At 42.6% G+C, this 109,557-nt stretch overlaps 1 protein-coding gene and 1 pseudogene across 1 annotated transcript; one reads left to right on the forward strand and one right to left on the reverse strand.

The window, feature by feature from the left end:
• The first annotated feature begins 5,457 nt into the window (after positions 1 to 5,457).
• On the forward strand, positions 5,458 to 37,191 carry ALDH8A1 (aldehyde dehydrogenase 8 family member A1). Its single transcript, XM_003898150.5, has 7 exons — positions 5,458 to 5,667; positions 11,505 to 11,652; positions 12,905 to 13,060; positions 15,793 to 15,942; positions 21,530 to 21,786; positions 25,306 to 25,467; positions 35,615 to 37,191. Exons 1-7 carry the CDS (start codon positions 5,530 to 5,532, stop codon positions 36,065 to 36,067), a joined length of 1,464 nt encoding a protein of 487 aa, XP_003898199.1. The 5' UTR covers positions 5,458 to 5,529; the 3' UTR covers positions 36,068 to 37,191.
• Positions 37,192 to 54,630: 17,439 nt separating this feature from the next.
• On the reverse strand, positions 54,631 to 55,775 carry LOC101013687 (annotated as a pseudogene).
• Between the last annotated feature and the right edge of the window lie 53,782 nt (positions 55,776 to 109,557).

The following is a 109,557-nucleotide window of genomic DNA, read 5'->3' on the forward strand; positions in this document are numbered from 1 at the left end:
AGAAACATCTGTGCCAAGCTTAGAGAGAAGGCCTTGAGGGCATGTCAGAGCTCAGGTATCAGGACTGGGGTCAACGGACATGGTCAGACTCTAAGTGAGGCCCATGCTTTGTCCTCCAGGGTGAAAGTCTCTCCCAGCTCAGCTGAACTCTGGTTCCAGAATCACCTCTGTGGTTGACCTGCAGGTGGGGATCAAGTGGTTGCACTGTGGACAGAAAAGGGCTGACAAGACAGAGGGGAAGGGAGGGAAGGCCCAGCACATTGTAAAAACCCAGCGAGGCTGGGCGCGGTGGCTCAGGCCTGTAATCTCAGCACTTTGGGAGGCCGGATCACTTGAGGTCAGGAGTTTGAGACCAGCCTGATCAACAGAGTGAAACCCCATCTCTACTAAAAATACAAAATTAGCCGGGCATGGTGGCATGCGCCTGTAATCCCAGCTACTCAGGAGGCTGAGGTGGGAGAATCATTTAAACCCAGGAAGTGGAGGTTGCTGTGAGCCGAGATTGTGCCATTGCACTCCAGCCTGGGCAACAAGAGCAAAACGGTCTCAAAAAAAGAAAGAAAGAAAGAAAAACCAGCGAAAGCCCAGCTTGAGCAGCCAATGGCACAAGGACGTCACTGGAACTGACAGATACGCCTGCTCTGCCGCTGGGCCTGATCTTGTGTGGGGAGTTCTGATCAGTAGCAGGCACTATTTTGAAGCACCCTGTCTGGTTTCTGTCCTCTTGCTGTCACGTGACAGAAAATTCCTCTCTCATGCCATCCTTGGAAAAGTCCTTTCTTCAAAAAGATCTCCCTTCCATAGTCCTCCCATTAGAATCCTTTGCACTCTGTACAAAAAGACAAACATTCTGATAAGTCCATCAACATCAGGCAGAGTTGTTGGAGACCCAAGGAGATGGGCTACAGAAGTCTTTATACACACACCGGGTGGTACTCACTGTCTCTCAGCACCAAATTCACTTACTGGTACTTGGCTCTGTGGTGCCAGGGCTGGGAGCTGTGTATTTCTCGCATTCTGTCTCCAGCTGACCTTCTGACCACGGGCAGCACCAGTAAGAGCCTGAGACTACCTTCTGTCCCCAGTGCCTGTCAGCGACTCTCCGGCGACAGGCAACGGCGCCAGCTCCGTACTCCAGCTGCTCTGGGCCTCCCAGCATCAGCCACACCATGCCCTTCAGAAGTCCCACCACCGGCCGGGCACAGTGGCTCACACCTGTAATCCTAGCACTTTGGGAGGCTGAAGCGGGTGGATTGCCTGAGCTCAGGAATTCGAGACCAGTCTGGGCAACATGGTGAAATCCTGTCTACACTAAAATACAAAAAATTAGCCGGGCATGGCAGCGTGCGCCTGTAATCCCAGCTACTCGGGAGGCTGAGACAGGAGAATCGCTTGAACCTGGGAGGCGGAGGTTGCAGTGAGCTGAGATGGAGCCACTGCACTTCAGCCTGGGCGACAGAGCGAGACTCCATCTCAAAAAAAAAGTCCCAACACCAGCTGGGGCAGAGGGCGGAGAGGGGGGGCCCTGAAAGTTTCTGGTTTCTCGTAGCCCACCCCTTCCTTTTTGTCCTCCAGTTTAAAGAATGGCAGCTGCTTTTTGTGGTTGGTTGCTAATCTCTGGGTTATCTCAGCAGCCCTTACATGCTGTTTCAGCTTCGTCTGGGTAAACATTTCCTGGTATTAATTTTGACAAACCTGCCATGCTTTTTGTTTTCTGAATGGACCCTAACTGTATATGCGATTGTATTTATTTACCCATATATGTATTTATAGTTATACCTTGCTTCATTATGGGAATACATTCTGAGAAATGTGACATTAATTGATTTTGTGGTTGTACAAAAATTTTAGCTTGTACTTACACCAAGATGGTGCAGCCTACTCTACACTTAGGCTAAATGGGATAGCCTATTGCTTCTAGGCTACAAACCTGTACAGCACGTTACTGTCCTGAGTACCATAGGCAATTGTAACACAATGGTAAGTATTTGTGTATCTAAACAGAAAAATACATAACAAATAAAGTATAAAAGATAAAAAATGGTACACCTGTGTAGGCCACTTATCCATGGAATTTGTTCTGGGTGAGTCAGTGAGTGAATGGTGAGTGAATGTGAAGGCCTAGGACAGTACTGGACAATATACTGTACACTTAGGCTGCACTAAAGTTATGAGCAAATACTTTTCTTTGATAATAAATTAACCTTAGCTCACTGTAACTTTCCTACTTTATGAACTTTTCCATTTATAAAATACTTTTTGACTCTTTGTAATAATAGCTTAAAACACATACATTGTACAGCTGTATAAATCTATTTTCTTTATATCCCCTTTTCCATAAGCTTTTTTCTATTTTTACATTTTTTACTTTAAAATTTTACTTTTCAATTTGTTTGTTAAAAATGAAGACACAAACACATTATCCTAGGTCTATACAGGGTCTGGATCATCAATACTTTCCACCTCCGCATCTTGTCCCACTGGAAGGTCTGCAGGGGCAGTCATATGCATGAAGCTGCCGTCTCCTCAGATAGCAATACCTTCGTCTGGAAAATCTCCTGAAGCACCTGAGGTTTTTTTTAACAGTTAACTTTTTTTTTTTTTAATAAGTAGAAAGAATATACACTAAAATAATGATAAAAGTACAGACAGTAAATACATAAACCACTAACCGTCATTTATTATCATTATCAAGTATTAGGTACTGTACATAATTGTATGTGGTAGACTTTTACACAAGTGGCAGTGCAGTGGGTTTGTTTACATCAGCATCACCACAAATGTGGGTAATGCCTCTCACTATGACATTACGATGGCTATGATGTCACTAGGCAATAGGAACTTTTTAGCTCCATTATAATTTTATGGGACCTTCGTTGTATATGGGGTCTGTCGTTTACTGAAATGTTGTTATGTGGTGATAACTGTATTTATATATATGTGACCAGTGTTTAAAAAAATCGGAAGATATTTTCAACAAAAGCATAGTAATACGACCAAAAATCATTAACACAAAACAAAAGGAAAAAAAAAGTTTGAGACCAGCCTGGGCAATGCAGGCAAGACCCTGTTTCTACAAAATAGCAATAATAGTAATAATAATAAATTAGCCAGGCATGGTGTGGCATGCTTGTAGTCCTAGCTACTCAGGAGCCTGAGGCAGGAGGATTATTTGAGCCCAGGAGTTCAAGGCTGCAGTAAGCTATAATCACACCACTACACTGCAGCCTGAGTAACAGGGAAACTTGTATCCAAAAATAAAAATAAAAACATAAAAAATAAAATGGATTCAAAAAATAATTTTTGCATATGGTGCGAGGAATAAATAAAAGTTCATTTAAAAACAAAAAAGTAACGTAGAAAAGGAATGTTAAAAATTTTAAGCTGAGAAAAAATGTACACCTTTAACATCTTTATACAGCTTTTCTACTTTTTACTGGGTGAGGAGATTGAGCTCTTGCCAAGAATGTGGTTATGGCTGGGTGCAGTGGCTTATGCCTGTAATCCCAGCACTTTGGGAAGCTGAGACAAGAGGATCACCAGAGCCCAGGAGTTCAAGATCAGCCTGGCCAACATAGCGAGACCTCATCTCTACAAAAAATACAAAAATTAGCCAGGCATGGTGGCACACACCTGTAGTCCTGGTGACTTGGAAGGCTGAGGCAGAAGAATCACTTGAACCCAGCAGTTCAAGGCTGCAGTGAGCTAAGGTCACACCATGGCACCCCAGCCTGGGCGACAAAGTGAAACTGTCAAAAAAAAAAAAAAAAGAATGTAGTTATGCTAAAGATAATGAGTTATATTTCCAAAGCTTCTGCAGAACTTTTGAGCTGCAAAGAAAAAAAGACCAAGAAGTTGGTCCTTTGTTCAGCAGAGTGTCATAGATAGTCTTTAGATAGGCTGACAGGGGCCCGGAGCTTAGTTTCACAGGGAATGGGTTTGCCTATTGCTTTGCATCAGAGATTAGCAAGAATTTTGGAGAATATCTAGGGACCAATAAAGATGGAAGCAGAGAGGGCCTAAGGAGGTGCACAGCCAGCAAGTGCCCCCATGTGATCAATGAATTTTAGAATATTGGTACCTAATGTTCAACTGAATTACAACTATAAATCATAATTATAAAAGTAATATAGGCTTGCCATAAAATATTTAAGCAGTTTAAAAGTATTTAGAGTAAAAACACCTTCCCCTTAACCATGTAAATAGCCAAAGAAATTATACCATATATATTATTCACTAGCTTTCTTTTTTCACTTAACAATACATCCTTCTAATGTCTAAGTAGTATTCCTTGTTATGAATATAACAATTATACTGTAATATTCTCCAATTGATGGACATTTAGGTTGTTTTGATTTTTAAATTATCATAAAAAACGATGTCCTGTGACTTACCTACTTGTTTGTGAGCACGTAATTCTGTAGGAGAGATTCCTAGAAAGGAAATTGACCAGACACTGACAAATTGCCCCAAGCAGTGTTCTGCGAACCCTCCCGCCTATGCCTAGGGATGCTTCTCCACATCCCCACAGAGTAGATGTCCTCAATCTTTAAAAATGCTCTCCAGTCTGATTGGCAAATCAGGCCACCTCTGTATTTCACATTCCTTGCTTAACAACAAAGCTGAGCATTGTTAATATATTCATTAGTCAATTGTGTTGCTTTTCCTATGGATTGCTTTTTGGTATCTTTGCTTATCATTTCTGTTGGGGTGCTCATTTCTCTTACCAATTTGTAGAAATTCTCAGCTACATCATGGATCTGAACCCCCTGCTATATGTGTCACACATGTTTTTGGCTTGTCTTTATTTCCATGGCACATCTAGGAAGATGTGAACAGCCACTGTGGCCCCGGTTTTGGGATCAAGAGACAGCTCTTCGGAGAGAGGGCAGCCAAGGTAAAGAAACACAGATGAGCCATGGAAAGAGGGCATCTGTCTTCAGTCACCTGTGCAGGGTGAGCAGTGATGTGTTGAGAAAAAAGTGTATGATTTGGAGATTAAAAGGCTACAGTTCATCCCCTGCTAGCTATGTGACCGTGGAAAAATGGTCTAACCGCTCCAAGGCTCAGTTTCTTCTATAAAGAGAGGAAGTAATGGTTACTTCATACAGGACTGTTGTGTGAAACAAATGAGTAAATTCATGTAAAGGACTTGCTTCGGGGCCTGACATCCAATCAGTGTTTGAGCAATGGACAGTTTACAGTGTGAACCCAATAAAATCACACACACAGATGCCTTTTGACGATTTTAAAGGGCTATGAACACATACTTAAGTAGCTGTTAGTTTTACACACAATTATCCGTGTCAAGCAATGCACTAGAAGTCTGTGAAACATTCAGCCACTCTCTTAGTTCTGAGTTTGGAGACTGGAATGCTCTCTGAGAGTGTCAGGTGTCCTCCCACGTTCACTGATTGGCAAAGGGGAGATGGGGGCTGGGAAGGGGGAGGCTCACTCAGGAGTCCAGACAGTGGTGGGGACAACCTGAGTGCTCAGTCATAAAGAGGAAAGGCAGAATTTTTCCTTGCTATGGCTGGAACAAAGGCACTTTTGATGCTGGAAAACTTCATAGATGGAAAATTTTTACCTTGTAGCTCATATATAGATTCTTATGACCCATCAACCGGGGAAGTGTATTGCAGAGTGCCAAATAGTGGAAAAGATGAGGTGAGTATATGCACTTAAAGAAGACTGAAATGTGTTTAATATGTTGGGCAATTATGGGTAACAATTTTCTAAAAGCAGAGGCAGTTGGGGGAAGATGTAGGATTGTTAAACATGATAGAAGGAAGATTCGAGTTCTAAGAAGATTTACCTTGTAACTGGACTGTATGATACATAGAACAAATGTCTTACTATATTCAGAAGTAAGTCATTTTTGTAGCCAAACTAACATAGCCCCGTGTGCAGTTTGTGTGTGTGTGTAATTCTCAAACATTTCCTAATCAGTTTCTAGTACAAAGTATTATTTGTAAGAGCTATCGCTTTGTTAAATATTCCCTTTTCTCCACCAAGCACTGCTTAAATTTACCACTATATCCATGGAATTTAAAAAAAAAATGTGTAGCATTACTAAAACAAACAAACAAGCAAAAAACTGTGGGCTTTATTTTAGATTGTCTTCTCATAATTTCTCATGTCTTCAAAATACCTAGTAAAATAAAATCAATCATTTGAATGATGAAACTCAAAATCAAATTCCCATATATTTTTGGAGTTAGATTTAACAGCATCTTTTTTCTTATTCAAAGTGTTTAATGGTATATGCATTACATTTTTTTAGCAATGTAGTATTAATTTTACTTGGAGAATTTTGTAAAATATTTGAGATATATTTGATTAGCTATCAATTATTGACTAGCTGATATATATATATAGTCATCTGATGCCTTATGAATTATAATTTATTATTTTTAAGGCACAAAGAACTAGATTATTTAAAATATAATTATCGCCTTCATATAAATATATATATTCTATGCAAAGTTTTTTTTGAAGAACACTGCTATTTTTTTCTCTTTTGTTAATACTTCAAATCTGTCTTGCATTTAAAATAAACCTTTAGACTTAGGGATTAATGTTTGCAAATGTTGGTTAATGCATTGGTTAAATTATAATCTGCAATTTTGTTTGCTTCAAATGACGTAACACAGCTCTGGGAAATCCAGCTTTGTGTTTTCCACTCTTCCTTGTTTGCCAAAGTGAAGTTAAAAATGACAAACATGCCAAATTCAGCTGAAATATTTCCTGCAGTTAACTGCTCATATCTTTTTAGAAAATAGAGTGAGATATGGATGCACTAGCTAGTAGAGTAATAGATATGTTCAATTTCCCAGCAATCCTAATTCCAAATATCCTATCTGATCCCGTAAGTCATAGTTTTTTTCTGGCTTGAAAAATATGATTACCATACAAACCGCATGTCCAATTTCCCAAAGCATCACCCAGAAAAATGTTGCTGGTGCTGCTAACAGTGGCTCCCATTTATTCAGCTTTTCCTATGTGCTTTGCAGTCATTAAGCTCTTTTTTAAAAAAATTAAAAAATTAATACATAATAATTGTACATCTTTATGGGCATATGCGACATTTTGATACATGCAGACAGTGTGTCATGCTCAAATCAGGGTAATTAGGATCTCCATCACATTAAACATTTATCATTTCTTGGTTTTGGGAACATTCCAAATCGTTCTTCTAACTATTGTGAAATATACAATAAATTATTGTTAACTATTGTCACTCTACTAGAACTTATTCCTTTTAACCATATTTTTGTATTAATTAGCCAACCTCTATCCTCTCCTCTACCCTTCCCAGCCGCTGGTAACCATAATTCTACTCTCTACCTCCATGAGATCAACTTTTTTAAGCTTCCACATATGAGTGAGAACATGTAATATTTGTATTTTTGTGCCTGGCTTACTTCACTTAACATAATATCCTCCCGCTCAAATCGTGTTGCTGCAAATGACAGGATTTTGTTCCTTTTATGGCTGAATAATATTCCATTGTGTATATATACCATATTTTCTTTATCCATTCATCTGTTGATAGACATTAGGTTGAGGTCATATCTTGACTATTGTAAATAGTGCTGCAACAAACATGGGGGTACAGGTATCTCTTCAGTATACTGATTTCCTTTTCTTTGGATTAAAAATTCCAGTAGTGAGATTGCTGGATCATATTGTTGTTCTATTTTTAGTTTTTTTGGAGAAACCTTCATATGTTTTCCATAATGGCTGCACTAATTTACTTTCACACCAACAGTGTATGTGTCTTCCCTTTTTTCTGCAGCTTCAACAGCCTTTTTTATTTCTTGTTTTTTAATAATAGCCATTTTAACTGGGATGAGATGATAACTCATTGTAGTTTTGATTTGCATTTCCCTAATAATTAGTGATGTTAAGCATTTTTTATATACCTGTTGGCCATTTGTACATCTTCTTTTGTGGACTATCTATTTAGATCATTTGCCCATTTTTAAGTTGGATTTGTTGGGGGGGGCTATTGAGTTGTATATGTATACATAAAAGCTCAAGCTCCTTATATATTCTGGTTATTAATACCTTGTCAGATGGATAGTTTGCAAATATTTTCTCCTATTCTGTAGGTTGCCTCTTAACTCTGTTGACTGTTTCCTCTGTTGTGCAGAAGATTTTTTAGCTTAATGTTATTTTATTTATTTATTTATTTATTTATTTATTTAATTTTCTTTTGTTGCCTGTGCTTTTGAGGTCTTACCCAAAAAAATCTTTGCCCAAATCAATGTCCTGAAGTATTTACCCTGTGTTTTCTTATAGTAGTTTCAAAGTTTTGAGTCTTAACATCTATCTAAGTCTTTAATCTGTTTTGATTTGATTTGGTGAGAGATAGGGGTCTAGTTTCATTCTTCTGCATATGGTTATCCAGTTTTCCCAGCACCATTATTGGAAAGACTATCTTTTCACCAATGCATATTTTTGGCAGCTTTGTAAAAAACGAGTTGGCTGCAAATGCATGGATTTATTTCTGGATTATCTATTCTGTTTCATAGGTCTGTGTGTGTGTTTTTACACCAGTGCCATGCTATTTTGGTTACTATAGTTTTATAGTATATTTTAAAGTCTGGTAGTGTACATTCAGTAAGCCCTTTAACATGGATTATCCAAAGAAGCAAGTTATAAGAACCTAGAAGTCTCTATTATGATCCTTATTTTACAGAGGACAGTGCTAACACTCTCATCTCTGATGCTTAGATCCATTGGTATGTGCACATGTGTGCACACACACATTTGCATTATAGCATTGCAGTTATAAGCACATACTAGAGTCAGACTGCCTGGTTCAAAGACAAGCTGCACCACTTGGTATCCATGGCCTTGACTTAGAGCTGAACTTCTGCAAGGCTCAGTCTCCTCATCTATATAATGAGGATAATAATGATATCTACTTTATAGTGTTATTCTGAGGATTAAACAGACTAATATGTGTAAAGCCCTTAGTGCTTGGCATATAGTAAATGCTTTCTATGTATTAGCTTATGCTAATATTGTTATATGTAGTACATTAATGTGTATTCTATATTACATGGACATAAGATGTGCTATAAGGCAACTTAGAAAATATGAGTGGACTTGAATTTTCTGAATAGCAAAAAGATCAGATTTTTACATTGAGTGGGAATTCATGCTCCTCTTGTTGGCTGGCAGTGGGGCTTCCTCATGACTGCAGCTAGTGGTGGAGGAAACCAAAGCCATCTCTTCCCCCATCCTGTCTACAGGTCCACATCCGAGATTTAGTTTTTGAGGTGAAGCCACCATATTTCTAGAAATTTCTAATTAAGATGAGAATCATTTTAAACCTTACTTCAAATCAGCTAAAAGTGATTGTATTAGTTCGTTCTCACACTGCTTTAAAGATACTACCCAAGACTGGGTAATTTATTAAGGAAAGAGATTTAATTGACTCACAGTTCTGCATGGCTGGGGAGGCCTCAGGAAACTTACAATCATGGCCAAAGGGGAAGCAGGCATGTCTGGCGGCAGGCGAGACAGCGTGTGAAGCCCAGGAAAAACTATCATTTATAAAACCTTTAGATCTCATGGGGAATCACTCACTATCATGAAAATAGCCTCCACAAACCAATCACTTTCCTCCCTCAACATCCGGGGATTACAATTCAAGATGAGATTTGGGTTGAGAAACAAAACCTAACCATATCAGTCAGTTTGCATGAGGAAAATGAAGGAGGGGTGTGGGTCAGGTTTTGAATGAGGGCTACCACAGGCTCGGGTGGCTAGATTGCTTCAGGTCAAGTCCTCCAAAAAAGATGCTCACAGCTGCCAGAAGCCTATGGAAAAGGATTCTGAGTCTGAGCCAGGGCCCAGTGGTGGAAGACAGCTGTGATTCTAATAACTTTTCATGCATGTGAGAAAGGAGAGGAGTGAGACACGGGTTAGGGATTTGTCATCACTGGAGAAGGCATTACTTAGACATTGCTGGAGAGAAGAGAAAGGCAGAAGAGGACTTGAAAATTATTTTGCCTACATCACATTTTGGCCATGAGTTGATCCTGCCCATACCTTCCCATACATATATTGTTTCCTTTTGTATGTAACTCTAAAAGCAAGTACCCAAGCCATCTGTTCAGCTACAAATCTCCTCTTCCCCAGTAAGGCCTCTTCCACTGGGCAGAACCAGGCAGCAGGCAGAGCAACCTGTGATCCTGGGAACCACCAAAATCTGGGTTTGAGTCCTGATTCTGCCACTTATTAGCTGTGTGACCTATGGCAAGTTACTTGAGTTTCTGTGTCTCAGTTTTCTCATCTGTAAATTGGGCATAGAAATACTTATTTTATAGAATTTTAAAAGGACTTAAACAAAATAATTTGTATAAAGTATTTAGCATATTCCCTTATATAAAAATTAGTCAATAAATTATGAATATAATTAGTCATTTCAAGTGAAATTGACAATCTGAGGATGTAATTTCACCCAAAATTTCAGACCTTATAAGATATGTCAGAGCTGAGTAAGAAGCTTTAGAGATTCCACATATCTAGATTAATTTTCTTCTTCTGTAATATATATACTATATATATGCACTATATATATAATATGTGTATAACATATACATTTTTTTGAGACAGGGTCTCAGTCTGTCACCTAGGCTGGAGGGCAGTGGCACAATTACAGCTCACTACAGCCTCTACCTCCTGGGCTCAAGCGATCCTCCCACCTCAGCCTCCTGAGTAGCTGGGAGTACAGGCATGCACCACCATGCCCAACTAATTTTTTTTAAAAAACTTTGTATAGAAACAGGGTCTCACTATGTTGACCAGGCTGGCCTCAAACTCCTGGGCTCAAGAGATCCTCCCAACCCAGCCTCCCAAAGTGCTAATATTACAGGCATGAGCCATCACTCCTGGCCCACAATATTTTTAAAAATTCTAGTTTCTGAAGTGATTGAAAATGTACATCTGTTAAAATTCAAATAGCTTCTTTCTAATGCTCTGATTACCACATTCGGGATGCATTGGTTGAAATGGAGTGTGTTTCTTTGTTTCTGTGGTACCCCTCCTTTGCTGGTCATGTAAACACCTGTGTCATTTACTTGGTGGGTGGCCCAGCACTGAGGCATGCTGAATATTCAAAATTAGGTGTGGGCCAGGCGCGGTGGCTCACACCTGTAATCCCAGCATTTTAGGAGGCCGAGGCGAGTGGATCACTTGCATTCAGGAGTTTGAGACCAGCCTGGTCAGCATGGTGAAACCCCATTTCCACTAAAAATACAAAATTAGCCATGCCTGTAATCCTAGCTACTCGGGAAGCTGAGGTGGGAGAATCACTTGAACTCTGGAGGCAGAGGTTGCACTCCAGGCTGGGCTACAGAGTGAGAATCCGTCTAAAACAACAACAACAAAAAAAATGAGGTGTATGGAGACCTGAGGATTCTGGTTTCGTCCATCCCCTCAGGAGTAACAGCTTTAAGGTGACCCTCTCTCCCATTTGCTCCTCAAAGATCGAAGCCGCGGTCAAGGCCGCCAGAGAAGCCTTTCCCGGCTGGTCATCCCGCAGCCCCCAGGAGCGCTCGCGGGTCCTGAACCAGGTGGCGGATTTGCTGGAGCAGTCCCTGGAGGAGTTTGCCCAGGCCGAGTCTAAAGACCAAGGTGAGAGTTGCCTCTTAACTGTAACATGGGACTCAGGGCATCTCTGATTATTCATGTTACCCCTCCTGGGGCCATCGGGCCAGCCCATATGCCTGCTCCTCTGTCAATAGTAGAAGTGGAGAGCAAACCCTCTCCTGCTCCAGGCCTGGGAAGGCCAGGATTTGCAGCTGGCCCACCCCATCTCATTCAGATGGCCAGAGAAAGTCACATGGCTGGACCCAAAAGCTGAGGGGCAAAGAAATATACTCTGTCCATTGGATGAAAGGAAGTGCAAATATATACAGCAAAGGGCATGGACATAGAGAGATGAAGAACTAGGGCTGATCATGCAGTCTCCTACTCATTCTAAGCAGAAAATTTCAAAGCAAAGATAATTTGAAAAGCAGTTATGCAGTCAGGTTATTTAGGATGTTTTCTGATATGTCAGTCACCATTCCACCCCCGATACATTTTCTGATTTTTTTTTTCCACTCCTTCCCTGAGGTCAGGATAATGGAGTAAATATCTGTAAATGTTTGCAAGAATATCTGTTAGGATAAGGCAAGAGTTTTAAAAATTATATGTGTGCTATAAACCAAGCCCAAATTCGAAAGCAGCCTGAGTCCAAGCCCTTGAAAAGGAAATAGTTCTCTGTTGGTGTTCCTGGCCAGTCTCCCTACATCGCTAAAGAGAACTCAGAAGCAGTCCAGGTAAGCTTCTGTTTCTCTTTCTACTCCATCCAGGAGCTAGGACGTGCAGGGCATGTGATGGGCGAGCAGGTGCCATGCAGCATCCCGTGCCAGGGAGTTCCCAGCCGCCCTTCTGATGACTCTACCATGTGTTGGGAGGTCATGAAATACACATTCCATGTGTGTGAAAGTGTTTCATTTTCTGCTGTGCAAATACAACGGTCCTAACACCCATATTTCAATGCCTTTGTCACAGGTACAAAGCCTGGTGACTGAATTGCAAGAGTTTGTGTGGGTGAAGTGGTAGCATCTGGCAAACTGGGGATGAGAATGATGTGTTCAGTCCACAAAACAAAGATTATTGACTCAATTTTCACCCCCCACTTCAGTTTCCAACCTTATACCGAAATATTTTATGGTTTTATCAAACCATGATCAAGTATTTGTGAGGTCAAGAAATGCCTGCCCCAGGCTGGAAGGAATCCAGGCCGTTTCAGTGTGAGTTGGGACACGTGGGCGGTGGAAGCTGTTGGATAGAGTGTCCCCATTAGCCGATAGTGCTTTATGTTGTTTGCTTCTTACAGGGAAAACCTTAGCACTGGCAAGAACCATGGACATTCCCCGGTCTGTGCAGAACTTCAGGTTCTTCGCTTCCTCCATCCTGCACCACACGTCAGAGTGCACGCAGATGGACCACCTGGGCTGCATGCACTACACGGTTCGGGCCCCGGTGGGAGTCGGTAGGTGCTGTTCAGTGAGAGCCCGCCTCCTGCTTATGCTTGCAGTTGCTCACACCATTCTATGTCATTGTCCTCAAGGAACAGGCTAAGGAAAAGGAAAAGCTGATATTTTTCTTTTACCTAAAATCCATTGGCCTAAAAAAGCTATTTCTAGTTTATTTTATTTGTGTCAAATTCCCTACTTTTGTTTTTTTAAACAGAGTCTCTCTCTGTCGCCCAGGCTGGAGTGCAGTGGCATGATCTCGGCTCACTAGCCACCACACCTAGCTAATTTTTATATTTTTAGTAGAGACAGGGTTTCACCATGTTGGCCAGGCTAGTCTCGGACTCCTGACCTTAAGTGATCCTCCCACCTTGGCCTCCCCAAGTGCTGGGATTACAGGCATGAGCTACCATGCCAGGCCTCATGTTCTCGAGTTATTCCTGAAACATTATCTTGGAAAATCATAGGGAAAAGAATGATGCTAAGAGTAAATACATAAATTCGCATGCTAGGATTTTTTTTTTCTACTTATATTTAAAAAAGGAAAAACCAGGCTGGGCGCAGTGGCTCACGCCTGCAATCCCAGCACTTTGGGAGGCCAAGATGGGTGTATCATCTGAGGTCAGGAGTTCGAGACCAGCCTGGCCAACATGGCGAAACCCTGTCTCTACTAAAAATGCAAAAAATTAGCTGGATGTGGTGGGGCGCCTGCAATCCCTGCTACTTGGAAGGCTGAGGCAGAGAGTCATTTGAACCCGGGAGGCTGAGGTTTCAGTGAGCTGAGATCGTGCCATTGTACTCCAGCCTGGGTGACAAGAGTGAGGTTCCATCTGCAACAGCTACTTGGGAGGCTGAGGCAGGAGAGTAGGTTGAACCCGGGAGTCGGAGGTTGCAGTGAGCTGAGATCGGGCCACTGCACTCCAGCCTGGGTGATAGAGCGAGACTCTGTCTCAAAAGAAAAAAAAAAGGAAGAACTATTTATGTACATTAAATAAATTAATAAGCGTAGGGCATGTAGTATGGTGCCAGGTATGTGATAAATAAGCCTCTACTGAGAACTATCTTACTTCATGCATTCCTTTGCCTCTTGACCTTTGGAGGAACGTATAAATAAATGTCTGCGATGACTAAAACTTTCCACTAGATGTCACTGTTTCCTCGAAGAAAAAAACAATCATTTTTTAACTTGTTACATTTTATGAATATAAGTTAAAAGGAAAAAAAAATTGGGACATCTCATTGCTTTGGTTCCTTGAAACCTTCAGAAATTATGTTTTCAAGGCATTGTGAAAAGCTCTACCTCCTCCTAAGAAACATGCTAATACATTTTGCTGCAAAAATATTTTTATCCCCTAAAGAATGGATTTTTCAATGGGAAATGTAATAATCTAAAAGATGCATTTACTTTCATAGCACAGGCTTGAAGGAAGAGTATAAAATAAGGTGAATCAATTTCCTTTCAGAAGGTAGATTTTTATATTTGTGTGTTTTGTGGTTGGAAACCTGGGTAGTTTCAGAATATTGCATGGAGACACAGTCTAGCTGCTGATTACATTATTCATCCAGCAAATCTCTCTGATCAGGATACAAGTGATAATCTAGAGAGAATTTTTATTTAAAAATATTTAGCCAAAATGGATGTCACAGTCTATGTGCCAAAGGTTATTGGCTTTACTGATAGGAGGGCCCTCACAAGGAATACCCCGAACCTATTGGCCCCTATTTTATGAATAATTATAGAAAGCTTGAGATTTTATGTCTCAACCCACAACAGATTTGAAATAAAGGTAAAGAAACGTGTTAGAAGAAATAACAGCCGGACAGTTAAAATAATGAGGAAGGAGACGTTTTTGAAAAAGTGAAGCTCAGTCTATAAATCTCAAAATGCATCACATTCAGGAACTGTTTAGTGATAGGTGACAACTGTTTTTTTATTTTTTATATTTTTTTGAACTTCCAGGGGACATGTGCAGGATGTGCAGGTTTGTTACATAGGTAAATGTGTGCCATGGTGGTTTGCTGCACCTATCAACCCATCACCTAGGTGTTAAACCCAGCATGCATTTGCTCTTTATCCTAATGCTCTTTCCCCGACCTTCCCTGACAGGCCCTCGTGTGTGTTGTTCCTTTCCCTGTGTCCATGTGTTCTAATTGTTCAGCTCCCACTTATAAGTGAAAACATTCAGGTGTTTGGTTTTCTGCTCCTGTGTTAGTTTGCTAAGGATAATGGCTTCTACCTTCATCCATGTGCCTGCAAAGGACATGATCTCGTTCCTTTTTATGGCTGCATAGTATTTCATGGTGTATATGTACTCCATATTCTTTATCCAGTCTATTATTGATGAGCATTTGGGTTGATTCCATGTCTTTGCTATTGCTATTGTGAATAGCAAAGTGCTGCAATGAACATACGCGTGCATGTATCTTCGTAGCAGAATGATTTCTATTGCTTTGGCTATATAATAGGTGACAACTCTTTACCTCTGGAGTTTGTATTGCTGTTGTTCATAATCATGAACCATCAAGAAACGGGTGAATCATATTGACTTTACTTTGTTTTAAAAGGTGCAGTTGCTTGGAATATATTTTAGACTCATTTCCCTGAAGGTGGCTACATATAAGCAAAGCTTGGGAAGAAGTTAGAAGAGTAAGCTAAGTTTCCTACAGCATGAAGGAGTTTTGCGTTAATAACCCCACTTGGCCAGTCCGCCTCAGAGGGGTGTGCTGTGCTTCTGTTCTCATCCCTTAGCTGGTCTAATCAGCCCGTGGAATTTGCCACTCTACTTGCTGACCTGGAAGATAGCTCCAGCGATTGCTGCAGGGAACACTGTGGTGGCCAAACCCAGTGAGCTGACTTCAGTGACGGCGTGGATGTTGTGCACTCTCCTCGATAAAGCAGGTAATTAGGTGTTGGGGTTGCGGGGCAGGCACAGAGTTGGAGCAAAGCTATAGTTTATAGAAATCTTCCACTCAGCAGCACAATTGATTCCAGTGACGCCTTGGGCTTTGTCTTCTGATCCTTGTCTGGGAAATCCCCTCCACCCACAGAGTTCCCTCATCCTGCTTCCTGTCTTCAACGCCAGAGCGGTGCTACTGCAGGCGAGTTCCACTCCCCAGGGTGGGCCACTGGCAGCACAATAGTGACACAGACTTAAACAGCCCCATCAAATCAAAGACACCAGCCTACTCCAGAGAGTCAGTTAAAATCTTAAATTGGGGCTGGGTGCGGTGGCTCACGCCTGTAATCCCAGCACTTTGGGAGGCTGAGGCAGGTGGATCATGAGGTCAGGAGATCGAGGCCATCCTGGCTGATACGGTAAAACCCCGTCTCTACTAAAAATACAAAAAATTATCCAGGCATGGTGGCGAGCACCTGTAGTACCAGCTATTTGGGAGGCTGAGGCAGGAGAATGGCATGAACCTGGGAGGCAGAGCTTGTAGTGAGCTGAGATTGCACCATTGCACTCCAGCCTGGGCGACAGAGTGAGACTCTGTCTCAAAAAATAAATAAATAAATAAATAATAATAATAAAAAATAAAATCTTAAGTTGGAATCACAAGTTAATCTTGATGACAATAAGAACATTGCTAGGTACACCTATAGTGTGCTTAGCTGTAGAATACCTAGTAGAAGTAACCCGATTTTAAGAGCTCTAAATATACATCCTTCAGTTTTCCCTGCCTTTGGGACCGCTCCTGGAAAGCTAATACAATATGGCCTCTTCCTAGCATATCAAAGTTCACGCGTTTGCTCCTTGTTCTTTTTCTGCTAATAGTTTATTGGCCGCATTCAGGATGCGCTCCTGGTTTTGTTCTGGGGTGTAGCTCCGCACAGGCACAGGCTGGCACTCTTTCAAGGTAGCAGGCGGGAGACCCCAGCAGCCCTCCTGTGAGAAGTCCCCTTAATGTAAGGTCTTTTGGCCACGTCACCCCACAGCCAGGGCAGAAGTGCTGGGTGGTGGGGACAGACTCACCGTCTGTCTAGCTGAGTCTTTCCTTGCTGCCCTTCAGCTCATAGAGGGGCACTGCTGGGCTCTCCTGTATCCACAGAATGCCCGGTGGGTAAGAGCCCATCCCTCTCTCCCTCTTCAGAACACCTTTCTTAGAAGCACAGACAGACACATTAACTTCCAGTAAACCCTGGCCAGTTCTTTAGTCCACGAGGAAGATGATGGCTCAAAACTGAGGCTGTTTAGGGAACGGCACTGGGCCTTCGGATCCCAGGTCCTCCGGAGGAATGAGGCCTTCCAGCCTAGGACTCCGGGTTGTCATCTGTGGAGATCCCAGGCTTCGAGGTGGAGGGAGTGGGGCGGGGCATATAATTTAAAAGTGCCGACCCTTCCCATGTTCCTCCTCTACAAAAGACCCCACAGTCTAATCCCATTCTTTGTAAAATGAAGTCTGTGGTGTGTGCAAAGGCACGACATATTTCTTCCCTGCCTGGTGACTGCAGGTTCCCCAGAGTGGACTAGGCCTGGGGCTTCCCCTCTACTGGGACTTGGAGGCAGGGGTGGCGCCGCAGAACCGTGTTCCCTTAACCACTCTCTCCTGAGACCAAGCACGTTTGGATCAGTGATGAGTTATCTTTCCCAGCCAGTCTGTCCTGAATCTGGCCTGCATGAGAGTTTCTGTTTCCATCTCTGCACAGCATTGATCTTATTTCTTGTGGGCTAATAAGCCCATGAAACTAAGACAGCCCTTCTCCTCTTTCCTCCATGGGCTGAAACTTCCTCCCCTGACAAATACAGCGTGTCATCTTCACCTTGCTCCTCTCTTGAGCCCTCGGTTTCTCCACTGGGATTGGGAGGAATGTGAACCACATCTGTGTCATCTGCTTTAGAATCATGTAAGAGAAGCTTTTAGTGGGGAGGGAAAAGCGAAAATAACTAATTCATTCCGGATGTTTAAAGAGTTAGCTCCTCTAGTCCTGGGCATTTAAACAGACTTGACGGATAACCTTCCTTTGAAATAAACTCATTTTTAAAAGGACACAGTGAATACTTCTGTGGGATTCCTGGAATAGTCATTGTTTCTTGGGGGCACCAAATATTTGCCCTAATTCCTGGAGTGCCCATTGACTGCATTTTCCTGGCCCTTCCCATTAGCTGTGTGGGGTGGTGGGGTGGGGGATGTGTGTGTGTGGGTGTGTGTGTGGGGGGTAGGGAACGTGTGGGTGTGGGTGTGGGGCAGGGGATGTGTGTGTGTGAGGGTGTGTGTGTGTGCTCTATTTAAGCCTAAAATTCTTCTTGTTGCCACCCTGCCAAGCCCCGGCATTTGAGGGGTTTCCTTCTAGTCTGTTCTCGTCTGTTCCTAACTTGTCTGTTAGCCACCTCCCCTGAGTTTTGCTAACTTGTTATTTGTCAATTAAACTGCTTTCCTTCTCTTATCACCAGAATCTCTTCAGGGTTAGAGGGCAGACATCTTGAGAAAAATTCCATTAATTTCTGGATAAAACGTCAAAATGGTACTGGGAAATAATGGCCAGCCGACATTAGCATCCAAGCCCAAGGGAATGTGATCAAAATGTTAATACCATCGAGGGGAAGGCAATTCACTGCGGCATGGGCTCATTTTACTGTGGGGATAAATATGCAGTGCTTCTGCATTCTCTCTCACCCTCGGTTAAAATGCTACTATGGGCCGGACGTGGTGGCTCATGCCTGCAATCCCAGCACTTTGGGAGGCCGAGGCGGGCGGATCATGAGGTCAGGAGATCAAGACCATCCTGGCCAAAATGGTGAAACCCCGTCTCCACTAAAATACAAAAAAATTAACTGGGGGTGGCGGGCGCCTGTAGTCCCAGCTACTCAGGAGGCTGAGGCAGGGGAATCGCTTGAACCTGGGAGGTGGAGGTTGCAGTAAGCTGAGATGGCGACACTGCACTCCAGCCTGGATGACAGAGCGAGACACTCTGTCACAAAAAAAAAAAACCAAGAAACTACTGTGAACATTAGCAGTGATTCCATTCATTTTTGCCTTCAGGATTGATAAAGTCTAACAGTCCACCCCCTCCTGCCCCACACCCCATTCACGCACATGCATATCCCATCACTGGTGGAGATGCTGGGCCCCGCCCAGGAAACTGTGGGAAACTTGTCCTTGTTTCATCCCAAGGGAGGGCCTCTCCTTCCACACTTTTCTTTGCCCCAACCCAGAGCTGGGGTGCTCTCACATGGTGCCAGCCACTCCTCTGACAGTGACCTACAGTCTGGGACTGACCTAAGTTAGATTTCAACAAATGTGCACGTTGGGTACAGAGATGCAACACTTAGGCCAATCCTAAGAACTGCCTAGACACAGCGTGATTATACAGATGACTTTCTTTTTGGACATTATAGAGATGATTTTCTTTTTAAAACTTCCTTATTCATGAACCATTTCTAATTTGAATAATGTACACTAAGCATTCATTCACTCATTCATTTACTTAAGTCATTAACCTGCTGGCTTTGCTGCTTACTGGTTGTTATTCAATCTCACTTTGCCTCAAATTTCTTCCTGGTGAACTAAGTGTAATAAAACTACCTACCTCCTAAGGTTGTTGTGAGGCCAGAAGGGTGTGAGTCATGGATAGCAGTGGTGACCCCACAGTAAGCACCCTATCTAATGTTTGCATTTACTGGTCTGAGTTCCCTGTGCTATCAGCTGAAGAATCATAAGGTTCATGCATTTGGAAAGGAGGGTTTTATTTCTTATAAATCGTTGCAGCCTGCAGACTGACCATCTTGCAGGTTGGGAAGTGTAGCCCCTGCCCAAAGTGGAGAACGAGTACTTGGAGGAGGCGTAAAGGGAACAGAAATTTATCCTGAGCAGGGTGGCTGAATATTCATGTTTAGTAGGATATAGGAGGAGTCATGAATATTTATAAACGAGAAACAGGTGCATGCATAGGAGAGCTTCATGTGTCTTCACTGGATCACGTGCTCAAAAAGATGGCAGCCTTAGCATGTTCCGAGGGTGGAGTTTTTGGTCATCTGACGTCAAAAGGTGAAGCAGAGGACATGAAAACCCTCATGACATACCCTCGGCAAGTCGGCCAAAACCAGTCCAGAGATGGTGGTCAGTTTTTAGGAAGGGATGCGTTGTGAGACTGGTGAGCTGCCACATCTAAACTGCAAAGAGGGAGGAAAATTTGGTTGCAGTTTCAGATGTTTAGCTAAAGGCGATAAAGGAATAGGTTGTTCATTTCTTGTTTTTTAGAGCTGGTTTCTGCTTACACTTAGGAAAGAATTCTGGTTAAAGATTAATAAGGAAGGGTCATACTATGGCGTGTTTGACCTCTCACCCTATAATGGCTGGGAATTCAGTTTTTAAGGTTTCTCTGGTATCCCTTTGGCCAAGAGAGGGTCTATTCAGTGAACTGGGGGAGCTTAGGATTTTATTTTTATTTCTCAATGCCAAACTAGGCTGTGGCACAGAGTATACAATGGAGAGCAAAGAACAGATACTGTTTCTGCCCTTAGCTAGTGTACCTTCTAGTTGTGTGCAGGCAATGAACAAGTAAGTCCAGAAAACACATGGATAGGCCGGGTGCAGTGGCTCATGCCTATAATCCTAGTACTTTGGGAGGCTGAGGTGGGCAGATCACTTGAGGTCAGGAGTTCGAGACCAGCCTGGACAACATGATGAAATCCCCTCTCTACTAAAAATACAAAATTTAGCCAGGCATGGTGGTGCATGCCTGTAATCCTAGCAACTCGGGAGGCTGAGGCAGGAGAATCTTTTGAACCCGGGAGGCGGAGGTTGCAGTGAGCCAAGATGGCACCACTGCACTCCAGCCTTGGTGATAGAGCCAGACTCCATCTCAAAAATAAAATAATAAAAAAGAAAACACATGCATAAATGCACGAATATACAGGGTAGCAGGGTCTTGTGATAGAAAAGATTGGGGCACCCATTTTTGGTTGTTTGTGGTACTTGTAAGTTGGCTTTATAGTGTTATGATGTTATTTATAAGCAAGGTGCACAGGACTTCCAACCTGAAACCCACCCTCCCTGGGAACCTCGCCCTCCTTCCCTGGGCCAAGATAGTCGATTTCTTCTTTGCTCCTCTGCCGCATGTATACACCTCTCTACTTAACATTTTCACACTGCATTGTGACTCCTGGACACCAAGATGGAGCAGGGGGCTGCTCCCCTAGTGGGCTTGACCTGCCTGAGACTATCTCTGCATCCTCAAGCCCTAAGGCCTAGCCAGTATTATGGAACGAATCACCTAAAATATGTTCCACCCTGCGTCTCTCTAGGGCAAAGCATCCGGTGGAATCCTACCTGGTGTGTACTGTGGGCTGAGGTGACTCTGTGGGTTTTGCTTTGCTATTAAACCAGAGGCAGTCATGAAAGTTCCACGTGTTGTAAAACCCAAGTGCTTCCTCCATCCCCACCCACTCCCATTCAAGCGATTGGACTTTCAAGGAGAATTTCCATGTAACTTGAACTCTTCAACATACCGAGAATTACTATAACTGATATTGTTTCCTATCCAGGTGTTCCACCAGGTGTGGTCAATATTGTGTTTGGAACTGGGCCCACGGTGGGTGAGGCCCTGGTGTCCCATCCAGAGGTGCCCCTGATCTCCTTCACCGGGAGCCAGCCCACCGCCGAGCGGATCACCCAGCTGAGCGCCCCACACTGCAAGAAGCTCTCCCTGGAGCTGGGGGGCAAGAATCCTGCCATCATCTTCGAGGACGCCAACCTGGATGAGTGCATTCCGGCAACCGTCAGGTCCAGCTTTGCCAACCAGGTGTGTCCCCTGGGGTGGTTCTCCCTCCCCTCCATGGCCCTGTCAAGCTGGATCTGGTTCATCACAGTGCAACGCCTGGAGCAAGCAGCTCAATCCAGTGCCATTTCCGTGAAGGCAGGATCAGTACATTGTGTGATTCCCTTAACTCTCTGCTCAATTTGAACATTAATTAATGGCCCTGTGGAGTCACAGCTTCTGTTCAGCAAACTCCTCTTCTTGAGTTGCACAGCTTTTATCAGGCACCAGCCATGGGTGGAATGATTGATTTTGCTGCTCCGAGCATCGCCATTTCTTTATTCACACAGTTGCCCTGTCTTGTCTTTTATTCTTTTCTTAAACCTTGTCTTTGCTTGTGGTTCAAACGTCCTATTCCCAGTAAACCTGACTCTCATTTCAAAGGTATTCCAAATGCATTCATACACCGAGTTCCAAATACCTGAAACTGACTAGAGAAGATTTCTCGGCGTGGATTCATGGATCATTTCAGGGCATCGTTGTAGCTCCTGAAATTACATAACAGATATTTCTCTGGGCTCTGTAGTTTTTGGCAGATTCTTTAAGGCTATGGCATTCCAAAGAGTTAAGAACACTAGACCAGATCAACTAAACAGTAGGCTGCAAGAAGATGGAAACAGTGCCTGCTTTTGTGTGGTATTTTCAATGTCAATGCTTAGAATACTGCCTAGGATATAGCAGATGTACATAAACACTGGATGATTTTCTTCAAAGGATATTTTTATTTTAACAGAGAATAAAGATATAGGCCAAAGACTTAGAACTTCACAGAAGGAAAGAGCAGTGAAATGAGAGATATGTGTATTGAGCTAACTCAGGTGACATTGAATATTGCATAAACTTTTGAACCTGCATTGCTTCACTGATAAAATCATGTGAACAATAATGATGTCTTCTAACAGGGTTTTCATGAGTATAGAGTGAAAAGTGTTACTTTTAATTATTATCTTCATGATAATCATAAGTGTAATTATTTCTCTCACTGTAACTCTTGAAGTGGCTAGAAAGATAGTTTCTGGATCAATAGACAATGTACTTTTACAACACAACTAATTTAACCATTAAGCAAGTTTCAAGTGAACAATTAAACCAAGTGTTTTCATGGCTTAGAGACAACAACAGAGGGACAAATTTTGTGGACTGAGAAACTAAGATGAGAGAAAGGTAAACTCTGTACTAAACAAATTCTGAGGAGCTGGGTGTGGTGGCTCATACCTGCAGTCCCAGCACTTTGGGAGGCCGAGGTGGGTGGATCACCTGAGGTCAGGAGTTCGAGACTAGCCTGGCCAACATGGCAAAACCCCGTCTCTACTAAAAATACAAAAATTAGCTGGGCATAGCGGTGGGCACCTGTAATCTCAGCTACTTGGGAGGCTCAGGCAGGAGAATCTCTTAAAACCGGGAGGCGGAGATTGCAGTGAGCTGAGACTGCACCTCTGCACTCCAGCCTGGGTGATAAGAGCAAGACTCCATCTCAAAAACAAAACAAAAAAACAAATTCTGAGCATGGAGATAAGAAGTGTAAGCTTCTCTCCTACCAGAATTGTGCAAGGATTTGAGTTTGCCCAGATAACCTTCCTTTTGGGAGTGTTTTAAAATGTAAATGGGGAAAGAGACATACACCTAACTCATTGGCTAATCCAAGGTCACAAATGGATTTTAGGCAAAATACATAAAGCAGCTTGATTTAGCTGAGCAATGAATTCTATGTCGTGCATATTTCTTCCTTAACTGAATGTAATTGGCTTTTTTGAAGCATCTCTGTGTGACCTTGGACATGTACTAATTCAAAACATTTTTTCCTAACTGTAAACTGGAAAAGCTAACAGGCTACGGAATTATTTATAATGAGGAAAGCACCCTGCGCAGTGTCTGGCTTGACGATAGGCACTCAATGAATGATACTATCCTTTTCTTACTCTCTCCAAAGTCTTTCTTCTGGGCATCTTAGTATGCTAACCTATGCTTTCTGAGCACTGAGCAACAGGGAACTGGGTAAACCCCTCTAGCCTCTTGGTCATGCTCTCCTTCCCTGATGTCACAGGACACTTGTGCAAATGAAAGTATCAAGTGTTTAGACATTTCCCAAGCTAGATATGGAGATGATCCTAACAGCAATCCTGGTTGCAGAAAGAATATATTATTTCAAAACATCAATGGTTTAATCTGGACAATGAATCTTTGTACAAATACCAGGACAATCAGGAGGCTTCTATTTCCTAGGATTTTTGTGAAGTCAAACACAAACATGGTGAAAATGTTTATGCATTTATGTACTTGTCATGCATAAATGATGCTTTGAAAGTCTAGAATGTGGTTTGTAAACTGTTACATGCTATATTCAAATGATAGGGTTATTTTTCACTGAGAAATCTGTTATAACCCCTCCCCTGCACACTCAGCATCTCTATTTGATGTTTGTGAGGCATCTGAAACCCAGCGTGTCCAAAGCAGAGCTCTCATTTCCCTCCCTCTCCCTTCCTTGCAATACCAATCCTCTTCCCACCTCAAGTCTGCCCTTCCAGGGAACAGCACCACCATCTCCTGTGCGGCCTACTCTTGTTCTTGCCCTCTCTTTCCATTGACAGGTCCTGTTGGTTCTGTCTTTAAGGTATATCCTGAATCCCATCACTTCTCCAGTGCATCTGTGCCAGCTTCATCACTCTTCGGAGGTCCCGGGCCCCTGGAAGAACCTGTTGAACTCAGCGGGTCCTTTTCACATCTCTGCATCTCCATGGATGCCTCCCTGGTCCCAGCTACCTACACGCATCTGGACTTCTGGAATATTCTCTTAACTCCTCTGCTCTGTTCCTACACTTGTTTCCTTCCATCCTATTTTCCCAGAATGAGCATGTTAAAATGTAAATCTGATCGTATCATTCTGATGCTTAAAACCTTCCCTCATTTTTTCATGATACTGAGAATAAAACATAATCTCTTTATGAAACTACAAGACTGCACAATAGAGCCTTGCTAGCCTCCTGACCTCCTCTCCTACCATGCACTTCCTGTCCCTGCCTCTTCTTCCAGCCTCAGCCCCACCAGCTGCTTCTCCTCATGCACGCCAGCTCATTCCTGCTGCAGGTCCTCTGTACTTACTCTGAAGAATTCCCCGCCTCCAGATCTTCTCCCGTCTCGTGGCTTCACATCAGTCAAGATTTCAGGCAAATACCCCCTCTTTGCACGTGCCCCCCATGACTCCCTTCTGTAAAACAGCTGCCCCTGCGCCTGCCGTCAGTTTCCGTTCCCATCCTCTGCTTAATTTTCTTTTATGGCTTTGATCACAAGCTGAAGTTATATTATTTATCGAGTTTTTGTACTTGTGTTTTTGTTTGTCTTTCCCACAAGACTATGTGCTCCACATGGTGGGGAGTTTGTCTTATTTACCATTGTACTCCATTGCCTAGACCAGTGCCTGACACATGGCAGGTACTCAAAAGTGCAGAGTGCTCTATCCATGAAGGAGAGTGTCTCCAGCCTTGTCCCTGTTCTCATTCTTGGCAGGGTGAAATCTGTCTCTGTACCAGCAGGATCTTTGTCCAGAAGAGCATCTATACTGAATTTTTAAAGAGATTTGTAGAAGCTACCAGAAAGTGGAAAGTCGGCATTCCCTCTGATCCATTGGCCAGCATGGGTGCTCTGATAAGTAAAGCACATTTGGAGAAAGTGAGTAAATTTCTGCCATGTAAGTTACAGAATAAGTTCTTATTTGAAGAGAAGCTCAGTACGAGCATTGCACACCTCAGACTCTGAAATATTGTTAGTTACTACCCCATTTTTGGACACAGAGTCTAGACACTGTGGATAAGAATATGCAAATGCAGTCCTGGTGAAAGTGCATCCACATGAAATTAATGAACTTGAGAAGTCAGCGTGGAGATACCACCAGTAGAGAGGGGAAGCCAAATTTCAAAACAGAAAGATCAGCTAATAAGGGTGATGTGGAAGAGTGCCAGTGATTTCCATAGGCAAGCATTCTGTTTGGAAAAGGTCTGCCTCTGGTTTATAGCCAGAAGTGCCAACACAAACAGTCCAAATTGTGTCGTCCTTAGTCAGTGGGGGACCAGGGGTAGCCCATCTGGAAGAAACCACTGATAGTCTCTGAGTGATTGATGAAACTCAGATCTTTAGGGTCATTTTTTAAGAAAAGCAGATCTGGCCCTTGACTGCAATTTAGGATTATTTTAATTTATTACCAGATGTGACTCCCAAAATAAGTCATACATTTTGGAGTCAGAAGGACTCCGCTTTCAGCTCAGTGCCACTGAGGGAAACTTGTCCCCATCAGCCAGCCAATGAGAGACAGAGCATTTACGTAAGTTTGTAGAAATCCCGGACACTGCACAGTGCACTCCCACATTGACTATATTTAACTTTGACTTTCAGGACACTGCAACACAGTTGCTTGCAGATGGAAAGATGAAGTAGCTTGAAGGCCTGTCCTTATTTCTTCTGTTTTCTCAGTGAAATAGGCATCAGGGTGAGGAGGGGAAAAGGCGTTGAAGGTTTCAGGAGGGAGGAGACGGTATGAAATCATCTCGCAGTAGGTCAGGAGAACAGAACTGGGAAATGACCCAGTTATTAGCAGAGCAGCTCAAAGGGCTCACTTGAGGCTTGTAGTCATTTACTTAAAGTAAGGCTGACCAGCATGGCGTGTTTTTCTCCAGCTCAATTTACCTACAGGATTGCGGGTACATAGACAATGGTCTGCAGAATGTCCAGTGAGACCAATAGTTGTTGATGGTCACGCATGGAGTGAAGATTTTCCAGGTGCAAGAGACTCCCCTGTTCTCTCTCATTCTGGCTCTTTTGGACACTAGGGCTCCCTGCCTGCCTGCCCACACCTGCAAATGACTGGTGAAAAACAATGTTAGTATGCCCCCGACTGCTTCCTGGGAAACAGGAAGGGGTGGAACAAAAGTTAACCTCCTAGAGTACCTTTCAGCAGGTTCAGGCAATACTGCAGTGTGAGGTTCCCTGTGCAATTCACTCACTCAGAATTTCAAAGTTCTTTCTGTATCAACTCAACAGATACACTATTTTTTTCTATTTTAGTCGCTACCATAATAACTATTTTAGTTACCTAGTGAGAGAATATATATTAGTGAAACAAATTGAAGTAGTGACTTTTCTGTATCAGTTGAATGATCTTTCTCTCTCTCTGTCTCTCTCTCTCTCTGTGTACGTGTATAAGAAAGAGAAATCGATGCCACGCTTTGACTCATATTGGTAGCTATGGCTTTTCTCTGTGATACTCTAAATAATTTGTCTTCAATATGTTGTAATTCCTGTGGACTTTCATACAATATTTTTGATGCCCAATATGTTCCTCCTTGGCCACAGGAGGTTTCTTCTTTTTTTTTTTTTTTAACATGTACTAAGCTGAAATGAGCCACTGTTGGATAATTAAATATTTAATATTGTGATGACTTAAACAAGATGCTAATGAGTTCTAGTAATTGGCATAGATTGCAGATTCTATGTGTTTATGAAATACAACACTAAATAGGCCACATGCCCTCACCTTTAAAACCACTCCAGGAGCCCTCTCTTTATCCCGCTCTCTTGTCCTTCTGAGCCCACCGGAGGCCCACCTGTAGGCATCTCTGTCCTGTGACAACAGGAGACCTCAGGTGGTCTCAATTGCTCTGCTACACATGGACAACAAGAAATCTCTCTACTGAGCCTTGGTTCCTTTCAGTGGAGAATGGTGATCAAGGCCAGCATTTGAGCTTAAGGGTGACCATTAGGGGATTTCCTATGACATAACAAGTAGCTTAATGACATCCAAGAAGAGGTCAAGAAGAGGTGGCTTAAAACCTTGTGATGCTTCACACACACTGCCCTTTTTTTATTTTTTATTTTTGTTTATTTATTGTTTTGAGATGGAGTCTCACTCTGTCACCTAGGCTGGAGTACAATGGCACGATCTTGGCTCACTGCAACCTCCACCTCCTGGGTTCAAACAATTCTCCTGCCTCAGCCTCCCAAGTAGCTGGGACTACAGGTGTGTGCCACCACGCCCAGCTAATTTTTGTATTTTTAGTAGAGACAGGGTTTCACCATGTTGGCCAGGCTGATCTTGATCTCCTGACTTCAGGTGATCTGCCCACCTTGGCCTCCCAAAGTGCTGGGATTAAAGGTGTGAGCCACTACGCCTGGCCACACTGCCTTTTTTAAGAAGGGTCCTGGCTGGGTGCATTGGCTTATGCCTGTAATCCCAGCAGTTTGGAAGGCTGAGGCGGGTGGATCATTTGAGGTGACGAGTTCAAGACCAGCCTGGCCAACATGGTGAAACCCCGTCTCTACTAAAAACACAAAAATTAGCCAGGCAGTGGTGGTGCGCACCTATAATCCCAGCTATTTGGGAGGCAGAGGCAGGAGAATCACTTGAGCCTGGAAAGTGGAGGCTGCAGATTCCGCTACTACCCTCCAGTCTGGGCCACAGAATGAGACCCTGTCTCAAACAGCAACAGCGACAACAGCAACAACAGAAGGCTCCTGAGCCCATGCTGACGTTTCTAATGTAGCGAAATTACCTTTTAAACCTTGCTCTAATATCGTAGTAATTTCATCACTGGTGATGATGTGTCATGCTGTGTATGGTCATACCCCATGTTACTCACAGTCAATGCCTAAGTCTTTAGAATAACCTAAGAAACTGGCTACAATCTTTCCTGTTACCTCTGTGACCCTTCCCTTTCCTTATTCCACTCCTGCATACTGGCCTCCCTGTTCTTCCTGAGGAATACCAGGCACCCTCATCCTTCTTGGCGGTTGCTCTTGTTGCTCACGCTGCCTGGAATGCTCTTCCTTCGGATGTATGCATGGCTCTCTCCTTCCCCTTCTTAGAGTAGATGTCACCTGAATGATGGCTTTCCTGCCTACCCTATACACAGTGGTACCTTGTAAAACTTTGACTTCTTTGGAGCTTTATTTTTCTCCATGGTTCTTACTGTCATCTGGCATGCAATATATATGTCTTACCCCTTTACTGACTATCTTCTCTGGACTAGAGTGTCAGCTTCTTCGTCTATTTCATTCATTGCTGTATCTTTAGACTCTAGAAGGCTCCTGGAACATAGTAGGTGCTTAGTATTTGTTGGGCGAATGACTGAATTAACACTACATGATGTGTTCCAGTTACAGTCTATCCCCCAAATTTAAGGTATCCATTTTCTTTGAATTTTTTTTTTTTTTTTTTGATCCTTAGATTAAACTACCTGGAATTTGGTCCAAAATGCACAGGTCCTGGCCATCTCTGGCCAGCATGACTCAGCATCAAGACTCTGAAAGGAAAAACAAAATAAATACAAAAACTAGAACCCAGCCTTTCTCCAAGAAAATGCTTGAACCAGCCGATCCTGAAGTCTCTAGTATCACTGATCACTAAATCATAACAATGATAAAGGGGCTATATAGACACATACATGCGTTTGAGGTTTGGCTTGAAATTCCTCTTTAACTGTTCACCATTGGTACAAGTATTGGTGATTCCAGCTTAGGTCACAAGTAGTTTTGGTATCTAACTCTAGTTTTCTGAAAACATTTGGTTAAATATGGATCTTTAATACCTCAAGAGTATACAAATCTAACTTTTTAAATGCCAATTTAGGAATCTAAAAAATTACATCTAGATTATTATCAAAAATAATTTCAGATTTCTATAGCATTACTACAAATACACAAGTGAAAAAATTTCTGCAGATTCATATTTCTCCACTGTCCTTGTGTTTCTCAAGAATCAACTTATTAAAAAGATACCAAAATATTTCTATTATAACACATTTTAGTTATAGACACCATTCACATTTGGAATGCCTCCCAAATTCTTAAACTTTAGCTTTGTGTTTTGGTGATTCCTACTTTTCATCACCCATAAAATAAACACAGAATTTAGCGAGTTTAGGTGTCAGAATACTTCAGCATAAAATATCCATATTTTTCCCTAGAGTAAAATATATACCCTGAACATTGTGTCTATGAGTGACTCCACAGAGAAGACCTAGATTACCTTTTCTTCAGTAGGTTTGTGGTTAGAATCTTTCAACCTAAAATAACAACATAGAGAAGGACTCTCTAAAGAAAATAAAAGCGACTTTCTTTGGGAATTAATGCCAGAAGATTATGAACTGGGATATGCGTGTTGTGATGGATTCTGGGCATAGCCAGGGAGGTAAAGGAAGACGAGGGTTTTTAAAGGGCAAATGAGGAAGGTGACAGAATGTTGTTTTGAAACAATTATCGTTGGCTACAAGGATCAATAATAAGGGTGATTTATTATTAAATGGGAGCACCAGTCCAAGGCTGACCAGACAATTTTTGGGGCAAGGTTGCAGTGGCCTTTGTGCAATGTTGTGGTTTTGGTAGAGTCTCTTGTGATAGTTTTTGTTATCAGGCAAATATGTGTGAGGACTCTGTCCGTGGCAGATGGTAGCAGAGGACTCAGTTTGCAAGTTCATGTCCCAGAAGCACAGGCATACATGTGGGAGGGACACCCTACTCTGAGTTTCTGAAGATGTGTCGCTCTCTGGCCGGCCCTCCTTCTGCCTCAGCCCAGCTCTCTATTTGGATTTTGTCAAGCAAGTTCTTATCTGAATCCAGACTAAGACATGCAGGGAGAGCTTGGTTTCCCTAGGGCTCACCTTGTTCTGGCCAGCTCCAAGCTGTGCATGCAGGGAATCAGGGGACCTAGAGTACTTTGCTGGGCTTGACCACAATGACTCCCAGGAAAAAGATTCTCGTGTCGGAGCTCCTAATATTTTTACAACTGATTTTCATCCCTTGCACCTCCCTAATAATACATTTGCCTTAACGTAGTGCTTCCATCACCCCATCTTATACACCGTGTTTTTACCAACCCCATCTTCCCCTAAAGGAAGGAGAAATGGGAAGGCCACTATTCCTCATTTGTCATTCCTCATTATTTCTAGCATCACAGCTGCAGAAGCTGTGGACAAAAACCAAGATTTCTAATAGATCTAAACCACTTATTATATTCAATATTTTTAAAACTTGAAATATTGGCAAAGCCCTAGACATGGTGCCAGCTTCTCTTGGACGTATCTAAGTCCAGAAATGCCATCTTCTATTGAACCAAATTATGCCTGAAAATCAAGCATCTGTTTCACATGTTAGTTGTATTATCTTAATATCATTTCAATTTAGTATACTTAGGTGACATGGATCACTTTGGAAATGATGAATCTTAGCAGTTGCCAATTTTTTTCTGACCACATTAAAATATAAGGCCATAAACTCATATTTATCTTTTAAACAAAACTTTTGAAAGCCCCTAGATATTTTTACCATTGAACACTTTCTCTCTCAGTCAATTTTTCTTTTCTTTTCTTTTTCTTTTTCTTTTTTAAAAAATTAATCTTCGTTGGGCATGGTGGCTCATGCCTGTAATCCTAGCACTTTGGGACACCAAGGCAGGAAGATCACTTGAGCCCAGGAGCAGCCTGGGCAAAATAGTAAAACCCTGTCTCTAAAAATTATACAAAAAAATTTAGCCAGGTGTGGTAGTGCATTCTTGTAGTCCCAGCTACTCAGGAGGCTGAGGCAGGAGGATCACCTGAACCCCAGGAGGTCAAGGTTGCAGTGAGCTAAAATCACGCCACTGAATTCCAGCCTGGGCGACAGTGAGATGCTGTCTCAAAAAATAAAATAATCCTTCTACTTTGTAATAATTTAAGATTTATAGAATGTTTCAAAGATAAGGCAGAGAATTTTTATATCCACTCACCCAGTTTTTCCTGTTGTTGGCATCTTACAGTCCTAAGGTACATCTGTTCATGCTAAGAAACCAGCATGTTAGTATTAACTCAACTGAAGACTTTTCAATCAACTACTTTTGATTTTCTGCTTGATCCTTATAGAAAATAATTTTTCAGCAACTATTCTTATTAAAACTAAGTATAGCTAAATAGTTTGTACTCATCTCAGAAAGCTCCAAAATTCCACTGCTTCAAAGGGGAAAGATTTTGGACATGGTTAAAAAGTTATTTACTGTTAGATCGGGCACAGTGGCTCATGCCTGTAAATCGCAGCACTTTGGGAGGCCAAGGAGGGCGGATCACTTGAGGTTAGGAGTTTGAGACCAGCCTGGCCAACATGGTGAAACCCCGTCTCTACTAAAAATACAAAAATTAGCTGGGCATGGTGGCTCACACCTGTAGCCCCAGCTACTCGGGAGGCTGAGGCAGGAGAATCTCTTGAACCTGGGAGGCAGAGGTTGCAGTGAGCCAAGATCGCACCATTGCACTCCAGCCTGGGCAACAAGAGTGAGACTCTGTCTCAAAAAAAAGGAAAAAAGAAAAGAAACTTATTCACTGTTGAAAACTTGAAAATGGTACTTATCAGCAGCCAAGTTTTTTAAGAGAAAAACAATAAGGATGGTATTTCCATAATCACAGCACATCTAAAACTGCTGGTATCTATGTAGCTTGCCTTGTTTTGTCATCCTCTCTGTTCGATCCCTCCCACATAGAGTAGGACTCCTTTCAGCTCTGCCCGCAATGCCTCCTCTGTATAAAGCCTCAGGAGGATCTACCTTCTGCTGGGAAACAGCCTGCTGACCCCATCTTCCTGTGGCTTAGAGGATCACTGGGCATCCGCCATCCTCACTGCTTCACTCTGAGTGTGTGCACAGATGAAATGAGATATGGCTTTACACTGAGTGAGCCTCCCACCAGCTGGGCTCCTCATGAGGCTTTCAGCTGAGTTCTCGTGAGAAAGCCCTGCTGTCTCTGCCTTTTGGGAGACAGCTAATAGAAACACCTAGAGAAATGTTAAGTATGGCCTCTTCAGATTGTGACTCTTCAGTTCTGTGTGCCAAACCATCTTTGCTGGAGGAGGCAGCGGCTGCCCTCTGCTGATGGTCATCTTTCCTCGTGTTACCCCAGAAAGCTTTGGGGCTGAGTGCCCAGGAAGACCGGGCTGCCATCGGCATGCCAGCCCTCTCTGCCCCTACGGTGTGTTTTTGTCTTCTCCAAATCAAATTGGCCATGTGGAGTCTGGAGTTTTCGTGTCTGTCCTACCTCTGCGTGATTGCCACAATAGGTGGCAATGCCGTTGGCAAAAGAATCCAATTAGAATATGTACAAGTTGTTTTGTAATGGCTGAGGGCTCAAGGACTTATGGAGATAGAACATGCTCCTAAATGGAGGTATGATTTCCCAGGGTCCCAGTGACTCCATGGAATGCTTAGTAACCTGCAGGGGATTCTATCCTTGCGGATTGAGGATAAGGCTCCATTTGCCTTTTCGGAGGGTTGCTTTTTGTTTTTCTTTCTACCTCCTGAATCCTTCCCTACTTGACACTCTGGAGGATCTGGCTGTGTACCTGTCTGCCTAAAGATGCAGGCAACTATACAGAGATAATTCTGCAGGGTTTACAATGAGACTGGAGGCAGCACAGAAAAAGCTGACGGGTGTATCCCCTGCTAGGGCCAAGATTCAGACCTAACCAAGGCCCACTGTTGCAGTTTCCTGTCCCCTTTTATCAGATAAAAAACCTGACCTACAGAATGAGGGGTGTCTCTGAGGTCTCTCTGCTAATAAGTGTGGGTCACTCATTTCATTGTCATCACCAACATCATCAATAACAACAGAGGCTGACCGTCAAAAAGGCTTACTATGTACCAGGCATTATGCTAAATCTTTTGTATATATTGTCTTATTTAATTCTCTCAAGAGCCCTATGAATTAGTGACTGTGGTAATTCTATGTTTCAGATAAGGAAACTGAGGCATAGGACATCTAAAAGCCCTCAGCTAGTAAACGGGTGAACTGGGGTTTGAATACAGCTTGGCTCTCGGGGTTACTCTTCTAACCCCTGTGCTCTGATTTTATGTCTAAAGCTACTGAGTACTAACTATTCTCTCTCCTGAAGAAAAAATTTTATAATAATTTCTTACATTTATAGCATATTACTAGTCATGGTTTTGTTCTCCGCACCCCCCCCCCCCCCGAATTTATTGAAAATCTCTGTTCCCAAGCTGCTAGGGTAGATATCATCTAGTCATACTTTCTCTAGGAAATGAATTCAATTAGTGTGTCACCTTAGATATTAAATGTTTTGATAAGTTCACAATTTGAAGACTGACACTTCTCTTTATCTTTTATTATTCCAAGAGCTTCTGAGAGATAAATCATGTGATCTCATTCAGACATAATGGTCTAAAGCCAGGTACTCCTTGTGCTGTGCTGAATCATTGATGAAGTCCAGCCACTGCATCCCAGCAGGGCCTCCGGACAGCTGCACCTCAATTCCTCTGTTCACACAGGACACTCACCTTTGGAACCTTTTAATTAATGTGGATGAGTTAGTTTCAAAAAAAGAAAGAGAGTAGGGATCAAGAGAGGTACAAACTTATTTTAGTTTCTACCCACAAACTAGAATAGCATATATTCTGGGAAAACTTTGAGATCACTATGGATGTTGGGGGTGGAGGTTAATGGAAGGGAATATAAATCTGTACCAAATGTTCTACTTTTTAAAAAAGTCTTGAGCTGGGTGTGGTGGTTCATTCCTGTAATCCCAACACTTTGGGCGGATCACCTGAGACCAGGAGTTGAAGACCAGCCTGGGCAACATAGCAAGACCCCATCTCTTTAGGAATTTAAACAAAATGAATTAGACATGATTTGTGTCTATAGTCTCAGCTACTCGAGAGGCTGAGGTGGGAGGATCTCTTCAGTCCAGGAGTCTTCAAGGCTGCAGCAAGCCATGGTCGTGCCACTGCATTGCAGCCTGGGTGACAGAGTGAGACACTGTCTCTAAAAAAAGTCTTTAACTTCATGGTTTATTAATTCTACAAACCTGGAGCAAATTTAATAATAGAATAATATTACCTCTATTTTACATGGAAAATATACATATAGTTCTACACTGAATATAGTTCTACACTGAATATAGTTCTACACTGAATACAGTTCTACAATGGAGTTCTAACGTAATCCTGGGGCAGAATTCTCGATAGATAAGTAAAAATCCAAAACATTATTGCGAAATTTACCCTGTCTTTGGTTTGCTGCTTTACTGCTGTTCTACATTTTTAATTTTTAGGACTACTTTTACACTTCTCTTTTGCTTATAATACCTCTTGGGGTAGAAAAACATATAATTGTGACTTCAACAATGTTTATTTATATGTATAATTATTACGAGTTAACTTGCTACATAATTTATTTCCCATTATAGTTAGCTAAAATATATTACCTAGGTGTATTTTCAGAGTATATTCAGTAATGAGACTAGAAATTAGAAATGATTTGTTCTGGAAGCTCATCTATTAAAAGGCATTCTGGCCTTTAACTAAATCTTACACATCTTTTTCTTCCCATTTTCTGCAATGGGCATAGCTTCCAAAAAGGGAGAAAATATTCTTCGTGTATTTAGCTACAGAATATACATGAGTGTGAATTCTAACTTTACTGTTTATTAGCTCTATGAACCATTTATATTTTTCACACTCGATTATACTATCAGCAAATAGAAGATAATAATAGATTAACAATAGCTAATAATGTTTTGAGGCAATCAACTGAGATTGTATGAAAAGCACTTATCTGAGTTCCTGGCACTTAGACATTAAATAATTACTTCCCTCACTTATGTATGAAAGGTGAATGCCCAAATGATGCTTGGAGCACCTCTGCCCTCCTGCTTAGCAGCTGAGTGATAAGATAATTGACCCTAGATTTCTTAGGAATGACCTTCTGAGCCGATTAGAAAACATTGACTTTTCTGCTGATTTGTGTGAAGCCACATGGTAAGACATTGCTAATTATGATTTTTACCCACGCAGGTCAGAAGTTACATCAAGAGAGCTCTTGCTGAAGGTGCCCAGATTTGGTGCGGGGAGGGGGTGGATAAGTTGAACCTCCCCGCCAGGAGCCAGGCAGGCTACTTCATGCTTCCCACGGTGATAACAGACATTAAGGATGAATCCTGCTGCATGACGGAAGAGATATTTGGTCCAGTGACGTGTGTCGTCCCCTTTGATAGCGAAGAGGAGGTGATTGAAAGAGCCAACAACGTTAAGTATGGGCTGGCAGCTACTGTGTGGTCCAGCAATGTGGGACGTGTCCACCGGGTGGCTAAGAAGCTGCAGTCTGGCTTGGTCTGGACCAACTGCTGGCTCATCAGGGAGCTGAACCTTCCTTTCGGGGGGATGAAGAGTTCTGGAATAGGTAGAGAAGGAGCCAAGGACTCTTACGACTTCTTCACTGAGATCAAAACCATCACCGTTAAACACTGATCTTTGCTAATGGTGGAGCTGCTATGGCCGATGCCTGGCTGCTGGGATCAGTTGTTCAACGTGTTGGATGAAAATCACGGCATGAATTCCAGCTATGCCTTGACTTGGCAGAAGGATATCTCTAGCTTATCCTCAGTTCTTAGTAATTTTACCCACTAGTGAAGAGATACTGTCTATTTTCAATGTGGACTCAGAAGAAAAGACTTCTAAGTAGGAAGACAGAACAATGATGCCAAACAGTTGTCAAGCTTCTCCCAGGTTATGTTTTTATAGTGTTTCTTTCATCATCTTCATTGAACTCTTTGGAATCTCCAGACAATCAGATTATTTCATTTGCAAGTATATGGTAAATTTTTAAAAAATCTACAATCAGGCACAGTGCCTCCTGCCTATAATCCCAGCACTTTGGGAGGCCAAGGCGGCGGATCACTTGAGTTCAGGAGTTCGAGATCAGCCTAGGCAACATGGTGAAATCCTGTCTTTACCAAAAATTTAAAAATTAGCTGGGTGTGGTGCCCTCTGCCTATAGCCCCAGCTACTTGGGAGTCTGAGGTGGGAGGATCACTTGAGCCCGGGCTGTTGAGGCTGCAGTGAGCCATGATCATGCCACTGCATTTCAGCCTGTGGGACAGAGTAAGACCTTGTCTTTAAAAAAAAATGCTGCAAACCCAAAAAGAAACAAAGAGCCATAATTTGCCATCTTTGGAGATGTTCTCCTTGTCTATTAACCACTAGCATGGCTAATTGATCTTTGATTGTACCTCATTACGTAAGGGGGCAGTGGATGTCTTTGGAATTTGTTAGGGGAAGCTTATGTGGTAAGCTCTACTAAATATATCTCTACAAGGATGAAGAAAAACAAAATAACTACCACTTTTGGAGGAAACTTGGAACAAGAAGAGGACATAGTTTGATCTATTCCTATGGTCAAGTCCAATCAATTCCATTTCTTAGTGTGTGCATCTAGTGGGGCTTACAACTTACTAACTCCAAAAGAAGCAATAAATGTTAAACAATTTTAGTAACCAGTATGGCATGTATCTTATTTTTGAATGCATTCCTCCTTATCCCTATCCTCTTAGGAATATGGACGTTTTACTAAGTAATAAAGATTTCAAATGCTTTTTTCTTTTTTGGATCCCCAAATGATCACAGGAGAAAACAGGTTTATAGAGGTCGAGCAACATAACCAAGGTCACACACATGGTATGGGTAGAGGTACGGTTTGAACCCAGGACTTTCAGGCTCCAAAACCCATGATCTCTCACCCGCTTCCACTTGCCTTAGCTGGTGCTTAGGAAGCAGTGAAGTACCTGTGGTTCCTGGCACACATGGTGTTGCATCTCTCCTCCAAGTTTCCATCTTGTTTTGCCTCCCCCATCTTCTCTCCTACCCACCTCCACTTCAAGGCCCTTGCTCAGTAGTCGTGCTACTCAGGAACACCTCCAGCATGGGCCTTCCTACACCGATGGGAGTGATCTGTTTGCATGTCTGTCTCCGTAACTGGACAGGAGTGTCGAAGGCCAAGGCTGCTGGAACTGCACTCTGAAGAGTCTCAATTCATAGCATAGTGCCTGGCATACAGAAGGTGCTCAAAGCAAGTTCTGGGAAGGGAACAAAGTCTTCCTGGTGCTCTGGGGTATTTGTTCCATGGTTTGTGTGTGTGTGGTTGAGGGTGATGAGAGGGGAAGACCAAGCTGTATAATTTTGCTTAGGATTTCAGATATATTGGCTTACTTGCAAATGCTGAGAAATAAAAGCCAGCCCCTTTCAGATCAAGTGATGGTGTTGGATGATACCTGGCTCTAGATTCTACCTTCCCTTTTCCTTTCCTCGCCTCTTCTCTTCCTCAGTTGAGTCCCCTTGACCTTAATCACTTTAGTGAAGAACCAATTTGAACATCAGCAGGAGGAATTTCAGCAACTCCAGTCTCTAGGAATCTGCATCTTCACTCTTGTAAATGGGCTGGCCTAAGCTCATCCTTATTCCTGAGACCCAAACCATATCTTGATTCCAAATTCTAGCAACTGACTCCTTGCTCCCTGTGCCTGCACAGCCACCTTCCACCGGCTTGTCTTGGTCCAGGAGACTGTTCTCTCCAGGGCTCAGAGTCAGCCCTGCTCTTGTTGGTTCCTGTCTTGGTCCTGGGTCCTGCCTGCGGAGGGGCCTGCTTCCGGCTGGCAGACATCCTGGAGGCCATTTCCCTACTTCTGGGTCTTTTGGATCTCTCAAACTCCTCCTGAGCTCACAAGGCAGCCTCATGAATGCCTATTTGAGCAAATGCTTTTCCTCCAACCAGCACTATTCCATCTGTCAGTTGTTATAACACTGTCTGAGTCTTAGCAGTCGAGCTAGAACTTCCCTAGTTTTGTTCCAGCCCCTAGAGATCTGAGACTGAACTCCTCCCAGGCCATCCATGCAGTCTCAGGTCCCCACAGCAGCGGAGGCACCACTCCATTCTGTGCCTACACTGCAGCAGAGTCCCACGGGACTGGTGTGTCCTGGCTTGGGGCTTCCACACCCCTGCTGTACTGTGCTCAGAATTGACGAAAGACAGAATTGGGATGAGGGTGTCCACAAGGGTTTCATTTTTAAGCCAGTTGATGGGCATATAAGTGCTCACTATATTATTTCATAAGTCAGAGTTATTTATATACCAAAAAAGGAAAGTAGATCATATTGAAGGGACGGCCAGGAACAGGCTGAGAGGAGAAGTTGAGAAAAGGTGGGAGAGACTCCTCCTGGCAGAGCCCAGAGGTCTAAGCTTGAGGCTCAGGAATGGACAGCAGCCGAGAAGCAGTGCTTCTTAGACTTGGAAGTGCTCCTGAATCACCAGGGATTCTGTACAGAGTTGGATTCAGTAGTTCTGTGGTGGGACCTGAGATTGCACTTGGAGTGTCGAGGAATTAGAAGACACTGATTAGAAGACAGGTACCTCCTCTCCTCTTCCTAGGTTTCGGGAGAAGCTGGCTACATTTGCTCCCTGCTGGAGACACTAGAGTAGAAGAACTTTCCAGGAATGCCTCTAATGGGGCTCCAGGCACACAGCTTGAGATAGCTCAGGACCTTCCATGCAACACTGGGGAGGAGGAAGGGAGAGGTAGCCCCGTCTCAGAGTGACATGCACTGCAAAATGTCACCACCCAAGGCAAAGTCCTCCTCACTGGTAGTTAATGAGGATGCGAGATGAACTCTCCACACTTCTTAAAAGGAAGCTTCTTTGCTTCAGAAAATGGGGATTTAGTCCCCCATTCAGCAATGGGTCTTATGGGTAAAATGTTTTTCCAAATTTCAAAAAATAACTTTGTTAATTACCCATGCCAATCAACAATATAATTTTGTTGTTGTTGTTGTTGTTTTTCTTTGAGTCAGACTCTCGCTCTGTCACCCAGGCTGGAGTGCAGTGGCACGATCTCGGCTCACTGCAACCTCCATCTCCTGGGTTAAAGCCATTCTTGAGCTCAGCCTCCTGAATATCAGGGATTACAGGCACCCGCCACCATACCTGGCTAATTATTGTATTTTTAGTAGAGACAGGGTTTCACCATGTTGGCCAGGCTAGTCTCAGACTCCTGACCTCAAGTGATCCACCTGCCTTGGCCTCCCAAAGTGTTGGGATTACAGGCATGAGCCACTGAGCCCAGCCAACAATATCATTTTTATTAAAAAATTACTGGCCAGGCACAGTGGCTCATGCCTGTAATCCCAGCAGTTTGGGAGGCAGAGGTGGGTGGATCACCTGAGGTCAGGAGTTCAAGACCAATCTGGCCAACACGGTGAAACCCCATTTCTACTAAAAATATAAAAAATTAGCCATACGTGGTGGCACACGCCTGTAATCCCAGCTACTTGGGAGGCTGAGGCAGAAGAATTGCTTGAACCCGGGAGGCAGAGGCAGCAGTGAGCGGAGATTGCACCACTGCCCTCCAGCCAGGGAAATAGAGCGAGATTCTGTCTCAAAACAAAACAAAACCAAAAATACCCAACAACAAAAAACGTACCAAGCAACCAAGAATTATCAATTTTTTCAGAGACACTAAAAAGTTGAATGAGTCCCCTCAGAAAGATGTGAGGGGATAGCGCATTTATAAATAAGAACAGGCTTCTAGAAAAATTAGCAAGCAAACAACATGAAAGGGGTCTTGAGAAATTAAACAATTGATTCTCCAAATAAATTTTAAAAATTTATAGAATTGAATCATTAATAGGGCTGAAAACAAATTAGTAGTCTGGAAGATAAAGTTGAGAAAATAGCTCAAGATGTAGAGAATGACAGAAAAGAAAAATCTGAGAGAGTTGGCGAGACGCAGGATAGTTCTAGAGAGCTATTAATATGTAACTAATTCAAAATGTAAAAACAACGGCAAAAATATGGAACCAGCCTAAATGCCCATCAACCAACAAGTGGATAAAGAAAATGTGGTATGTATGTGTGTGTGTGTGTGTGTATACATATTTTATATGTATACTTACACATACACCATGGAATACTACTCAGTCATAAAAAGGAATGGAATAACAGCATTCACAGCAACCCGGATGGAGTTGGAGATCATTACTCTAAGAGAAGTAACTCAGGAATGGAAAACCAAACATCCTATGTTCTCACTTACAAGTGGTAGGTAAGCTAAGGCATAAGAATGATATAATGGACTCTGAGTTTCCCAATGGGCAGGGTGGGAGGGGCGTGAAGGATGAAAGACATTGGGTACAGTGTACACTGCTCAGGTGCTGGATGCACCAAAATATCAGAAATCAGCACTAAGTCACATATCCATGTAACCAAATACCACCTGTTCCCCAAAAGGTATTGAAAAAAAAGAAGACAAACAGGGGGAAAATAACCAAATAAATAGAAAAATAAAATTTGTCTGAACTAGAGAAACTCTTTTTAGATGGAAAATACCATGTTTCAAGAAATACTCGGTGGAAAATTTTAAATTCCTAGTGTAGGCTGAGTGCAGTGGCTCACACCTGTAATCCCATCACTTTGGGAGGCCGAGGTGGGAGGATATCTTAAGGTAAGAAATTTGTGACCAGCCTAGCCAATGTAGTGAGACCCTGTCTCAAAATATTAAAAATAAAATAAAAAAATCCTAGTGTAAGGCTTACAGAGTGAATCAACAGGATACCTACCCAAAAAAAGCACATAAGATTGTCATCACTCTTTTCATTAGTAACATTGATGCTAAAAGACAGAGAAGGAAAACTTCAAAGTTCTCAAGGAAAATTATTTTGAACCTAAATTTATATGCAGCCAAACTCTTATTTGCGAATTAAGGTACAATAAGATATTTAATGACTCCAAAATTCTCCCTATTTATCCTTTCTGGTATGACTTGGGGATGTAATGCAGCAAAAGGAAGCAGAATTCAACAGAACAGAAGAACTGCCTGAAGAATGAAATGAAAATAAATTTTAAGTTGTTAGATATTAAAAAGAGTCCTAGAAAGCTATTGGCTCAAGTCAGGACAGGGAAGACAGGACGTGGTGATTGAAGAACATCTTTAAAAAGAACATGGATTTAAAAATATGGTTTAATAATCTGGAAGATCTTAGATATATGAAAAAGCTAAAGGGGAACAGAAATATGCCACCCCAAAATAGGCTACTTTGGCACATTGATTGTTTTGAGCTGAGGGTAATTAAGAAAAAGCAGACACAGGAAAAGCTATTTTCTCCCGATTTGCCCAAAAGGAGAGCATAACATTCTCTTATGATAGTGTTCTCTCCTGTACCAGGACAGAAAGAATAACCTTTCTTTCTGGAGATGGAGATGGTGCTGAGATGTCTGCATAAACAAACCTTACAAAATGACATTTACCTTCACTGTTTTTTCCCCCCAGATATTTACCTTCCTACAATTTATTGGCTCTAAAACCCAAACCCCCTCTTCTTTGTTAGTCATTTCTCAACAATTTACCACTTTTTGTTGAAATAGTACTTAAGGCCCCAAGACTAGCCACTTATTTGGGTTTTTATTTCTTTTCTATGGAGCTCCCATGCACATAAAATGTAAAATAAAATTTGTATGCCTTTTCCCCCTGTCAATCCGACTTTTGCCAGTTTAATTCACAAGGCCCAACTGAAGAGGGTAGAGGAAAAGTTTTCCTCTCCTACAGAAATAAGATAAAAAACATGTTCGTCTACTTTGTGTTTGTCAAGCATAGATCAAACTCAAAACTTTACATGATTCTAGAACTAGCACAGGAATAATTTTTTTTAAAAAGGAGGAAAAGATGGCTTCAGAGTTTTTAGGAGCTAAAATTAGAGGTTGTGGATGATATGATTAAGTACTGGCCCCAGGGACTTTTCTGGCCAGGATGTTATCTCCTCATTAAATGCTCAGATCATCCGACTAGAAGGCTTCATTTTATAAGAGAAGAATTCATTGCTTTAATAAGTTTAATCCAAAACACTTGAGTCAGTAAATTCCTACAAAATATTACTCCATACTCCCAAGTTGACTTTTTTCTTGTTAGATTGATTTATTAGTACTTACTCTCCCTCCTAAGTTTTCAACTACAAAGTATTATTTTCTCTTTCAAAGCCCAAGCACATACTTTGGAGAACATTATAGAAATGCTGTGATTCACTCTATGAGTTATAACCACAGTCTCTCAATCACGTGATGGAGTGTAGAGCCCTGGAGAGGGCTATTCAAGGGGTAATGAACTCTCTAAATATGATTCACTTCAGCAGTGGGCTGGGCAAGGCCATACCTGTCTTGGTGGCGGTCGGAGGGCTCTGGCTCCATTCTTCACTCTTTGGGCCATAGTCCTTGCCAAGCAATAGGCGCCTGTTAGCAGATTTTGCACTGTCTGATGAGCCAGGGCACTTGGCTTCCATATTCTCACTTAGGGGATGTGTGGGTGCTACTCAGAAATCAATAAAAACTAGAATAGCAATTATAATTTGGTTTCTGCCTCATTGTAAACAAGTGTGTCATTTCTCCAGGACACAGGACAATTACTATAGTGATTTTGATTTTTATTACATTCAGTGCAGCAGATTTTTGTGGAGTCTCTATGCTGTCCACGGCATTGATCTTGAATCTATAGGGATAAAATAAATCCTGACATACATCTAATATGAAAAATAATCTCTGCCTTCAAGGAGTTTGCACTCTATGAAGAATGGAAGAGTGTCGGAATGCATTTTCAGAGCACTGAAGCATAGAGATAATGCTTATGTATATTTAAAACTATATAAATAATAGAAAAAAGAAAAAGAAAAAATGGGACTGGGATGCCTTAAGATTCTTCAGAACGCAGAAATGAAACGTTGCTTTCTGGATGGCTAACCTCTAAGGCAATCAAAATAGAATATAAATAGCTATCTATTGCTGCCAAGGCTTAAATCATTTTTCCAAATTGTGTTTGCCAAGACAAAAGGAGGTATTTTCTGTAGCACAGGAGAGGTGAATGAGAGGATGAGTGGGTTGAATAGTCCTGAGTAATTATTGCATTTATTTAGGTTTCTGCAGCTATCTATCAGGCCCTTGGCTTATGATAGCAAATGATAATGAACAGTCAAAAGGCAGAAATAGCAACATGCACCCTATCATGCCACAGGAACATTATATTCTTTTTATACACAATACAGTGCAAAGGTTCAGGGAGAGCGAGAAGTCTGACCTGAAGCCATTTTTCCACTACTCATCATTTTTGACAGTTACAAGAAATTCAGAGAAGGGATTTTCTTGTCTAATTATTTCTAATCTTAAAGTTCAGGGAGTCAGTCTTTCTCGAGATTAGGATGCACTAAATACATCCTGAGGAAAGGGTGCAGTACATGTTCTGCGAATACTGTCCAGGAGCTGTGAACTCTCTCCCTTTATTTAGGATATCAGAGGGAGGGGCAGGAGAGGGGAGGAGAGTTCAGTCATCTCAGCTTGAAGCAAGTGCTCGGTAAGCACTTTGGTATCACTTCCATGGGGGACCGTATCACTTCCATCCCAATGACTGAACTCAACCTGAATGCAGACCACTAACTGAGACCAAGTCCTAAGCCTCAGAACCCCAGGAGTTACTAGAAAGAAGCCCTCAGAGCTGCTTTCTGGTGGATTATTAGTAGGAAAATGCATTTCCCCTAAAATACCTAAAATCAATGCAAAGAGGACCTCAGAAGTATGTATTTTGCTGAACTTGAAACATCAGAGAAATTGTTCAAAAATCCCCTGAAGAGATAAATATGCTGATATTCAAATTTTTACCTATCTTGATGATTCTCACATGCTTTGATTTCTCAAGGATGTTGCATGAAAATCAGATTTCCTCTATTAGAAATTCATGAGCGCCTGCTGCTTACTTCCCAGTGGCAGTCCTTGGGACCTGATATGTAGGCACTTTCAAAAGATGCTTCCGGAGAGCATTTTATGCTCTGTGCAGGAACCTGCTCCCGCAGGCAATTGGCACCTGTAGTCACAGAGCCCGAGGCTCTGGGACTGTCACATAAATTGTGTAGAATCAGAGGCTGCTCCCCACACAGCAGCCCAACCACCCCAGATAGCCCCACTCCACCTTCAGTTCCCCAGGGAAGGGGTTTCCACCCTCTCCTGCCATTCCCTATGTCTGAGCTTGAAATATTAAAATAGAGTACTGGTTTCACATATAACTCAATGCCAACAGCTGTAATTAAGAACACATAGAGGCCAGTTGCTTATTATATGTAGGCAGGAGCTCCAAAATACTTAATCAGAATTTGCAATTAGTTGTCATTGTCCTCAGAATACCTCTACTTCTTGTCTATTTCTATAGGTTCTGTATATTTTGTATTCTAGTTCTGTTTAGGAGTTGTTTGCTGTAAGATCCTTGGTGAGCCAATAAGCTTCTCCGTGCCTCAGTTGTCCATCTGGCAGTGGGGAGAGAGCTACACAGGGTGATTTCAACATCCCTGGCAATTAACCTTGTTATGATTCAGTGACTCCATGAATTCTTAATATTCCATGGAGTAATTTTTGTATTCTTTGGTAGAAATGAGGTTGAGTCACACTGGAATGAATTGCCATTATGAGATGAGGTTGGAATGTTCTGATCGCTCCAAGGGTAATACTGCCCGCCTCAGGAATCTCCCAAAGTGCTGGGATTGCAGGTGTGAGCACCGCGCCTGGCCAAAATTGTCTTTCAAAAGTCATGGAGCTGGCAGTGGCTTATGGGCAATATACTAACATTAGGCAGATTCCCAGCACCTGATGAATGGCCAGGTGGAGCAATCCGAATTACGACTCAGCCCCTGAAGCAGCTCCCTATGATTTGCCAGGCAGAAGGGAAAGAGTAGTGCAATGGGAAGTTGGTTTCCAGGAGATCTGCCTCTCCAGGTCTGTCCTGCACTGAGCAGCCAGGCACCGACAAGCTTGGCAGCAGAGACTGACAGTGACTGTTCTGGACTGTTGACACTCACCTGGAGCAGACTTTCCAGGTTGTCTCTGGGGAAGGTGTTCTCTCCAATGTCCAACCTGGGTGTATCATGACACCAGATAATCTCAGATTCCTTAAAGCAGCTGGGGATAAGAGGGCTAGAGACCTGGGATACCCTTGGAGAACATGGAGCTCAACCTTCCCGGTTCCCACTCCCAAAGCAGCAACAGGAGTTTGTAAATACATGCATTATTATTTATAAAAGGCTGATTGTGACATGTTAAAAAAAAAAAAACAAAAAACAAAACACCTTAAGAGTGCCTAATGATGCAAATGAAAGTAAAAGTATTTCTCTCCGTGTTGAGCTAAACACTCCCCTCTCCATCCTTAATTGTTCTTCCCAGAATTTAACCATTTAGAAATAGTTCTGGATTTAGGTCTTCTATGTCTTCTACACAACAGAACTAACTCATATGTGTCCACACATTTCTGGCCACATCAACTTCAAATAATACACAGTTTTCCAGTTTCCTACAATGAAAAGGTGTGAAATTCAGTACACGCACCCTACCTCATCCCATCTGCAACTCCCCTTCCAATTTTTATTAGTTACATTAATATTTTAAGACATTTGGCTAGGTGTGGTGGCTCATACCTGTAATCCCAGCATTTTGGGAGGCCGAGACGGGTAGATCACCTGAGGTCAGGAGTTTGAGACCAACCTGGCCAACGCGGTGAAACCCCGTCTCTGCTAAAAATACAAAAATTAGCTGAGCATAGTGCCAGTTACTTGGGAGGTTGGGACAGGAGAATCGCTTGAACAGGAGGCAGAGGTTGCAGTGAGCACCACAGCATTCCAGCCTCAGCGACAGAGTGAGACTCCATCTCAAAAAATATATATATATATTTTTATTTGTATATAAATATATTTTCTATAAATATAAAAAAAATAAATATATAAAAAATATATAAATATAAAAATATATTTATATAAAATATATTTATGTAAAATATATATTATATGTTTGTATATTTAATAAATATATATTTTTATATTTATATATAAATATATATTAAGATATTTAATGGTTCCATGGATAACTTTAATATGTATAAATTTTAATCTGTTGATTTATTGAGTTTTGACCTTCTTATTCTGTAAGATGAGGAAAGTAGATGGTAACCACCATCCCAGGCCTCCATCCTTTCCCTTCTCAACTCGCCTGCTGATTAATTTCATTATCTAGGTTAGTAACTTCTGCACTCTGTTCTGTAATTTTAAGTTAGCTTTTTGTACTTTGTCTACAGCTTGACTTTAAATAAAGAAGGATAAAAACCAGTAAGAGAAATTCATAATATTAAGATAATATACAGGCTGGGCGCAGTGACTCATGCTTGTACTCCCAGCACTTTGGGAGACCAAGGTGGGAATATTGCTTGAGGCCAGTTCAAGACCATTCTGGGCAACATGATGAGACCTCATCTCTACAAAAACTAAACAAAATTAGCGGGGTGTGGTGACGTGCACCTGTAGTCCCAGCTCCTCGGGAGGCTGAGGTGGGAGAATTGCTAGAGCCCAGGAGGCTGAGGCTGCAGTGAGTCGTGATGGTGCCACTGCACTCCAGCCTGGGTGACAAAGTAAGACCCTGTCTCAAACAAAAGATAAGATAAATATTAATTGCAAAATCAAATAGTATGTAAGGTCCGTAAAGATGGAAAGACTATTTTATGTTGCCAAAAATATCCACCCAAAAAGGTGAAAAAATGGATTCCTTTTACTTTTACCCTTCTATTTATCCAAGTCATATCACATTTCAGTTTGCTCTTCTTATCATAACTTCTGAATAGCTTTTCCTTTCTGTTTCCTTAAATGGATAGAATAGACACATACCTTGGAAGGGAGGGGAAAAACTTTCCTCTATCCTGGTAGGTTTTGTGTCTGGGACCTGCAGATTAGACTGACAAAAGACAGATTAACAGAAAACAAAAGACATATAGGCCGGACACCACGGTTTATGCCTGTAATCCCAGCACTTTGGGAGGCCAAGGTGGGTGGATCACCTGAGGCCAGGAGTTTGAGACCAGCCTGGCCAACATAGTAAAACTCCATATCTACTAAAAATACAAAAGTTAGCCAGGCATGGTGGCGCATGGCTGTAATCCCAGCTACTCGGGAGGCTGAGGCATGAGAATGGCTTGAGCCTGGGAGGTGGATGTTGCAGTGAGCTAAGATCGTGCCATTGCACTCCAGCCTGGGCCACAGAGCAAGACTCTGTCTCAAAAAAAAAAAAAAAAAAAAAGACATACAATTTTATTTAATATTTACATGCACAAAGGTCTTCATAGAAAAGAAGAGCCAAAGAAATGGTTAAATTTGGGAGGCTTTATACAATCTTAAAAAAAGATAATAAATCATGGAGAAGTGATAAGAGGAGGAGTGTGGGCATCTAGGGATGATAAGTTTGCTTCCCAAAGTTAAGGAGGTAGGGGCTGGTCATTTTAGGAACATTAAACTCTCTCTGTGGAACCAGGCCTACAGGAATAAGTATCTGTCGTGGTGTGTGCTCGTGTGGACACCTACTCTGGGTGTGGGGATTTGGGAAGCCTCCTTACCTTCCCTCATTTTACATTACTTTCTCTCCTCCGCTTCCACTTTCTTCTCCTCCTTCTCCTTATTTTTATTTTTTTGGTATGTTTTACATTGTAACTTTATTTGTCTACAGATCTCTGGGTTTTAAAAAATATCTGCGCCATCGAACATTTTTCACCCTCCTCCCTCTCTCCTACCCTTAAGTATTTCTTCGATACCGTCGGAACAGCCTGTACCCAGAGCTTGGATCATGGGCTCCTCAGCAATCTGTACATGCGTTTGTGTCACTGAGTAGTGCTAAATAAGATGAAGTGTTAAGATTACGGGGATCTGTATTAGGTTACAGATCCTGAGACATCATGTGAGGTGGTGTGACGACTAATGTTCCCTGGCACATTTTCCTAGCTTGGCCTTTCTGCAACCTGTGCAGTTTTCAAGGAAATGGCTGAGTGGTTTTGTTCTGGCTGAGTGGCAGGGAATGGGGACATGTTAGGAGACACCCATCTTATCTTCTTTTCAAATTGTGCTGAAGATCAGAAACAGGAAAAAAAAGTCCAGCCTGGCTGGTTGTTACCATTGACACGGCATGTGAGCTAACTCATGCTGAAATTCCCTCCTAGGTACAGTGATTGCTAAGATGTCTGGGCAAATACAGGTTCCTTTTTAGCTAAGTGTTTCCTTACCTGGAGCTGCTCAATACTGAAAATAATCGATGTTTTTTACTTTTCTACTGCCTTGAGGGCCCTGGTGTGGGTCAGCGCTGGGCTGGGAGCGTGATGCTGCTGAGAGTTGAGCAGAGAAACTCGGTGGCTCTCTGCAGCCTGTCCCCGCAGAAATCCTGGCCAACTTCAGGAAGGGGAAGTGGGTGAGATCTGGTCAGATCTCTTTGTATATCCTGACCTAATCATCATAGCCCTTGGCCCCCTGGTCTATGGCTCATGGTCTCTGTCCCCCTGTAGACACTATGAGTTTCATCAGGCTGAAGATGGCTGATCAAAATAGCATTCTGCAATGAAGCCAAGGAAATATCATACTGAGTACAATGACGCTCCTTTATTTTCAGTACAATGAAAATAAAATCCTTCTCTAATTATGAATTATTTTTGACATCTGAATCTGAGCTCACAAATCCCAGTTTGCAGAGCTAGTTTTGTTTACTTGGATGCAGTGTGAAAGAGTCCCAGACCAGGGGTTTAGGAGAGGTGGCTCTGCTGTGTTTCAGGCTGGGGCCTGGTGGTGCGACTGGGCTATGGCCTGGTTGTTGTAGGAGACCAGTAAGGGGCAGGACCCTGCATTTGATGTTCCCAAAGGACTGAGGTGAGTGCTGAAGGGTAGGACACCCAGCAGAGCTCTGATAGGAATTGAGAGCATGACTATGGCAATGACCATGAGGGGTGGTTGCTGCAAGCAGGGGGAAGCAGAAGGGCACCTCCTGTCTTAACGGGGCCAGGGCATTACAGTGGGAAGCAGGAGAGGTTCCCAAATTCTGGCAGGCAGAGTATGGCATCAGGAAACCTGGTTATAGACAGCAGGGCTCTGCTGAAATTCAGGGGTGGGGCTCTGATTCCCAGCAGGGAGATAGGAAAAAAGCCAGGCAGAACCCCAGTGCTAGACAGTGATGGGAGCACCGGCAGGGTTATCCAGACAGGGAGTTTTTACTACGTTTTCAGGGAACTTAGAGAGTCTTATCTTAGTGACCTGTTATCAGAACTGAGGCACCTTGTCAGGAATAAGCTAGCCACCACATTGACTTGAACCTGGAGTCCTTGAATCGTTCCTTTCTCAGCCCAGTAAGGCTCAGCTGGGTTGAACCTAGAGGTGAAGGTCAAGTGGATGATGTGTGTGCGGAGGAAGGGAAAGAGGTGGGGCAAAAATGAGCTACAGATGCTGGGACCTTGCCTAAGCCTGATACTTCTTGGTCTAACAGGGCTGTTGTGAGTTCAACATTAGGTATCGTATATTAAAGCGATTTCAGAAAGAAAATTCATATGAAAATTCAGGTCAAATAAGAATGGAGGTTTTTCCATAGAAATTTTATAAGATAGAGATGCAAGGGCATCTTCAAGCATGGAACTTTTGTCTCAGCTGTCTGTTTTTCTGCAAAAGCCCTTTCTTCCTCCTCTAGGCCTCTATAACCCCTACTTAGTCTATTGGTCTTTTACTATTATTATTATTTAGAGATGGAGTCTTGTCATGTTGCCCAGGCTGGTCTTGAACTTCTGGGATCAAGCAATTCACTGGCCTTGGCCTCCCAAAGTGCTGGGATTACAGGTGTGACCCACTGCACCCAGCCATACTAAGCTTTAAAAACTCATTTCGGGCCGGGTGCGATGGCTCATGCCTGTAATCCCAGGACTTTGGGAGGCTGAGGCGGGTGGATCACCTGAGGTTGGGAGTTTGAGACCAGCTTGACCAACAAGGAGAAACCCCATCTCTGCGAAAAATACAAAATTAGCTGGGTGTGGTGGTACATGCCTGTAACCCCAGCTACTGGGGAGGCTGAGGCAGGAGACTTGCTTGAACCAGGGGTCGGGGGGGCAGAGGTTGCGGTGAGCCGAGATTGTGCCATTGTACTCCAGCCTGGGCAACAAGAGCCAAACTCCGTCTCAAAACAAAACAACACTAAAAACCTAATTTCAGTCACCCTTTTCTGGGGAAACCTTTTCTGCATCCCTGACCAGGTGGCATCTTGCTTCAAAGTTCTCAGGTAGCTGAGTTGGAATTTTACGTATTTTTGCCCTATCATTTAATTACTACTGGCCTCTCCCACTGAAAGGCACATTTCCTGAGGATAGAGGGCATGTCTGTCCTTTTGTTGCTGGGTCCATAGACTTAGCCCAGTGCCTGGTATATTTTAAGTGTTCAGTTAATATTTGTTGACTGACTGAATGAATATTTTGAGGGAAATAGAATTCTTTTTTTTGTAGGAGAAAGCAGGAGCATTACTGACGGTATTTGGTATTGTAGAACACTTAGGAAAATAGAACACCCTAGAAACATATTTCAAAGACCCCCAAGATATCTGAGGAGACAAGACCGGAAGGAATTGTAAAGCCTGGAAATACTGACAGCTATGGCCTTATATCTTTGGCCCAGATTTGACATAAAAATAAGCAAAAGTGAATCTTAATAGGTTTTTAAAGGAAATTCAAGTTCATTTACAGGATAAATAGAGGGTATCACAGTCCTATCCTGTTTTCCCCTCTCCCTACCCCCTACATTCTGCATCCTGTCCCCAGAAATGTATTAAGTTGTTACAAAAATAAACACTGGATGCATTCTTTTCGAATTTTATTATTATTATTATTATTATTATTATTATTATTTTGGAGAAGGAGTCTCACTCTTGCCTGGACTGGAGTGCAGTGGTGCCATCTCAGTTCACTGCAACCTCTACCTCCTGGGTTCAAGTGATTTTCCTGCCTCAGCCTCCCGAGTAGCTGGGATTACAGGTGCCCACCATCACGCCCAGCTAATTTTTGTATTTTTAGTAGAGACAGGTTTCACCATGTTGGCTAGGCTGGTCTCAAACTCCTGACCTCAGGTGATCCTCCCACCTCGGCCTCCCAAAGTGCGGGGATTACAGGTGTGAGACAATGCACCTGGCCTAGATGCCTTCTCTAAGGAGGAAATAAGTTATGCCCATAGCTAGAATGGAGGCTGTAGAGTAGGGTATCCCTTATTTAGTTTTGATGAATGTGAGAATTCTTTGGTTTCCAGCAGCAGAATCTAACATTGGCCATGGTGTAAATTGCATAATCCAAGGGAAGTGTGGAAAACCAGGCTTGGAAATGAATTAGAATGGAAACATCTCTATGTAGCCAAAACTACGATTCAGACTTGCCTGGGTAGAGCTGTGTATATATTTTCTAAAAGCCTATTTCATTTTTATTCTATTTATCAGGTTGCTTGGGTTTCAAGTTCTGTGAGAAAGCAGTTGTTTGGGTTGTTTTCTGCCCAGAGAATCTTAATACTTCCACCAGACTTTACTCAATGGGGAAGATAATTTCTTAAAAAAAAAAAAAAAAAAAAAAAAAAAAAGTGGGCCGGGCGCAGTGGCTCATGCCTGTAATCTCAGCACTTTGGGAGGCCGAGGCGGGCGGATCACAAGGTCAGCAGATCGAGACCATCTTGGCTAACATGGTTAAACCCTGTCTCTACTAAAAATACAAAAAAATTAGCGGGGTGTGGTGGCGGGCGCCTGTAGTCCTGGCCACTCGGGAGGCTGAGGCAGGAGAATGGCTTGAACCCGGGAGGTGGAACTTGCAGTGAGCCAAGATCGTGCCACTGCACTCCAGCCTGGGCAACAAAGCGAGATTCCATCTCAAAAAAAAAAAAAAAAAAAAAGTGACGTGCTATTTCCTAAAAAAGGAAGTAGGAGTGCAGGGCACCATCAACAAATGAATGGATGAACAAAATGTTGTACATAGAGATGAAATAGGATATTATTCAGCCTTAAAAAGAATTGAAATTCTGACACATGCTACAATATGGATGATCCTTGCAAACATTATGTCAAGTGAAAAAAGTCAGAAACAGAATCAATACTATATGATTCCACTTATATGAGGTTCCCAGAGTAGTCAAATTCATAGGAACAGAAAGTAGAATTGTGGTTCCCAGACCTAGGGGAAGAGGGGAATGGGAAGTTACTGTTTAATAGGAACAGAGTTTCAGTTTGGGATGAGGAGAAAGTTCTGGAGATGATTGATGATAATGGTTGCATAACAATGTGAATTTATTTATTTATTTTGAATTGTGTAGCCCTTTGTTAGCAACTAAAATAGAAGGTATCTGTTGTACAACATGGGTAGTAATTGACTATAACTGGAGATTTATTATATATAATACAGACCATTTATAAATGCAATTTCTTTATTGAAAAGCTTCCACCGTTTTTGTTTGTGTACAATTTGCAAAACTGTTCTGAAAGTGGAATATATGTGCACAAGTCTGTGAAGAGTGCAAATTTAGGATATGGTAAATGCTTTACAAGTTACTTTCAAAAAGCTGTCTGCCACAACCGAGCCTTTACATTATCTTTTTTTAATCAAAATATTTTGATGCCAGCCTTCCTTCTGAGAGGTGACAATGTGCTAGCAGTCCTCACTCTCAGCACCTCCTCGACCTGGGCGTCCACTCTGGCAGTGCTTGAAGAGCCCTTCAGCCCACCACTGCACTGTGGGAGCCCCTCTCTGGGCTGGCCCAGGCTGGAGCCAGCTCCGTCTGCTTGCCGGGAGGTGTGGAGAGAGAGGTGCCGGCAGGAACCAGGGCTGCCCGTGGTACTCACAGTCCAGCGTGAGTTCCGGTGGGCACGGACGCGGGCTCAGCGGCCGGGCACTCCAAGCAGCCAGCCGGTGATGTCGGCCCAGGGTGGTGAGGGGCTTAGCACTCCGGCCAGCAGCTGTGGAGGTTGTGCTGGGTCCCCCAGCACAGCCGGCCCACGTGCACCGGGCTGGAATTCTCGCCAGGCCTCAGCTGCCTCAGGACCTGCAGCCCGCCATGTCCGAGGCCCCACCCTCCGTGGTGGGCTCCCATGCGGCCCAAGCTTCCCTGACGGGCGCCGTCCCCTGCTCCCTCGTGCCTGGTCCCATTGATCGCCCAAGGGCTGAGGAGTGCTGCGTGGCTCAGGACTGGTGGGCAGCTCCGCCTGCAGCCCCGGTGAGGGATCCACTAGGTGAAGCCAGCTGGGCTCCTGAGTCTAGTGGGGACTTGGAGAACTTTTATGTCTAGCTAAGGGATCGTAAATATACCAATGAGCACCCTGTGTCTAGTTCAAGGTTTGTAAATACACCAACAGGTACTCTGTATCTAGCTAACCTAGTGGGGACTTGGAGAACTCTTCTGTCTAGCACTCTGTGTCTAGCTAAAGGATTGTAAACGCACCAATCAGCACTCTGTCAGAACGGACCAATCAGCTCTCTGTAAAATGGACCAGTCAGCAGGATGTGGGTGGAGTCAGATAAGGGAATAAGAACAGGCTGCCCGACCCAGCAGGGGCAACCTGGTTCCCCTTGCAGGGTGTGGCAGCTTTGTTCTTTCACTCTTTGTAGTAAATCTTGCCACTGTTCACTCTTTGGGTCCACACCGACTTTATGAGCTGTAACACTCACCCTGAAGGCCTGCAGCTTCACTGCTGAAGCCAGCAAGACCAGGAGCTCACTGGGAAGAATGAACAACTCCAGACGTGCTGCTTTTAAAAGCTGTAACACTCACCGCTAGGGTCTGTAGCTTCACCTCTGAAGTCAGCGAGACCACGAACCCACCAGAAGGAACTGCAGACACATCTGAACATCTGAAGGAACAAACTCTGGACACGCCATCTTTAAGAACTGTAACACTCACTACGAGGGTCCACAGCTTCATTCTTGAAGTCGCAAGACCAAGAACCCACCATTTCTGGACACACTACCATTGCCCTAAACTATAAAGCATTTTTTAATGAGTTGAAATCAAGGAAGGACTATGCCTACTAGAAAAAAAGAGAAGAAAGTTCTATTAGTTTGAGGTTTCATAATCCCCCCAAACCAGGACCAATATCTTGGTAAAGGTTAGGCTAGGACCCTAGACTGAGTATGAGAATGTGCAGGTGGCCTCCCTGAGGATTCAGAGCTTCAGTGGACCGTGAGTGCTCCAGCTGCATAAGTGCTGAACTGTCTTGCCAATTTCTACACTGGTTTGACTGGGCGTAATTCAAAAACAAAAAGCTCATATTCTTCCATTTTTCTGGAGCTCTGTGATAGCATTTAATAATACCCCAAAGGGATGTCTTCCACATATAATATTATGGTATTTCCTCAAGTAATTGCTAAAAGATATAGGGTCTAATTCTATAATACACCCATTTTATCTAGATACTCAATGGATCTATAAGTCTCCCCCTGGGATTCATCATAGCAACTGTAACGAAATCTTTGACACCAATGGCAAAAATCAGAAGAAACTACCAAGAAATTACTAGGATCCGCTAGATATTTACTGAAGAGTTTTCTGAATTCCTGTTCTTTTGACTCACTCAGAGCTCCAACCAGAATAGGGATAATGGTAAACTCATTCTTATGGATTTCCATGGCTTTATGTGTGTAAGGCAAATGCATTTCAATACTATGTTCATATTTTGTCTCAGAAACATGCGTTCAAACATTCCTGTTTTCCACAGTTCTCTGTAAATCTTTTGGTCAATATGAAGATGATACAGAGATGTCCTGTATATATCCACACTGGAAAGTGCACATTGAGAGAGGGACACATGATGAGAAGGCCCAAGGATGAAAATTCTCTGGGTAATAGACGGATCCACTTGTTTATAAGCATGGGTAGCACAAGACCCACAGTACGTATATCCTGCATGGAGTGCAATAATGGCTCTAGCAGGTCTTTTTGTAGACTGCACTTGTGAAAGCCAACCTTCTAGCTGTGCATTCAGCTGTGGTCCTGAGGCTGAGTACCAGCTCCCAGCATGACTGACTTCCCGGCAGACCACTTGATTGGACATCTTGATGCCTGTGCCACGTATGGTGCACGAGGATAAATCAACAATGTGAGTATATTTAATGCCACTGAACTGTACACTTAAGAATTGTAAATTTTATGCTACGTATATTTTACCACAATAAAAATAAAGAGCCAGAGTTAATCAGTGTCAAGACATGGAGACTGGAAGGTCATGGTCATTGGAAGAAAAGGCCACCTGGACTCCTGCAAGCTCCAGCGTTTCTGTGTATCTTTGGGCAAGTCCCAAAACCTCCCTGAACCTCTTTTTCTCAAGGATAATAACACCGGCCCTATTACCTACTTCATAGGAACTGGATGGTACTGTGAAAGTATTTGGTAAATGTTAAACATTCTGTACAAATGGAAGGCATTAGCGTCTGAGGGAATGGAAAAAGTCTTTGTAAATCCGTATGTCAGTGGCCTGGGTGATAAGTGGAGACCACCATCCTTAGGTTAGTATTCCAGGTGGATTTAAAGGGTTTGAACAAAAAAATCAGAGCAGGGCAGGAAACAGTCATTTATGTACATGCTACAAAATCTAAATTGGCCTGAATTGCCCTACTGTGCTGCCACTCCATTAGGGCTTTACAACCCTCGGTGGAAGGCTCAGCCGTATCCATAACTTTCGTGAAGCAGCTGGTGTTTCCAGCTCAGTGTCTCTAAATGGCCTGGCCAACAATGGAGCTGTTAATGAACATCCATAAAAAGCCAATAAAGGGTGCCTGTTGGATGCACATGACCTATGTCTGGTACAGGATTTGGGCAAATAAAATAATGATTGGTTCCAGGCACAATTCCAAAGTTTCAGCTTTGGAAACCAAAGGTCTATTTCTATGCTAACTGCTTATTTGCTAACATGAGACCCAAGGTACAGAGTTGGAACAGATTTCATTGCAAAAATTCTTTTTTTTCCTTTTTGAGATGGAGTCTCACTCTGTTGCCCAGGCTGGAGTGCAGTGGCACAATCTTGGCTCATTGCAAACTCCACCTTCTGGGTTCAAGCGATTCTCCTGCCTCAGCCTCCTGAGTAGCTGTGATTACAGGCGCATGCCACCTCCCAAGGCTAATTTTTGTATTTTTCATAGAGACAGAGTTTCACCATATTGATCAGGCTGGTCTTGAACTCCTGACCTCGTGATCTGCCCGACTTGGCCTCCCAAAGTGCTGGGATTACAGGTGGGAACCACCACGCCTGGCTCATTGCAAAGATTCTTCTGGTCCTGATTTCTGCCTAAAGTCTTCAGAGAGGGACCATTGTTAGAGTTATGGTTTGATCAGCCTCTAGGGTTATTGGAAGAAATGCTAGTACGTTTACAACCTTTGGGTAGAGTTTTCTGGTCATCCTTCAGTGATAGCATTTGGCTTTTTCAGTGTTTATGCATAGAACACAGTTCCAACATCTGCTGAGCAGGTACTTGGGGCTTCAACCCTAGTTCTGAATTACATGTTTCCTCTTAACTCGCTGAGGGCTACCTGGCTTTAACACTTTCTCACTCTTGTGTCCTTAAAGGTCCTATTCTTAAATTTTCGTTTCTTCCTTTTGAATTTGACTGTTACATAACTTTTATCTATCTCTATCTCTGTCCACACACACACCCTTAGGTGGCTTCTCCTTCCAATGACTGTGACCTCCCATTCTCCCTGTCTTTGCAATGTTTGACTCTGGCTGTCCTTGTTATTTTTATTGTGGTAAAATATACATGACATTTACCATTTTAACCATTGTACAGTTCAGTGGCATTTAGTATATTCACACACACACGCACACACGTATATTTCTACCCATTCTTTATGTTGGGAGTGGAAGGAGAACTTCCTATACATGCTCAATTTTCCATTCTGGTGGTTTTGATGTTTGGCCAGAGAACCTGAGAGCCAAGATGGCGCTGCCCTAGGGAGCTTGTTGTATCCTTCTGGGGCTGATGATTCCATGGTGGCCAGTCCATGACCATTTGGAGTCACTGTAGCCTATTAGGAGGAAAGGATTGGCCCTACTCATTACCATACGACTAGCCTTTTCATGGCATTGGAATTATTCATTTTTCTTGGTTGAAAGTGACTTCATTTCTATCTGTGCAGGAATAGACAGACCAGAGTTGGGGTTGGGTATTAGGGAGAAGAGACATGGTCAAGAGAAAGATATGAAAGATTTAGAAAGAGGAGCAGAGAGGGGAGAGTAAGAATGAAGACAAAGAAAAGAGAAAGGAAGCTCAGGGGAAATCTGGATGGTCCAAGACAGAGAAAAGAGGAAGAGGAGTTAGGATGGGTGGGTGGGTGGAGGGTAGGAGATGCTACTTGCTTCTCTGCCTGGGAAGGCTCAGCTTCCAGCAGCAGCCAGCCTTGGTCTGTGGTTACATCTGGATGTGGCTGGTGGCAGGGGAACACCTCTCTAGCCCTGTCTCTTCATTTGTCAGACACATTCAAAGTCTAGCTCAGACCCTGGAGTCTGCCTCCATGTGGCCTGAGGCGAGTTCATTTTCAATGAACCGGTCACCTGGGGAAGCGACTGGTTGCTATTTTTCACAATTTCTGTCTGGATATCGACTTTAGGGCAAAGCTGCTGCAACCACATTTGTGTTCCTTTTTGAGCTGGAGTGGGGGCATGCAGGGGCAAGTTTTCAAGCCGCCCCATTTCTGTATAGCAGGAATCATTATTGAAAAACCAACCTGCAAATGTTTGTAACAGAAAGGTTTTGACAGTGTTCTTGAATGTTCTTGAAGATCTAAAGAAGCAATCTATCTGACTGACCTCCTGCATTCAAATGATCTGCCATACAGGTCTTGCTCCACTGCACAGAATTAATGTGTGGCCTCTGAATTGCCATGAATTCCAATTAGTTCCTCTCTTTAAACAGCAGTTTTTGGTGTCTGGTGGTATTTAGAAACTTCTAGCACCCCATTCTATTTATGAATTGCTTTTATAACCAGAGGATTTAAAGACTGAAAGAGACCTTAGAAATGCTTTAATGAAAAGAGCACTTTTCAATTCCAACTTCAAAACCCATTTGTCTGTGACCTTGAATACACCACTTAACTTCTGCATGTCTGATTTTGCTCCTCTGTAAAATAAAATGCTTGAACTAACTATGGAGTTACTTTAGTTCTCACCTTCCTTTATGCATTGCTCCACTGTTACTTCCCAGTGAGTAGTTCCCAGGGAGAGGCTCTGAGTCGTTAAGTGCCCAGGCCAGACCACACCCTGCTAGGAGTAGGAGTCCCCCAGATCCTGCCTCGCGGCTCTTCTCGCAGGATGTCTCCACAACGCTCTGGAGAGTAGCGCTGTCCAGCTCATGGGGAAGCCCAGAGGCCAGAGAGGACCCACACCAGCTCCAAAGAGTCAGCAAGAATGGGGTCCTTGTTCCAGGAAGGGACTCCAGACCTGCAAACCCAACGCTTTGCCCGCAAGCCAAAAGCTTCCACATGGAGCAGTCCTCCTCACCCAGAGCAGCCCATGCTGGTTTTCCAATCTGAATGCTAACACGTTTCAAACTGAATTTGATATCTCTTTAGACCCATTCACCCATAGTCCAGGCTATTATGACCTCTCTGCTCAGCTTAGCTGACTGAACATGTTCATACAGATAGACCCTGGGCCATGACTTACCATATCAGACAGTAAATTCCTTACTCATGTCCTGCCCCAACCGAGCTGCTCCCCTTCTATATTTTCTACATCTGTCAGCACAGTTCACGGTACTAGCATGGACGCAGTGGCCCAAGCCAGGCTCATCTGAAGTCATCTTTGATTTTCTCTCTTCCTGGCCACTTTCACCAGTTGGCCTCTGTATTCGTTTCCCAGGGCTGCTGTAACAGAATACAGTAGTCCCCCCTTATCTGTGGGAGATATGTTCTGAGACTCCATTGGATGCCTGAAGTCACTGATAGTACCAAACCCTATATATACTGTGGCCTTTTTTTTTTTTTTTAATCTGATAACCGAGCCAGCTCCTCAGTGATTTGCAGGTGGGCAATGTCTACAGCATGGATCCGCTGGACAAAGGGATGATTCATGTCCTGGCAGGATGGAGTGGACAGTGTGAGATCATACCACACTACTCAGAATGGTGCACAATTAAAAACGATGAATTGTTTACCTCTGGAGTTTTCCATTTAATATTTTCAAACTGTAGTTAACCACACATAACTAAAACTGTGGAACGTGAAACAGTGGATAAAGGGGAGCACTGTGCCACAAACTGGGTGGCTGAAAACAACCGAAATGACAGAAATGTGTGCTCTCACAATTCTGGAGTCTAGAACTCCAAGACCATGTTGTCAGCAAGGTCATGCTCTTCCTGAAGCTTGCAGGGGAGAATTCGTTCTATGCCTTTCTGGTAATCCTGACAATCTTTGACATTCCTTGGCTTGTAGAGGCATCGCTCCTGTCTCTACCTCCATCATCATGTGACATTCTCCTTATATGTCTGTATCTCTTCTCTTTTTATAAAGGCATCAGTCGTATTGGATTAGGGCCCCCCTAACGTGTGAATATGACCTCATCTTAACTTGATTACATCAGCAAATACCCCATTTCCAAATAAGGTCACATTCATGGGTACTGGGAATTAAGAATTCAGTATACCTTTTTGTGGGACACAATTCAATCCATGAGAGCCTTTAAGTCCTGTTAATTCAAACTGTTGACAATTTCTAGTCACTCTCCTCCTCTTCATCTTCACAGTCATTCTCTTTGTTCCTTATCTGGATTTGTTCAAAGTCTCCCACCAGTTCTGCTCTTCCTACATCCACACTGGTGGGATAGAAATTATCTTGCAAGAACTGTGGGAGATTATTATTATTTTTTTAAATAGAGTGCTGGAAGTGGAATTGTTGGCTGAAAAGGCATATGTCTTTAACATTTTAATATACACTGACAATTGTCATCCAAAGAAGGTATTTAAATTTGTAGTTAGTTATGTCTTGTAATGGTATATCCCCATCAAAACTCATGTTGAGGCTAGACCGTAATGTAAAGGTGTTGACAGGTGGTGTCACCTTTAAGAGGCCCTTGGATGATGAGGAATTCACCCTCATGAAGGGATTAATGCTGGCTAGAGAAGTGAGTGAGTTCTTGCTCTCTTGGGACTGGATTAGTTACTGTCACATTGGGTTGTTATGAAAGGTGACTTTAGGGCCAGGCGTGGTGGCTCACACCTGTAATCCCAACACTTTGGGAGACTGAGGTGGGCAGATCACTTGAGGTCAGGAGTTTGAGACCATCCTGGCCAACATGGTGAAATCCCATCTCTACTAAAAATACAAAAATTAGCTGGGCATGTAATTAGCTGGGATTACATGGTGGCAGGCACCTGTAATCCCAGCTACTCGGGAGGCTGAGACAGGAGAACTGCTTGAACCTGGGGGGCAGAGGTTGCAGTGAGGTGAGATCATGCCATTGCACTCCAGCCTGGAGGATAAGAGCAAGACTCCATCTCAAAAAAAAAAAAAAAAAAAAATGTTGACATGTCAGCATGTCAAAATGTAAAGTCCATTGATGCTAGGAAGAAACTGCATCAACTAGCGAGCAAAATAACTAGCTAATATCACAATGACAGGATCATGTTCACACATAACAATATTAACCTTAAATGTAAATGGACTAAATGGTCCAATTAAAAGACACAGACTGGCAAATTGGATAAAGAGTTGAGACCCATCAGTTTGCTGTATTCAGGAGACCCATCTCACATGCAGAGACATATGTAGGCTCAAAATAAAGGGATGGAGGAAGATCTACCAAACAAATGGAAAACAAAAAAAACAGGGGTTGCAATCCTAGTCTCTGATAAAACAGATTTTAAACCATCAAAGATCAAAAGAAACAAAGAAGGCCATTACATAATGGTAAAGGGATCAATTCATCAGGAAGAGCTAACTATCCTAAATATATATGCACCCAATACAGGAGCACCCAGATTCATAAAGCAAGTCCTTAGAGACTTACAAAGAGACTTAGACTCCCATACGACTTCAACAACCCACTGTCAACATTAGACAGATCAACGAGACAGAAAGTTAACAAGGATAACCAGGAATTGAACTCAACTCTGCACCAAGCGGAACTAATAGACATCTACAGAATTCTGCACCCCAAATCAACAGAATATACATTCTTCTCAGCACGACATTGCACTTATTCCAAAATTGACCACATAGTTGGAAGTAAAGCACTCCTCAGCAAATGTAAAAAGACAGAAATTAAAACAAACTGTCTCTCAGACCACAGTGCAATCAAACTAGAACTCAGGACTAAGAAACTCAATCAAATCTGCTCAACTACATGGAAACTGAACAACCTGCTCCTGAATGACTACTGGGTACATAAGAAATGAAGGCAGAAATAAAGATGTTCTTAGAAACCAATGGGAACAAAGATACAATATACCAGAATCTCTAAGACACATTTAAAGCAGTGTGTAGAGGGAAATTTATAGCACTAAATGCCCACAAGAGAAAGCAGGAAAGATCTAAAAGTGACACCCTAATATTACAATTAAAAGAACTAGAGAAGCAAGAGCAAACACATTCAAAAGCTAGCAGAAGGCAAGAAATAACTAAGATCAGAACAGAACTGAAGGAGATAGAGACACAAAAAACCTCCAAAAAATCAATGAATCCAGGTGCTGGTTTTTGAAAAGATCAACAAAATTGATAGACTGCTAGCAAGACTAATAAAGAAGAAAAGAGAGAAGAATCAAATGAATAGATGCAATAAAAAATGATAAAGGGGATATCACCACCGACCCCACAGAAATACAAACTACCATCAGAGAATACTCTAAACACCTCTACGCAAATAAACTAGAAAACCTAGAAGAAATGGATAATTTCTTGTACACTTACACTCTCCCAAGACTAAACCAGGAAGAAGTTGAATCCTTGAATAGACCAATAGCAGGCTCTGAAATTGAGGCAATCATTAATAGCCTACCAACCAAAAAAAGTCCAGGACCAGACAGATTCACAGCCAAATTCTACCAGAGGTACAAGGAGGAGTTGGTACCATTCCTTCTGAAACTATCCTCCCTAACTCATTTTACGAGGCCAACATCAGTCTGATACCAAAGTCTGACAGAGATACAACAAAAAAAGAGAATTTTAGACCAATATCCCTGATGAACATCAGTGCAAAAATCCTCAATAAAATACTGGTAATACTTCACAGAATTGGAAAAAACTGCTTTAAAATTCATACGGAACCAAAAAAGACCCCACATTGCCAAGACAATCTTAAGCCAAAAGAACAAAGCTGGAGGCATCAGGCGACCTGACTTCAAACTATACTACAAGGCTACAGTAACCAAAACAGCATGGTACTGGTACCAAAACAGAGATATAGACCAGTGGAACAGAACAGAGCTCTCAGAAATAATATCACACATCTACAGCCATCTGATCTTTGACAAACCTGAGAGAAACAAGAAATGGGGAAAGGATTCCCTATTTAATAAATGGTGCTGGGAAAACTGGCTAGCCATAAGTAGAAAGCTGAAACTGGATCCTTTCCTTACTCCTTATATGAAAATTAATTCAAGATGGATTAGAGATGTAAATGTTAGACCTAAAACCATAAAAACCCTCGAAGAAAACCTAGGCAATACCATTCAGGACATAGGCATGGGCAAGGACTTCATTTCTAAAACACCAAAAGCAATGGCAACAAAAGCCAAAATTGACAAATGGGATCTAATTAAACTAAAGAGCTTCTGCACAGCAAAAGAAACTACCATCAGAGTGAACAGGCAACCTACAGAATGGGAGAAAAATTTTGCAATCTACTCATCTGACAAAGGGCTAATATCCAGAACGTATAAAGAATTCAATCAACTTTACAAGAAAAAGCAAACAACCCCATCAAAAAGTGGGCAAAGGATATGAACAGATACTTCTCAAAAGAATACATTCACACAGCCAACAGACACATGAAAAAATGGTCATCATCACTCACCATCAGAGAAATGCAAATCAATACCACAATGACCACAATGAGATACCATCTCACACCAATGAGAATGGCAATCATTAAAAAATCAGGAAACAACAGGTGCTGGAGAGGATGTGGAGAAATAGAAACACTTTTACACTGTTGGTGGGACTGTAAACTAGTTCAACCATTGTGGAAAACAATGTGGCGATTCCTCAAGGATCTAGAACTAGAAATACCATTTGACCCAGCCATCCCATTACTGAGGATAGACCCAAAGGATTATAAGTCATGCTGCTATAAAGACACATGCACATGTATGTTTATTGCAGCACTATTCACAATAGCAAAGACTTGGAATTAACCCAAATGTCCATCAGTGACAGACTGGATTAAGAAAATGTGGCACATATACATCATGGAATACTATGCAGCCATAAAAAAGGATGAGCTCGTGTCCATTGTAGGGACATGGATACAGCTGGAAACCATCATTTTCAGCAAACTATCGCAAGAACAGAAAACCTAATACCGCATGTTCTCACTCATAGGTGGGAATTGAACAATGAGATGACTTTGACACAGGAAGGGGTACATCACACACTGGGTCCTATTGTGGGGAGGGAGTAAGGGGGAGAGATAGCATTAGGAGATATACCTAATGTAAATGACGAGTTAATGGGTGCAGCACACCAACATGGCACGTGTGTACATATGTAACAAACCTGCACATTGTGCACATGTACCCTAGAACTTAAAGTATAATAAAAAAAAAAGTGACTTTGGCTTTCTTGCTTTCCTCTTGCTTCCTCTCTTGCCCTATGGTATTTTCCACCATGTTATGAGGCAGCACAAAGCCCTCATCAGATGCTGGTACCATGCTCTTGAACTTCTCAGCCTCTAGAACTGTGAGTTAAATAAACCTCTGTTCTTTGTACATTGGTCTGTGGTATTCAGTTATAGCAACAGAATAAAGACGAAGACATAGTCTTATATATAATGTATGAGTGCCTTTTTCCACACACTTTTTCCAACACAAGATTTTATAAATCTTTTACATTTTTGCCAACTTGTCAGATAATGATGTTTCAATATTTGTATTTGTGTTTTCCTAATAACCAGGGACTAAGACCACACACCACTGCCATGCTGAATGGTGAGTGTGGCGCCTTATCCTGCCACTGTTCTCTCTTCTGTGCAGCTCCAGTCAGCCTTAGTGCCCTCAGGGGTGATGGGGACATTAGTGCCTTCAGAATCTCCAGGTGAAAAGCAAGTGCCAGTTTCTATGTGTTCACATGTGAAAGGACACATTGCAGGCTCATTCGCAAAGTCCCACAGCTGAGTAAGCATGCAGCTGCACACAGATGCCAGTCTCCCTTTGGTGCTGGCACCCTCCTTCTCTATGATTGGCACTCTTGGTGCTCTTTTTGGTTGGATTGGGCTGAGGGATTGGAGGGGGACATTCCTGGTTCTGCCAAAGCACTTTTTCCCTGGGCATGCACCTCACTACCTGGATGACTCTCTCCTGCATGAGACTGACCTTCTGCTTCTAGAAGCTAGATGGGGTGGAGGGGCAAGGTAGAAGGGCCAACTTTGCCAACTCTTTATAAGGCTGAAGGGTGATTTGGGCAACTCTTTGGCACTGTGTTTAGAATGTATGGCTTTGTTGAGATGATTGGCTTCAGCTTTGAAGATTTAGCCAAAATTTCAAAACAAAAGGAGAGAACTCAAGCAGCATTTTGTTACATATATGCTCCATATGTGTATGAACATGGGAAAGTGTCTGCAAAGTACTACTCATGCCTTTGTTCTGGGGATGATAACATCTGTGACTTCTTTTCTATGTTAGAGTGCATGCATTGGGCCACTTTTACTCTGGGCTTTATAGTTTTATATTACTTAAATTTTTTAAATGAACTTTTACTGGTTTTGTTTATAAAAAATTTTAAATATCAAAAATTCACCTTTGGGAATCTCCCTTTTACTAGGTTGTAGAAAGCAAAAGTATCAACACATTATTTTTCAAAAGGAAAGGGGTAATTTTTAAATTATTTTCTGAATGTTTGTCCTATGCACACCTTTGGGACAGAGTTTATTACACTTCTTTTTTGTTGTTGTTGAAATCCCACAATGTCTTGTAGAGGTATTGTCAAATAGGAGGCGCTAAAAGCAGAAAGAAAAGGAAGGCCAGAAAGAAGGAAGGAAGGAAAGCAGGCAGGTGAGATTCACTAAGCAATGACAATGCGAATCCCAAGGACTTCTCAAAGGTGAGCTGGGTTGTCACATTCTCTCTTTCTCTCTCTCTCTCTCTTTTTTTTTTTTCCTTGAGATGGAGTCTTGCTCTGTTGCCCAGGCTGGAGTACAGTGGTGTGATCTCAGCTCACTGCAACCTCTGCCTCTGGGTTCAAGCGATTCTCCTGCCTCCGCCTCCCAAGTAGCTGTGATTACAGGCACCTGCCACCACACCCAGCTAATTTTTAGTAGAGACGGGCTTTCACCATGTTAGCCAGGCTGGTACCAAACTCCTGACCTCAAGTGATCCGCCTGCCTCTTCCTCCCAAAGTGCTGGAATTACAAGCGTGAGCCACTGTGCTCAGTTGGACTGTCACATTCTCAAGACTCCTCTTTAACTTTACACAAAAGCATTAATTGCTATTTAAATTTATCCAAGACCTCTGAGCTTCTCTTTCTCCTCAAAGACACACAAAGAACTCTTTGAGGTTTTTAAATTAAATTAGGTGCCCAAGAAACTTGTGCTTCAAGAGATGGTCATGCATTTGAAAGTGGTGGAGAGCGATCCAGAACTGCAAGGATTCCGACCTGAAATGCAACTTTGGAGTCTGTCTTGCTGGCTAGTACTTGAAACATAATCTTGAGTCTAGGCTCAAGGATAGCTGAAGATGAGCCAATGTTTTCCTCCCAGGAAATGTAACTGAATTGCCAATTAAAAAGCAAAGTGCTAGGCCAGGTGCGGTGACTCACGCCTGTAATACCAGCACTTTGGGAGGCCTAGGTGGGCAGATCACCTGAGGTCGGGAGTTCGAGACCAGCCTGACCGACATGGAGAAATGCTGTCTCTACTAAAAATACAAAACTAGCCAGGCATGGTGGCACATACCTGTAATCCCAGCTACTCGGGAGGCTGAGGCAAGAGAATCGCTTGAACCCGGGAGGCAGAGGTTGCGGTGAGCCAAGATCGTGCCACTGCACTCCAGTCTGGGCAACAACAGCGAAATTCTATCTTAAAAAAAAAATGCTCATGAGAGCAGAATAATAGAACAACATAAAAAGCAAATCAAAATAGAAAAATTGTTGAACCTCATTCCTATCCAAAGAATTGTAAATTTACATAACGAACACAATTTTTTACCTATCAGCCTGGCAGAGATTTAAAAAAGAGGACACACTCAGTTACTAAGGAACCAAACACTCACGCACTGCTGCCAGGGGTTAATTGGAACAAAATTTTTAGAGTGTGCTTTTTCAACCTATATACAGATGTGCAGAAATTTGAACACCAGTAACACTTTTAGAAGTTTCAGAAAATATCCTGAATATGCAAAATGACTTAGCAACATGCTGCTTACTACGATCTTATGTTTAAAAACCTGGACATAAACTGTATAGCCAACAAAAGGAATATGTTTAGAAAATTATGGTTCATCCATAAATAAAATGCTGCTCAACCATTAAAGTGGATGCTGCCAATCATTCCATTCAAACTGTGTTCCACAGAGCCGGGGGGGTCTCCCATGATGATCTTGGGAAGGCTGAGTGTGGGAGAGTCCAAGCTTCTCACACCCACTCCAGCCAGAACTGCAAAATGCTGCGAATACTACATGGGAGAGCTACTACCAGAACAAAACAAGAATTTTAATATAAGGGAAGGTGTTGATGGTATAATGTGAAAAAAGAAAAAGGCAGCAAGAGATAGGAATACTCTGTTTAGTTTTTTGGTGGTATGATGGTTTTGCTTTCTTCCCCTCAGTTTTCCCTTCCTGAAGTCTTTCTACCTCCTCTGTGAGGCAGTGCATGTACAAAGAGTAACAGAAGGGAGTCCTTCTAGTGGAACTCGATGTAGGAAATGGAAAAAGGAGAGAGACTTTAAAGCCTACTTACAAACAACACGTAAGAGTTATGCTAAAGAGCAGTCATGTTTGACACACTAAAAGATCTCTTTTTATTGTTGTTTTTGTTTGTGTAGACATTGCACTTACCTTCAATCAAAATTAGTCAGAATTACATATCTCATTCCCTTGGGACCCACAGCATTAACTAGCACATCTGACACATGAATCCAGTTGCAGCGCTGATTTGAAGGTCTGCAGTGGGGAAAGGCACATAAATCCAGGGAGCATCTCCTATGGGTCATGTGGAGAAGATGCCTTAATAGTTTTGCCAGTACTGGTGTTGGAAACTTTAATCTCGGTGTATTGGAGGGTCCGTTAAAGACTTATTTGGGGGGGGAAATGGGCATGGTGGTCCACACCTGTAGTCCCAGCTACCTGGGAGACTAAGGCACAAGTGAGATGATCACTTGAGTCCAGGAATCTGAGGGCAGCCTGGGCAATATAGTGAGACCCTATCTCAAACAAAAATTTATCTGGGGTGGTAATATGCTCCTCGAATGCCTCTGTTCTCTCACATTTGAAAACTGCCCTCCTGTGAGGGATGCTCATGACTACTCAGAACTTTACGCAGATAGGTGCTGGTCTTTCGTAAGAATGCCAGAAAACTTCCAGAGACCTAAACTGATTTTAAAACTGTTATCAAAGCATATTTTGCACATCACTCTTTTCAAGTGATTTTTTTAGTAAATTCACCAAGTTGTGCAACCATCACCATAAATCTGTTTTAGCACATTTTCATCATGCCAATTCCATCCTTCATGCACATTTACTGCTAATTTCCATTATCCCCTGTTCCTAGCAACCACGAATCTACTTTCTATCTTTATAGCTTGCCTTTTGTGGATATTTCGTATAAATAGAATCCCAGCACATGTAGGCTCTTCTGCCTGGCATCTTTCACTGAGTATAATGCTTTTGGGATTCATCCACATCACGGTGCATATCTGTAGCTTGTTCCTTTATCTTGCCAAGCCATATTTCATTGTATAGATATACAAGTATATTGACTCTTAAGTATGCATTGCATGTATAGCTTCCATAGTAGATGCACACAAGAAGAAAACTAACTTGCTGAAATGTTAGTAGCACCAAAAAATGTATTTCCAAGACAGTCTTTTTAATGAGAATAGAACATTCATATTATAATACTATCTAATCCATCAATAACTTGGACTTTATTTTAAAAATAAATATTCATTGAGTTCATGCTAACTGTTGTGCTAGGTGTTGGTGATGTCTGGACTTGGAGAAAACATAATCATTACCCTAAACAAACTCAGATTCTTTTTTTTTTTTTTTTTTTTGAGACAGAGTCTTGCTCTGTTGCCCAGGCTGGAGTGCAGTGGTGTGATCTCAGCTCGCTGCAACCTCTGCCTCCTGGGTTCAAGTGATTCTCCTGCCTCAGCCTCCTGAGTAGCTGGGACTACAGGCGCGTGCCACCACGCCCCACTAATTTTTTGTATTTTTAGTAGAGACGAGGTTTCACCGTGTTAGCCAGGATGGTCTCAATATCCCAACCTCATGATCCGGCTGCCTCAGCCTCCCAGAGTGTTGGGATTACAGGCATGAGCCACTGCGCCCAGCCAACAAACTCAGATGCTTATGGTAGACAGACACAGAGCACAGGTGAAGAAATGAGTGTTGGGTGTTGGTAGAATATCAAAGTAGCTGATATGGTTTGGCTGTGTCCCCACCCATATCTCACCTTGAATTGTAATAATCCCCACGTGCCATGGGAGGGACCTGGTGGGAGGGAACTGAATCATGGGGATGGGTCTTTCGCATACTGTTCTCATGATAGTAAATAAATCTCAGGAGATGTGATGGTTTTATAAAGGGCAGTTCCCCTGCACACGTGCTGTTTGCCTCCCGCCATGTAAGACGTCCCTTTGCTCTTCTTCTTCTTCTGCCATGATTGTGAAGCCTTCCCAGCCATGTGGAACTATCAGTCCATTAAACCTCTTTCCTTTATAAATTACCCAGTCTCAGGTAGGTCTTTATTAACAGCATGAGAACGGACTAATACGGTAGCCAGGCCTAAAATTCTAAATTGGAACACTTGTGCACATTTTAAGGTTTTTAAAAGTTCCTATTCTAGGTTCATGGTGGATAATTAATAACCTCAATGGGGAGGTAAACAAGTCATTTTTAGGGTCTTCTATTAAATTCTGTACTAGTAACATGATTTTGATGACCTTGAATGAAATCACCAAAGACTTGCTTATCTAAATATACATTGAAAGGCATGTGTGCTAGGTACTTGTCTTTATTGACCCAATATTCATATCTCTCCTTTCCTGCTAACAGAACTCAAATTTGTTTGGGTAGTAGCAGAAGCCCTTTGGTTTCAGGGAGGAAGGGCCCACTCTTAATCCCTGGGAATTAATAACAATTCTAAGCCAGTTATTCCTCTTGGCCAGTCGTTCGTCTAAGGATGACTATGTGATCCAGTTCTGGCTGGTAAGATGCAAAAGAAAGTATTGTTAGTGACACTTCTGGGAAAGTTCTTTCGTTTCTGATACAAAGGGAACAGACCCAGCTGGCATGGAATTTGCCCCTTTGCCCTTTCCCTTGGTTCTTGCCTGGAATGTGCATGTGGTGTCTGTAGGTGTGATAGGCATCTTGAGACCGAGGGACAAAAAGCGTGAGGATGAAAGTAAGCTTGCTAAGGATAATGAATCTGAAAAGATGAAAGGAAATGTGGTCCCTAATGGTGTCACTGGCAATATGAGCCCAAGGTTGTCTATTCTCAGATTTATTGTTATGTGAGAAAAATTAAACTTGTGTGTTTAAGTTTTGTGCACACATTTTTCTGTTACTTGCTGCCAAAAGCATCCCTAATCTGATATAATACACTTGTCAGATTTTCGAATGTTTGGAAGCTGAAACAAAGCATACATATATGCGCTGACAGAATTGAAATTTAAAAAGTATATTCTTTGATTTGTTTATTCACCAAATATTAAACACTTTCCAGAAATGGTGTCAAAAAAATAAAACACTAAAGGGAGTAACAAAAACATGCCACATTTAGGTTCAGCACAGTGAAGTGCACAAGTGTAGTCTGAAGTAACCTTGTTTACTCGAGTATCTAATAAAAAGATCCTCCCCCTAGTCCTTCACAGACACAGACTGAGCACACTTACAGGCTCTGCTCTGTGAACCAAAGCAGGGAGATGTTATCATCCTCTTCAATACTCTGATTTTTAGGACACTTTTAAAGCAATGTGCTCAGTAGTGCTGGCCCCCATATGTAGAAGGACACTGACAAAATGGACAATCTGGAATGGCTGTGGTGATCTAACCTTTGGAGGAAAAACGGGTGTTGAGATATGTGTAATCATATCTGATACCTACCTCTGGGGGTTTTGCAAGTCTTTGGATAGTCCACTTAGCACGGGAGTGACCTCACGCTATTGGACCCAGCACTGAAGTTGGAAGGCTATTTAAAAGGTTGTTGCACAAATTGTTACTGTCCTGAGAGGAAGATGATTTCTAAGTCTCCTTCCTGCCCAAACCTTTATAATGAAAGAAAATTAGTCAATCAATTAATTAATTCATTATTTATGCTTTATTTACAATGTGAAACGGTTCTTTTCTCAATTCTTATTCTTCCAGATGTCTTTGGGGTCTTTAAAACACTGTCAATGCTTCTCTTAGGCTTTAGGTTGGAATCCTTCTCTTTAGCTTTTTTTCTTCTTCCTTTTCGTTTTCTTTCCTTCTATGTGACCATTCCCTTGGTTAATATACAGAATTATTATCTTTTTGTATTTTTATTGACATATCACAGTTGTACATATTTTGGGGGTATATGTAATATTTTTGATACGTGCATACAATGTGTGATGATCAAATCAGGATGATTGAAATATCAGTCACCTCAACATTTATCATTTCTTTGTGTTGAGAACATCCAAAATCTTCTCCTCTATTTTGAAATATACAATAAATTATTGTAACTGTAGACGTCCTACTGTGCTATTGAACACTAGAACTTATTTCTTCTATCTAATTGTATGTTTGTATCCATTAACCCCTCTCTCTCCATCTCCCCTTCTCTACACTCTTTCCAGCCTCTGATAACCATCATTCTGTTCTCTACCTCCATGAAATCAACTTTGTAAGCTCCCATATATGAGTGAAAATGTGTGATATTTGTTTTTCTGTGCCTGGCTTATTTCACTTAACATAATGACCTGCAGTTCCATCTGTGATGCTGTAAATGACAGGATTTCATTCTTCTTTATGGCTGAATAATATTCCATTATGTACATGTACCACATTTTCTTTTTCCATGCATTCATTGATGGGCGTTTTAGCTGATTCCATATCTTGGCTATTGTGAATAGTGCTGCAATAAACATGGGAATGCAGAAATTTCTTTGATTACTGATTTCCTTTCTTTTGAATATGTACCCAGCAGTGGGATTGCTGGCTAATATGGCAGTTCTATTTTTAGTTCTTTGAGGAACCTCCATACTGTTTCCCATAATGGCTATACCACTTTACATCCCCACCAACAGTGTCAGAGTGTTCCCGTTTCTCCACCTCACCGGCATCTGTTATTTTTTGTCTTTTTGACAACAGTCATTCTAACTGGAGTAAGATGTTCCCTTGTTGTGGTTTTTGATTTGCAGTTCCCTGATGATTAGTAGTGTTGAGCATTTTCTCATATACCTGTTGGCCATTTATATGTCTTCTTTTGAGAAATGTCTATTCAGATCTTTTGCTTATTTTTTAATTGGATCTTTTGTTGTTGTTGTTGTTGTTGTTGTTGTTGTTGTTTTGTTCTTTTGTTTTTTGCTATTGACTTGTTTGAGTTCCTTGTATTTTCTGGTTATTTATCCTTGTTGAATGGACAACTTGCAAGTATTTTCTCCCATTCTGTAGGTTGTCTCTTCACTTTTTTTTAATGGGTTCCTTTGCTGTGCAGAAGCTTTTTAGCTTGAGGTAATCCCATCTACCTATTTTTAATTTGTTGCCTGAGCTTTTGAGGTTTTACCCAACAACCCTTTGCCCAGATCAATGTCCTGAAGCATTTCCCCAATGTTTTCCTCTAACAGTTTCATAGTTTTAGCTCTTACATTAATGTCTTTAGAATTATTTTAAGTTAGAGTATATTGTGTGATACAAAAAAGTATCAAAGAGCCAGATTTCTTTTCTGCTTTTACATACACATTTGTGACCTTGAAAACCCTCTTTCTACCATTCTGCCTTTTACACATTCAGGGCATCTTTTCACATCTTAGAATCATTCCCTCCTGCATGTGATTGTCAGGTGAGTCTTTTTAAGACACAGTTCTTATCACTTTATTTTCCTTCCCAGAAATCTTCAATGCTTTTCAATTGCTTACAAGAATAAGCTCAAACTTCCTTATCCTTGCATTTACAGAATCATCATGTCTCAGCTTCCTTTTCCTGCCTTATCTCAAACTATTCTCCTAAAAATTCCTACTCAGGTTAAATTGATCTTCCTGGGGTTTCTCAAGTACATTTCCTTTTTTTTCTTATCAAAAACGTTTAACATGTTCTCAGTCTCCATTTTTTGGTGCTTACTTCAGTTTTTCTTATTATCCATGAATTTCATCAAAATTCTTGTTATTTTTTCACATGTGGCTCAAGAAACCCTCCCTCTGTAAAATTCTCTGCCCCCAGCCAGAAATACTGGCTTTCAGAGTAGCCATTGAACTATACCACATACTTTATTTGTTGAATGGCATGATTATTAACTTTTATAATTGCTATTTATCTTCGTATATTTTTATGCCAAGTCTCCAAAACAAGAGATCAGGAACATATCTTACACTTCTCCATACATCTTTCAGTATACAAAATGTCCCATGTTTAACAGAACTCAGTAAATACATGTGGTTAAATTCTAGAGCTGGAAGGAGACTTGGAGGTCTGGGAAACTGATGAGTCTCGTGGCTGTTTAATTAAGCTTGAACTAAGGGAGACTTCAGACCTGTGATTCTAGCTGTGTCCTCTAAATAACAGATTTTGACTAACTGGTTTTCACTAGTACATATCATTGAGTCTGATTTATAAAGAAAGATGTAGAGCATGGGTGAATAGTTTGAAGCAAAAATAAATCTAAAACATGGCTAAAATTAACCTGCGGAGAAACCTTTCCACAGTCTGGTGGTCTTGAAATCTCAGCTTTTGATTAAGATTAATGCTCCTGATTTCACATTCAGTAGAAACCCAGGCTGGTGATTTATCATTTCACTTATCACATGCAACACCACCGCATCCCAGCAGGTGACGCTGCTTCTCTGCAGAATATTTTTCCTGGCGCTCAACCTCTCCTATTCTCATAAGCTCTGCTCCTGCAAAGGCCTGACCCAGAAAAGCAATTTTAATCTTTTACTTTAGTAGAAATAGGAATCGCTTATATTTAGTATATATTCCTTGATAGACACGGGTTTTAAAGAGCCAGTTTTTGTTTTGTTTTGTTTTCCTTCTGTTTTCATTTGAATATTTCTGACCTTGGAAGACTTGGCTCTTCCCTGAGCCCTTCCCACATCAAGGAGGTCTTTCAGGTACTATCCTTGGCTGAGGCCCAGACGGCTTGAGTAGGCATCAAATCCCACCCCTTCTTTCTACATGCGAGCATCTTGAAGCCCAGATCCCCTGTCAAGGTCATTCATAAAGTCAAAGGCAGAGCCAGGGGTCAAACTCCTCTCAGTTGTCATCACTGTCCCACCCTGTCTTGGCCCTTACCTTGCTCAACAGAACGGGGCATGGTGCACCCTAAACTGTAATGTGACAAAAGCCAACACTGGTCTCAATCCAAGAAGCCGCTCTCCAAAAACAAGAGAGCTTTGGTAACATCATTGTGTGAGTGTGTGAGTGTGTGTGTGTGTGTGATAGGGATTGTGTGGAATTCTGTCTCATTCCTCTTTGTAGCATCTGTCCTGTGATAAGCCCTCAACAAGGAAGGAAAGGAAGAAGGGGGAGTGCTATGGGCTGAATTGTGCCCCCCACAGATTCATAAGTTGAAGTCAGCCCCTGTATCTCAGAATGTGACTGTTAAAGAGGTGATTAAGTTAAAATGGGGCTTTGAAGGTGGGTCCTCATCCAGTCTGACTGAAGTCCTAATGAGAGAGGAGATCAGGACACGAGGAGAGACACAGGTCTTCACAGAAGCAGACTCTGCGCAGTCAGCAAGAGGGCTGCCATGTGCGAGCCAAGGAAAGAGGCCTCGGAGGAAACCAACCCTGCTGGCGCCTTGATTGTGGACTTCCAGCCTCTAGAACGGTGAGAAAATACATTGGTGTTGTTTTAGCCACTCAGTCTGTGGTATTTCATTTTGTTTTATTTTATTTCCTGAGACAGAGTCTCACTCTGTTGCCCAGGCTGGAGTGCAGTGGTGTGATCTCAGCTCACGGCAGCCTCTGCCTCCTGGGTTCAAGCAATTCTTCTGCCTCAGCCTCCCAAGTAGCTGGGATTACAGGCATATGCCACCATTCCTGGCTAATTTTTGTATTTTTAGTAGAGTTGGGGTTTCACCATGTTGGCCAGGATGGTCTCAAACTCCTGACCTCAAGTGATTCGTCCATCTTGGCCTCCCAAAGTGCTGGGATTACAGGTGTGAGCCACTGTGCCTGGTCTGTGGTATTTTTTTGTGGCAGCCCAAGAGAACTAATATAGGAGAAAGGGAAGAAAGGAAAGAAGAGAGGAGAGGAGGGGAAGGGAGGAGAATAATGGAGGGGAGGGAGGGAAGGAAGGAAGGAAGGAAGGAAAGAAGGAAGGAAGGAAGGAAGGAAGGAAAAAGAAGGGAGGAACATAAGGAAGAAAGAATAGGAGAACAACAGCAAAAGAGGGAGGGAGGAGCCTGGTGACTTGTAGCAACTAATAACCAGTGACATCTGGTAGATCTGGAGATGATTCAACTTGGTTTAAAGCACTCTTATAAATAAGATGTAAAACACTTTCTGACCAACTGAATTATTTCATTAGCTCTTATTTCATCCTATTTCCACTCAGACAATAAATTAAAAAATGAATTCAGTGGCTTGTGTATCTGGGTGTGAATAAATCTTCACCTGCCACTTGGATGAGATCTGGCAGCAGTGGGCAGACATCATGGCAGCTCCCTGCATTTCCTCTGCTGACATCATGGAAACTGCCCATTTAGGAGGGCAGATGGAATGTGGAAGTTTTTGGGAACAAGTCTATATTCACAGTCAGAAAAATTCCAGGAAATCCAAACTCATAGTTTTATTAGATTCATGTCTAGAATGAGAATTATCACTCTAAGTGGAAGCACAGCCTAAGAGACTGTGGCCCCAGACAGGAAGTATAACCTCTCCTATTTCTGACTCAAACATGAATTATTGGCTTTTCTTTCTTATGATACATCTAATTTTATAGGCAAAGCCTAAATGCCCTGAGTTTTAGTTCTGTAATTTTCCTTCAGACCCAGTTCCTCCATGGGGCAGTGTCTTATGCTATGGATCTCACTTGACCTCATTAGCTCCCCAAACTCACCTGTCCTATGTCCCATTCCCTCCGGATCTCGAGAGTTGGTGAAATACATTGATCTGAGCTGATGTGATAATTCTTATCTTAGAGAACCTATTTGATTATTACCACAGGTCTCCCGGAAATAGAACACTTTAGCTCGGGAGTTAAATCCATTTCACCAGTGGAGATTTCTAAGGGAGGTCCCTTTGGATCACTTCTGTATTCCATTTGGTTTCCTGCCAGTCATACCACCTGGGCACCCATCTGGTCTCGCAAATGAAGGAAGAGATTGCATAAGAAAAATCATTCATTTAGTAAGCACGGTTGAGAATCTACTAGGTGCCAGGCACTGTGTTGTCAGGGGCTGAGGCACAAAGACCAAGCAAAAATAGATTTGCTTCTTGAGGGAAGAGACAGACATTTTACTGCAGTGTTGAGTGCTGGGATTGGGCGGCTGTTTGAGAGGGAGAAAAGGATGGATATGAGGGTTTTTAAAGAGGTAGATTGCAGCAAATGGTAGCTGCCCAATGCCAATGGAGAGGGAGAGGACAGAATCAAAGATGACTTGCAGTTTTATTTTGGAAACCAGGTGGGTAGAATAAATAGTAGCTATAGGAAAATGCCGATTACGAAGCGAATGTGTGTGTGTGTGTGTGTATGTCTATGCTTGTACGAGAAAATGTGAATATGTTGAGGAATGGGATGGTATATTTTCAGTTTAGAAGACTAATAACTTTCTTTTTTTTTTTTTTTTTTGAGACGGAATCTTGCTCTGTCACCCAGGTTGGAGTGCAGTGGCGTGATCTCCGCTCACTGCAAGCTCTGCCTCCCAGGTTCACGCCATTCTCCTGCCTCAGCCTCCTGAGTAGCTGGGACCACAGGCGCCCGCCATCATGCCCGGCTATTTTATTATTTTTTTTTTTTTGGTATTTTTAGTAGAGATGGGGTTTCACTGCGATAGCCAGGATGGTCTTGATCTCCTGACCTCGTGATCTGCCCACCTCGGCCTCCCAAAGTGCTGGGATTACAGGCGTGAGCCACCGTGCCCAGCCAGAAGACTAATAACTTTAAGCCTAAAAAAAGGTAAGCCTCAAGAGACCTCACTGGTACCAACCAGGAATACAGTACGTATCACACTCTTTAATGTAGCCTTACACTTTTAATCATTAAAAGGCTAGGCTTGTTTTTTTTTGTCCATTCTATATGAGGTCAAATGTGCACAGTTCTTTCATTTCAATCACTTATAACTAAGAAAAACTATACAGATAAGGACTGTAAGGACAGCTGTGCACACATGTAATTTGAATTTCATGCAATTTTCACATGTCATAAACCCTTTTTTTTAAAACCATTAAATAATGGAATGTTCATTCTTGGGTCATGGATTGTACAGAAGCAGACAGTGGGCCAGATCTGGCTCAGGGACTATAGTTTGCTCACCTCTGCTATAAGACCATGATTAGAAGTAACATGCTTTCTAACTGCAACAGAAATTTGTTAAAGGGTTTTAAGGAGGTCTTCGGGGAGATTTGCGACATAATTTTATTCATATGTAAAATGAATTAAATTTAAGAATATTTACGAAATTCTTTTTTTAAAAAAATAATTTCAACTTTTACTTTAGATGCAGGGGTTACATGTGCAGGTCTGTCACCTGGGTATATCGCTTGATGCTGAGGTTTGGGGTATAATTGATCCCACCACCCTATTAAATTGTTTTCCAAAATGACTTTGAAGACTGTATGGAGGAGGAATGTGAGGGGTTATGTGTGAAAACAGAGAGGCACCTTAGGAGTTTGGAGCGGTGGTCTGAGCGGCTGGGTGAGGGTGTAGTGGGATCTATGGAGTGGAAGCCGAGCAGCTGCTTCCCTGCAGAGAGAACTAACCAGGGCTCAAATCCCACCCTGCATCAGATCCGGTGCTGGGTCTTTCTATACATCTCCTCTTTACTTGAGGCCAACTGCAAATCTCCACATTTCCTCGAACATTCCTATTTTCAGCTTTCTAGATGCCTGAAATTCTTGCCTTGCGAGTACCATATTTCAGTAATGAGCATTGTCCCCAGAAAGCTCTTGTCACCTAGGAGATTGATATACTCACAAACTGAAAGAAGCAAATTGTTTGCTACCTATAATTTGTCAGATAATTTGGCTTTAATACTTGAGAGTAGATATCATGGCCCAAAAGGAAAAAAGGAATGATGCATTTTGAGTGGGTGAACAAAGGGAAGATCGGAGCAAGAACGTCCTCTTTTTGGGAAACTATGGCATGGGTGGTACCGGAGAAAAGAAATAAACATTGACTGTTACAGGTTGAATTGTGGTTCCCTCAAAATTCATCTGTTGAAGTCTGAACTTCCAGTACCTCAGAAAGTAATTATTTGGAGATAAGATCATCAAAGAAATGATTAAGTTAAAATGAAGTCTTTAGGGTAGGCCTTAATCCCATGTGACTGCTGTCCTTATAAGAGAGGATTAGTGGCCAGGCATGGTGGCTCACGCCTGTAATCCTAGCACTTTGGGAGGCCAAGGTGGGTGGATCACCTGAGGTCAGGAGTTCTACACCAGCCTGGCCCACATGATGAAACCCCGTCTGTGCTAAAAAATAAAAAAATTAGCCGGGCTTGGTGGTACATGCCTGTAATCCCAGCTACCTGGGAGGCTGAGCCAGGAGAATCACTTGAACCCAGGAGGCAGATGTTGCAGTGAGCCAAGATCACACCACAGCACTCCAGCCTGAGCAACAGAGCAAGACTCCATCTCAAAAAATAGTAATAATTTTTTTTTTTTTTTTTTAAAGAGAAGATTAGGACACAGACATGCACAGAGGGAAGCCCATGTGAAGACACAGGGAGAAGGCAGCCATCTACCAGCCAAATAGGCAGACTTTAGGAAAAGCACCTTGATCTTGGACTTCTGGCCTCCAGAACTTTGAGGAAGTACATTTCTGTTGTTTAAGCCACCCAGTCTGTGATATTTTCTTATGGCAGCCCAAGCACACTAGCACATGACCCAAGGGCAGGCGTAGAGATGCTGCTTACTATTATGTAGAGATTCTTTGAGCCAGAGTTGGTTGTTTGGTTTGTTTGTTTTTTGAGACAGGGTCTTGTTCTGTTTCCCATGCTGGAGTGCAGTGGTGCTGTCACAGCACCTCACTACACTGCAACCTCAATCTCCCAGGCTCAAGAGATCCTCCTAACTCAGCCTCTTGAGTAGCACATACTACAAGCATGTGCCACCATGCCTAGCTAATTTCTTTTCTTTCTTTCTTTTTTTTTTTTTTTTTGGTAAAAATGTCTCACTGTGTTGCCCAGGCTGGTCCTGAACTCCTGAACTCGAGTGATTCTCCTGCCTCAGCCTCCCGAAGTGTTGGGATTACAGGCATGAGCCACCACGCCTGGCCCAGAATCGATTGTTATTGTTATTTTTCTGAGTATATTAGGGCTAGGACATTGCAACAACATTTATGATCTTTTTTTTGTTTTTTGAGATGGAATTTTTGCTCTTGTTGCCCAGGCTGGAGTGCAATGGCACGATCTTGGCTCACTGCAACCTCTGCCTCCTGAGTTCAAGCGATTCTCCTGTCTCAGCCTCCTGAATAGCTGGGATTACAGGTGCATGCCACCATGCCCAGCTAATTTTTGTATGTTTTTAGTAGAGACGGGGTTTCATCATATTGGTCAGACTGGTCTTGAACTCCTGACCTCAGGTGATCTGCCTGCCTTGGCCTTAACATTTATGATCTTAACATGCATTTTCTTTATCCCTATGCCTGTAAGGGGAAAGTGGAGGCTAGAGTATTTCTTCAGTGAGTGCTGTGGAGTACCAAACTAAAGAAAATATTCTTAACATATTCAAGCTAAACCCTGTCTCTACTAAAAATACAAAATTAACCTGGCGTGGTGGTGTACACCTGTAATCCCAGCTACTCAGGAGGCTGAGGCAGGAGAATCGCTTGAACTCGGGAAGCGGAGGTTGCAGTGAACCGAGATCCCACCACTGCACTCCAGTCTGGGTGACACAGTGAGATTCCATGTCATAAATAAATAAATAAAACTGTAAAAAAAAAAAATTCAAGCTAAGTGATTCAGAATTAAATGATATAATTATCCATTTGTCAGGCTCTACAAAATTGGAGTGACACTACTGTTCTGTGTTAAAAGCAAGGTATGTCTTTGCTTCATTTTACTGGTTAAAGATTATTCCAGAGTCCATTTACACCATTCTTCTACTCTGTAACATTTTTAAATCTGTATGATCTTTCTCAGTAAAATATGAAAAATACTTGGCGGTTTGAGCTCTGCTTGAAATGATAGCCATAGGAGGCTAACTTCCTCCAAATCCCTTCTTTCCTCTCTCACACTCCTCCTTTTCATCATAATTAAAAAAAAAATCTTATTTTTTTTTTTTCAAAACATGAGACTGCATGGCTAAAGGACTCCGTTTTCTACCTGTTTTTGGTAGAAGAGGCTACATGGAGGTAGAAGGAATGCAGAATAAAGAGAAAGAAAAGAATATGAGCCTGGGTGGGTTATTCTCCTTTGCCTTGGTTCCCCAGCTCTGTCTGGCACATTGGTGTGTCCTGCTCTGCACCCTGGTAGGGGACCTCAAGCTCCTGCCCTCTGCTTTCTGGTTGGTTTGGCCAAAGGGAGGTATTAGTTGAGGAGGGAGCTAGGCATGGAGAGAGGTCTGGATATTTTTCTCCCCTGTACTTGCACACCTTGCCACAGTTTTGGAAAATCCTCTCCCTTTGGCTAGCACTCCCATTGGTTGGTTCCAAGAACAGCATCCTTTCCCTTGGACCCTGCAGGCCTGGGGGCAGCAATGGCTCCTGTCTTCTCTGTTGCTAGTTTCTGGATGCTTCACCATTCCTTGTTGTTTCCCTCAACTCTGCCCACAGCTCTGCAAATCGTCTTCATTAAACTGCTCTCAGTTAAAGCTTTGAGTGTGCCAATGTGGGGATTCTGACTGTAAGGAAAATGGATGTGCTGTGGTCAAGAATAGGCCAAGGCAGACATCTGGTCTAGCGTGACTCAGCAAGTTTGGAGCACAGGCGCACAACCCCGCGCATTATGTAACCACACCACATGAGGCACATTAGGTGATCACCCATGTGAACTCTTGCTTGGCTCGGAGCCACTATTGTCTGTAAAAGGTATAGTTACCCTGCTGATGCTGTACATATGGCTTGCACCCAGAGATGGAGTAAAGCCATGTCAAAACTGACTATGATTCCTTGAGTGTTTTTCCAGCTACCAGCCACTCACCCACCGACTCCCCTCAGACCTCAGTTAGAACCTGACGATTGGCATTATGAACAGGATCCTGAGCTGTGCTGCTGGAATGGGCTGTGATGGAAACCTGACTGGTGGTGGATGGGTCCCTCATGAGCATGGAGCGGCAGTGAAAAAACTGGAAGTGCAGAGAACTGAGAAGGAGTGAGCTTTTGCCTGCAGATTTCAATGGGCATTTTTGACTGTGCTACAAGAAGTACACACCTAGTTCCTGAAGGATGCAGTGCAAGTGAGGGCCCTTCAGGTACAGGTGGCGCACCCGGCGGCCCAGCTACACAGCTCAGAAAAGGAGTTAGAAGGCCGGATGTGGTGGCTCATACCTGTAATCCCAGCACTTTGGGAGGCTAAGGTGGGCAGATCACAAGGTCAGGAGTTTGAGACCACCCTGTCTCTACTAAAAATACAAAAATTAGCCGGGCATGGTGGCGCACGCCTGTAATCCCAGCTACTTGGGAGGCTGAGGCAGGAGAATCCCTTGAACTTGGGAGGCGGAGTTTGCAGTGAGCCAAGATTGCATCATTGCACTCCAGCCTGGGTGACAGAGCAAGACTCTGTCTCAAAAACAACCCTCCCCCCACGGCCCCCCCCATAAAAAACAACAAAGAAAAGAAGGTAGAAGCTGCTGTGAATGGGGACCTCCAGGTGTGGGCAGGGTGCTTGGAGACCTGGCTACAGAGCTTGGAAAAGAAATTAGAGGCTGCTGTGAATGCAGGCTTGGGTCCTTCACACTCACAGATGTGGATAGATTTCATATTGGTTGGGGTTGACCAAGAGAAAATTGATAAGCAGCCCAATGAAGTACTCTTAACTTTGTGGAGATAGTTGTTTTCAGAGCAGCAATTCCAGAGATGTCCAAGTGGGAGAAGGATATTGCTGTGCAACCCAGTCCCACCTGGGTGCTACAGCTCAGAGACTACTTGCTACAGCCAGGTGGGGGTGTAAAGCCTTTTCTGTTTGATCAGGGAAATGGCCGAGGTGTCTGGCTTGGGGACATACTGGATGACCAGAGGCCACATGTGGACTTGGCAATCCACTGATCCCTGCACCTGGATAAGTTTCCAGGCAAGGCTGCATAGATGGCTATGGAGACTGGTGAGTGAAAGTGAAGCCTATATCTCTGCACCTTGGCATCAGCCGCTTGGCTTCCTGCTTATGCACTGCGTATATCTCTCCCATACCTGAATACATTCTGGGGGTGGAAGTTTTACATGGGTTGGCAGCTGTGCCATCTATCACGAGTTTGGTGGACTGCCTGACAACAGAACTGAGACAGCACCCCTATGCAGGGGACTTGGCCGATGCAGTCTTCTCAATTGACATTGCTCTACAGAGCCAGGAACAGTTTGCCTTCATGGGAGGGCAACAATGGATTTTCACAGTGCTGCCACAGGGCTACATGCATAGCCCCACCTTATGTCATGGTCTTGTTGATGATATTATGTTAACCTCTCACTCTCTTGCAGATTTCGAAGCAGCAATGCCCCTGTTGCCTGGGATTGAGAGAGTGCTGCTGAAGCTGCCTTCCTGCCAGCCAACCGGGCTATTCAGCAGATGCAGGCCCTACGAGTGATTGACCAGGGTTGCCCATTTAAATTTGATATGCATGTGACCACAGATGGGTTTGGCTGGGGCCTGCGGCTGTGCATGGAGCACTTTAGAATGATAGTAGGCTTTTGGTCCCAACTTTAGAAGGGAGCTGAGCTCTGGTATTCATTGATAGAGAAGCAGTTAGTAGCTGCATATACTGCCCCTCAGGCTCATGAGAGCATGGCAAGATGAGCTACAGTCATCATGCTGATGATTTACTCAATAGCAACTTGGGTACAGTTATGGCTATGGATCCCCCTGCCTGGGACAGTGTAGACATCCCTTTAGCAAAGTGGGGCACCTACTTAAAGCAGCAGAGTACACTGAGTACAACCCCTTACAGCAGAGTTGCAAGAGGTCTTGGGACCTGTAGTCTTAATGCAAGACAAGGCCATGGGGCCTGAGGTACCCCTAGACATGGTTCTAGCTAAGGTGCTACTGCTGCTTGGACTGCTGTTGCAGTCCAACCTAGTACCGGCACCATATGGTTTGAAACCAGGTATGGACAAAGTAGCCAATGGGCTGAACTCAGGGCAGTGTGAATGGTGATCACCAAGGTGGTGACACCAATGGTAGTCTGCACTGATAGCTGGGCAGTTTATTGAGGCTTAACCTTGTGGTTAACTACCTGCAAGTTACAGAAGTAGCTAGTCACCAGCCCATGTGGGGCCAAGCCATATGGCAAGACCTGTAGGAGGAAGGATGACCTTCTCCAACCACATATGGGGACAAACGGTAACCTGTTGTTGCCTGCCCCAGTGCCCCTAAAGGTAGGAAAATAAAAACCTGGCTTAATGTATAAAGCAGCATTGGGGTAACATCACCATGGGGTGGTTGCCTGCCATAACCTGGAGTTGTTGCTCCCTGTAGTACTGCTGTGGCCTCTGGATTCAGGGTACTGCCCTGCAGGCATGTCTCCCAGTAGAAGAACTCCCTTGGCTTACAGGGTGGAATATAAGGCCTGTGTGTCAGACCTGTGTGTCCAAGGCCTATGTCTCCCTCAACCTAGGGGGTGGAGTGTAAGGAAAATGGATTTGCTGCAGTCAAGAATAGGCCAAGGTAGATATCCAGTCCAGCATGACTCAGCGAGTTTGGAGCACAGGTGCACAACTCCACACATTATGTAATCACGCCACGTGAGGCGCATTAGGTGATCACACACATGAGCTTGTGCTTGGCTCAGACCCACTATTGTCTGTACAAGGTATAATTACCCTGCTGATGCTGTACATACGGCTTACGCCTGGGCTCACTGGTGCCCAGAGAGAGAGTAAAGCCATGTCGAAACTGTTTATGATTCCTCGAGTGTTTTTCCAGCTACCCACCACTCACCCACTGACTCCCCTCAGACCTCAGTTAGAACCTGACACTGACTAAGACACAGTCGTAGCTCAGAGGATATTTGATTTCTTATCCTGGACACTGAAAGCAGTTACATGGATTTTATCATACTTTGGCATAATTTCTCCTTCTGCATACTTTATGGGGTGAGGATACAGAATACGTCCCTGTTGCTAATCTCTAAGTGAACTCTGTACCCTTTAAATCTTCTTGGACAAGCATCCTTGTGGTTTTCACCAGGTGCACTCAATCTAGAACAGGAAGGAGTGTGGATGAAGTTGCTTGTGTGAAATAGTAACAGATGTATGTATCCAGTGCTGTGCTGGTCAATGTTTAAAGTTCAGCTCTGGTGGAGGTGGGGTCTAGGAGGCCCCAGTTTGTAGCATTTACCATTTTCTGTGGTGTAAATATTTTTACCATGCTGATTTTAAACTACAAGTGTAACATCATTGAACATACTTTGGGAAGAGATGCTACCCAGCTCTTGCAAGCTGATGCAAGCTGGTTCCAGCACCTCCCTGTTTACACTCAGTTATAGACAGATTAGGATAAACACATTTATGTTACAGTGGGAATTTCATAGGTTAAAACATTACTGTAAAGAAGTTTGACGAGAAAGTCATTGTGGGGGTATTATTAGTCAGCAGGTGAATATAAATAGGAAGCACAGGTGTGTTTGTGTTCTCAGGGGAGGGCCCTGCTGCTGTTCAGTCACTCCGGGTTTCAAATGCAAAGTGAAGGCAGCCTCGTGATCCTAGAATCCTGAAACATTGTCACAGCTTCTGAACTATTGGATATGTTGGCTTATTATTTGCAAATAAAACTTCAGTTATAGCTTGAAGCTTATTTTATCCTTTCTCAAATTAGTTTTATGTCAAATTAGCAACATAAGGTGAGAATGAAAAAATTAACTAAAAATGACAGAACAACTAACGTGGTTTCTTGTTTTCTTTCTTTTCTTTTCTTCTTCTTCTTTTTTTTTGAGACAGAGTCTCACTCTGTCTCCCGGGCTGGAATGCAGTGGTCTGATCTTGGCTTACTGCAACCTCTGCCTCCCAGGTTCAAGTGATTCTACTGCCTCAGCCTCCTGAGTAGCTGGGATTACAGGCTTGCACCACCAAGCCCTACTAGTTTTTTTTCGAAACAGGGTCTCAATCTATTGCCCAGGCTGGAGGGCAGTGGCGCGATCGTGGCTCACAGCAACCTCCATCTCCTGGGCTCAAACGATTCTCATGCCTCAGCCTCACAAGTAGCTGGGTCTACAGGTGTGTGCCACCATGCCTGGCTAATTTTTTTTTTTGTATTTTTAGATGAGATGGGTTTTCACCATGTTGCCCAGGCTAGTCTCGAACTCCTGAGCTCAGGCAATCTGCCCACCTTGGCATCCCAAAGTGCTAGAGCTACAGGTGTGAGCCACCATGCCCGGCCATAATTTTTGTATTTTTAGTAGAGACGGGGTTTCACCATGTTGGCCAGGCTGGTCTTGAGCTCCTCACCTCAAGTGATCCACCCGCCTCAGCCTCCCGAAGTGCTAGGATTACAGGCATGAGCCACCACCCCCGGCCAACTAATGTGGTTTCATTGAAGTTCTCTGAATATACTCCTGAAATTTGACCAAAATCATATAACCAAATCTTGGCATCTAGAACCCAGGAGCTGGCCCTTAATACTTGAAAGAACAATGTTTGAGGAGAGAAATACATAGAGATAGTAAACAGCAGCTATTAAAGTTGTAGTACTTATAAGTCCCTAAGGTGGGCTTTGATGAAAATATTAATAGGTTCTAAAAGTGGTCAGAGAAATTATGGAATGAAAGAAGTATCATAAATAAGTTATGGAAAACTAGTTAAATTGCAAATTAGTACCAGACTTCTTAAAATAGAATAAGTGCCAATCAAGATCCCCTGTATATCTTTATTTTTCATTTAAAATTTTTATTTTATTTTTTTAATTTTTGAGGTAGGGTCTCACTCTGTTGCCCAGGCTGGAGTACAGTGGTGGGTCATAGCTCACTGCAGCCTTGACTTCCTGGGCTCAAGCGATCCTCCTGCCTCAGCCTCCCAGGTAGCTGGGACTACAGCTACCTGGGAGGCCAATGATGCTCAGCTAATATATATATTTTATTTTGTAGAGATGGGGGTCTTGCTCTGTTGCATAGGCTGTTCTGGAACTCCTGGCCTCAAGTGACTATCTTCCCACTTAGGCCTTTTGAAGTGCTGGGATTGCAGACATGAGACACCATTCCTGGCCTTAAAAATTTTTTTGAAAATTATAAATTTTTAAACAAAGAATTTCAAAACACAGACATTATGTAGCATAGCACACTATATATTTTATAATTTATGTTCCCCCATTTCTGTTCCTTTTTTCAAATTATGTAATATATTAATGTATATTAATATATGCTGTATATATAATGTATAGCAATATATGTGTATATTAATGTGTATATATAAATGTAATATATTCTCAGTGTAACAATTCAAACAACAGAGACATTTATAGAACAAAACTTCAACATTCGTCATTCACCCCACCCCCACAGGTGGTGGTAATCTCTAAGTTGACAAGCATCATCTATTTATATGATAATGCACATATACACACACATTTTAAAAGATTTTTACATGGATGAAAGTCTATATAATTTATTTTTATAAAATATAATTTATTTTCCCTTCACAATATAGCTTGCAGAGATTTCTATTTAAATATGTGTAACCCAATCCTATCTTTTAATTGGCTGTATAGAATAGTTACACATTATTTAACATTTCCTCTATTGACAGGTCATTTAAAAAAATCTTCATAATTAAAGATATGATACAATCTTTTTGCGGGGGATGGAGTCTCACTCTGTCACCCAGGCTGTAGTGCAGTGGCATGATCTCGGCTCCCTGCAACCTCTGCCTCCTGGGTTCAAGTGATTCTCCTGCCTCAGCCTCCCAAGTAGCTGGAATTACAGGCATGCACCACCACGCCTGGCTGATTTTGTGTTTTTAGTAGAGATGGCGTTTTGCCATGTTGGCCAAGGCTGATCTGGAACTCTTGACCCCAGGTAATCCACCCACCTTGGCCTCCCAAAGTGCTGAGATTACAGGTGTGAGCCACTGCGCCTGGCCCTACAATCTTTTAAAAACACATCTATAAAGTAGAATTTTAGTATTGGACTTATTGGGTTAATCCTAATACATTATATCTTTAAATGAAACTGTCTAAAGTCCAGTGGAGACCTGGATAGACCATTGAGAATCTATTCTACTATTTTAAAACTTGCATGCAAATTGAGTTTCTGCAACCTTTTATTGCATTAAATCCATCAGTAGAACTTGGTGGTGTATCAGCACTGAGCTAGGAGTGGTCAGCCCTCTGTGCAGCAATATAGAGATGCATTGTCTATAGAGGATTGAAAAACCGTAAGAAAACTGACTGCAAGTCAGCTGCTCTTTATTATTACCATGAGCTAGCATCTCTAAAAATGTCCGTGATAAAATATTCCTTAAAGAAAATCTGTTGTTGGTTTAAGTTCCAAACAATTTTTATGGCCACTACTAAGTTTTAATAATATGTGTGCTAGCTCCAAATTTACATACATTTATTGCTTGTCATTTAATAAACATTGTATTCTCCAAGAATTAGCCGGGCGAGGTAGCGGGCGCCTGTAGTCCCAGCTACTCGGGAGGCTGAGGCAGGAGAACAGCGTGAACCCAGGAGGCGGAGCTTGCAGTGAGCCAAGATCGCGCCACTGCACTCCAGCCTGGGTGACAGAGCGAGACTCCGTCTCAAACAAAAAAAAAAAAAAAAAAGAAAAAGAAAGAAAGAAAAAAGCTAACTCCTTGATAATGTCACTTTTAGAAGTTCAGGACTAAATTAAGTAAATTTTTTAAAAAGAGGTATATTGTACACCAGGGCATGAAAGATGTGCCCATTTTCTAAGCCAAAGCCAAATTACTTGACCACAGGTATATTCATCTTGTTGATCTGATCAAATCCACTTTTTTTTTTTTTTGAGACAGGGTCTCATTTTGTTGCCCAGGCTGGCGTACGATCTCAGCTTATCTCAACCTCTGCTTTCCCTGGCCCAAGTAATTCTCTAACTGGGACTACAGGTATGAGCCTCTAGGCCTGGCTAATTTTTGTATTTTTGTAGAGATGTGGTTTTGCCATGTTGCCCAGGCTGGTCTTGAACTCCTGAGCACAAAGCGATTGCCCACCTTGGTCTCCCCAAGTGCTGGGATTACAGGTGTGAGCCTCTGTGCCTAGCCCCAATCTACCTTTTTAGCTTCAAGTTAGTTACTTCCTTATATCCTTTAGGCTGCTAATCATAATGGGATAGAAAACAGTTCAGGTATTGGAACAACCTGATACACTAGTTCAAGTAAGACTGGTTACTAATCTGAATGTTTAAAGAAGCATTGACTCTACAGGTTGATGTCTGTAGTGGTGTCATAAATTTGAGATATCAACCTGCATGTTTTTTTCTCCTTCGTTTGACTATACCTCAATTTGGGTGGGAGATTTGGGGAAGATATCAGAACTGCACTTGGGGACAAAGATAGCAAGTTCTTAATAGTCCAGGCTTAAGAGTTACAGGTCCAAGTGCAAGACAGAAAACCTTCCAAAGTGTGTCTACTTCTGGAGTTGTTTCATTCCCTGGGGTGGGAGTGAGAAGAGAATTTGGCAATGAAAGGGTGAGATAGAAATTGACATATTGTGGAATACCTTTTTCTGTTTGAGGATCTGAATAAACAGTAGACCTGTTCGTTACTTCCTGGTCAGGGCCTGAGCACTGTGGGCTTTGTGGAGACTCACCTTCCCCATCCCTAGTTCCTCGCAAATTGGCTGCTGTACGTAGAGCTGATAGCAAAGGGAACTTAAGCTGGAGAAGCTACTCAAGGTTCGGAATTCCAGAGTAGGTGGGATGGTATCTGGAAATTTCTGGGGCACTTGGGCAGCTCCATAGAAGTGAGTGGGAGCACAGTTCAAGCCCAAGTTCTTGATCCTTGTATACAGTTTACATAATAAGTGATCAATGACGTTGTGATAAATCTGATCATCAGACAGTCTCATCTTCGGATTCATTCTCCAGGGCTCATAGAGTACACGTAAACGTTCACTGCCTCTGAGAGAATTAACTAACACCAGTGATAGAGAAGCAGTCAGAAAAATGGGGTATGTTTGTTTCTGATGTGTAATGAACCCTCACTGAGCACACAGTGTCAGGAGATTGCTGTTTATTTGTCATGTCTGAGGACCTTGTGGAAAGGTCATGGTGTTTCTGGACTGTTGCTGTCAATATTGCTGGTGGGCAGGAAGTGGTGAGCTTGAAATTCCCCTTTTCAAGTGTGTAAGGTAAAACCTAAAATAGTCCGTGTGATTTATAGTTTTAATAATTCCCAATGGGAAACATTTTGGCATTTATGATTTTTTCCTAATTGGTTTTCACATATACAAATTATAGAATTTTCATCAGTACTGTCCAATAGAACTTTCTGGGTTGATGGAAATGTATCTACACTGCCCAATACAGTGACCAGCAGCCACATGTCACTATGAAGCACTTGAAATGTGACTAGTGGGACTGAACTTTTAGGTTAATTCATTTTAATTTTAATTTTTCGTTTGTTTATAGACAGAGTCTTGCTCTGTTGTCCAGGCTGGAGTGCAGTGGTATGATCATCGCTCACTGCAGTCTCACACTCCTGGGCTCAAGGGATCTTCCTACCTTGGTTATGGTTATAGAAGTGAGCCACGGAGCCAGGCTTTAATAGCCACAGGTGGCTAATGTCTATCATAATTGGACAGTGCAGATCTAAATTCTCCTTTTTCCTTCCAAAGTCTATGTAAAACAATTCATGAAATAGCTATAAAGGGAGTAAACTGTAACTTTTATAAAACTGTAACTTTGGGCAGGGCATGGTGGCTTGCGCCTACAATCCTAGCACTTTGGGAGGCCAAGGCCGGCAGATAGCCTGAGGTCAGGGATTCGAAACCAGCCTGGCCAACATGGTGAAACCCCATCTCTACTAAATATACAAAAATTAGCTGTGTGTGATGGCGCATACCTGGAATTCCAGCTACTCGGGAGGCTGAGGCAGGAGAATCGCTTGAACCCAAGAGGCGGAGGTTGCAGTGAGCTGAGATTGTGCCACTGCACTCCAGCCTGGGTGACAGAGAGAGACTCCATCTCAAAAAAAAAAATTATCTACTACAATCAATCTTTCTGCAGCCTTGGAATAATGTGCATGGTGGGCTTGTAAAGTAATGTACTTGTTCCATACACCCCAGATTTGTGTGTGTGTGTGTGTGTGTGTGTGTGTATAAGCTATAAATTGCCATTTATGGTATTTATACTCTACAAAGTCTCTGCAAACACTGAATTAGCGAATACTAAAGCATTGCTCCTAAGGAGAAATAAAAGGTTATGTTCCTGCAAGCCTCTGGTCACAATGTCTGTTAACCAATCAACATATAAACTTGTTTTATGTGTGTATCTGTTTAAAGACACCTTATGTAATATATATTGCTGATGCATTACCATTGAAATCACAGCTGGCAGCACTATACCGCCTAACTGATTGAAGTTAACACATGTAATTTCTCTGTAAGGTACCTCACAGCCTTTGTGGACTTTGTAACACTAGGCAGCTCTTCAGCACTCTGCTTGGGGCTATTTTGAACACTGAAGTCAACAAAAAGCACAAACTGTGGACACTCTGTCTTCTTGCTTTAGGTCTCCTATGTAAACACATGTCTATTTTGTGTGATATTTTCCACATTTGCCCGCCATCACACCTGGCTAATTTTCGTATTTTTAGTAGAGAAGGGGTTTCACCATGCTGGCCAGGCTGGTCTTGAACTCCTGACCTCAGGTGATCCACCCGCCTTGGCCTCCCAAAGTGTTGGGATTACAGGCATAAGCCACCATGCCCAGCCTGTAGTAGGTGATTTGTAATGACACTGATGAGAGGGGAGGTTCTAATGGAAGTCAGGGTTCTTATTTCTGGTAGCCTGTGATCACTGTCATAATTTTCGTTTGTATCTTCCTTCTCATTCCTTGGACTCCAGCTCTGCATGTTTTTTCGACTAGGCTCTGCAATGGGGAATCATTTGAAGCAAGGCCAACCTTCCATAGTTTAGGTTCATCCTAATAAGGTGTATAACAAAGGGAAAAATGTCACTCTTCAATGGTATCACTTTTCCCAATATAATGCTTATTCTTCATGGACAGGGAGGAAGCAGGCCCTACTTGTGCTTTTTTTTTTTTTTTTTGAGACAGGGTCTCTCCCTGTCACCCAGGCTGGAGGGCAATGGCGTGATCACAGCATGGCTCACTGCAGCCTTGATCTCCTGGGCTCAAGCCATCCTCTCTCCTAACCTTCCCAAGTAGCTAGGACCACAGGCACACACTACCACACCTAGCTGATTTTTAAAAATTTATTTATGTTTTTTTTTCTAGGGACAGGGCCTCACCATCTTGCCCAGGCTGGTCTCAAACTCCTGGGCTCAAGTGATTCTCCCACCTTGGCCTCACAAAGTGCTGGGATTACAGGTGTGAACTGCCACACCTGGCCTTACTTGCTCTTATTTCAGTAATTATAGTTGTGCTGGTCAATAGCATATTAAATAAGGGTTCTGTAACCGTCAGTCTGTACTAGTTTAGCAGCACGGGCAGGCACACTAGGTCCCCTTAAATAAGTCATGTTGTCATTTTTATCTGCCGCAGAATACTGCATCTTTGAAAGGAATAGGGGTAAGAGCCGTGAGTGGCTTTAGTAGTTGTGAATCCTTCAGCCATAAGTTAAGATTTCAAGGATCAAAATGAAGACATGGAATCTCTAAGAAGCTATAGGACTGTAGCAGAGAACAAAATAGCTATTCTCCCACCTCAGTGTTAAGTAACCTGTGTGATACCCAAAATAAATCTGGACATAAGCTTGCTGCCTCTTGAGGAAGTACAATCAGTTTTAAACAAAATGAACTCCCAGTCTCAGGTAAACCAAACTTTAAATCTGTCTTTTATTTATATAAATATAAAGTGTCTTAGCCAGGAGACTTTCTGGAAACATAAACCATTCTCTTGATTGCAAGTATTAAAAACGAGGCACCCTCATTCTCTACCCCACGGCCTGCATTTATCAACACCCACCTGGTGTGAATGGTTATATTTGCTTGAGCAACTTTGAAGGCAGCTAATTTAGTGCCCTTCTCCAGGTTAGATGCAGTCATGTTATGTATCTTCAGCTTTCATTTGACTGGAAATTGACAATGTGCCAGGATTGTAATGTAAGCAGCTGCCATTTTATTTGTATCTACTCACCATATTTTATTTACTGAGGACATTTTTGTGTCTTTGTAAAAATGCATGTATCTTTTTTACTTGTGACTTGTTTTTATTTTAGGAGGGCATCTGCTACTTCATTTAAGTCTGGAAATAATTTTGAAAGTTAGTTGTCAAAATTTGTCAGCATCCCTCATTCTCCCTTCTGTTTCTCTCCCTCCCCCAACACTCTTAAAGGTAGGTAAGCATTGAACCAGAATTTTGTAATTTCATATTCTTTTTCTTAAAAAGCATCCCCCCACACTCCTGCCCCTCCCCCATGGGCTAAGCCTCAGGCCCCTCAAAACCTGGGTCCATCTCTGTCCCTGTGGCTATGTGGGTGGGTGGTCCCCAGACCTGTCTGTCCTTTTCCCCCATAATATAGGCAACCTCTCCTGGCTTTGGAAGCTAAGCCTGTCTCAAATCAAGCCTGAAGTTTGCGGTTGTTGCAGACGCAGGAAGAGCAGGTGTTCCAGTTTAGAGGTCTGTCAGGCAGGAGAATGCTGTCTTACTCAGGGGAGGGTCTGCTTTTTGTTCTATTCAGATTTTTGACTGAATAGAACACCCATATTATGCATGGCAATTTACTTTACTCAGTGTAGATATTTATTTATTTATTTATTTATTTATTTATTTATTTATTTAATTTATTTTTTGAGATGGAGTCTCGCTCTGTTGCCCAGGCTGGAGTTCAGTGGCACGATCTTGGCTCACTGCAACCTCTGCCTTCCAGGTTCAAGTGATTCTCCAGCCTTGGCCTCCCAAGTAGCTGGGACTATAGGCATGCACCACCACGCCTGACTAATTTTTGTATTTTTAGTAGAGATGGGGTTTCACCATGTTGACCAGGCTGGTCTTGAACTTCTGACCTCAGGTGATCCACCCACCTAGGCCTCCCAAAATGCTAGGATTACAGGTGTGAGCCACCGCGCCTGGCCTCAGTGTACTGATTTAAATGTTAATTCCATCCAAAATATCCTTACAGAAACATGCAAATATCTGGGCACACTGTGGCCCTGTCAGGTTGACACAATGATATGGTTTGTCTGTGTCCTCACCCAAATCTCATTTTGAATTGTAGTTCCCATAATCCCCACGTGTTGTGGGAGGGACCTGGTGGGAGGTGATTGAAGCATGGGGGCTGTTACTTCCATGCTGCTCTCGTGATACTGAGTTCTCATGAGATCTGATGGTTTTATAACGGGCTTTCCCCCGTCACTTTGCTCCACACTTCTCCTTGCTGCCACCAGGTGAAGAAGGATATGTTTGCTTCTTCTTCCGCCATGATTATAAGTTTCTTGAGGCCTCCCAGGCCTGTGGAACTGTGAGTCAATTAAAACTCTTTCCTTTATACATTACCCAGTCTCGGGTATTTCTTCATAGCAGTGTGAGAATGGACTAATACACACATAATATTAATCATCACACTCTACCAACTGAATTAACTGTTATATCTGTGACTGGCCTACTTATATCTGGGTTCATAATAACCCATTGTTATTTTAAGAGATATACATGCAATTGTATTTTAGCAAGCATTATTTGAAAAGTTATTGTGTGTCTTACGAACAAAACGTAGGGAATAAAGGGGAAAATAGGGTTTTATCTTTGAGAAATTTGTCATCTAGGTATAATCATGTGATTAAACTACTCACTGAAACACGTCGAAGAGAATTCAAAGGCAAGGCAATGATTTAGGTCAACTCAGTATATAGATTCTAAGGGGTCTTCAAGCGGGGCAGTAAGAAATCCTCAGGAAAAACTTCAGGTGAGTTTTGAGGCTGCATTAAAAAATAAACACCATAGCAAGTGACTTGATGGGGACCAGGAGGTGGGAATTCCTGTCAGACATGAGCAATATCTGTAGAGATGTCCAAGGCGCAGGGTGGAGGTCTGGTTGATGGAACAGGTTGGGTTGTCTTTAGGGGAAAAGCTGCTGAGAAACAGGCAAGGTGGGCTATGAGCCAGCAACATGGGAATTCAATGTAGTTGCAGAGAGGTTTGAAATTGAGAGGTGGCTTCTCACAGTAGAGAACTGACATTCAGTAAGGACTTCTAACTGAACTAAAGGGAAGAGCAGCTGTGTCCAATAAACAGAATTCTTACTGCAATAGTTTTTCTTTTAAAGCTCTGAGAGCAGTGCTTCCTCATAATGTTAGCCTATGTCTGTCTTTGAAAACTATAAATTTTTTTTCTGAGGCTAATTGAGAATCTGCTATATATAAAGGTAATCATTTTAACCTTAAAAATGTTTATCTCATTATGCCTCATGTCGTCTATAATAACATGCTTAATTCCCTTTCCTATGTCAGTGGTTCCAAATTGCTTCAAGAATACCTCTGGGGGTGGAGAAGAATCCTCCTGTTTCACACGTTGGGCTTCTACCTAAAACAGGGCTTCTATCAAAAAGCAAAAATTGGACCAGCTTTAACATTATTTAGTCTGAATTTTAGTTTTGATTATTATTTAGTTGATGATTTAGTCTAAAAGACAGTGTACCTTAAAAAGAATAATTTACTTCATTATTTCACAAAGTCAACATAAAACATTGTTTGAAGAAAGGGATTTCTGATTTTTAAAAATGACCATGGGTTAAAACTAATAGTTATAGAGAAAATAAAAACCAGCTTAATAAAATTCAGAAAATTTGTGCATGCATGTGTTGGGTGAGGAGAGAGGGAAGGAGAGAAAAGTGATAAAGAGATATTTGATTTATCAGAACATTTGGCTAGAGAATCTTATCTATTATATCTGTAAAACGCAAAAGGAAACACAGCTGTACATTTTTACAAGTGGTATAGATACTCAGAAAGGCACAAACTGGCCATCAACTTTGAGGGGTTAGAGCGAAAACTTAAGAAGTTAATGTTCTATTTTTTCTGATTTCTATCAGCAATATGTTCAAAAAGCAAAAATTGGACCAGCTTTAACATTATTTAGTCTGAAATTTAGTTTTAATTATTGTTTAGTTGATGGTTTAGTCTAGAAGACACTGTGTCTTAAAGAGAATAATGTATTTCATTATTTCACATAAATCAGTTACAAAATAAGTTTGCAAAATAAGGTTGTGATGTGTTAACAGAGACTTTAGGTTGGAAACTCCTAACTTTCTAGCCAAATCTCACTATCTTTTTGTTCCTATAATTTAAAATGTTATTTTGATGACTAGAAATCCATTTCAGATACTCTGGCTGATTGTCTTTCTTTCTTTTCTTTCTCTTTCTTTTCTTTTTCCAGACAGACTTCTCGCTCTGTCGTCAGGCTGGAGTGCAGTGGTACGATCTTGGCTCACTGCAACATCCGTCTCCTGGGTTCAGGCAATTCTCCTGCCTCAGCTTCCTGAGTAGCTGGGACTACAGGTGTGTGCCACCATGCCCAGCTAACTTTTGTATTTTTAGTGGAGACGGGTTTCCACCAAGTTGGTCTGGGTGGTCTTGATCTCTTGACCTTGCGATCTGCCTGCCTCGGCCTCCCAAAGTGCTAGGATTACAGGCTTGAGCCACTGTGCCCAGCCAGCTGATAGTATTTCTAACTCCTCTTCTCCCCTCAAAACTTTTCTTTATCTAGTCAGTAGTTGTCAATCAGGGATGGTTTTGCCCCCTAGAAGATATTTGGCATCTGAGGGCATTTTTGCTTGTTACAATCAAGGGAGGTGATATGGTTTTGCTCTGTTCCCCACAAATCTCATCTCGAATTGTAATCCCTCTGTGTTGAGAGAGGGAACTAGTGGGAGATGATTGGATCATGATTGCTATTCTCGTGATAGTGAGTTCTCATGAGATCCAATGGTTTAAAAGTGTTTGGCAGTTCCCACCTCACTTGCTGTCTCTGTTGCCACCATGTAAGACGTGCCTTTCTTTCCCTTTGGCTTTCACCATGATGGTAAGTTTCCTGAGGCTTCTCCAACCATGCAGTGCTGTGATTCAATTAAACCTCTTTTGTTTATAAGTTACCCAGTCTCAGGTAGTATCTTTATAGCAGTATGAGAATGGACTAATACAGGAGTGCTACTGGGATCTAGTGGGAAGAGGCAGAGATGCTGCTAAATAGCCTACAGTGCACAGAAGAGTCCCCAACAAAGAATTATCCAGCTGAGTTCTAAGGATGGGAAATTCTGGTCTAAATAGATCTATCAGGTCCCATTTTGTATTAGGTGTTGGATTGGTTGTCCATTTTTCAATGCATTCTTTGCTGTAAAAAAACAAAAGGTAGCATCTGTGATCTCAGCAGAAAAAAAAAAAATGCATGCAAGTATTTAGCCTACTTTCAAATTATAAATGCCATGCTTCTTTTAAATAGTCTTAAAATAAATCACTCGTGTGATTGCAAGTAACATTAACAGAGGCCTTCTTCCCCCCAAGAGAGAAAATCCTGATTAAGGAATTTCTAAGTAGTGAGAATAGCAGATTCATGAATTCCACATTAAAAGGTACTTTGGTGCTTCATACTTTTCCTCTACTGAACTTTAGTGTGGGATTGTTGACAATTCTCATCTGATACTCGGTAAAAAATGATCACTCTAATTATTTGAAAAATGGAGAGCAGTTTATATAAAACTCCCCCATTTGCTCTTAGTATCACCAGTGTAAATGATAGTAACCCACCCACAAAGCTTGTCCTTACTGGATTCAAGGAGAACCTTTGTGTTTTGGCCTCCAAGTGGCAGCAACAGCCTCCCTGAAGGCAGCAAATTAAGTGTCAGAGTGATAGTGAGTACTCAATGACATTTGACCTGGATGAATTGCTTCCCTAACTCTCAGTATATCAGAGGGATACCTGTACCGCCATGTTTATTGCAGCACTATTCACAATAACCATGATATGGAATCAACCTAAGTGTCTGTCGATGGATACACAGATAAGGAAGATGTGGTACCTATCCACAATAGAATAGCACTCAGCCAAGAAAAGAATGCAATCCTGTCATTTGCAGTAACACGGATGGAACTGCAGGTCATTAAGTGAAGCCAGGCATAGAAAAGGCAAGCATTACATGTTTTCACTTATGTGTGTGAGCTAAAAAATGTTAATTGCATAGTGTAGAGAGTAGAATGATTTTTACCAGAGGCTGGGAAGGGTGTGTGTGGGGCGGGTGATGGGAGGGATGGGAATGAAGAAAGGTTGGTTAATGGGTACAAACATACAGTTAGATAGAAGGAATAAGTTCTAGCAGTCTATAGTACAATAGAGTGACTATAGTTAACAACAATATATTGTATATTTCAAAATAACTAGAAGATTTGGAATGTTCCCAATACAAAGAAATCATAGATGTTTGAGGTGATAGCTATCCTGATTACCCTGATTTGATCATTATACATTGTACAATACATCAAAATATCACATGTACCCCATAAACATGTACAAATTATGTATCAATAACATTTTTAAAAGTTTCCTTTATTGTAGCAATGATCGGAATTTTCTCCCGGTCCACCTGGGATGCTCCAACTGATATAAGCTCATGAACATAAGCAAAGGGGGTAAGATTTTCATCTCTGAGCGTTTGCAGTAAGAGCATGCTTAAGAAATTAAAAGTTACATTTCTTTCAAGTAAAGAGAAGGGATGTCCAAAACAGCCCACTGAGAGCTGTTTGCTTAACTTCAAGTTCGCTTGACCTTGTTTTGACATCATGTGTATGCTCTTATCTGCCTCATGATGAGAATTTTTTCCTCAGCGCCTGCAAAATATTTTGACTACAATGAAAGCTGATCTATCTTGTTTTGTTCAAATGGATTGGGAAACAAAACCATTAGGAAATCTCGGGGATAGAAATGAAGCCGAAATGGATTAACATTTGTTTTTAATTAATGAGTTCTATTGGTCTGGGTCACTGTGTATAAATTGGAAATGCAAGCTACATTTATTTAATCCCAAAAGGTAGTTTAAACTTGTTTATATGTATATTCTGTGATTCACAGAGCTGTTTCTGAGGTTTTACAATGTGCTTTGAAGTTTCAGTGCTTGAGAGGTGATAAAACAGGGTGATATCCAGCTTTAGGAGGAGGTACAGTATGTACAGTAGGCCTCTTGTCCCTTTCAGACTGTGCTGGGGTGGAACGTGACCTCACTGCTATCAGTAGCCTCACTACCATAAAAGAATGAATGTCCAGAGATCATCACTGGGTCCTTTGATAAAGAGGGCTGATTTTAGAATAAAGAAATCCCAGTCAGCCTGAGTAATCATGTAATCAGAGAAACCACATGGGCAAGGAGAGGGAACTCTTAGCTACTGGCGTGAGAGGCAAAGTCCACTCGGGTGACAACACAACCTTTTCTAGACCCTCAAATAGGGAAGCGCAGCAAGTGACCCATAAAAGTGGGGCCTAACACTAGGTCCATTTTATAATTAGCTTGCTCTTACTCAGGTACCAGTTACACAGCTTATGTTTCATGCTCTGCCTTCTCCTTCCTGTGGCTTGACTGTTAGCCAGCTTGGAGCTTATTGCCTTCAGAAGCATGGTGGTTTTCCTGGAGAGATGATAGAATGTTCTGCCCCTGTGACAATTAAAAAGGAAGGGGCCAGGCGCAGTGGCTCGTGCCTGTAATCCCAGCACTTTGGGAAGCTGAGGCGGGTGGATTGCCTGAGGTCAGGAGTTCGAGACCAGTCTGCCCAACATGGTGAAACTTCGCCTGTAATCCCAGCTACTCCGGAGGTTGAGGCAGGAGAATCACTTGAACCCAGGAGAAGGAGATTGCAGTGAGCCGAGATCGTGCCATTGTACTCCAGCCTGGGCAACAAGAGCAAAACTCCATCTCAAAAAAAAAAAAAAAAAAAGGTGATAAGTACATCTTTGTTCTTTAATCCTCATTGCTACATAAGAGAACACTTTCATATATATTTTTATTTATTTATTTAGAGATGGAGTCTCGCTCTGTTGCCCAGGCTGAAGTGCAGTGGCGCAATCTTGGCTCACTGCAACCTCTGCCTCCCTCATTCAAAGGATTCCCCTACCTCAGCCTCCCAGAGTAGCTGGGACTACAGGTATGTGCCACCATGCCCAGCTAATTTTTTGTATTTTTAGTGGACATGGGGTTTCACTATGTTGACCAGGCTGGTCTTAAACACCTGACCTCAAGTGATCTGCCCGCCTTGGCCTCTCAAAGTGCTGGGATTACAGGTGTGAGCCACTGCACCCAATCTTTACTTTTCATATTTAATCCTATCTCTGCTTGACTGAAGACCAGTGGCTTTCTGGAACTTTTACTCAATTCTCCGACCACTTATTGATGAACGGAAGCTCAGTGGGCCGGAAGTCACCACTTGCTTTTGCCTTCCTGGACCTCAGTCTGAGTGTGGGAGCTTATCCCAGAGAGGCTTGATTTTGATGCTACATTCTCACCTAAATTCATCAGTGAGAGAAATTCTAAATTCTTAGAGCCAGAGGAGTCTAGGGGATTGACATTGTTTTACATTTGAAGAAGTTCAGGACAAATAAACAAAAGTGGTTGTGTAAAGTCACAAGGGCATTGAATGAATGAGTCAAGATTTGCTTGAGGTCTTTTGGGTCCCAGTTTACCAGTCTTTTTACTACACTGCCTGAATGAAGTTATGTAGTGTCACGTTTGGGCAATGCAAAAAAAAAAAAAGTGAAACAAATATTCACAGTGAATTATACTCAGGTGCCCAGAAGACTCAGCTACAAAATACAAATTTATTTTATAGTGTGGTTTCTATGAACATATATCTTCAATAGTCTTTCCTGAAACTAGACCCCTAATTGTGCCACCCAGACAGGATATTTTAAAGCAAGAACCACTGGCCAGGCACGGTGGCTCACGACTGTAATCCCAGCACTTTGGGAGGCTGAGGTGGGTGGATCACTTGAGGCCAGGAGTTCAAGACCAGCCTGGCCAACTTGACGAAACCCTGTCTCTACTAAAAATACAAAATAATTAAAGAACCACCGCTGGTGTGATTTAAGCCCATGGGGATTCTTAACCTGGGCCTGTCATGAGTTTTACAAAGGGTTTATCATTTCGTGAAGCTTCTACTGTAAGTCTCCTTCTATAGGTCGGGTCTGAAGGAGCCAGTCTCCTAGCAGGGGAGATTCGTAGTCGGTAATGAGACTTAGTCGTCAGGGGTACTCTGTTGACCTTTGCGGAAAATGCAGAAGGGGGAGGCTGGAACAATAGGCCTGCTGCTCTGCATCTCTGTGGTGTTACGTGGGATGGAAAATGAGCTTCAAAGCCTAACATGTTTCAAAACCCGAATCAAGCTGAGTCGCCTCCTGTCAGCCCACTGAGAGGCTGTTACCACTAACAGATGCAGCTGACGCTTTGTTATTTTGTAGGGAAGGGGTGGAGGGATCCTGTTGTTTTGCTTCTCAAGTGTAAAGCTTGCTTTTGTGGTTGTGTCATCCTCACCAAAGGCCACATATTTGTATGTATATGAAATGTCCCAAATAGGCAAATTCATGGAGACAGAAAGCAGACTTGTGGATGAGGGGATGGAGGAGGATGGGTAGGGAGTGACTCCTATAGGGTAAGGCTTCTTTTTGGGGTCATATGAAACGTCCTGAATTAGATGGTGGTGGTTGTACAACATAGAAAATATGCTAAAAACAATGAGCTGTTTACTTTTAGATGGTGAATTTCATGCTTTGTGAATTATATCTCAATAAAAAATTAATATATAGTTGTGCCATCTTAAGATGAAAACAGGAGAAAAGTGATGGCTCTGCAATGCTCTGGATGACAATCATGGCAGCTTATGCTTATTGTGCACCAATTATTGTTCTAAGAGCCTGACCTGTGCTCACCCATTTAACCCTCACAGCAGCCCTCGAGGGGGATACTATCACTACTCCCATTTTACAGATGAGGGGACTGAGGCACAGAACAGTCCTGTGATTCATTCATTCAATGTGACACAGCAGGGGCATGGCAGAGTCAGGCTCCTCACCCGGCAATCTGGCTCCCAGGTCTGCCTCTGGCCTGCGGTGCAGCACCCCTTCTGGATTCCACCAACATCGCTGCAGGCAGGATACTGAAAAGACCATGAGAGAGTTCACATGAATGTGGGAGCTTAAGGTGACCCAGTCTTGAGTGTTGGCATGGGCTTCGTCTGCAGCAAAGGTTATTTGCACAAACAGATTAGCCCACCTAACTGTTGTGCCATCGCAGTGGCTGACGTCAATGTCAATCACCCTATTTGTTCAGAGCTGGGGCACACAGGTGTTTCTCGCTGCAGATTGGTCTGTACCCACACGCCTCCACCCTTCCAGGAGACCTTCTGGTGGGTGGGAGGGACGAACAAGCTTGGCACTCACTTCTGATGCAATATTGGCAGCTGTCTCAATGCATGCTGACCTTGAAGGTTATTGTGAGCACACAGTACCATCCAATTTAGGTCCTCTGTAAGAAATATACTGTAAAGCAATTTTGCAAATTGTTTTATGCTTTAAAAATCAGACATCTGATCTCTGGGTGCAAGAAAAATGAGTCACTTTAAAGATCTTAAAATGACCTTCACTTTAAGTCAATAATGCATAGAAATAATGATCTAGCTACTTCCTATTTTGTTGAATACTTCAAAATATATAACATCCAGTGTTCTAATTTATCCTTAGATTTCCCTTCCTCCCTCCCTCCCTCCCTCCCAACAAGTGAAACATAGGTAACTGCTTGGTACCTGGTGCTCTAAGCCATGCGAACTGTGAGCTGAGACAGGGTAGTAGGTAAGAAGAATACAAGGACTAGCACAAACCCATTGCTTGGGTTTGAAGCCCTGCATGGCTACTCATCACCAGTGTACCCTTGGGCAGGTTTATTTAGGCTCTCCCTGCTTCCATTAGAAAATGGAAGTGTGGGCTGGGGGCGGGAGCTCATGCCTGCTGTAATCCCAGCACTTTGGGAGGCCAAGGCAGGTGGATCACTTGAGGTCAGGGGTTCAAGACCAGCCTGGCTAATGTGGTGAAACCCTGTCTCTACTAAAAATACACAAATTAGCCAGGCATGGTGGCATACACCTGTAATCCCAGCTACTTGGGAGGCTGAGGGAGGAGAATTGCTTGAACCCAAAGGCAGAGGTTGCAGTAAGCCGAGATCATGCCATTGCATTCCAGCCTGGGCAACAGAGACTCTGTCTCAAAAAAAAAAAAAAAAAAAAGTGTAAAATGATGACAATAACGACACCTATCTCAGAGTATTGTGGTGAAGTTCAAATGGCCCAGCAAATGCAAAACACTTAAGGGTAAGCATTAAGGCCTGCATTATACCTGTGATTTATCTTAAATCTAGATACTTAAGTCTGATAAATGAACAATTAAAATGCAACAGTAAGCCAGACATTTATTTATGCCAGTCCTCGTACTCTTCAGAGTGTGTTCCATTCATGATGTCATTTGATTATAATATGGTCCCCATTTGACCCACGGGGAAATCGGAAGTGAGAGGGGTTTGTTCAACATCACACAAGGAATTCGTGTCTTAGTTGCTCCAGAACTCAATTTTCCTTATTCCTCAGCCAGTTTTATTTATTCTCAAAAATATTTTTATATAATTTTCATTAATTTCTTAGTGAGAAATTTACAAGAAAAAGGGAGTGTGTTTCAGGATTCAAAAATATTTGAAGATCAAACAACAGAGGCACATTATTGGAGGGACAGAGCTCAAGTCCAGAGCTCCAGCTTCTCTCAGTTCACAGCTGCTAGAGAAAGCCCCTGTTGGGCCCGGTTTGTTCACGGATTACAGATTGTTGGAGCTTGTAGCAGTACCAGGGATAGTCAATCTTAACTTTTCATTTTATGGATTCAGAAACATTTCCAGGGAGCTGGAATGACTTTATTGAGGTTGCTGAACAGGTCAATATAAAACCTGAGAATCCAACGTATTGGTCTAGTTCCAAGTCTATTTCCTTTCCTAACACATTCCCTCTCACGGAGAAGGGAGGATACTCAGTGCTCCCAGGATGGCATCAGAACCAGGAAATGGCCTCCCTCCCAGCCTCCTTGTGTGTTTCTCTCCCACCTCCTTACATACTGCACTGTGAGGCCCCATCTCGCTGGAGAAGCAGGGATCTGCCTGCCACGCTTTGTAATGTCTGAGGTTCATGTACACATAGCACGTTCACTGCCGTTCTCTGTTCCTGGGTTACAGCAAAGCACTCTCTTCTACATCCAGTTCTCTCAAAGCATATTTCCTTCCATCTAACCACCAGACTTGGCAAATCATTTAATGTTTCTGTGAATCAGTTTTTTTACTAGTAAAATAGGTACAATTCCATACATTTCATAAAGTTTATGAGAGGATAAAATGAACTAATAAATGTATATGCCATGGCACCGTGTCTGGTATAGAGTTAATATTGTTTCAGTATTATTATCCAGGACTGTTCTTCGGATTCATCTTACTATGGATGGATACTCTCTTGGTGGGAGTCGGGACAAGAGATTTGCTCTGGGCTCCGTATCCCGCAGTCTCGTATCTCTGGCTTCTGGTTTACCCAACTTCTATTCTCAGTATTCTCAAGGGAAGCTTTACTAACCCTTTTTTGATGAACCCCTAAAGGTACTGGTCTAGGTTTCTTTTTCTGATTAGAAGGTATGATCAGAGACATAATTTATATTCATCCAGAATGCTAAAGAGAATTGTGCATGCCTCCTGTCAAAAAGAAACATGCACATATGACATTGAGAAGTCTCCAGAAGCAGTGGTGGGGTAGGTTCCATTTTTCCTGGCTATGCCCAGGCAGTGTGCTGCCCCTCCGGACGGAGAGCCCAGTGTCAGAAGAGCGTGTGCTGATGCCTTTTCTCAGGAATAATGCACAGGTCTTTGCTGAACTCTCTGCATTCTCTTGGCTGGCATCTCTATCTATAACAGCACACAATTATTTAGCGCTGGGGGCTTAGCCTAGCACAGGCTTTTCATATCCAATTGAAGACTCGCTTGCTTGCCTTCATCTACTGCTCAACTGTGTACCTCTTAATAGTAGAGATTATCTTGTTCATCCTTCCTTTTCAAATAAATCACTGAATGGACAAACTCTAAAGCAAGGGAAACATCCATGAACAGGGAACAAAAGGTGTAACTTACTGAACTCTCCAGGCTTAGAAGATGAGACTTGGCATGACCTGGCATTACCTTATCTTGCACTGCTCTCTCCTTTGCCCTCAGTGTGACCATCACTCTGGCCTTCTTTCATTTCCCTGTGCTCGTCATGTCCAGTCCTGCCATGCAGGGCGTGTGGTATTGTCTGGCAGGTTGTGCAGCACCCAAGGCCGCCCTATCAAAGGGTGCACTGATGCTGTTGAATACAAATATCATTCAAGCCACAAACCATGAATGGAATTTTAAATTAAAATTTCTTGTAGCCTTGTTAAAAAAGTAAAAATAAAACTAACCAAAAACCAAGTGAAATTAGGAATATGTTTTATTTGACCTAACATATCAAAATAGTGTAATTTTAACACGTAATCAGTATAAAAATAATTGAGATAGTTTATATTTTTTACACAAAATATTTAAAATCTAATGTGTATTTTGTAGCATAGCACATCTCAATTAGTCACATTTTAAGTGCTCAGTAGCCACAGGCGTCTGGTCACTATGGTATCAGGTGGCATAGGGTTCTGCCATGAACACTGCAGATGATGTATTATAGAATTGTCTAAACAGTTTTCTGGAAGCTTGCAGTAAAAATCTTGCTCTAACACAAAATTAGTAAATTATGACAATTTTCCAATGGAGGCAAAGGGATCGAGGAGTTGGTAACTGTTTTCTAATCTACACACACATGCTGTCTGGACCAGTGGCCTTGCTACCATGAGGCTTTTGCACATGCTGTTCCCTCTGCCTGGAAGCCACCTCTGCCCCTTACCCTTTGGTTAACGTCTGCTGGTGTTACTGTTAAATTGTCACTTCAGTAAGGTCTTTATCCTATCTCATTGCAGAACTCTATTTCTTTGCTTATAGCACTTATGAGGATTTGTAATGATATATTCATGGGTGAGATGATTTGATTACATTCTGTCTCCAACACAAAATGGTCAACTCTAAGAGGGCAAGTTTAATTCTGGTTTTGCTCATTGTGAATCTCCAACTTGGAGCATAGCACTTGGTGCAGAGAAGCTCAGCAAAGATGCCCTAAGCAACTGCCTGGCTGGACACACAAGTCAATGGCAACCAGCCTGAGCCATGTGAGACACTCATCTCCCATGACTCTGGATATAGGCGCTTTCTTCTCGGCCACCAGGAAAAGGCAGAGATGAGGATGTCATCCAGGCCTTCTCAAGGAAGAAAGCTGACTGTCCTCTCTTTCATGGTTCATAGGTGTTTCTCATTTGATGTGTGTTGAATGCGGCTGGTTGGTTTCATCTGAAGCTATTCCCTGGTCTCAGATGCCCTATGTCTCTTTAGAGCTGAATAACCTTGAGTTTTATCTTTGACTCATTCAGGAGATTAAATCTTTAATGGCCACTTAAACACATTTTTAAAGTAGGTCAGTTGGTCATAGGGAAAGCCAGCAAGTCAGCCGATAAAACACTCTAAATCTTGACATCTACAGGATTGTGTAAGTACTTATTTGAAATCTGGGAGATGGCAAGCTGGAAAATGTACTTCATTGCTTCATATACTATCTTCTCCCTTACCATCCTCTTAGGATTCCCATCAACAAATAAAATCCAGGCCAGTCGTGGTGGCTCATGCCTGTAATCCCAGCACTTTGGGAGGCTGAGGCAGGCCAGTTGCTTGAACCCAGGAGTTTGAGACCAGCCTGGGCAACATGGTGAAATCCTGCCTTAAAAACAAAAACAAAAACAAAAACAAAAAAACCTCAAAAATTACCTGGATGCACACCTGTAGTCCCAGCTACTTGGGAGGCTAAGGTGGGAGGATCACTTGAACCTGGGAGGCAGAGGCTGCAGTGAGCTGAGATCTCGAATCTGCACTCCAAGCCTGAGTGGCAGGATGAAATTTTGTTTCAAATAAATAAAATCCACACACAGATCAGTTACAAATAAAAGCTATAAGATAAATTATGGACACTAGGCAAATTCTTTTAGCATTTTAATTTATTTAGCAAATTAATTAGCATTAATTATGTGTTTATAGTGTTTAATATAATGGTCAAGATTTGGAGCTCTAATGTCAGACTACCTGGGTTCAAATTCGCTAGCTGTGTGACCTTGGGCAAGTTACTTAACATCTCTGGGGCTCAGTTCACCATCTGTAAAAATGAGAATTTACCTCCTAAGTTCTGAGGCTTGCATAATGTGTGATACAGAGGGTGATCCATCCCAGAAGTTATATTTAACTTTTCCAGAAGTTTGTATCTATATGACATTATAGAGCTGGTTAAAAATGGACACTTCAGCCAAGCATGGTGGCTCATGCCTGTAATCCTAGCACTTTGGGAGGCCGAGACGGGCGGATCATCAGGTCAAGAGATTGAGACCATCTTGGCCAACACAGTGAAACCCTGTCTCTACTAAAAATACAAAAATTAGCTGGTCATGGTGGCACGCCCCTGTAATCCCAGCTACTCAGGAGGCTGAGGCAGGAGAATCACTTGAACCTGGGAGGCTGAGGTTACAGTGAGCAACCAGTGAGATCGGGCCACTGCACTCCAGCCTGGGTGACAACGCCAAAAAAAAAAAAAAAAAAAAAAAAAAAAAAAATGGACGCTTCAGGTAATTATCGTGCAGAAACAGCCTCAATTTAGGGGACACAAACCAGGTCCCCTAATATTTCTTTTTCTTCTTTTTTTGAGACAGAGTCTTGCTCTGTCACTCCGGCTGGAGTGCAGTGGTGTAACCTCGGCCCACAGCAACCTCCACCTCCTGGGTTCAAGCTATTCTCATGCCTCAGTCTCCCGAGTAGCTGGGATTACAGGCGTGTGCCACCACGCCTGCCTAATTGTGGTATTTTTTAATGAGAAGAGGGTTTCACCATGTTGGCCAGTCTGATCTCAAATTCCTGGTCCAAGTGCTGGGATTACAGCTGAGCCAATGTGCCTGGCCTAAGAACCCACTAATATTTCAATTGTTCCTTGAGTTCTTGATAAGGCCTTACTGAAAAAAAAGTTTTAACCAAAAAAATGCCTTCCATTACTAAAGTGAAAATAGAACTGGTGACTTTTGGGTGTTGGGCCAGATCTCACTGAGGACTTTAAATTTCAGGCCTGTCTCTGAAATTTAGAATTCTATATCTTATGGCTAAAATAGTTAAGTAGGAAAAAATAGGTAAGACATATAAAAGGCAATAGAAGTGTTTCATAAGTTAGGAAATGCTCAGTGCTCATATTAGTCAGTTTATTCCAACCAGGCTCTAATGATCTTGGAGGATAATTTGGCTCAGCTGGGGAGGTAAAGCAACACATCGTTATTAAACACTTTCTGCTCTAATTTCTATCAGGCTTGGCAACCTGCATGTAAGGTGGTTTCTTACATAGTAAGATTAAAAGGAAGCTGCCTTGAAGTGTCTTGATCAAGACTGTGTCTTGTACAAATCTGCCTAAGCGCCTATAAGCCCCACAATTGAGATATACTCCTTTGTATGGAAGTATTCAGTCTCAGGCAATATCACGTTAAAATGGAAATTTTCCTCCCCGACCCCCTCCCTTACCCTAAGAGAAAGTGTGCACTCAGCTATTCTCAGCAACAGCTTCCTTGGGCTGTCTTTGACAGGGGTCCTCAACACCAGGCCACCAGTCCATGGCCTGTTAGGAACTGGGCCACACAGCAGACAGGTGAGCCAGCATTACCACCTGAGCTTCGCATCGTGTCAGATCAGTGGGGGATTAGATTTTTCACAGGAGCATGAACCCTATTGTGAACTGAGCATGCGAGGGATCTAGGTTGCCTGCTTCTTATGAGAATCTAATGCCTGATGATCTGAAGTGGATCAGTTTCATTCCAAAACCATCCCCTCTGCTGACCCCACTTCCATGGACAAATTGTCTTCCCTGAAACCAGTCCCCAGCGCCAAAAATGTTGGGGACTGTTGGTCTTTGACACTTGGCAATGGTAATTGTGGGAAGGACATACAGGTTTTTACATCAGAGCCATGATGTAGGAAAAACTCTCTCAAAGCATGTTTTCCTGCTACTCTTTTTTTTTTTTTTTTTTTTTTGAGACGGAGTCTCGCTCTGTTGCGGAGGCTGGAGTGCAGTGGCGCAAGCTCTGCTCACTGCAGGCTCCGCCTCCCGGGTTCACGTCATTCTCCTGCTTCAGCCTCCCGAGTAGCTGGGACCGCCACCATGCCCGGCTAATTTTTTTTTTTTTGTATTTTTTTTAGTAGAGACACGATTTCACCATGTTAACCAGGATGCTCTCGATCTCCAGACCTCGTCGTGATCCATCCACCTCGGCCTCCCAAAGTGCTGGGATTACAGGCGTGCGCCACCACACCTGGCCATTTTCCTGCTACTCTTATACCACCACCACAATCACCAACACAGAAGACTTCTGTGACCAAATGTGTGGGGGGTTTTCCTCACACACCAAGCAGTGAACATCAGTGGGGTGTCTTCCAATTCAATTCAGACACCATCTACCTGGAGATATGTCGGATCCCACAGGCTGGGGGCTCAGTCCTATAAGACTGCTTCCCATAACTCCAGACACCAGTGGTAGCAAGTCCAGGCTTCCTGAACTTGTAACCTATGGGCTTTGAGTTGGGGTTTCCACAATTCCCTCTTTGGGTTCTACTAATTGCTGGAGCGGCTCACAGAACTCAGGGAAACACTTACGTTTACTGGTTTACTAGGAAGGACATTGTAACGGATACAGATGAGAAAACGCATAGGGCAAGGTATGGGCGAAGGGGTGAGGAGCTTCCATGCCCACCCTGGGGCACCACCCTCCAGGAACCTCGACATGTTCACTAGCTGAAGCTTACTGAACCCTGTCCTCTTGGGTTTTTATGGAAGTTTTGTGATGTCAGCATTCCTTCCTCCAGCGTATAGGGCAGGACCCTCTTTTGGGAGGGTCTTAGGACCTACAATCAGAAAGGTGGGGGAAGATTAGATTCCTGCTTTG

The sequence above is a fragment of the Papio anubis genome, chromosome 6 (assembly GCF_008728515.1).
Source record: "Papio anubis isolate 15944 chromosome 6, Panubis1.0, whole genome shotgun sequence".
NCBI lineage: Eukaryota > Metazoa > Chordata > Mammalia > Primates > Cercopithecidae > Papio > Papio anubis.

What these genes read in the sequence shown, in the direction of transcription:
- ALDH8A1 (XM_003898150.5), top strand. Translation starts at nt 5,530, where the DNA reads ATGGCTGGAACAAAGGCACTTTTGATGCTGGAAAACTTCATAGATGGA. An exon ending in CAAATAGTGGAAAAGATGAG is followed by an intron (nt 5,668 to 11,504) that starts GTGAGTATATGC and finishes TGCTCCTCAAAG; the next exon opens with ATCGAAGCCGCGGTCAAGGC. An exon ending in GTAAAGCACATTTGGAGAAA is followed by an intron (nt 25,468 to 35,614) that starts GTGAGTAAATTT and finishes TTACCCACGCAG; the next exon opens with GTCAGAAGTTACATCAAGAG.